This window comes from Thermobia domestica, chromosome 5 (genome assembly GCF_964235325.1).
Source record: "Thermobia domestica chromosome 5, izTheDome1.hap1.1, whole genome shotgun sequence".
Classification (NCBI taxonomy): domain Eukaryota; kingdom Metazoa; phylum Arthropoda; class Insecta; order Zygentoma; family Lepismatidae; genus Thermobia; species Thermobia domestica.
Window position 1 is genome coordinate 89,164,420 of NC_137458.1, and position 144,179 is coordinate 89,308,598.

The 144,179-nt window shown below is 36.2% G+C and overlaps 1 protein-coding gene across 3 annotated transcripts; it reads left to right on the plus strand.

Moving 5' to 3' along the window:
* Nucleotides 1-9,169: 9,169 nt before the first annotated feature.
* Nucleotides 9,170-85,186, plus strand: LOC145685996 (inactive pancreatic lipase-related protein 1-like). 3 transcript variants are annotated; one of them, XM_081758809.1, is made up of 7 exons: nucleotides 9,182-9,799; nucleotides 56,140-56,248; nucleotides 62,328-62,476; nucleotides 64,551-64,799; nucleotides 65,855-66,049; nucleotides 72,803-72,971; nucleotides 84,583-85,186. In XM_081758809.1, exons 1-7 carry the CDS (start codon nucleotides 9,649-9,651, stop codon nucleotides 84,695-84,697), a joined length of 1,137 nt encoding a protein of 378 aa, XP_081614935.1. In that variant the 5' UTR covers nucleotides 9,182-9,648; the 3' UTR covers nucleotides 84,698-85,186. The 3 variants fall into 3 exon arrangements, 2 of the variants coding, with proteins under 2 accessions (XP_081614935.1, XP_081614936.1); XM_081758810.1 differs by lacking the exon at nucleotides 9,182-9,799 and adding an exon at nucleotides 41,409-41,555; XR_014131505.1 differs by lacking the exons at nucleotides 64,551-64,799; nucleotides 65,855-66,049; nucleotides 72,803-72,971; nucleotides 84,583-85,186 and having other exon boundaries at nucleotides 9,170-12,044; nucleotides 62,328-62,349.
* The last annotated feature ends 58,993 nt before the right edge of the window (nucleotides 85,187-144,179 follow it).

Consider the following 144,179-nt stretch of genomic DNA (forward strand, 5'->3'; position numbering starts at 1 on the left):
ACAAAAGTTTAACTTATTATGTGCTAAGCTAGAGTAGGATTACTAATCTCGAGGAAATGAAACACGGATGACTACAAAGAAATGATGTAAAAAAGAAAAAAAATGTCGATAACTTAGAAGTTAAGATAAAGTTAAATATCTTCTACAGTTGCCCTCAAATACTACGTACTTTATTTTTACTTTAATTCATAAAACATGTGTTCCATCCATCATGATGGCGAATTCCAGAGCGAAATATAGCATTTAGGTCATGAAATCTTATTTAACTTTAGATATACTATAAGAAAGCTATTTAAATAGAAAAATCGTGAAAATGAAAAAGCCAGAATTTCCAAAATTCTCGTCCCCCCGCTTTTTATTTGCAAAAAACCTTCGATTCAAAAAAGCCGGGTTTTTTGCATCTCTAGAATTAAGTAATTTTCAGTTTCTTGACGTTTTATGATATTCGTATGTAGTTTCATTGGTTTCCGTTACGCGATAAAACGCGAAATTGGCAGTTTTACGCGAAATTTCAAAAATATGTTTTCGTTAATTTGAAAATGCCAGTTTTCTGCTGACGGAACGGTAGAACGTAGCATGAACTTTGCATTTTCGGTGATTCGGACACTGCTGTAGAGAACATGTTGCGCATTAACTATCACCATCGCAGCTGAATGCAGAGGGGTCGTTTAAATTAGCTAATGGCATGGATTGGTTATAAGCAGTGGATGGTTATAAGTTTCTAGGGGGGCAAAGGAGGGGCAGATACATTTTCGGGGGGGCGGCTATTTTCCACACCAAAAAATGACATTTATTATGTTTGACTTACTTTACATTGTGTATTTCGTTGTTATTTTTATATTAGGCCTATATAATAAACTTATTTCAAGCAAAATTTGTAACTAACAAATAAGTAACGTCTGCACATAGAATATTTTTCAATGCAACTTTTGAAACCTAAATTATATATATATATATATAAATTTACGAGGGGCTGCTGAAAATCTCGTAATCCAACCCAGAAGGAGTGTAGGTACTAGGTAGAAAGATGAAACTAGTTTTGAAAAACATGTTTTCAACAAATTTTCATATTAATAATGAAAACAAATGTTCATATTAATAATGAAGTTCTTATTGCTTTCTCAGGCCTCTGAAATGATTATGTGTGCCCAAACAGCGAATTTCACGAACATCCAGATCACAACTATTATAACATTTTTGTTCCACCAAGAATAGTCACCAAAGTAAATTAATGAGAAAATCAGTGAAACACTACGGGACTCTCCTCCATTATATACAGTGATGAAGAAGTGATGCCTTAGTTCAAACGTTGCGGTTTCTCAACAAATTATGTTTTACATCCAGGATGACTTTACATCCAGTGACTGTTCCCGAAATAATGGATGCAATTTGTGACATTATTCTTGAAAATTGCAGCATATCAGCCAGTGGTGGATATAACCTGGGGCCGGGGTTCCTAGGCCACTCCAGTTTCTGAGTGACAAAAATAATTTAAGCTATATTATTTATACACTTTTTAAAGTGTATAGTAAACTCACGATATACTTATTATAGTCTGAGGTCTGGCTGCAACCCCCTTGCCCAGTTTTTACCGCCTCAGTAAAACTTGTGTCAGAGATTGTGGGCATTTCTTTGGAACGCGTCGGTAGTATAATTCAGAATGGCTTGGGTATGCGCAAGTTCTCGACACAATGTGTTCCCAAAAAATCTGTCAGAGGAATAAAAGAGTGACGGCATTAAGAGAAGTCTTCTTCCAGTTTGAATGTAATGCTGATCATTTCGCTCACGAATATTAAACATGTACGAAATATGGTTGTAGCACTATGATCCTGACACGAAACAACATTCAATGGAGTAGTAGCACTCATTTCTCCCTCGCCCCAAGAAGTTCAAGACACAGAAGTAGGTTGAAAAACTGTTTGCAACATTCTTCTGGGAGAAGTATGGAGTCGTACTCATAGACTACCTCCGCAACGGTCAGATATTTAATTGAGAATCTCTACATTACTCACAAAACTGAAAGAAAAATTCAAAGTTCAACACCGCGGAAAATGAAAAGAAAGGAATTATGTTCCTTTAAGAGAATACACCTGTCCATCGAACCCCTACGAACACAATTAGCATTGCATAATCTAGGATTTCAATGTCTAGATCATCATCTTTATTCCCCAGATTTAGCTCCGTCTAACTATTGCTTGTATTTATTTCCCAAACTTAGATCTGATTGAACTTTAGATCTGATAAGGGTAGTGTTACGAACAGTGGTGCGAGGAAGTCTCCAGATTTTTTTAACTTCTGCAAAACTGGAGTACTGTACAAGGTAGTATATTGACTCTCGGGGGAAGTGTAGAAAAAGTAAAACTTCACAATTCCACATGCACTCCTGGGTTGGGCTACGAATTTTTCAGCAGCTCCACGTACATTTTTAGTCAATATGGCAGGGCCTAAAATTGAGTGGAGTACTCCACACTTTGTGGAACTGTAGAAAAGAAGTGTGGAACTATAATTCTTAAAGTGTGGAGTGGTATTAATGTGGAGTACCTTACTTTTCTCGGATTATGCATTTAAACGCGTTTAGTGTGTCAAACTAAGTCTTACTGATTCAATACATTCATTATGCAATGGGTTACTCAATTCCATATAACTGCCACATTTGTCTTGATACAGATCTTCTGCAGTTCGCAATGCAATATAGAGAGGCATCATCGTGCAGTATGTTGAAAGTTCTGGACGCTTAAAGCCTTCTCATGAAAATCTGTGGAAATAAGTCATTTCATGCTCTGTCAACAAGTCTAGCCCGAGTTATTGCTTCGAAACCATCTTCTTCCGATGTTGAAAGACTTAAGGGGATCTGATACCTCTTCGCTTAGGTTTCTAACTCTCCATTTGATAACATGTAAAATTTAATATGGTAATTTCTAACAAAGTATTGCAGGTAATGACTTGAAATTTTTAATACTAATACACAAGACCCATATAAATCCAACCACGGTCTCCAATTTACGTTACATGCGTTAGATTAATTGTAATATATTCTTCAGTAAGTTTGGCAACAGAGAATAAAAAGTATGCTGCAGAGGGGAGAGGGCTGACCATTTGTTTGCTTGTTAGCTGCTTTTAAAAGGACGCTCTTACCAGAAAAATCACGTTGTGATTCTCACTTCTCAGTGGTTAGAATGGTCTGGACTGTAAGAGCCCAAAACCACTTCTTTCTTCCTTTCACAGTTTATTTATTTCTTCCACCCCCTGCAGTCACAAGAAGACAACTTGTTTCGGAAAGCATTTTGAATTAGTAGCAAAAAGTAAAACTGAATGACACCACGGACGGATTAAAGGGAGGGGCGGTCACTCCCTCCAAGAACATTTGAATACTTTGAATAATCGGAGTAAGAAACTAGAAATTGGGTAATCTAATAAGAAAAGTTTGTTGAAGTATACAGATCAAGACGCATTTCAAGTGTTACAGTATTGTACTCTCCTCCCCTCCCCTCCCAATTCCCTTCTGAAGAAGTTCTCTTTTGTTTCTCTGTTCCATATTAGCCTTTACACTTACACTTTCACTATCCAGTATTGATTTTGACCATACCATCTGCACAGCAAGGCGAGTAAGGTTTACGAGTCCTTCCTGCCCCCCTTTTTAAAAATTGCTAATTATAATAAAATTTATCGAAAACAATTAATCTCAACGATAAAGATTTATATACATTCATTATTGCAATCTTAAAATAAACTCGCCGCCTGTCGCGTATGCTAGCGATCTAATATATACGAATAGATGAAAAGTTAGTTTGAAGCCTTATGTATTGTTTTTCTGTAAATAAGTCCGAATTCATATTTGTTTCTATTGTTGCATCGACAAAAGTGAGTGCCAAATCGTTTTAGGCTCGTTGGTCTTAGCGAGGTCCCTAAAGATGCAAGGCCATGGGCAGTCGCCCACCACTTGAAACGCCTCTGCACTAGAGGTCTGCACGTGCTCGGGCCTACAAAGCATGCATCAGTTCGGGCAGTAGCGTCATTTCAGATTTGGCTTGGGGGGGAGGCAAGACCCCTTGATATATGTAAAATTTCGCGTTTTTCACTGACTTACTACTATTCTATTGTTAAAATATATAAATCTCAAACTCAGAGGGGCAAATGCCCCTCCCTGCCCCCTAAATGACGCCCCTGGGTTCGGGCTGTGAACTTTTAATTATACAACCATATTTCTCGGACTTTTTCTGGCCTAACTTTGTAAATATTGTGTAAAACGATACAAATTACACCTTTCTTTCTGGAGGACTTTTAAAACACAACTGCAAAATCAAACCTCGAATTGCCGTAAATAAAAATACAATTTTGCATTAATAATTAAGTTTCTGTAATTCGGACTTATTTCGGGCTCATTTGATTATCACAGAGCTCAGTCCGGGCTCGGGCCTAAATACTAAGACATTTCGGACTGGGGTCAGGCCTCACATTGTAAATTCACGGGCCGGTCCCGGGCTGAAAATTTCGGCCCATGCAGACCTCTGCTCTGCACCCGCACACATTCCTTCCTAGTCCAGAAAATCTCCTCCCCTCCGCATCGTCAATAATGGTAAATTTGTTCCTCGTATATTTGCTTATTATTGTAAGAGAAGTTCAAACCAGAACTCTAAAATTTGTTCGTTGTCTGGGGTAATGTGAGTAATGCAAATTAAGAAAGATATGCGTAATATACACATGTCAGAAAAACTTGATATCAATTTGAATAGACCTTGTACGTAATGTTTATTTTAGAAATAATAAACTTATGCAAATATATCGAGACATCTGAAATTCAATGTTAAATAGTGGCGAGTGAGCTAGAAGGGGCGTGCACTATTCAGTTAGTCAAAGAACTCGTAGCTTGAAAACTACAATTTAAACCAATATTGAATTAGACAAATTTGTAAAAAGTAAGATAACCATAGTTGGAAATAGTGTGTGTATTTTTTTTAGGAGGAAACCCAGAAGCACATTCTCGATAAAATAATAATAATAATAATAATAATAATAATATAAATACTAATACTACTACTACTACTACTACTACTACTACTACTACTACTACTACTAATAATAATAATAATAATAATAATAATAATAATAATAATAATCAGTGGCGTATTTAGGGGGGCTTCCGGGCTTAAGCCCCCCTGAAATCTTACTATAGTAAAGTATATGAAATATCTTGCAGAATTTTCACATTTTCAGGCAAAGCCCCCACGAAACAAAATCGTAAATACGCCACTGATAATAATAATCTTCCTCACTTCAATCATAGGTTGATGGGCAAGAAGGAAATTTTAAAACTTTTCTCTCCCCTGGGAGAGCTGTTTTATAATTTGATAAGGTCTCTTCTTCGTTACTGCATCTATCCTTGGTCGGGCCGCGGTGGCTCAGTGGTAGAGCGTTCACCTCTAATGCATGGCGTTCTTATTTCGATCTCAGCTCGCACCAAGTGAACTTTGTAGAGGACAAACACCATGTGTGGGGGTTTCCTCGGGGTTCTCCCGTTTCCTTCCACTTTCTGCATTCCACCATTTCCTCCATTTCTCAACATCACTAGCTCCTTTAACCTACCAGGCTTAACTGTGGGATGTAAAACTTATAGATTTTTCTATCCTTGGTCTTCCACTTCCTGGTTTTTCTTCTGCCTTTTCCTCTATCAACACGGTGTCCGATCTGAGTGTCGAATAAGATAGGTAACAGGTAGGCATGCTCTTTCTTCTCTTTCCTATTATCTTCATGATCTGTCGTCCTTTACTAGCTTCCTTTAGTACGTCTTCATTACTTCCCTTATTATTATTATTATTATTATTATTATTATTATTATTATTATTATTATTAATATTATTATTATTATTATTATTATTATTAATCTTTCTACGGGTACATCTCGCTTTTGTGGCAAGATTCGCCCATTCTAAGGTTTTAAACTTTCGCTCTTGATTATAAAAATCCATTATACATTATAAAAGTCTATACAAAGAAATGTATAGGTCTACATCTTATAAATAGTGTACACACATTCTACCATTATAAAAATAGTATTCATCTTACAAAAATAAATTATCAACGAAATACCTCACTACTGTCAAACAACATTTGTACTGTGTATATATTTATATTAATTATATAGACTGTCATGTCTTTTAATCACATGGCTACCCAGTTTGCCTCACGACGATGGGCAGACGCCAATAATTTGAGTATTGCTGCAGGGAATCGAACCTAGAACCAGGTGATCAGGAGTCGAACGCTCTAACCATTAGACTATGAAACCCCATTGAATGACTATAAGGTTAAAATTCAAATGATTCTACAATTATCAACGAAATATTTCACTACATTTCTAACACTAACGACATTTATACTGTTGATACATTTATATTAATTACTTTATGAAAACGAAACTATATATCTGAAATGAAAACGATCCTACAAAAAGCATTTTTTCCCAACAAAATACCTTACTATTGTCAAACAACATTTATACTGTGTACACATTTATATTAATTACATTATAGAAAAGAATAGAATGATTATATGCTTGTAGTTAACTCATCCAAAAAGCAATTATCAATAAGATATCTTAAGATTGTACACTGATTACATGTACTGTACACTTTGTATATTACCAATACACTAATGTCTGAAAATTGAATAAAAATATTGTATGTATGAAATTATTACATTGACCCCACAAAACCAATTTTTGTCAAGTCTAATACCATCTTTCAAAGACATCTTTTAGTTTTATTACAAAGTAGAGCATATATAGCATCTTATACGAGAACAATATAGAACTTCTTATTATGATAAAGTACATTTAACACAAATACGTTATTTAGGTACAATATTTTTGTTCGTTCCAAATTTTTAATACAAACTACTGCTGCTGTTGTCTTTTTACATTTACTGTCTTCGAGTTTATTTTTGTTTGTCGAATCTAACACTGAGGTTCACGACGGAGAGGAAGTGACTGTTCCAACAATTTCAGGGAGTATGACTGCTATTTCTATAGGCAGGCGACAAAAGGGCAAAGCTGCTTAAAACAAGTTTTTGAAAAAAAAGAAAAAAAGAAAGAAAATTAGAAAGAAAGGATCAGAGGCGACATTGGTTTTTAGCCTGAAGCGCTCATAAATCACTACCACGTGTCGCGAAGACTATTAGGGCTAGAGGTTCCGAGGGCTCTCAATTCCTTTAAAAAGATCTATCCATATACTATATACAGCATAGTTGCCAAACTTACGGAAGAATATATTACAATTAATCTAACGCATGTAACGTAAATTGGGGACCGTGGTTGGATTTATATGGGTCTTGTGTATTTGTATTAAAAATTTCAAGTCATTACCTGCAATACTTTGTTAGAAATTACCATATTAAATTTTACATGTTATCAAATGGAGAGTTAGAAACCTAAGCGAAGAGGTATCAGATCCCCTTAAAAGTGACTACAACGTATTGAAAACAGATAACAGACTGTCTTTAGCTCCCACTACTGTGAAAAATTACCTTCACGTTAATATAAATGTGGGTCCGTTGGAAGATTTTAGCCCAATCCCTGCTGCTATGAAATGGCTGGCCAGAAAGAAAAGGCGTTTTGAATTTGGTAGGAAGTAAAAGGAACAGCCCTGGTATGACGGTGTATTTGCCTTGGCAGAAAACAGACTGAGATAGCGTGATGATCACGGAAAAATGACAGTGAAATTCTTATGTAAGAAAAAGTGACTTTTTTCTTCCAGTGTGACTATTTTTCTTTTCAGTATTTTATGGTTTAATACAATACAATTAAATATGTATCCTAATGTGCCTTTAATTTTGTTTGCTCTGGATGCCAAAATTTTCCTAATAATAATAATAATAATAATAATAATAATAATAATAATAATAATAATAATAATAATAATAATAATAATAATAATAATAATAATAATAATAATAATAATTTTTTTGGTCGCAGTTAAACATGATGTACTGGACAGAACACTGATTATATGTCTAAAGAAATGCTGACTAAACTAGTTTCTCTATACTATATAAAATTTTTACCAGTGTGGAGCTGTGATTTCGTTGAATTTTAGGCCCTGCAATATGGTAGACGTCATGTCAGTACTTTGAAACAAAATAAGTAAGGGAACACTTGTACATACCAATTACTAACTAAAGATCAGCACTCTGACAATACGTTTTATTGGGAGCTAAAAAAATAACCGATTTAATTCCATATATTTATTATTATTATCATCTGCAGGATGGGAAAACACAACTTTTTTTCCTTCAAAAAATTAAGCTCTGGTAGTCGCAAATTAAGCTGTTCTAAGCCCATCCTCCGCATATTGAAAGCCGAGAATAATGTTTCAGGAAATAAAAATATAGAACCTTTAAATAAAACAAAATATGAAACTGAAAACTTCAAAACTGGATAAATACAAACAAGTTACGTAATTGGTTTTACCTTTCTTTTTTTCTAATCGAAGTTGATCCAATGAGAAGAAAACAAGTCGACCAAATCTACTATTGTTCGCTAGGCCCAGTAATTAAAATTCATAAGAAAGAACTGTAACTAAAATTTATCGGAAAAGGCGCTAAATTAGAAAACAGAAATAGGACTAATCTGCCAAATAGTAAATGTATAGATAGTACGATCTGACAATGAGATTGGTTATGATACCGATCAGTAGCGGATTTAGGGGGGGGGGGGCTAACGGGCTGAAGCCCCCCCCAAAATCATGTTTCAAAAATTCAAAATAAGCAATGAAAGTACAAACGGCTGACAATGTAAACTTACGTACATATATTCCATTCAAGAATAATTATTTTTCCAAATATATTTCATTATTTTAACACGCAGTAAGATCCATTATATTTTCAAGGGCTACTTTAGACAAGGCTACGGGGTCCTATGTAGAGTTGTTCTGACGCATGATTAGTGCCATACTAAAGAGTTCGATTAACATATGTTTCCTGCAGTAGTCAGACTTTTAGTATCACGCTAATCAACTTTAAAACGATTCTGCATAAGGCCCTACGGTGTCTACTTGCTACGTAACTGAGTACAGCCAGCCTCCGTAAAGAAGGAAGAAAACAATTACGCTTATCGTCCGTAGCACGCAGAGTTACATCGGAGTTCGGCAGTGGGTGTTATAGTGGGTGTCTCGTGTCTGGTAGTGCTCCGTGAGGAAGAAGGTTAAGTGGGCCTTGCTATACACTTACACTACACTTACACTTTCTGTTACATTTACACGTACACACATTCCCTTCCTTTTTACACGCTTTCTTTTTCATTTTATACCTCCCACTTACCCTTAATTTTTTGTCCTGTTCATCTTGGCTTTTCGCCCTCTTTCCCTGTCTGAACTTCTTTCCCGATTTTGACCTTTCCCTAACTTTGACTATTTTCCTGACTTGTGTCATTTCTTCCCGATTGTGTCCTGTATTTTATTCTATTTTGCTTTTGAATCATAAATCCTCTGTTTGAGGTACAAATTTGACCATTTAGCATTTGTAGCACATATGACTAGTGAGCTGGTACACCTACCTATTTGACTGATAATAGTCATAAGACAAGACAAGACAAGAGTTACATTCCCGCCATTCGAAAGAATTATATGTTTTTGTTTGAGCTTTCTGTTCTTTAAGATGTCGAAGCGTAAACAAATTGACTTAAAATCATTTTTAATCAAGACCGAAAAAAAGAAAAAAGCAAGTGGTGAAGAAGAACGTTTAGGTAATGATTCTTCCAGTGCTTCTTGTGAAACTATTCCAACTGGACTCACAGCTGCAGTGCAAGGTAAGATAAGCAGCTCTGACTTAAAACACGGTTCTGCAATGGACGACATTGGGAGTTTTGTAGGACAATGTGTAATTACAAATGAAGAAAAATACCACATTTTCACAAAAACATGGACACCAAATTCAAACTATCAATTTCCACTTGTCGTTGAGTCCGGTCAGAATCGTAAATTCAATATAAAGTGGTTAACCGATTTCCCTTGGTTGTCATATAGTAGAAAGAATGAAGGTGCTTACTGTAAGGTGTGTGTATTGTTTGGACCGGACGAAGCAGGAGAAAAACGAAAAACTCCTCTCGGGAATTTAGTGAAAACGCCGTTGAAAAAATATAAGCATGCGCTGGAAGTGTTTCGGGAACATGCAGGCAATGCTTATCACAAAAGTGCTATTGAAAAAAGTGTCAATTTTGTAAGAACTTTTGAAAACCCTGAACTTTCAATTGATGTATTGCTCAATGCTGAAGCCAAAAAAAGAATAACTGAAAACAGAAAGCGACTGATTCCCATTGTCAAAACCATAATGTTCTGTGGTCAGGAAAATATTCCTCTTCGTGGTCATCGTGATGACGGAATAATTGTACTTGACAAAGATACCAAAACAAATGAAGGTAAATTCAGGTCACTGCTAAGATTTCGTGTTGATGCAGGGGACATAGAACTTGAAAATCACTTGAAAACAGCGCCCAAAAATGCCACATTTATTAGTAAGACTATCCAAAATGAATTAATCCAGTGTTGTGGTAATATCATTGCAAAAAAAATCGCAAATGAAATACAAAAGTCGAAACTGTATTCTGTAATTGCCGATGAGACAACAGATGCCAGTTCTGCTGAACAATTGTCTGTGTGCATTCGTTATCTTGACACTGACTTATGTAAAGTGAAAGAAATGTTCTTAGGTTTTGTTCAAGTTAATGATATCACAGGTGAAGGTCTTGCAAAAAGTATTTTGAATAAATTTTCAGAACTAGGTTTAGATCTGTGTCACTTACGAGGGCAGTCATATGATGGTGGAGCCAACATGGCAGGAAAGGTAAAAGGGGTACAGAATAGGATCCGGGAACTTAATCCGTTGGCAATATATATGCATTGTGCTTCTCACCAGTTAAATTTATCTTTAACACACGCTTGTTCTGAACCAAGTATTAGAAATATGATAGGTACAGTGACAGAAGTAGTAAACTTTGTGCGGGACTCAGCCCAACGAATAGAAACGATGGCAAATTCAATCATCAGTCAACATCCTGAAGAAAAGAGGCACAAACTTAAAACTTTATGTGAAACTCGTTTTGTTGAACGCCATGATAGCATTATATTTTTTCTTCATGTGTTTGATTCTGTTGTTGCATTTTTAAATTGTGTAGATGAAAAAGTGCCATCGATAAAATCCGCTGGACTCCTGTCGTCTACTACGAGATTTGATTTTATTGTTGCACTTAACATTGTAGGCACAGTGCTTGGTCTTACTCTCTCACTTTCTCGCCAACTTCAGAATCCCTCTGTGGAGCTTCACCAGTGTTACACAATGATAGATAATATTTTGCATCTGCTTAAGGAGTACCGTAATGACAATGAACATTATGATACTATTTTTAAAAAAGCAGAGGAAATAGCAAAGCAAAATGGTGTTGTAATAGCATGTCCTCGTACAGTTAAAAGACAGGTACACAAATCTAGTGTAGAAGCATCAAATCCTCAAGAGTTCTACAGAAGGAATGTTTACCTTCCATTTTTGGACCACCTTATAAATGAATTGTCTTCCAGATTCTCATCAGTTCAATCTGATATTCTCCCCCTTTTTAAACTGTTACCAGCCTTTGTGAAAGAAGTTAAAGAAAATGATGTGGTTGAATCTGCTCGCAAATACTTGGAAGATTTTGATGATTGTGAAGTTGCACTAAAAAGTGAAGTGGCTCTTTGGCGTGAGCATTGGAAAAATAAAAGCAATCCATCTAATAGTGCAATAGAAGCATACAGTGACCCACTTACAGTGTTCTATCCCAATATAAAGAAAATTCTTCACTTACTATGTGTTCTACCTGTTACATGTCCTGCTGAAAGGAGCTTCTCCACTTTGAAATTGGTTAAGTCATATCTGCGGACAACAATGAGTGAAGATAGACTAAATGGACTTGCTCTAATGAACATTCATAGAGAAAATGTTTCCATTAGTGTTGAAGAAGTTATAGATCATTTTTCTCAATTGCATCCTCGACGAATGCAATTGTTATTTCAGTAAACCAGGTAAGATCAAATTAAGCAGTATTGCATTAGGCATAAATGTTGTTACTTCTTCATTCTATTTTGTATATTTGTTACAATGAGGTTGTACACCATGTTTGTAGTTCCTTATAATTATGGTTCCTTAATATAGCGTGTTTAGCACCATGTATAAATAATTTAGGAAGGTTTTTCTTCAATCGAACTAACTCATGGTGAAATATGCTTATCCAAGCCCCCCCCAAAAATATTTCCTGGATCCGCCACTGATACCGATATAAAATACTATATGTAGAATGTTTTATGATTGTAGGAGTCTGGGGGGGGGGAGTCTGGATGGCATTCAGGGAAGCAGGAGTAGCCACCAGGGGGGCGCTCGCCCCCCTTGCCCCCCCCTCTGGCGTCGTCACTGGTTATAAGTGACAAACGTACAATGAGGAAAATGTGGAAACATTTAACATACTTACGTTTAACGCTTAAATGTAACGTGTGCCTATGTGTTTTCAGAAGACAGCGATACTTTCCTACTCATAGTAAGTTTGTAGTGATCTATGAATAAAAGGAACAATTTTAAAAATGTGAGGGAATATCTTTTCCACAAGAGTTACAAAATGCGAAACTTTATTTGGAAAATGCGACAAAACGCGAAAAATGAAAAACGAAACGCGAAATTTTCAAATTCTTAGTGCGAAAAACTCGTGCCCCTACTCATGAAAAATTTGATTGCTTGAGTTAAAAATTTTCAGTATTTTCGTATGATGAAAACAGATAAATTACATCCCTGGTATAATCATGAAATGAAACTAACTAGTTTCAGTGTGCATAAACGCAACCATAAAATTAAACCATCTAGTTTAAGTAAGTATAAATATAACTGTGAAACGAAATAATTCATTTTCAATATGCATAAACATTAAGTATGTAGAAACAAATTCAGTTAGCAGAAAATATAGATTACAAGAGGACGAGAATTATTTTTACGGCGGGACTAAACTCGTCCAAATTTTATTCCATCGAATGTTAGTTGTCTTCACTAAGATGGTTGACGGTTGACTTCATACGTCATTCATCTTTCGTAATGGAAACTAATAAATATGGAATCAACTTCTGTTGCAAAACACTTAAATTGTTTATGTTCTTTCTTGATAAGTATATTGAAATACTTACTAGGGAAGTACATGAAGTGGTACGCGGGGATCTGCATGTGTTACATATCGTTGGAAATGTCACACCGACTATACTTCACAAGTGAAATATCTCGCTTGAATGGGGCCTGTAGGGGGCGTGGCGGCGATTTGAAGATCAGAGCAAGACTCGCTCCAAAACACCAGAAAACGTGGATAAAATAAGAAGCTATGACGTAATTGTTTTGAGACGTGGTATATATAGGTTTGAAAGATGGCTGAATACGAATCTGACATCAAATGTTTACAAATCAAAATGGCGGATCCAACATGGCGGACACAAATTACAAAGAAACATGCTATGAATCTGAAATCAGGTATATGCAGATATTCGACGTCGCTGTGTAATGAATCGGATGCTAAAAGTGTAAAATTCAATATGGCGGACAAAATGTAAAAAACTGCTGGAACTGAAAGCAGTAGAGGTTTTCGTGGTCGCGGTATACGAATTCAATGTTAAAAGTGCAAAATGCAATGTGACGCATCTAATATGGTGGAGAAAAGGTGCAAAAGTACAGAATGGACGTATGAGTATCGAGACGAGCCTGGGCTCCGTCTCGATCTTCTCTCGATTTGGAAAAGCACACAAGATCAAAATTACTTTCGGTATCAATACCATCCCTACTACGGAGAGTGGACATTTATCATACATATTGCTCACAAGTGTACACGACTTAATGTGAAACCGGAAAGAGAGTTATGGAGGCACAACGATATTTTAAACGCTTACTTTCACTGTCATTCGAATCTTCAGATGGTATATGAAAATAATTGCAACATACCCTACAGAGGCCATTCAAGCGAGATATTACAGATGTGAAGAGTAGTCGATGCAGCTTTTCAACGATATATAACACATGCCGATCCCTGCGTATCTCTCCGGCGGCGGGGGAGGGAGTTGGTAGTAAAATAATTATTGCCTATAATTGCAATCTGTTCATATCATAAAACTTTCATGTGCACTACAAAACCTGCCCTGCATTCTGTGCCTCAATGTTGGCATGATTGTATAGCAAAACACGTTCCCTGTTTATTGTAAAACATCATTTACTTTTCCCCTTATGCACTATAGGTATTTTTCTACTACATGTGTGAGAATAACATATGACCGTTCTGTACATATCTTTTTTGCATTTTGCGTCCGCCACATTCGATCCGTCATATTGCATTTTGTACGTTTAACATTGAATTCGTATTCAGCGACCACGTAAACCTCTATCTACCTGCTTTCAGTTCCATAGCAGTATTTTACATTTTGTCCGCCATTTTGAATTTTACACTTTTAGCATCCGATTCATTCCACAGCGACGTCGAATATCTGCATATACCTGATTTCAGATTCATAGCATGTTTCTTTGTAATTTGTGTCCGCCATGTTGGATCCGCCATTTTGATTTGTAACCATTTGGTGTCAGATTCGTATTCAGCTACCTTTCAAACATATATATACCACGTCTTAAAACAATTACGTCATAGCTTCTTATTTTATCCACGTTTTCTGGTGTTTTGGAGCGAGCCTTGTTCTGATCTTTAAACGGCCGCCACGCCCCCTACAGGCCCCATTCAAGCGAGATATTTCACATGTGAAGCATACTCGGTGTGACCTTTCCAACGATATATAACACATGTAGATCTCCGCGTACCACTTCATGTACTTCCCTAGTAAGTGATCTGCACAATGGACTGTAGGTTTCAGAACACAAGACTGTACATTAACAGTACATTGTGTAGTGAATTACGCAGATAATGGTGGTTTATTCCTTTAAATATGTAGATATACTTTACAATTCTTTAGGAAGAAATAATCCAGCAGAAATTCGAAATTGGAAAGCTTGTGTTTTGTCACTAGAATAGCTTCAAGATAGGAGTTCACTTTCCTAATGCTCCCTCTTCAATTTCACAGGGGAAAGATTATATTCATATTCGATTAAAGAATATCCATTGTTTGGAAACAAACGAATAATCGTGACATCGAGTACTTAAAAGAACCATGTACAAAATTTTTAACGTGATTGAGCTCCTGTCGTGCTCTCCCTAGCATCTGGGAGTAAGATTATAGTTTTGACTGTAAGTTCAGTTATTTTCTCATACAAGAAAGAAAGGAAAAATAATTGGGACTTTGGGTACCCTGAAGCTAGAGTAACATAACAAATTATCCATAAGACATGGATATTGAAGGCGAAGAGCCAAAACAGTGCTTCAGGTGGTAGTTCATATTTAGTCTAGGTACAATTTTTGTTTATAGTCAAATTCGTACTATTAGTCCCCATTTTTGATGCCACTATTTAGCAGAGTACCGACTCTACAAATGACACGTAACCGGGCGAATTGTACAACAGCAATAGGCAGTGCGTGTGAACAGTGACCCTATATGGGGATAGGGTAGCATGTGGGTGAAATAGAAATGATGATGAATGCATCAAACATAAACGCGGTAGTAGATCCCCAGACTGACGAAATATTCGGGAAGTACATGAGACAAGTGAAGTTGGTGATAGCAATTTTTGCCGGTTTCGAAAATTCAGAGATGATGATAGAAGCTGTCAAGATTAACCGCAGTTTGTGGTGAAGAACATCATGTCCGTGGGTTTTCTCGGGGTACTCCCATTTTTTTCCACAAATTCTTCCATCGTCATTCACTATTCGCCTCCCATAGTCTAAAGGGCTTAATCGTGGTACGTTAAACTGAAAGATTTCATTTTCATTTGAAGGTCAACAATGATCTTGACGTCCTGCAATGTTTTTCTGTGAGTTCTTGACAGCCACAAGAAACAGCCTGAAACCAACCTTAGTGGACACCTTCCAGGTACAAAGGACAGTAGTCAAAATGCTGCTCAAAGCGCTGGGTTTCACTACAAAATTCGATTTTTGGATTCCGCTGCTGAGAGCAATTCAACGAGAGTGACGACTTCCGACCTATGTTTCCTTGCTTTCCGTTACCGAAGTGATTAGATCTTGCCATGCGTTATCATAAGCGATGAGCAGAGGGTTATGCACCGAAAGATAAAGCATCGCAGGGCTCTGTGTCGCGTTCGTGAACCACCGCCATGGATGTCTAAACCAGAACTTCATACCAAGAAAATGTTGGTTAGTGTATGATGGTATGTGAAAGGAATAATTCACTAGGTCGTCTTGGAACCTAACCAAACTAAAAATGCGAGTTTCTACTATCAGCTGCTGGACAGACTGCACAGAGCATTGCAGTCGAAACAGCCAGACCTTGTTGATAGAACCAGCATTGAAGATGACCCTCAACGAGGAATGATAGTTGAAAAATGTCGCCGATTAACCGTAAGATAAATTGCTGAGGCAGTAAGCTTGTCAACAAGAATGGTTTACGATTTATCGTTATCTTGTATTGAAAGTATCGTGACTTATTTCGATAGTGCTTGGCAGTAGTGTATTTGATCTGTGCGCAAAATTTACTGTACCTCGATCATTTTCGGGAGAGGACACTTCTGACCTCCTCCTCCCCCGTTAAGTGATTTGTTTGTTGTACTGTTCTGTACGGAGGAATGATACGTAACGTTATGAATATTTAGTTATCTCCGCGAATATTAGTGGACATCAAAGACGGCATCTGTTCGTCGAATGTGCAAGAACAATCCAGATATTTTTGTGGTTCCTTTACAACCCTCAAACAGACGACAAATACATTAACGAATTTGTAGATAAGGAAAGTGTACAGTGTATATTTCGAAATCAAATTGGGTGACTAAGACAAATCCTGGACACCACATGAAGTATGCAGGATCTGTGTAGAAAATCTTAGACAGTGGACTAAGGGCCAAAGAAAACGTCTTAGTTTTGGAATCCCAACAGTGGCGTAACTACAATGGAGCAAGTAGAGCAGTTGCTTCAGGGCGCACAGTAAAAGGGCACAAGAATGAAGAAAAAGAATACGGAAAAGTGTTCCTTATGCGAAGAACATTTGAAAACATTTCAAAACGTACGCTATGACTATTAGCAGTTAATTGGCAACAGCCGATACTAGGGGTGGATCCAGGAATTTTTGAGGGAAGGCGCAGATCTGAAAAATAAACTTGAGACATTTTTCGATTAAAAATGTGGACTGCAGTGCTTCATAATAGTATTTATTTCTGCTCTTCTGTAGGCGGCATTGAAGAAAACCATGTTGTTCAACACGATAGAATCCAGGATTACCATGAACTGGAAACGCATACATTATCTGCAATGAGTGGAGAACGCACTCTGAATCTTCCTTTTGAGAGAAAGGTTAAATTTTTCCCACAGCCTTTGAACAAGCGCTTCAATAGGGACTAATTTATATATTTTACTCCTTATGCAGGGGCGAGAGATTTCCACGCCCCCTTTCTGGATCCCCACTGGGCGATACCCGGACAATAGGGTAGAGACCTGCACGGGCCGAATGTTTCGGCCCGAGCCCAATCCAGCCCGAACGTACCTAGGCCCGGCCCAGCCCGGGCCCGAAAAGATTTGGAGATTTTCGGTGCGAGCCCGGCCCGGCCCGATACGTTTTCTTAAATTTTTGGCCCAAGCCTGGCCCAGTCCCGATAAATTTTAAAAGTTTTTGGCCCCACCCCGGCCCGATAATTTTTTTTTAATTAGCTCGAGCCACAATCTTTCTCAAAATTTAGTACTAAATTTGACCTAACCTCAGAAACATTTTCTAAACTCTGGTTTACAACCTGACGCTTGCCTCCCGAATGGTACAATTGCCTCCTAGAACTTTGCCTGTCATCGAGAGAATAAAACCTCCATTCCCTGTAACAAAAATCTAACTTAATTGATTTTTAGCATAAAGTGAAGACGGCAATATTGTTTAGTGACAGGCAAAACATTCCCATCCCTTCTTGTTATATTTTGAGTTCAGTGAAGGCCAAGGTCAGAGCTCAATTTACCGCATAATGCCTGCAATCCTCTATACTGAAAGTGGAGCCGCTAAGCAACACAACACTGTAAATGCTATTGCATTCTTTGTAACATTTTTCACGGACACACTTCTTCAACGTTTGGCTTTATTCCAATTATCGTTTAACGAAAGCCAATAATTATTGAAGAATTGCAATTGATCGGCCCCAGCCCAGCCCGACCTGAAGAGAAATCAGTGTCGGCCAGCCCAAGCCCGGCCCAGCCCAAAGAAATAACAGTGTCGGCCCGCCCAAGCCCGGCCCGGCCCAAAGAAATAACAGAGTCAGCCCGCCCGGCCGTGCAGGTCTCTACAATAGGGATAAGTTAGAAAAAATATAAGTAAAAACTACATAGTTTTTATTTATAGGACATTTAGGTTTCTTAATAAAAATAACTTTGTATACTGTTAGTATATACACCGTAAGATGGGGTTACTTTGAACAAGATTTAAGGAATTTTAAAGAAGATAACGTAAAACTTACAAGCGTAATGATTTAGAACACTGTATTTTAAACATGTAATAGCTGGATATATAAGGAAAACATTAGTGCAATTTCATTAGTAAACATTCAGTATGACCATAGTTATTGAAATATAAACTTTGGAGCAAAGTAACCCCATAGGTTACTTTGCACAACATAAAAAAAGTATGTTTAACATACGAACATAAAGTTTCTGTGCAATATTTTCCCCTCAGTATTTATACATTTCACTTCGTACACAAAACTGCATGTAGTCTACAAATATTGATATTAGAATGAGGGTACCGATATCGATACTAAGTATGAATTACCAATATTTATAAAGAAAATTATGTATTTTCTAGTACCGGCACAGGAACTACGTTCTAATAGTTTAGCATATGTCCCACAAAAATGCCAACTCAGAACAGAAAAAAAAAATCCCCGTGAACTGATTTGCCCTGGTTATTCCTTACGACCAAGAATATCATCCCAACCGTAATCAGTGGAAGATTTACGGGATTGGGACTTTCAGACTGAAGTTCACCCAAATTGCATGATTTCTTTCTTTCTTTTTTCTTTTTTCTAAAAAGAATCTAATGTTAGTCATTCCTATACATATAAACTTCAAGCTCCCCCCCCAATTCTACTGATTTCTAAAAAAAAAGATAAAGCCTTTGTGAGTGAAGCCCCTCTCAAACTATTTTTCTGGATCCGCCACTGTTCATAATTTATTTTCCAACGAGAAATTCATTCCAGCATCTACCTAAATAGGAAGTTTACCTAAATTTAGAATTCAGGAGGTTCCAGTAGTAATAATTTCCTATCTAAGGGGTATTTTGGACCGGTGCAAAGTAACCCCGAGTAGAGCTGAAACCGCCTTCTCTCAGTTCTACCATTTCTATGGCTTTAAAACGTTTCACATTTCAATTTCAACTATTGCATCAAAGTCCCATTATACACAGTAGTATTCTACGAACCTGACTTAACTTTGACAGAAATTCTTGAACGTGATATCTTTCAAATTCTGGCGGCCTTTACAGTGACTCCTTTCCATACCTCTACAATAACATATCCTCCGGGTAATTAGAACTGATGTTAACCGCCAACATTATAGCCAAAATACAGTTAGATATTCTACCTTAGATTAAAACTTCCTCTTTGCAGTTGATGGTTTTACCGACAGGGGACTGTAAAACTTTTCATATTTTGTGCAATGCAATCCCTGATGTGCAAAGTAACCCCGTCTTATATATATATATAACGCAACAGCTGAAATGCGTGGGGCAGGGGGTAGGTATGAGTAAATCGATGATCAATCGATCCAGGGCGCAGTAAAACTAGTTAGGCCACTGAATCCCAATGGTGTGGCGAGATAGTCTAGGCTCTGTCCATAAGAGCTGTAGAAAAATTGGGGATGACAGCAGATCTCTTCAGAACCTGTTAAATGGTGATTAAACAATAAAAAAAAAATCGAAGGTAACACTTCTGCAACCGGGGCCTTCATTGCGAAATTCGATATTCAAGATGGCGCCCGCGCGCCAAGTACCAAATTATATTTAACCTGGGATATCTTCTCACAGAAACAAGCTAGAAACTTCGTTCTTGTATCAAATTAAAGAAAATAAATAGTAAAAGTAAGAAACCTGGGTATATTGTTTACATGTTGCCGCAATATTTAAAAATAGCGGTCATTTGGGCCAAAAATCAGTTTTCCCGCTTCTTTCTCTTTATTTCATTACAAATAGCTATGAAGCTATTACAAACATGAAAACGCAACCCAAAATAATTAAAAGAGCATAATGCTAGCTTTTTATTGTTACTAATTTCTTTAGTACATGTTAAAATATGACGGAGCTAATAAAGTTTAAGTGGCGCAGGGTGTAGCGTTTTTGGACTGCTTAACAAATTACGGGAAAAACACTCACTACGGCCAAAACTTTCGAAGCTATTACTTTTCAACAAATTAAAATAGTCAATTTATTTTATAAGTAAATTAAAGGTAATAGGTTGCTGTGTCGTGGGAAATGAAATAATAATGTTATTGCATTTATCAAGTATTATTATTTACATGTTTGTTCATATAGTATGTAGATCATGTAATTGTTATTCTATTTTGCTGACTCTGATCTCATGAGAATTTACTTTGATTTGATGATGGCATGATATGTTGTTGTGAGAGCTACTAATAGTTAACGTAAAGTCTTTTTAGTTTCAAAATTTTTACAAACGTATGGATTTAGGTGTGCTTTAGAGAATATTTACATATTTCTTTTCAGAATATAATGTAAAATTACTGACACAACATAAATACTAAAAATAATATTTAAATTTTTCAAATATTTTAGCTAGTGCTTGAGAGCAATATTTGTATATTTCTTGTAAATTGAGAAATTACAGGATAAAATAAAACTACTCACACTCAACACCGTAAAGTTATTAAAATAAGAAGAGATAATTTTCTAGAAATGAATCTTAATGTAATTCTTTTAGATAATTTTCTAGAAATAATGGCTTCACTAAGAGGACCTGCTTCTTTAGAAAGTATATGGATAGGAATAATTTCTGATGCAGATTTTCTCATCCATAGTTCTGCCAATCCTTGGATTTCAAAGGTTGAGAAATAACGTAGCAGATGTACAAGAACATCTGTCATTGGAAATCACTAAAATACGTTGAATATTTTTCCTGACACAATGCTCGATGTGAAGAATTATTCTTAAATCTGCTTCTTCTATTGGCCTTTTTAACTGTTCGTGCAATTTTGGAACATTTGAAGAGGAAGTGACAGATATAGCAGGAGTTTCACCATTTTCAAGTAGTAAACCACTCATATACATTTCAAAGGGAATAGACATTGCTTTTGTGCAGAGGTAGTCTTTTAAAACATCTTGAATTTCAATTTTGTTTTCCGAGGAAACCCAAAATCTGTCCATTTGTACTGGTAGGGATGTGGTAGGTGACAGATTTGTTACTAGCATAGGTGAGACGGTTACCCTTCTCTGTCTTTCCACATTTTTCACTGAGGTGGTTAGATAGCTATCAAACACAAAATCCTCGCGGGTGCATGTGCAAACACTGCTACAGCTCCTGAAGAATACATCAAACAGACCAGCAAATGTTTGTAAGCCTTTCACTCGAGTTTTACGAAGTTGATTCATGACATCAACAATAATTGTAGTATTCATTGGTGAATGGTCTTCAAAGATGTACTCAGACGGTTCCAACAACTTCTGCAGAGTAGACATTAGTTCCGATTTGTTTGTCTCGGTGGTTGCACCCAAATTGTCCAGCAATGTGGTGGAGTGGCACAGGTCATGTCGCAATATATCATCTAACAGTAGCCCTCTCTCCTTAGCGATGTTTACCAGTCTCTGCACAGAAGCCAGCGATTTGACAGGTGACATCTTGGAAGAAGTGAAAGATGACACTACTTTATTTTCTTGACGGAATTGTGGAAGTTTTCGTCTGTGAATGGTCTTCGACAACGGAGTTGTTTTGTACAAAAACCGCTTATTTCGGAATGCCACATAAGCTTCATGGCCACGTGTCAGGCAATTCAGGATTTCTTCTGCATCAGAGTCTAGTACGACTTCATTCGACATGAAATGGTGCAACTTCACAGGACTGTGTACCTTGTACGGATTTTCTCTGCGCTCCATAAATTCTACTATCCTGTTAATACAGTTACGAACTTCATCACCTACATTGCCAAGGAACTCATGATGAATTTGCAAGTCATAGTCTGTTTGCGATATAGGCCTACCAAGAATCTGACTGAAGGTTTGACGTATTGAAAGTACTTCGTGGTATGACAGTTCCCACTCCGTAATATAGTTCTTTCTGCGCGTCTGACCCACAATTCCTCCCGATGATTTCTTAGATCTATTTATAGTTTGCTCAAGTGCCATTTCAGCTCCAACTGCGCTAAATACATTGTTCGTTCTTCTGACTACGAAGTGACCATTCATGAACTAAGCATTTATTTCTGGGTGTTGAGTCTCCAAATTCTTCATTTGCTCAAGATAGAGGGACGCCCACCGCAGGTAATTAATTCGATTGAATGCCATGAATATCGGAAGCAACTGCTGTACAGTATATAGATGCAGCGGCCAGTCTTCTTCTCGGTCAGCTCTTATAAGGCTTCTAAGCAGAAATACTAGATGTAGAAACTGTTCAAGGTAGCGGCATTGCTCTGAAATTGAGCAGAGTTTCTCTGAAAAGTTCTGCAAAGCCTTCGATATTTCTTCTGAATTACTGACCAACTCCATGAACTGATAGGAAGCACGTTCAGCTTGCCTTTCTTTCATAATAGTCACAGTATCAACGAACTGCTGGATGACAGACGTATAACATTCAGCTTCTTCTTCCAGGAAGGCCTTCCACTTTAGCATAAATACAACATCTGCAATCATAAACATGCCTCTCACTGCCCTAACATAGTTAGTTCCCTTTAGAATACTCTCCGTCACTTTGGGCCTCTCTCCGTCACAAAAACAGAATTTTCTATGAAAAGAGACTCCAAACCACTACCAGAAATAAATGATTAGATATAAATATTCTCATTAACCTAATTTCGAAGGCCGAAATTATCTTCCAATTGGTTTTTAGAATTTTTATCGTCTTATTGTATAAAAGCTGCAACTCTTCCCTTCAGAAACTATTGATAACACTGTACAACAACGAAAATGTAAATTGAACAAAATCAGCTAATTCTTATTGATTTTGTGGTGCTGATCACGAATTTGAAAGTTATTTTCCAATATTAGCTCTACTTTTCGTTTTAAAGGCATGTCTAATAATAACGCTTTAAAAATAAATATATTCGCTTCGTTTGGGGTAAAATGTTACACTGATCCGGCAACACTGGAGAAACTATATGAACGCTTGGTTTCATTGTGTTCCTTATCTCAGTAGTGTTCTGCTATTGTTAGAAAAGACAGGTTTAGTGCAGTTATCAGCGTTTTGGGTGTGACGTTTGTGTAGTGCAGGACATAAAAATACAACTACAAGTACGCAAAAATACTGGTATTTCGAATGTATATTTTTAAATAGTTGTCAGAACTATTTCAAGTGACATTTTGAGGATTTCAATAAACAAAAATGCCGCGAAATTGTGTAAACAGCGCGGATAGCTTCTGCTACGTGTGTGGGGAAGTGACATTTTCCTCACAAAAGCCGACTATAACACCACTAATAAGAAAAGCCTATCAATATTACTTTGGTTGTAAAATCGGAGACCAAGATAAATCTTGGGCACCCCACATTGTGTGTAACACTTATGCCAGCAATCTAAGAAATTGGATTAATGGGAAGGGGAGGTCAATGCCTTTTGTAGTGCCCATGATTTGGAGGGAGCCAAGCGACCACATCAGAGACTGTTATTTTTGTATGGTTCCTTCCGTCAAGAAGGGAATTTCCACGAAGAAGAAGCGGGCCTTGATCTATCCTAACATTCCTTCTGCAATGCGCCCTGTTCCACATGGAGAACTACTACCTGTTCCTGACCCACCTAAAGAATACGATCGTTTTTCTGATGATGGTCAAGAATCAAGTACTTCGAAGGACCCTACGTTTGTTGTAGAAGAACCTCCATGTGAACCACATAGACTTACTCAAGAGGAACTAAGTGATCTAATCAGAGACTTGGACCTCTCGAAAAGCAAAGCCGAAATTTTAGCATCACGCTTAAAGCAATGGAATTTATTGCAGGAAAAAGTAAATATTTCAGTGTATCGGAATAGGGAGAAGATGTTCACTTCATTTTTTACTATGGAAGACACACTTGTGGAATGTACAGATGTAAATGGTCTCATGAGGGCACTTAAAATTAAGTACAAACCTACGGAGTGGAGGCTCTTTATAGATTCGTCCAAGGTGAATTTAAAGGCAGTGCTTTTACATATTGGAAATGAACTTCCTTCAATTCCTGTAGGTTACGCAGTTCATATGAAGGAATCTTATGAAAACTTGAAACGTTTACTTCAAGCCATTAAATATTACGATTTTCAGTGGCTCATTTGTGGTGACCTTAAAATAATAGCACTGTTGCTAGGTATGCAGTTAGGGTATACAAAATATTGTTGGTTTATATGTGAATGGGACAGTAGAGATCGTGGATCTCATTACCGCAAAAGTGATTGGAGTACCAGAGAAACTCTTCAGCCGGGAGTGAAAAATGTGCAGCATGAACCATTGGTAGTTGAGTTGAGTTGATTTTAGTTTAGCGTCCCTTTCAGCAGCGAGGCTATATGAGACGTGGACCCAGGCCCGTATCCAGGGGGTCTAGGGGGGCCGGTCCCCCTAAATTTCCGCGGGCCCTCCTTAAATTTTCACGGTAGGCTTGCAAATGAACTATAATATGGTGATGAACTATAATATAGTTAGATCGGGCCCCTCCTAACTTCGGCCGGCCCCCCTACATTTTTGAGCTGGCTACCGGCCTGCGTGGACCTACTGATTAACGTGGAATACGAACCACATGAGCTCCTGCCGGGAAACGAACCCGCACTGGTAGATCGTAACCGAATTTTGCTTCCCCCTCTACATATTAAATTAGGTCTTATGGAAAAAAGTTTTGTTAAGAGCATGAACCAAGAGGATGAGGCCTATAAGTACCTAAGAGGACAATTCCCTCGATTAAGTGATGCCAAAGTTAAAGATGGTGTTTTCATAGGGCCACAGATTAGGCAACTATTCAAAGATCACAAGTTCGACGAAATTCTCCAAGGTGAGGAGAAAGCTGCGTAGGAAAGCTTGAAGAGTGTTTGTTCACAGTTCTTGGGAAGACACCGAGCAACAAATTACAAACAACTGGTAGCAAAGTTGTTATTGTGCTACGAAAATCTTGGTTGCAATATGTCTCTGAAACTTCACTTTCTTCATTCACATCTAGACTTCTTTCCCGAAGATTGTGGAGTAGTAAGTGACGAACATGGTGAGCGTTTCCATCAAGATATTGCAGCCATGGAGAAGAGATATGAGGGAAAGTGGAGTTCTAACATATTGGCCGACTACTGTTGGACTATTGCAAGGGATGCTCAAGATGTAACCTACAAAAGGCAAGCCAAGCGAAGACGCTAAAAATAAAATAAACATAGCAGCTACTGTTGTACAAGGGATCACTTGAAACTTTTGTCTACATTGCAGTGTAGTTCTTGCACAAAAAGGTATTTGTACATATTTTTCATGTTTTGATGTTAATACTGATTTTTATTACGGAATTGTTAATGTTTAACTTGACCACGGTTACTTTATTTTCTGTATCGCTGTGAAACTGGTATTTGCGCAATTTTGAAAAAGAAAGTACAAGGGTATAGAAAGCTATAGGTTAGGGTACTTCTTAACTCCCCAGCTTATCACATCACAGTGAAATAGATTAAAAAAAAGTGAAATGTAGGTTTTTACAAGGATTTTGCTTAAATGTTCTATAAATATTAATACATTTGTATATTTACAGCTACTGTTGTACAAGGGCGTTTTTTTCACAACCTGAGCTAGGAAAATTCTTCTAATATCATTTCCTTTCATATTATGCTTAAATAAATGTAAAAATCGCAATTTCAAAGAATTTACACACTTTCGATCAAAATTTGTTGAACAGTGTTGTTGATGTCTAAATCATACAATTCATGAGAAGTTGTCAGTGTGTTTTGAATTGATGTAGATTGTAACTTTCTTTGGTATTTCTTCAATTCCTGAGATGGAAGCAAGGATCGAAGATGACTGGAGGTCTTGCTAATACCGACTTCCGACAATTTCGGTTTCGATGGCACTTTTGTTGGCACCTCCTGGAAAAGCACCATGACTGTATTGTGGCTCCCATGGATTCCTGACAGAGTAGCTTCTTCATGGTCAAAATTGTCCATAGCTCCTATCGTGAAACTATCACCCTGAAAGTGGCTTGGAAAAGACAAGGTGGAGAAAAATGCCTTAAATGTATATTGTGCAAGGTTGCTTCGTGCTTGCATGATTTCTTTATAGCCAACTGACACACCTAATTTGTTCATAGTTGAGATCAGTTGCCTGCTTTCTCATGAATTGAATGTGACACCATCAAATGCATGGGGGTTGCTTTCCTACCACGATGTACATTATAGAATAAAATCTGGAAGATTGACTTCAATACATTCTGCAAATTTAGATTTTGTTTGAAAATTCTTCAAGATCATTTTCACTGTCTTCATCAGTGATATGTAGATCTTGGCTTGAGTCCGCAGATATGATGTTCAGCTTGTTCACTTGTAGCACTTCTGCTAGGAAATCCAAAACAAGTTGAGGAATTCTAGTTGTTGACCAGGACTTATGAAGTTGCTGACTGTCCCCAAATTCTCCTTCAATACCGAAATTGTGTGAAGGAGAGCCATTCGTACTTCTTTCGCTGCACTCAAGTATATTGATCGATCTCAGTTTGTCGGCTACTTCTTCGGCACTAAGTAATGAGCTGAAAACTAGAATCGGTTTATTTCTTTCCGAAGGCTTCGAAAACCTGACTTTTTCTCCGAAAACTCTTAAGATATAAAGTTTAACTTCGTTGTTATTAAAAGTCAGCTCACTGTTTCCATTAATAAAATCTCGAATTTCCGACAACGTCAATCCACAACCTTCATCTAATAGTTTCTTGATTATTGGTGCTACTTCAGTGGTGCCCACCCCCCTTATGTCCATGACGCACCCCCCAATTGTCTACCCGTAGGTGTTCTTCCATGAAGAAAATCTTCTTTTCGATTAATTTTTACACTCCGTCAAACATATTTATACAGATTTTTACCCCCCCAAACATTTCAATGACGCACTTTGCGCCATAGCCCCCCCTTGTGGGCACCCCTGGCTATTTTATTAAACACTTCACTTTTATTAGTTTTCTTAGACTCGGTAGTTACGCCATCTGATTTCTGAGAACATTTATTAAACTTTAGAAGATAGTACTCAAGACAAGTCTTATGACAATATAGATCTGCACCGAAAACAGAAAATTCATCCTCCAAGTCACAAGTTCTAGTAAACACGTCATCTTTAAAGAACATTTTTGCTGATAAAAATGTAATTGCACGATTTGATTCACACATTCTATACTTTTGTTTATTTCCGTTGTGTTTCTCTTTCCCACATACTACACATAAAATATTTCTTGCTTTCTTGTTTGAAGATGGTGATTGTCGGGCTGGAATATCTATTCTCATTTTCCTTGGTATTGGCTCAGATTGAGATTTTATTGAACTTTGATCCAGTTCTGTAGTTTCACTACTTTCTTGTTTCCTTTTCTTTCGTAACAACAGATTCTTGTTTGTAACATGCGTTATTACAATGATACACAAATTCTGCACCTGGCTGAAGATCCTTAAGTCTTTTCAGAACATCATCCTTGCGAATTTGAATCGCAGCTATAATAGCTTCTCTCCCTCGGAAAGACGCTGTTGTCTTACCGGAAGATTTGTCACAATTCTGGCAAATGATGCAGGCATTTACGTCTAACATGGATACAGAGGAAGGGGACTCCCGGGATAGGAAGATGCCAAACAGGTTTTCTGTAGTCATTTTTTAGGAGATTAGTGCCAACTATGAATTTTTATTATTCCACTGGCCACATCAGAGTCTGTAAAATAAAACAGAATAATAATTACGTGAGCTACTCACTATATGAACAAACATGTAAATAATAATACTTGATAAATGCAATAACATATATTATTTCATATCCTCCGACAGAGTAACCTATTATCTTTAATTTACCGATAAAATGAATGGACTATTTTAATTTGTTGAAAAGTAATAGCTTCGACAGTTTTGCGCGGAATGAGTGTTTTTCCCGTAATTTGTTAAGCAGTCCAAAAACGCTACACCCTGCGCCACTTAAACTTAATTAACTCCGTCATTTTTTAAGATGTACTAAAGATATTAGTAACGATAGAAAGCTAAGATTATGCTTCTTTAATTATTTTGGGTTGCGTTTTCATGTTTGTAATAGCTTCATAGCTATTGGTAATGAAATGAAGAGAAAGAAGCGGGAAAACTGATTTTTGGCCCAAATGACCGCTATTTTTAAATATTGCGGCAACATGTAAACAATATACCCAGGTTTCTTACTTTTACTATTTATTTTCTTTAATTTGATACAAGAACGAAGTTTCTAGCTTGTTTCTGTGAGAAGATATCCCAGTTTAAAAATAATTTGGTACTTGGCGCGCGGGCGCCATCTTGAATATCGAATTTCGCAATGAAGGCCCCGGTTGCAAAGTGTTACCTTCGATTTTTTTATTGTTTAATCACCATCTAACAGGTTCTGAAGAGATCTGCTGTCATCCCCAATTTTTCTACAGCTCTTATGGACAGAGCCTGGATTAAGAGCAGCATAAGCATGTAAATGTCTGCTCCTTTTGTATGGTAAATGCATCTCGTATGGGCAAATATTCTAAACACCCCTCGGTAAACTAATCTGTCCTAGGCTAAAGACCTGTTCCACATAGCATAAAATTCTTCTTCCTATATTCAGCACGTTTGCAAGTTCTAGTGACGACGACGTTTGCTGTGTCAACACAAATGCAGAAATTAATGATGAGGAAATTGTGATGTAAGACAATGAGTCCAATTTGTGCAAGCCTTTCGTTCAAGCAGAGTTAAATGATCTCATTCGTGATCTTGATCTACCAAAAACATTAGCAGAATTACTTGGTTCAAGACTAAAAGAAAGAAATACAGCATGCTTATCAATGAATGGTGCGGTTTTAAAAATTAATAATACATCTACTTATTACCTTATGTGGGCAAACCTTACAGCATAAGCAGCGGCAACTGTCTAAGTTTCTGATGTATTAATCACAATCCTTCAATATGTGCATCCTTGGCCACACCACACACATCTACACTACCGTACGGTAATCAAATTCTTCCTATACTCCGCGTACATAGTCCGCCGTGATAGTCTGTAGTGCATGCGGTATCCGATCACAAACTTCCTGAAGTGACACGGGCATTTGCGGTACATAAACTCTATCTTTAACAAACCTCCAAAGAAAGAAGTCGTATAGTGTTAAATCCGGCGAAGGAGGTGGCCAGGGGAGAAGATCTTTTGTCTTCTGTTGCAGCACGTCCAATCCAGTGATGGTGAAGAACACGATTAAGAAGCTCTCGTACATTTCTGTGAAAATGAGGCAGAGCAGAGTTGAATTTTGGAAAATGAATATATCCTTACTTTCTTTAATGATGAAGTAAAAATTGAAACTGTCCGAAGGTTTTTCTTGTGGGTGGACACTAATTCCATTAAATATATCTTGTGAAAACGTAGACGGCATAAAGTCGGCATACAGCGGATGGAACGACCTCGACAAATGATGGTTGTAAAGACGGTTTTCCGACCATGAAAAAGGTAAATGTATGAAAAGAAATGTAGTAAAGGGACTGCTCGTAAAGGGTATATGAGAAGTATTTTTTTAAAATTAAATTATAAGTACGAGAGGATCCTTGACAAACATTTTGTAAGAGAACGGCAAACAGCGGAACAACGGAAACAGCGGAAACACACGGAAACACACGGAAACGCTGGCGGCGTGCCCACAAGTAAAGGAGCCGAAGGAAGGTCGGCCAACAGCGGACGGACTGACCACGACAGAGATGCTCGGACAGGCACCGAAACGCTGGCGGTTCGCCGACTAGTAAGATAACTCTTGTACTATAGGACCTGCGAGCGGAACAGTACATGGAAAGTAAGTTTTACAGCTAATACAGTAAGCTGATGATCCTTTTAAAACGAGTCGGAAAAGGATCGGCAGACAGTGGACGAAACGACTGCGGCAGTTAATGCTCAAATCTGCCTCCCCCATTGACAATTTGCCGCCATCGATGGTGGACCGCCTCCTACTTCAGCGGCCAGGCCGCCAGCACAGGCGGTATCAAGGCTGGATGTGGGCATTTCCCGCTTATGACGTTTTGCAGGTCTTTTCCGATGTTGGCCCGCCAGCGACGATAACACCTTTGCCGCTGAAGAGCCTGATTGGAGAAATCGTCGTCTGGTCGCGCTGCCTGTATGTGCAGTTCCTGTTATTCATTTGTCACATGGTGATGCAGTGAGATTGGAATGCTTCAAACAAAGAGTGTTTATTCTTATAGTCAGTGTCTTCAAACGTTTACAAAAGAATGTGAGTGAAACAGACTATGTCCGCACACTGCTAATTACAACACCTATCAATAGGTGAAGATGAAGGTGAGTTTACAAGTGGGAAAAGAGTTTTTGTGTGATAAAAATGTTCGTTCATTATACTGTAGTTCTCTGGCAATTGTACCAAGTTGCTGATTAAGCAAATATGACGAAACATGATGTGGAAGTGGCCCCTGGTGGGGAAGACGACGAATAATCTAAATATTAACCGGCTAATAGTATTCCATGTGAAACCTGAGGAATCGTGGCCTGAGTACGAAGTGGAAGAGCTATCTATACATGTGGTGAGTTAATTTAATATTATGCATATACATTTCAAATTGTTAAATTTTATATGTTGTGTTACATATGTTAATTGTTCCTGCGCATGAAAAAGATTCGGTTATAGCAGTGCTATTCAACCGGGGGTACGCGTACACCTGGGGGTACGTGAAGATGTTTCTGGGGTACGTAATCCAAAATAAACATATTTCCAATAATTATTGAATGATTATAGTTGGGGAAAATCCCCCTCAGTAGAACTGGATGTCTCCCGTATGTTTTGAAATTTCCCATGTCTTTTTTCGGATGTGCACTTTATCCCCCTGTAAATAGTCTTGTGATTGGCACACTGATTGCCCCTTTGTTGAGTCTCTATTTGTCTTCCTTTTTACTCAACAGAACATGTGTAGTAAGTTTAATAACTTCATTTCTTAACAGTTCGATTTGATTTCTTTTAAGCAGCTTCAGGGGTTTACAATTAGATGGCAAACTGTGTCAAGTGGTACGCGAGAAAAGAAAGGTTGAATAGCACTGTGTTATAGTATGTTCCCGCGCAATAGAACGTTGGATTGCATTGCATAAACCTTTCCGGATCCTGGCTTTTTGGGCTATTTTTTAGACTTTCAGTCAAGCAGCTACTGTATCGTCACTATTTATCCTAGGATCATGGTTCATACCTCATTCTCTTCAGAATAGAGCTGGCTTTCGAATGGTACCATTTGCATGCTCATACCATATACCAGAAGCGGGAAAAAATGTCAAAGTGAAAATTTCGGAGGGAAAATTTTTTTCTTGAACTTTGGCCCCCCTGGACCCCCCTGTGTGATCGTAACCATCAAAAAAATCTGAGAAATAGTACTTGGTATACTGAATGTGTGTGCCAAATTTCAAGTTTCTATCTTGAATAGTAAGGGTGGGAGAATTTTTATCAAAAATTCCCACAATACCCCAAAGTACCATAAAACACTGATCTCAGGGAAAAAATTCCTGAGACATCCCTAATTACCCTAGGACTATAATCCGCCAATCATTCTCTTCAGAATAGAACTGTCTTTCAGGCGGTACCATTCACATGTCTCCATCATGTATCTAAGGCGGGAAATTCCTGATAAAAGGGATTTTTTGGGGCACATTTTCCCTTTTTTCAACTTTTGCCCCTCTGGACCCCCCTGTTTTTACGCAGAAATCGGAAAAAAACTTCTGGTAAATACTACTCGGTGGACTGAATGTTTGTGCAAAATTTCAATCTTCTACGTGAAAAAATAGGCCCACCAGAAAAAATTTCCCTATCATGTCCCACTTTTACCCTATACAGAAGTATATTTGGATAAAAATTCACAGACGGCCCTAATTACCCTAGAATAATAATTCGACCGTCGTTCTCTTCAGAATGGAACTGCCTTTCAGACGGTATGACTCACGTGGTCCTATCATGTATGTGAGGCGGGAAAATGACGAAAAACGGGATTTTTGGGGTAAAAAATCCCTATTTTTACCCCTTTGCCCCTCTGGTTCCCCCCTGTTTTAGCACTGACATCGGAACAAAAAATCTGGTACATAGTACTCCGTGGACTGAATGTTTGTGCTAATCTTCTATCGTAGAAAAATAAGCCCGTCAAAAAATATTGAACATACGCTTAGAAAATGAGAAAAGAAATTTTTGACTTATGACGTCATCACCTCCTATGTCTGGACGCAGGACGGTCTGAAACCATACGTAATGTCTTCTGCAAGGCCTCTGGACTTGGAAAACAAAAAAAAAACCGGACGAAAAAGCTCAAATAGAAGAGAAATAACGCAATGTACCATGAAAAGTGTATATGGTACAAATTGTACCATAGGATCCCGAAGGGGATAATCGCTCTCAGCTACGCCCGAACAAGACAGGCAATAAGAATAACTGGGTAGGACTACGACTCAAGGTACTAAATATGGGCTAATTGCTGTATAGCTGTAAAATTTTAGGAAATTTAACGGCTCAATTGGAGAATTTGTTTAAGTTTGTGAGGAAGAATAAGTGAAGGTCAGGTAATGGGAATAGTAAAAATTAAGAATGTGGTTGTTTTTGATGTAAGCTTCACTGTATGTGGAGGCGGATAGACTATTTCGCGTAGAAATACACTTGTTACGGTATAGTCGCGCGAAAGGCAGTGTGGAAATGGTGCGTGTATGTCAATGGAATGGCACATCATGTGTGAGTTATATAAAACTATTAAAAAATAACGAGCGACAGTTAAGAAACTGTAGTACACGATTTTCTTCTTGAAATTGCAAAAGTTTACAAGCCTTAGTTTTGAAGGTAAGTGGCTTCTAACTCAATTGCAATGTATTTCTGCTCAGTGTACGAAAGCTGTATTTTATGTTTACAACTGAAGCGTTACTAGTATGAAACCATAACAAGTGATATTGAAATATGTATGATTATCAAAGCCCACATGTTTTCACTACCCTCGCTTTCGCGTATACCCACCGTTGCTGACGCAATGCTCTCTTCGGACACCCCCCCCCCTGTTTGGCCGCTCTTGGCCGTTGTAGGCTCGCTTTCGGCTCGCCAGTGGATTGTCAATGGGGAACGCTGGTGACGTGCCGACTACAAAGATTTCTTTTGACAGGCAATTAGTGGAACAGTAAATCATAAATTAAACCATCTGATAAATTCTTCTGTTTATAGTCGTCGATTTTTGGCCACTCAGTTTGTGTTGGCCACTCAGAACATATGAAGGAAAGCTACAAAAATGAAACTACTACTTGAAAAGTTGAAATACGCAAATCGCAATTAGCTTTTGTGCGGAGATTTAAAGATCATTTCAATTTTACTTGGCCAACAAGCAGGTTATGTGAAATATCCATGCTTTTAGGATCTATGGGACAGCCGTATCAAAAATGAACATTGGAAACGAAGATTATGGCCTACAAGGAAAATCTTCGCAGTCGGCGAACAAAGCATCCAAAACGAGCTGCTTGTTGATCGTAAGAAAGTTTAACTTCCTCCTCTGCACATTAAGTGGGGATTAATCAATCAGTGTGTAGAAGTTCTAGATCAGAATGGGGCTTGCTTCAAATACATATGATTGAAATTCCCTATATTGTCAGATTAAAATATAAAAACTGGTATTTTTGCCGGTCCTGAGGTTGCTAATGAAAGATGGAGAATTCTTATAATTCAGGAATCTGTCAGAGAAAGATGCATGGTATGCCTTTTCTGACGTTAAAAAAATTTCTTGGAAACTTTAGGGCACATAACCACGAGGTTCTAGTCGACACTTTCTGGTGACTTTCCAGAAGATAGGAGTAAATATGAGTGTCAAGCTTTATTTCTTATACATTGAGCTAGATGTTCTTCCGTCAAATCTTGGAGCTCTAAGTAAAGAACAGGGCAAACGCTTCCACCAGGCTATAACTATGAAGCATCGATATCAGGGAAGATGGATTGAAAACATGATAGCCGATTATTGTTTGCGCTTGTAGCGTGACGTTCCCGAGACCAGCTACTCCAAAAAAAAAAAAAATTAAATAAATAAAACAAAAGTTTTTGCCTATGTAGTTATGCATTCTGTTGTGCGTGTAGAAGTTTAGCATCAGTACATGCACCAGTTGACGGTGTGAGCTTATGAAGAAAACTGAACAATTTACCGGAATTATCTTAGCTTTGTGATAGTGAAGAACTCTCTGTTGAGAAATAAATAATGTAACACCAAAGAACAGACAAAATTATCTAGAATAGAAAACTTCCAGCTGTGTATTATGTAATTAAAAGTAGTTTTCTGTTTTCTTTGTTATGTAATTAGACAGTAGTGCTCGATTTCATTTGCGTATGTAAAGCATATATATGGACTACTAGCTGAAATACCCATTCTTCGCATAGATCAGATAAAATATCTATGTAAACAAACTGAACAACGAAAGAAAAAAATATTGGTCATTTCCTACTACTTTTACATATACCGGTAAACGCCCTCTGACACGTAAACCTTACGTTTGGGTGAATCGAGTTACTGACTGAGACACATATGAGAAAGTAGTATTAAATGTGGTCAGTATTTCAGTGAAGTTGTAGGTGCAAAGCTCCAGGGGTTTAGGAGATACAGCTACCAGAACATCACATGGAAGTACAGAATAATCTTCATACAGTTGGAGGTAAAAGCCCTGTAAGACCTCTTGTTACGACAAAAGGTGAATAACAAATATATGGGTACATATTAGGACTAGGGGGAAGTCATATAGTAAGGGTATACCTGACGGCGGCCATCTTGAAATTCGCCATTTTGAATTAAGGTTGTTTTAAAAATAGGAATAGTGTCATGTGATACATGATTTAAGGCGCAAATTTAATCACAAGAACAATTGTGACGTTTAATTTGGTTTATGCGCAATTGGTAAAAAGTTACAGGGAAATTAAATATTGTTGCAGCATATGTATTAGTCCTTTACCCCACCTTGTAAATTTTGTGTTAATGATAATAATTAAATAAAAAGCAGGTGAATAAATATTAGGTCTATGGTAAGAGTTGCCTTGATAGCGGCCATGTTCAAATCCGCCGTTTTGAATCAGACAAAAGTTTTAAACAAAACGCATAACATTGACACCTTATTAATAGCAAATTTTACCATAAATCCAACGGTATAACCATTTTTACTTTATCATTAACCAGCATTTGTTATCGCATAAACAAGTTGGTAATTTAAGGAAAAATGACCAAAGTGGAATTGAATCATAATTGAAATTGGGTCTTTCTTCCAAAAAGTCCTCAATTAGTAATCAATATGTAGTTCAGAAAAGAGTGCATGACTTGCACAAATGCTCTGCTCACAGTGAGCACACCTGACAAAGGCAATAGCGTTACACTTGACACACTTGTCGTTTACAATTCCGTCAAAGCAGTAGTTGTAAGGAGCGATCCAACGTCAGGTTCTTCATTGATCGAGCCTGATTGAAAGCAAATCGAATCATATTTCGGAAATAAGGAGCACTGAACTGGTAAATTGTAAATCACTGAAGTTGTATGAACCTATAACGTTGCCATATATTCACTCACTTTCTGTTACTGCTGTATCAGTAATGAAACCAACAAACGCTTTGTACGGGCGAAAGAAGTGAACATCTAGAGGCTGAATCATGCCAGTATAACCACTAGGTATCAGTCGCTTGATCAGTGTAACTCCTTCGGGCACACACTGTGACGAAAGAATGTCGTCTTTGTTTGCACTCCATGAATCAAGTAATAGCAAGCTTGTCTTTCTATCACGTGGAATGCTTTTCCACATGACTTCCGTATAGAAATTCTTAAGATCCTGTTTTGTCATGTTCGCTGTTTTACCAGCAAATGAGATTATATTAGCCGGATCGGCCGGCTTTGATGCAGGGAAACTGCCTTGTGGTTCAGCCACCAGCACATACATGGGACGTAGAATTTCTCCTGCCACTGACACAATAGGCATTATAATATAGGAATGAGATATTGCACTAACAGATCCAACTGCTGCTCTGATCTGCACTGATCCTTTTATTCTCAACGTCCTGTACGAATGTAATTCTTTCTCAAAGCGGCTTTGATCAGCATTGAAGACATTTGTAGCTGGAATGTCATCAGTAATCATAAGCTCGTGTACTGATTCCACGAAGTCATCCGCTTCTGCCATGAAGTTCGCCTCTTTTGCCTTCCACGTCTTTGTGACGGATGAATAATTGCACGACTGACAATGTGATTATGCCTTTTAAACTTGTCCAGCCACGATGGCGATGCTTTGAATGCAATCGTGTTTCCCGGATCCAGTTCTGCTTTAATTTGGATGGCCCAAAGTCGTATTGTCCGGTCATGAATAATCGCGCACTTCTCCACCATCTCACGGAACTTTTCGAGAACAAGTTCGTTTATCTTCTGCATCGACGGTTTTGCCAAACGACGTTCGAAATCATAAAGAACCTTCACATTCTTTATCAGTCAAAATTTGTTCATCATACATGATGGTATCCGCCCCTTAACTAGCAACTCGCCACTTTCACCAGTGGTCCAGAACATGTATCCTCTCATCTTATAGTCGTCATCTAACGTCTTTGCCTTCTTTGGGGGTGAAGGGACATATTCCGATGCGCTGGAACTCGATACATGCGGTGATTGGCACTGTTGTGACGATGAAGCGACTTCCTCGTCTTCCTGCTGACCAGCATCGTCACCGAAATCCATTTCATCATGATCGTTTTTGTCACACGCAAATCCTAATGTCATGATCTCTTCAATTACGTCCATATCCTGTTGCAGTAGATCCACAATTTGTCTGAACATGATATCCTCCCTCCGAGTAAGTTCTCTTTCATTCGTCCCAAACTTTGCGGCCAGTGCTGATACAACAACTGCAGGATCCATCTGAAATGAGAATGGAAGAAACTAAATAATATTGATTTCAATGTACTTGACTCGTAACTACTCGCGTGCAAAATTCACAGTCAATATGCAATTTTAAATGTAATGAAGCACTTCATAAAGAATGTCCAAACGTTGACAGTCACATTCCTATTAAACTAGTCGCACTTTGAAAATGTGAAAAGTAACGTAAGTGGTCGCATGGGGGTAAAAGTGACCCAAGAGTCAAATTAAACCGTCCTCACACTTTAAGCTCTCGAGCAATATTGAATTTGTTTTGTTTGTTTCAAGGAGTAAGGTTAACAGGAAGTACTGAAAGAAAGAGATCTGAAACTCGTATACAAATATAATTTTAACTGCGTAAAAGCTTTGGGTCAAATAGACCCCTACGCGAGCACTTACGGGTTAAACAGGTGCAGAATATCAACAAGACAAAACCAAAAGACATCAATATAACACCATTCCCTCACACACACAGCCATTAATCTTACCCTTTTACCAAAAAGAAAAAAAATCATAGCAACAAACAAGAGAGACGTTGCCGTGTGTGCGTGGCACAGACAAGATGAGCAATAGTACAGTGAGAACAAGAGCGAGCGAGAAATAGATGTGAACAGGATACAAGACAAACAACGAAATGGCGTGCAAGTACAGTATCAACCAACTAACATTGTAACGCCACCATTGTATTTCTGGTTAACTTCTAGCCCGAAGTCATCTATTGCATTACTCTATTCCCATTTAATTTTGTGCTGGTTAATGATAAAGCAAAAATTGTTATACCGTTGGATTTATGGTAAAATTTGCTATTAATAAGGTGTCATTGTTATGCGTTTTGTTTAAAACTTTTGTCTGATTCAAAATGGCGGACTTGAACATGGCCGCCATCAGGGCAACTCTTACCATAGACCTAATATTTATCCACCTGCTTTTTATTTAATTATTATCATTAACACAAAATTTACAAGGTGGGGTAAAGGACTAATACATATGCTGCAACAGTATATAACTTCCCTGTAACTTTTTAACAATTGCGCATAAATCAAATTAAACGTCACCATTGTTCTTCTGATTAAATTTGCGCCTTAAATCATGTATCACATGACACTATTCCTATTTAAAAAACTTAACTTTAATTCAAAATGGCGGATTTCAAGATGGCCGCCGTCAGGTATACCTTTACTAGATGGCTTCCCCCTAGTCCTAATATGTACCCATATATTCGTTATTCACCTTTTGTCGTAACAAGAGGTCTTAAAAAGCATTTACATCCAGGGGTGCCCATCCCCCCCAAAGCTGATGGCGCACTCCCCCCCAAAACTAATAATCTCTTCCCTCATCAAAACTCAAGTCCTCTAAAAACAATTGCCCAGTGTAGCAGTAGTTTTTATAGTACTAGTAATTGTTATTTTTGTTGTTGTTTTTATTTCCTGTAGTAGTATTATAAAATGCTTGTAGTAGTAGTAGGGGCAGTAGTAATTATAAAAATGGCATTACTTTTATTAGTAGTCTTGGTAGTGTATAATACTACTAAATATGTTCTATAAGGATATTGAAGGGTATAAAAACTTCTACACACTGTGTATGGCACAGGTATTTTTTTTTTTTACAATTAGTAGTATTATTTTTTCTTTACAAAATATTGATATAATTCCCTTGTACATGAAAAGTAAGACGCAAGTTACAAGTTATTGAGTTTGATACAAAAAAAAAATGTTATCCTCGAAATTAGCCTACAAAAAGGAGTGATATCCAACAAAAAACATTCCTGTAAAAGAGCCAAGTACGAGTGACCTTAAAAAGAATTGAAATCACAAAAATAGGCGCCAAGTTCTGGTGGACAACAGTTACAAACACTCACTGGCTCACTTCAAATTTAGATTTGAAACTTGGCTGTTGTCTGTATGGTTACCACTAGCTCACAACTATGTAAAATCAACAGACAACATAGGCAAGTTTCAAATCTAAATTTGAAAGTGATTCTTTGAGGTTTGTAACTGTTGTTCACCAGAACTTGGCGCTCATTTTTGTGATTTCACTTCTTTTTAAGGCCGCTCATACTTTTTTTTTTTTTTTTTTTTTTTACAGGAATGATTTTGTTGGATTAAATTATTACTGGTCGTGGTGGTGACATTAACCTACCCTTGACGTCCTTTATAGAGTAATAATTTTTTTCTTTGCTCACTCGACAAAGCAAATTTGTCTATAATATCGCTGTTGGGAATGCATTCTAAAATGTCTTTTTCGGAAAAAAGGACAAGCATGTCGGAGAGCCATACATCTCCCATGCTGCTTCTTAGTCTATTTTTTACAATCTTTACTTTACTCATAATCCTCTCTGCTGAGCAACTCATTGCTGGTAATGACAGAAGTATCTGGTATAATATTGTTAGATATGGAAAACCAGACATATTCAACAAACCTGTGGGCGGCCCTTCTATCTTAAAACGAACCAACCTTTCCTTTCATACGGCTACTTGCGCGGTACTTCATTCATCGAGTATCGAAGCAGGGGGTACGGGGGTTCACCCCGGAAAATATTTGAAAATTAGCTTCTCAAAATCGTGTTTTAATGCTATTCCGACAGTAAAATTGCTAGTTCGAAAGTAGAGTAAAATCCCCCCCAAAATTTTTCTCAATGGCGCAGCTTGCGCCATACATCCCCCCTGTGGGCGGCCCTGTTTACCTCGAACTGTATGAAGGCTATTCTGTACTTCCATGTGATGTTCTAGTAGCTGTATCTCCTAAACCCCTGGAGCTTCGCACCTACAACTTCACTGAAATACTGACCACATTTAATACTACTTTCTCATATGTGTCTCAGTCAGTAACTCGATTCACCCAAACGTAAGGTTTACTTGTGAGACCGTCTGGTTCGAATTTTGAAAGAAAATAACGGTTCGTCTTGGTCTGGAGCTTGGACCAAGGTACGCGTGACCAAAATTTGGTAACTCTCGATCTACTCGTCTGGCCCCAAGGCCTCACACAGACACACACACGAAAACAACTCTTTATTTTATTTTTAATAGATATATGAAATTTCGTAAGTATGATTATATTGCGAGAAATTCTGACGTGATACGCAAAAAACAACTACATAGCTAAAATCAGCGACCTCAATATTTTAAATATTTAAGTCAGTAGAAAAAAAAAGTTTCATACGTAGACCAGTGCAATCGTTGAAACCACAAATGGCTAATTTGAAACTCTTTCGGTTGGAGTAGAGGATTAATGAGAAGATGGAAGATCCTATTCTTGGATCTCTTTCCGTTTTTGCTCTGTGAAAATCAATATTGAAACCGGAAGTAATATTAAATTTGAATCACTTCTACTTTTGGTAGAGTGTTCGGGATAGTCGTGGTACGTTACCTTGAAACGGTGAATCGTTTTCAAAAAAACACTTCTCGCTATCTATTACCGTTTTCGTACTACGGTGATAAACGTTGAAACAGGAAATTACTAACTTGAACCACTTTCGGTTTGAATAAAGAGTTAACGGAAGACATGGAATCTATCCTTGGTACACTGAATCAATTACAAAAAACCGTATCTCGATATCTTTTACCATTTTTCCTCTGACGCCTGTCGATAGACGGACGGATGGACTTTCTATATATAAGACTTCTGAGACTTATTCATAGCATAGTTTGGAAATCTTAAAGACAAGTTAGAGGAAACTTGTCGCCCCGGGTAATAATCAATGTTTTCCAATGCGTACTAACTACAAAAGTGCATTTAAGTAGTTCTTATCTTCATGAAGACAACTAATGCAATTCTTATTCTTGAAAATTCTATGTTCTGTTATGAAATAATGAATTCAGAACAAGTCTAGATTAAAGAAGAAAAATAAACCGTCAAGATAACTTGCGAAATAATATTTAGTAACAACAACAAAAAATAATAATTTATTTCACAAAAAAATAGGAAATGAAAGTGAGACGATAAGGGTTGGTGCTTGTATAGCGAACTTCCTTCTATATGGCATGTTAATGAATGAAACAGGTTTGTTTGTTTGTTTGTTTAGTTGTAGAGGTATGAATGTGTAAGTGGATTTTACTGATAAAGCTGCAAAAGTCAGGTCGTATTGATAGCCGAGCTTAAGGAAAAGGTAAACAGTGTTGAAGGAAGTGTTAAGTATATGAATACGCTCATGACGGTGTGGTGGACAAAAGTAATTCAAGTTCTCTGGTTTTACTTGTTTTGTGCAGTTATTTCGGCAGGTAAGTTTTTTTTTAAATCTTAGCACGTGTTCAATAAGATATCGTTTGAAGTGCTGAAACAATGAAATCTTTCTTTTTTTTTTTAAAAAAAAATAATTATTATTATTTACGTTTACTTTTTAAAAATATTAATTATTTACAATTTTTGTTTCTTATTCAGATTGAATTCTGTTATACTGTATAACGATCTGTATATTCCAAAAGTTACAGTAGAAACAGTTACGGTACCAACAGGCCCGTATCCACGGGGGCAAGGGGGGCCGGCCCCCCTAAACTTTTGCTGGCTCCCATAAAATTTCACGGTAGGCTTGCAAATGAACTATAATATGGTGATGAAGTATAATAAGATTGGGTCGGGACCCCCTAACTTCTACCGGGCCCCCCTAAATTTTTGGGCTGGCTACGGGCCTGGGTACCAACAAGATTTAAATTGCTGTTAAACAGTTAAAAGTAGTTTAATTTCATTTAGTATAATGATTACTCCCTGGAGTCATGAACAACAATGGGTTTCTAGTAAGAATTGAATCCTGTAACGGGTACTGGAAGCAGGAGCTGAGACCCTTCATTGGGAGAAGGTGAAGCTCCCCCAATGTGAAGTAAACATCTCCGAAACATAATATTAGTGAGCTCTTTCTTTGGGAGGCGTGATACGCTGTATAATTTGATTTTTAAATTGTCATCTGTTGTCAAACAGAAAAGTGTATCGTCTTCTGAATTTTGAAATGATGCTAATCAGTGGCATACATAACAGTGGCGCCCGAAGAAAATTTTCTAGGGGTTGTGATATTACTTCTGGTATTTCTGGTATTCAATATACGTGGTTTGCTATATTACGTACCTGTATACATTTTCGTGAGTCAGGGGCCAAGGGACCCACCCTGCCCCCCTTCGGGCGCCAATGATACATAGAATTTAATCAAGGCCCCGTCCTACCATCTTTCAGGACATTTTTGTACAAAAACATGTTTATTTATCTGTAATATCTTGTTAAAGGGGAGATAATTCAATCCGAAAATCCCTCTTTGCATGAACTACTGATGCTAATGATAAATTTTAATTCAAGAAAGTATGTAATTCAGGGGTAAAAGTTAGGAAAAACGCGGGGGTACGTCGTTATCCCTGTTCCAAAAAAAATATCTATGGTGTCCCCCAATTCATAAAAAATTACAATGTGCAAAGATAGACAAGAGGGACGGTGTGACGTCATGCGTCCCACTACCTTTTCAGATCCACTTTTACCCCTGATGTAATTGAAGGTTTATACTTAAAATCGGACATTTCAAGAAACTTTTTTTTTCGGGAAATGCAAAAAAACTAACCCTGGTATTTACCGGTATATCATTTTTACAAGAACATAAGCATTTCAATAGAACTATAATTTCAATAGAACAGAAACTATTTAGATGTGGCTAATACATACATATTTGTGTATATATAGACGCAAAAAGAATATCCTTGTAACAGAATGTGAATGATTTGCCAGTTTTTCATATCAACGCTTCAGTTGTATCTAGTTTGACCACATTCAACATTTTGACCACGCAATTTTTAGAACTATTTATTTCTGAGTTTTACGTTCTATGGTTTTGCCTTTTAGCTTAAAGGAGACGATGCGAAATAAATGATGATGAAATGACTGATGAAAGGGAAATACTTAACACTCAATGGAAGAGCGCTCATCTCTAGTGAGTGTGGTTCCTTGTGCGAATCCACCTTCTGCGAAACGAACATTGTGGTGGGAAAACACTGTGTGCATGTGTTTTCTCGGAGTTCTTCCATTTCCTCCCACTTCCTTCATTCTATCATTATCACGTTTCCCTTTGTCTCGGTGCATAACTTGGAACGTTGAACTAAAGACCAATGAATAACACTCATACTCTGAGTGAAATTCTAACTTACGACTTGCAATTTCTAGTCTAATGCTTTAGGCAGGAGTGTACCTAAGTGGGGGGTAGGGGAAGGACGGGCAAAGTGGAATTCATAATTTCCAGAAACATAACACGGTACATCAAGACACAGGTACAGACACACTGAAGAGAAGCGAGTGGCATGATACTATGACGTAATTGGAAACTCCACGTTTCGGAAAGAAATCGAAAAGAAAATTCGTAAGATTTCGATTTAAGCGACATCATGTGAGAGAAAGTGAAGGCAAATTTGTTTTCTCCCGGGCAGCCGTAGGTGAGTGAAAGAGCAAAAATACTCGAGAAAATGAAGAGTGGTGCAGAGACTGATGAGGTATGTTTTGCTAATTTATCTTCTGATTTTTGTGCTTTTTTTTAAAGAGGTGTGCAATTTAACAATATAGCTCCTGCTATCAATATGAGTAGGATGTGGTAGAGTCAATATGAGTCTAGTTACGTGTATGCCACAAAAGGGTAGGATTTCCTACGAGGTACGTCGTAACATTTTTCTTCAGATAAATCTTAATAGCAAGCCTTACTGTAGTTACCCAATGTGCGTAAATAACCGTTATTCTACATGAAATATTGTGTGTATCGAAGTGGGCGCATGTATTCGCGACTTAGCTTGATTTCGGTCTTTTTCTTCCTTCTCTTAAAAAAAAAAAATCCTGCGGTTTCTGTGGTTTAACTTCGGATGAAGTTTTATAGAAACATTTACTCTCAACAGTGAAATACCAACAGCGACCGATTGTAGATCTTTAAGAAAAAGAAAAAAAAATGTTGCTGATGAACAAGAACAAAGAAAAAGACTTGTTCTATTATATTCGATCATCATTTTTTCTAAACTTTGCTGCAGGCTCACAAATGGAAAAAGAGAATTTGAAGAGGTGATGTAAACAAAGACATCTGAATCCATGCGGATTGAATCACGAAATGGTCTTGCAGTAAAGAATATACCTAGGTAAGAATGGGAAGATAGTTTATGGTACTACTCTATTGATACCCTTACCAACAATAGTCATAAAGGCAATTAAAAATATTACAGCTTGCTGTATTTTTAGAGAAATTCTTTTCTTTCTTCGTTTTGGCTTGCTGACTTCCTGCAATACGCAATAGTAAAATACGATCTGGAAAAGTTCCTAAGAAATAACAATTACGTTGGTATCCAACATACAGAGGCGAATTTAACATTAACAGCATAGGAGAAATGTTTCAATGCAGCCAAGTCCTAAGATAAATAGGTGGGCTCGTGTCTTATGGAAACAAGGTCAACTTAGGAAAATGGTCAACTTACAATACTTCCTTGTGCAGAAAATATTAATTTTAATATGGATAGCTCTCTTTTCTTTTGTAGTCGAGGCACATACTGTAAATGATAAAAATTTCTAGAGTTGCACACAATAAATAATAATAATAAAAAAAAACTACATGTAATTGGAAGGCACGTGATTCGAAATCATGTTAGCTTAGATTAGGATACGGAGCAATGTCACAGCTCACCTTGATCGTTCATTGAACAAGTATTTTAAAATGCTAATCTCAATTATGTAATGATATTAACTAATGCTAGTAGCTTACCAATAGTTCACTGTACTTTTTTTTCCAAGTTATTAATTGTAACATTTCGTAAGTAACCCATCTATGTGTTTACTACATACCTCTTATCTCACTGAACGACTTTTAGCTTACTACTGGTGTAATTCATTACTATAGTTGTGTAAAAAGCTGAATGATAATTTTTCTTCATATACTCTGTAAACAAGAATGTGTCGAACTGAAGCAATGGTTACTTCTCTCTCCAACCAGTGACGACGCCTACCCCTCCGACTACACTCAGTCATGTTTATAGTAATGTAGCACAAAAAATAGTGTAAACTATGTCTACTACTCCGATTGTTCCCCCAAGATATTAAAGCTAGCGTCTTCACACTAATAATATTACCTACGAGACTGAATTTGAAGCTTTCTTTTCTCGAAAGCTGTCGTGAAAGATCTGCTTCGTCTCCAAAAGCCTGTCTTTCTATTGGAAAAGCTCTATTGAATTCTTGCTTAAATCACCACTTCCAAAGACTCCCATCAACCATTCCATGCGCTTTACTCCTCCGTTCCATGGCTCTGAATCCATACGTCTTAAAACCACAAATTCGTTTATCATAAATAGATCATAGCAAAGTTGGTATCCAAAAAGAGCAGTCCATATCAGAGGCTTATCTTTCTACTATGCTCGATTCCAGGTTTTAAATGCCTGGTGATCAGCCCGACACAACCCCTAACCTGGAGGACCAGGCTGACTTCAGTTCCGAAGAACTGGGCGATGGAGGCACCACGCCGAGTTATCATTGGAGTCATAGCCCATTTGAATAAATAAATATAAACGAAACAAAAGTAGAAAGTTATAAACGCTTTGAAGCACAAGACACACTCTAATGGCTAAGATTAAGCAGAGCGTATACGGCGTGTACCGCCGTGCACCCTCGACTACAGCCCTGTCTACAAGTGAGTTCTTACTCATAATTCGTATACATATTAAGAACGAATAGCGAATGAGATTGTTCTCACTGTGACATACAGTTCTGTCTTATGTGAAAGTGGCTTTGATGACGTTTCATACAGAAATGACGTAATGAATGCGATGTTTATTTCCTTCCTTTTTCTAAATCAGGAATTCTCAAGTGTGCAGCACATGAAAGAATGTCAGTAAAATTAAAATCAGTAGCATTATTTAGTCGGCACAAAGGCACAACTTTTTCTTCTGTTGGATTAGATCAGTGGTTCTCGAACTTTCTGATAGCGCAGAACCTCTGTTCATTTGGGAAGTGATCTGGGACCACCATTGTAATGCTATCTGACATTTCACATCGTATTAAAAATATACTACTTAGAATTACCACTAACAAGAAAAAGATCAATAAATGTAATGCAGTAAGTAATTTATTATAAAGATACATGGTTGTTCCCTAGGAAACGAAATTTCAATTGAAAATACAGTAACTTTCCAGACTGAAAAATCAGTTGTTTTTTAAAAAAGAATTTTTTTTTGGAGAAAGAATGTTCTCAAATGTGGGGTCACTAATGGAAAGAATGAAAATCTTTGTGTTTTTCCATAACTGCATTGAAATCTGGAATAATAATAATCTGGAAAATCTGGAATAATTTTGACCAATCTTAGGCCCGATTCCACATTAAGACGATTTCGTTTTAAAGTTTTAATACTCAGGCCTCCCACCTATCCTATTTTCCTATATTTTAGAAATTTGTGTATATTTGTCCTATATTTCAATCTTGTCCTTCATTTCCTATATTTTTCAGTCATTATTAAATATACAAGCCAAAGGCAGTATCTACCACTGATGATTTAAATTGCTACATATTTACAATATGCTAAATGTGTCTTAGCAATTTTTTCTGAGGACAAGTCACTAATTCTCACTATTATTTTTTAAAATTTGCTTTTCCTATCCTCCCATGTCTACTCTTTTTTTTGTTTGTTTCCTATGTGCTTGTTCTTCCCCAGCGAAGCTTAACTGAGGAACCTTGCCATGCTCCAGTCTCTTATAACGCAAGCTGTATCAGCGTTTTCTTTCAGCAGTGTTTGCAGCAGTATTGGCTGGCCATTGAGGTGTGTTGGTATTCATCAACTTTCCCAGCGCCTTCCAATATTGCTGTACATAATATGCAGGGTTCCTACGCGTCCTGGAAAACCTGGAAATAAAAGTGTGTTGTAAAACCGCCCGGGAAAAGTCATGGAAAGCAGAAAAATGGTGAAAATCCTGGAAATTATTTATGAACCGAAATTTATGTTGTATAACTGTTGTTAGAAGTGTATATATAATTTGCAGAGCTATGATGAATGACATTCTTTTACATTATTTATTTGAGAGGGAAATACGTTGATCATTTTTCTTTAATCAGTAAATCAAGTCGTTTATTTCAATCAGATTCTTTTTTCCAAAATAATACAACAGGTCTATTATTTTTTAAAATCAAAAGGTTATATATACTCTTATTCTGTATTAATCTGATTTTTTTTTTCCAGTTGTCTAGTGGGGTGAAGGGTGGCTTTTTCTTACAATACAGTTTTTATTTTATTTTTATTTATTTATTTGTGCTTCAGAGCGTAATATTCTATTGTATAAGCCAAACTGTCCTATATTTTTTCAATGTCCTGCTGGAAGGCCTGAATACTGCAAAGAGCAGAAAAGGTCTGCTCACATAAGTAAGTGGTAAGAAAAGGCATCAAATGTTACAATGCCTTTTTAGACAATTCTTCATACTCACAGCACACACGCAAACCAATTTGAGTCATGAGTTACTTGAAGTGGCGGATCTAGGAACATATTTTGGGACGGATTTCTCATTTTTTTAGAAATCCCAGAATTGGGAGGGGGGAGGCTTGATGTTTATAAGCATAGGAATGGCTAACATTTACTTCTCTTTTATTAAACAAATCTGAATTTGGTGGTAGTGGTGGGAGCTTTCCGCCAATTAAAGATGAAGTCCATGAAATTGCAAGGCGTTGTGCAGTTAATATACAACTGCTTTTGGAAAAGTACCCTTAAAAAGAAGGAATTTTTCTTACTTGAAGCAGTCCCATTTAACGGCTGACCAGCTTGAACATTTAAATTTACAAACGTAAATTCACAAAATTTTTCTAATTGCTTTATTTTTAGTAACTGAAAAAAATACTTCTTGCATAACAGCTCTGAGTTCTATTTTATTACAACACATTTCAATTTTCAGGCGTCGCGGACCTCCTGGCTAGGTACCACGGACTTCACTTTGATAACTATTGATTTAGGCTAAGAGAGACGATGATGAAAACAAATAAATGATTATGAAAGAATTAGTGGAATGAGAAAGCGGAAGGAAACGGGAATACCCCGAGAAAATCCACGGACACAATGTTGTCCACCACAGCCTCACTAGGCCGGGGATCGAACCAGGGACCTCACGCACCAGAGGTAAACACTCTATCACTTTTTTAAAGTTAACTGATTCACCGAGCAAGTCTCAGTAACTTAATTTCCTTATTTTACTATATTTTTACTTCATTGTACAGTCTATAGTTTTCCCAGTAACTTCCTTAACGACAGGGACACAAACACAGAAACATCAAGGACAGTTAAAATTTCAAAGACTTTCTCACCGCTGATCGAACCCGGGACCCCGTACACCAAAGGCGCACGTGCTAGCCACTAGATCAGCGGGAAGGGCACCACTGAGGCACCGTGCCCCTGTCTCATGCAATTGTATTAGGGGTTTCCGCGGATTTTGAAAAAAATGGCAATCTCGGTTTCCTGGAAACAACTAGAAGAGGTTAAAGAACAGGAATCAAAGTTTTAAAACAAGCAGAAAAAATTCGATTAACTCCCAAATTATAAGAAATGGAAAAAATGATCAAGCGCAATCTTGTTCCTCATAAAAGGTTACGTGTAATCACACATAGCGAGTATTAGAGCCGCACATGTTGAAATCGGAAGTAGACGGGGCACTGGTGACTCTAAAATGGAGTCCACTATGAATTACTAAAGAACAAGAAGTGATTTCTCCCTACATCACCATATTTATTTATTATATTTATTTTTTTAACATTTAGGATTTTGGATTTCTAGGCTGTCGGCGTGTAAGGCCATTTAGCCGTCACGTACATGAGGGATGACGTACCTCAACGAGCACACTATCCGGGGAAAGGAAAGAAGAAAGAGTAGGGGAAGGAAGGAAGCGACCTGTTGCCTACAAGATAGGTACCACCCCGGCATTTGCCTAGCGTGAATGAGGAAAACTCTGGAAAACCTCAATCAGGATGGCTGGCCTGAAAAAGCTTTTACACTTTTTCGACCGAGTGTTCCCGGAGGGAATCGAACCCGGGACCGCTCGCACCGAAAGCGAGAGCGTTAGCAACTACGCTACGCGGGGCCAATATTTTTAACATGTTTTTGTTTATTTATTGTTTTATTTATCATTGAGAGTGCAACGTGAGAGAAAAAAAAAAAACCTCTTCTTCTTATTATTATTCAGAGCCTCACCTCTGGTTTCCAGTAAATCCCCAAGCAAATGCTGTGCCATCCATTGTACATACATTTTGGTTTTGAAATCTATATAGACGTTTATAGTCATGCATATCAAAGTCGTTCCGAACTTTGTACACTTTTTTTCTTGGCTCCACATCCATAAATTCAGCCATTTCGATCCACTCTCACACACACTGTGTGACAAGTGAAACAGGTACTGAGGTGGTTCACAAAATTTGTAGATTAATCTCAGCTAGCTGAGATTATACTCGACTTTATGCATACGAAAAATGAGAAATCACTGTTTGATTTATAAGCTCCGAACATTTACTCAGGTGCCTGAGATTAAACTCAAATGACGTCACGTTGTCTCGCTTTTTATGCATACAACCTTGAGATTAATCTCAAAATCTTCAGCAAAGAGTAAGATCTCACTTTTATACATATCACCCTTTGTGTCATCTCTGCTCATTACTTTGGTGATTGGACATGATTACCTTGTGCTCTGAACACGCGATTTTATTGCGTATAAATACTCAAATATCTCCTCCCGCACGCACAGAATACATTAACATCTTTGTCATTCATAGATAAAGACAACTGATTCCCTTCACGTGTATTTTGCAAATGATGCTAATTAAATGAAGTAATCATTTTAGGAAGTGGACCGGAGGAGAGGGTGAGTTTCCCCAGCAGCTACGAATTGGCCTCCCGAGGCAATATCTCCGTTAGTGCTCAATGTCGATTAGCAGTAAATATTATCGGCAATTTTCCCTATTATAAATTGAAATTCCCGCCCGGGGAAGATCTTCTGAAATCACCAGTGATTAGATGTCCTTTCATGGGCTTCCTTTAACACTCTTTCAGTATAGTTTTTAACAAAATGAAAATTACTGCACTTTAGTTTAACTTTAGATTCGAACAATGTTTCCTGTAGGCCATCCAGTGGGGGTCAAATACCAACAACATTTCTTAATCAAAAAACTATTAATAGGAACCATTTGGGATAGTGGTGGTGGTATGTTCTTCAATTTTATATAAATTAAATTACCATCCATTGTCAAACAGAACAGTAAATCTCTTTCTGATTTCTGAAGTAATAGTAATGGTACACATTATTAAAGACAGTAATTAAAGGATTGATACCAGAAACCCAGCAAGTCCAATATCACAATCTATCACGACTCACCCAAGAAGTACTTGAATTTCAACCTATAGTGTTGACAGCACCAAATCTATTTATCGTCATAGACGCATAGAGAAACAATACACTAATATCTAAGTTTGAGCTTTTGCATTTATGCGGCTTATTCTATCAAATCTTCAATTGTATCTATTTTTATCAAGTTAAGTTTACATAAAGGACTATACTTGCAATATTTTTTTTTTCTTTCAGCTCTAATTTGGGAGTTGTATTTTTCAACATTATGTGGGAAGTATATTTACCACACTTACCACCTTTATAGGAGAGAGGGAATAGTTTTCTAGAACTCCTCAACTACTACTACTACTACTATTATTATTATTATTATTATTATTATTATTATTATTATTATTATTATTATTATTGTTATTATTATTATTATTATTATTATTATTATTAATAATAATAATAATAATAATAATAATAATAATAATAATAATAATAATAATAATAATAATAATAAAGCGTGCTAGCTACTTAAACTGATTTAGTTGCGAGCCCTTGGAGGCTATTGGGAAATGTGTAGAGAATGTAGTTTTGAGATATCCAACATATAAAATGTGTACTTATCAACGAAATGTGACAGCTGTACTGTTTAAAATATTACAAATTGTTATTCTTATCAAAAATAATTATGGCTGCTTTTACTTTAAGCGTTACGTCCTGAAAACCAGTTTAAATGTTGTAAAAGTAAACATTGGCCTTTGAATTTAGTGATTACTTTCACTTTCCTTTTAATACATGCTGTGCAACTTGTTAAGTGCACTGCAAATATTTCCACTCGTAGATCAAGTTTTTGTTTAACTTAGAAGGAATACCATGAACATATCTACATATCGACGATTAAAGCTTTTAGTTGTAGGAACACTCACACACATGTAGATATATAGAAATCGCGCATAAAAATATAAATGTTCCTTCATAGTGAAAACAAAATCAACTGTTAAAATTTGCTACAAATACAAAATTAATTTGGTTACGTATAGAAGTGTTTGGCGTGTGCATCGCTTAAGATTTAAATTCACGGGTTGTATTTAGAAAATTGTCCCTTTTCCGAAGTCTCTGGATTGTAATTTTCTTGTCAGAAAAAAAGAATCCTTTTCCGTAAGAGATTTACCCAGTATAATATTACATGATTAGGCCTTCAAAAATTCTAAACCAAATCTTTGTTTCTAGCACGTCAGTAGTTTCTAGTGCATCAGTAACTTTGGGGTTAAATGCTTAAGGCATTTGTTTACGATTGGATTTTAGCTTAGCAACCATGTCAGTAGCAACACTATTTGAGACGTAGATCTACACTTTAAAGTGGGATCCGAATCACATGAGCTTTTACCAGGAATCGAACCTGGGTATCCCACGCTAAAGACACATAGCTAACCATATAGCTACAAGAGAGCTCTGCGTTTGGCTATGACTTCGTTTTATCGTGAGGTGCTTGTCTTCAGTATAAATCTGAGTAGCGATACGAATTGCATTGTAGCAAGTGATCCTGTCTCATATAGCTTCAGAGTTGAAAAAATTGAAGATCAATCAACTAATTAATTGGAAATACATGTATCAAAGATGCTTTTTGATGGATATTTTTGTGCCTATTATTTTATGCAGCATGATTAATGCAGATACATATTCTACTTATATATTATACTTTAATAAAACCTTGTGCAGCTTCTTGGTTTTATCTAGATCAACTGGAGTCAAATAGAAAATGACAACAAATTGCCTATCGATGTGTCATATGGTTTCAATCATTATGTGATGTTGTACGAATATTAAAATGCATTAAGTGCTTCAATTAATAATAAACAATGATCGTTATATTAAACATAATATTCCTTCCTGCAACCATACATTCAACTTGTTGCCTTTCTTACATTTCCTGTCAGCTTAATGCGGCTACTTCACCAACGAAATACACAGGAATTTATTTCGGGGAGTTCAAAACTTTTCAGGTGGGCAACATTCAATATGGGGATACATTATGTGTAAAATTACTCCGGAAATTAGGCTACACTCATAGGAAAATCGGGATTTTGGGTGATTCAAACCCCAGCATTCACCCCCTGTGTTCGTTCCTGACTGTCACTAATCTTTAGTAAATAAGTTATCAATTGATCCGAAGTCTTTTAGAGAATAATAAACCCCTCCTCATATATATTTAATATAATACGAACTTTTGCTTTTAAGACAATTGAGCAAAGTCGCTGCAGTTTGAGAAACCAGTAAGTAGGTCATGACAAATCTTACAAATTAAAATACTTTTACAGATAAATAATATTCCGACATCTAAAGACATCTATTCCGACTTAAACGTGAAATGGTGTTTCATTTTCTCTTTTAAATTTCTTTATACAACGATAAGCCGCGCAAGAAATTGAAATTTTTCTTCTCCAAATAAACGTCATTCATAACGCACAATGCCGTACAAGCACAGTTTTGCCATATATCAATGCGGCTGAAAGAACAACGCGTTTGCAGCGTCAATTATGTCTCTACTGGTAATTTTATAACGCAATGGGGACGGCAGTGTGCAGAGAATTGAGTAGACAGTAATAGTGTAAAACGTAACCTCTCTGATCTCCAAAAAGGACAAATGGTTGGCACTCGTTATATAGCGTGAGTGTGACGAAAGTGGCAAGTGTGTAGGGCGTGTCGCGATGGTCAGAGTTCAAGGTAATGAGGACCCATATAACTCACGGTAAAACCACGGTTAAAAGTGGATCTGAAATGGTAGGGGAAAACATGACGTCAAGCCGTCCCCCGTGCCTATACTTTGCCCATTGCATATTTTTAGAAAGCGAGGGAACGCCACAGATATTTTCTGGAAGTGGAGGGACGACATAACCCCGCATTCCCCTTCACTTTTACCCCTTTGTAAAACCACGCCGACAAAGAGAAACAGCGGTGAGAAGAAAATTCTTAGTGAATGATCCCGCGTTGAGATTTACAGTGGATAGTCACTCAGAACCGTCACACAACTATGGTGCAAGTTACGGAAAAACTTAAGCAGATCGTTCTACATCCTGTATCGACAATCACAGCCCGCCATGAGCTACATAAATGAACAGAGTCGGGTCGCACGGACCAAACTATAATGCCTTAGCACAACATCAATGGTGCCGCGAAAATGCAACATAGACAACTGATGAGTGGAAATGTTTGATATGGTAGGATGAGTTATCGATGATCTTATTTCAAATCACAGCACATGTGTTGTGTTTGGTGGACGCCAAAAGAAGCATACGACGTACGATCCGCAGTGTCTCCATCCAGTTGTGATACATGGGGAAGCTACGCCGCAATATCCTCGTTTCTGGTAGATCTTGTTTTGACCCTTACCGGTCACGCACGCATTCACACAGCTGGGGCTTTTGGAGAGTGTTTTGAGGAACATTGGAATGAAATGGAACACCTCCCCTGGCCCGCCAAATTCCCAGACCTGAACATATATGGTCTGATTCAGGAACACTAATCCGGAGCAGATTTTAGCCTCCATTCTGTCTCACGGAACCGATTGATATACTGCACGTGGAATTGTATAATATTTCATTTGCTACCATTCACAATCCCTATGATTCCATTTCACGTCACATAAGAACTGTTCTGAGAACGAAAGATGATTAAATGCCATATGAATCTGGTTAGTTGTCTTTCTTTTTTCAGAGGTTTACATGGAATTTATTAGAATCTATAGATGTGAATGACTAGTATTTCTAAGAATGAACTAGTGCCATCTGTTGCAAAAATACGTCAAGACTTTATCAACAACATTGAAACTGCGCATGTCTGTACATATTAAGTTAAAGAGAGGCATGTATCTAGACCTGTATATCCTCTAAATTGTGTTGAATATGGTTGCTAGGCATCCGAATACTTATTCCATTCTATTAGAAGCGCCACTGTTCATATATTTCTCCGACACGCATGTACTACGATTTATTACAAATGCTGATCTTTATAAATCTTTCACCTTTATCCATGGGTACTGATCGTAGGAAACCCGGCTCCCTGAAGATTGCATTGACCTAGATATTGTTATTAAAATCCTTATTGATATTTTATTAGACGATAGAAGGTAGGTGGAGGTAAATACGCCATGTTAAGGGTGTTGCATTTTTTATGGCTTTAATTTCCATGCAACACAAAGAATAAGACATGTGTGTTGCAGAGTAGCCTTTTCCGCATGTAGAAAAAAATATGGCAATGGTGCCACTCACTTCTATTTTGTATCCAAGGTAAAAGAAAAAAAAGTGTTACAAAATGGCGTATTTACCAACACGTGCAGGTAATTACGCTAAGACTAGGATACTACTATAAACTTGTAATAAATTTTGCAACTGCTTACAGCGACTGTATTATATGAACTCAAATATTACTACACGACATGGCTGAAACAAAAAATAGAATAACCAAAGTGCAAGATGAGGATAAAAAGATAAAACTATAATCTCCAAAGTTGAAATGAAGTTCTAAACTGAAAAGTTTTAGTCCATCAGAAGATAAATAAACAGTGTCGCTGTACCGTAACCTAAAAAAAAGAAAGAAGAAAAAAAAACTACACCGATATTACATGGAACATGTGGGACAAATGAAAATATCTTTGTCTTCTGCAATTAGTTCTGCACAAACCCTACAGAATGCTTTTTATTTCGCTATACAATGCTTTTTATTGATTTAGTAGCCATGGAATCACAAATACTGAAATTACACTTAGAAAACAAAGTGTTCCTAGACGGCCACGAAATAAGGCGTACATTCTTATAAACAATCGGCAATGTTCTGTGTTAGCACAATACTAATAACGGATTTTTACCTATATTGAAATAATAAGTCCTTTCAAGTAACCTTCCCGAAGCAAACAACAGCGCGACGGGGGAGGGGGGTTCTCAGCGCTGTCTCCCGGAGTATTCGTAAAAATCGGACTTGTCCAAGACTGTGGCACATATTGGAGGCGTATTCTAGCGGATTTCGTCGGAAACGTCCCAGCACTGAACACTTGGCGTATTTAGCTGCAATGACGTATATACCTGCAGTTACTTTATGACAAAAGAACATCCTTGAGTGGGCCAAAGCTATACTGAAATCGGCACTGGTGCCTATGCCCATGAAAGTAAGATGAAAAATTATCACTGAGATTGTTTAAGTCAGGAGAAATTACACTTACTGTAAAACACAAAGAAGAGTTTGTGGTAATTCTTACGCATATATCAAGCTATACACTCTAAGTCATACGATATTATATTTTCGTAATTTTTCAATGGTTGCAGAAAGTATTTGAAGTATAATCTTTCTACATTAAAGCTTGGCGTAGAGTCCATATATTTTATAAACAGTTCACAAATACCATACTTTTCTTTTGTAGCGTCGGTAATGAGTTTTTAGATTGTAATCTAATTGAGTTTTCTTTAGAATAACTAGTATTAAATATTTTCCATCTTCTGATTATTTTTTTAAAAATCTTGTTTCAGTATTCTCTGTAGATCCAAGAGAAAGGCTTCTGGGAATCAACATTTTCGGATGTCTTGAACCACCTAATGAATGCCCTAATGATAATATAACTTTTTACTTGTACAGAAGGTAAGATGATGAATTTTTGTTTCTAAAAAAGTAGTATTATAGTAATTTATCAATTTGTTTCATAAACTACGAAATAGATCAAAATTATAAACAATTGTCCAATATTAGGAAGCAGTTAGGATTTTATTTGATTATTGAAGTCTTGTGTTGATAAAGATCGTGTGGACCAATTGTCTTGAGAAGCCATTGTAACTTCTTAACTATAATAATAATAATAATAATAATAATAATAATAATAATAATAATAATAATAATAATAATAATAATAATAATAATAATAATAATAATAATATACGTCGAAATCTTGCACGATGCAAATATCACATGGGGGAACTGTTTGGCACGGTTTGCAACAGCGCATTAGCTTGGAATTTATCTTGAGGAGAAAGCATCAATATTTGAAGCCCTTAGAAAAGTATGAAGTTCTCCCTATAAAAATATGAAAGGTAATAGACGTTAACATTTACTTAATTAACATTTGTTAAGAATTAATGAAACCAAAACTGACCAAAGCATTAAATATATGTTAATAATATTTGTGTAACAGTTTCAGCCTTCATCAGACACGTTATCTGATGTCTTATATATTTCTTAAATTCTGTCCTATATCAGGGAGTAATCTACACCCCCCCAACACCCCTCCAAATTTCTTTACACACACCCCTGGATGGAAAAGGAATACTCCCCCAAATCCAATTGTATCAATCGGTATCATATAGGTTATTTATTACATCAAGTTAAAAAAAGGTTTAGCGTTTAGGAAAAAAAGGCAATATTTTTATTTATTTATTTCACTTCAAAATACGAAGCGACCTCGTTCTCATGTACGGCTTCGAGAACCACATGACCTCATTGTTTCGGGCGGTGTTTCGATCGAAACAATTGACAAAACAGACCACTGATACCTACCCTCCTGGGCTCCGCGGTCGTTTCCGAGAAAAGAGATTGATGGACAGATGCAGATTACTGAAATTGGCAACGCCTTGAGCGGTCATTCGCCTACCTTCTCCTCAATAAGAAAAAATGTGATTAGTAATAAGCCTACACCAGATTCAGTTGGTAAGTGCTTCTCTGGAACAGGCTTGCAACCAGAAGGGGGCTAAGGAGGGCCTGGCCCTCCCTAAATTATTCATGTCCAGTTCAGAGCTCAAAACAAAATGCACAATTCAGATATTTATAAGAGGATTTTTAATGACTTGACCCCTCCTAACATATTCATGGACCCCAAAGTTCTGTGGCTGGTTTCGAGACTGCTCTGCAAGTGGTGTATCAACGGACGGACGTTACAAGGATTTTTTAGACTGAGTCTAGTGTTATGCAGGAACGCATTTGGCGCTAGCTTAATTTTTGTAAAGTATATTTTTATTCACGTAAATTCATTGAGCGGAACAGGGCTTATAGCGAGTCACTTTTTTTTAAACTAAAATTTACTTTTTTTTTAAAGTTGGTCACTAAAAGTTACTTTTTTAAAATTTGTCACTAAAAGTTACTTTTTTTGAGAGGTAAAGTGACTTTTTCGTGTGATTTATGTTTTGCATTGGCAGTTTTCTAAGAAAAATATAAAAACAAATAGAAAAAGGCAGAAATTTGTTACTCATTACTCTTCTGAAAACTTCAGAACTTGCTGCCACATGTGAAACAGTCAGCTTTATTCTCACTTCAGCTTTTATTCTTTCTAAAGCACAGTGGACGGTTGGTGGATGCTTAAGTTCTCAAGGTGGGGTTGAGAACCCTTCTGTGTCTATTCTTTCTCCTATCATAATAATCTTTTAATTTTCTCTCGTAATAATTAGGGTCTAACGCTCCGTTCAACATTGTGTGAGTGTGTTTGTGTGGTTCATCATGTTCGTCTTGTGTTATGCTTCTTGTATGTTCTTCTTAAGAGTAGTTGATGAATTTAAATATTTCACGTTTTTGAGCACTCTTAATGCAAAGTTAAATATAATGTCTGGGATGAAGAAATTCGGAAATAGGCCAGAACTGGTTCCACTTACTCAGAAGCTTTTTACATCTGCTAAGTCTGCTTACCGTAACTACAAAGCATACTTTGAAAACCTAAGAAAGGAGGAAGTTCAAAAAGAAATAAAGAAGAAACAAAAGAACAAACAAAGAGAGAGGCGATGGAGAAATTGACAAAGGGAAAAGGGGCATGATGAGATTTTGGTCACTTTTTTTGTGCTTTTGGCCATTTTTGGTCACTTTTCTACTATTTACAAGAGAGCAGACCACTATGTGCCCTGGGATTATTAAAATTAGGGTATATTAAAGAAGACAAAACAGAAAGATACAACATATTTGTAAATTGAAAAACTGGATTTCTGGAAAACAACTAAATCAATGAATAATTTTCTTATGAAAGATATTCAGAGCCAATAACGTAGCCAGGAAGGAGCAGCAATGGAGATTAAGAGATCAAATAATATTACAACAATTAACGTTAACAACAGGGTTAGAATATTAAATGAAATGAAATTGGAACTATGTACAGTATTAATTACTAAACGAATGTGATTTCAGCGTGGGACGAGGGAATTTTTTTCCCAATTAAAATTTTAACACCCACTAAAACTTGCTGAGGTGAATTAATTGAAATAATAGCAGAATTTTGCGAAATAATTAGACTACAATAATTCGTATGTAATCAACTCACATGTAATTACTAGGTAAAATAGTGGAGGTTAATTCCTAATACAGTGAAACCTCTCTTAACGGGCATCTCTCAATAGTGGACATCTTCGTAAGAAAACAAACTTTCTTATTTCTCCATTCCATAAATAGACTGTGTGATGTGGTGTTATGAGAGAGAACCCTTCCTTTTAGGGACACCTTTCATTTACGGACAAATAATCGGTTCGACCGATGTCCGTTTTGCGAGGTTTCACTGTATTAATTAGTTTAATAATAATAATACTAAATGCTCAAATGTGTGAACTTACTTTATTGAACCTACCACTGCAAAGAGTTGATATTATTATTATTATTATTATTATTATTATTATTATTATTATTATTATTATTATTATTATTATTATTAGTAGTAGTAGTAGTAGTACTACTACTACTACTACTACTACTACTACTACTAATAATAATAATAATATAATAATAATAATAATAATAATAATAATAATAATAATAATAATAATAATAATAATAATAATAATAATAATAATAATTGTTGCGTAACAAAATATACTGTTTTCTTGTTTGAGTTTGTTTAAAAATTATATCACTATTCTGAGAGCACACACCCCCCCTTTTATTTTGAACACCCCCCTAAGTAAAAATTTCTGGCGTACTTACTGGTCCTATATGACATAAATTCTTGTTATCTTGAAAGATTATCTTGTTCATTATAGTCCCACAAATTATCTTTACAACCTGTGTCCAGCTCGACATGTGCCTTTTTTCGTAACAATATTCTGCTCCAACATTTTCTTATGTCGCTATTTTTGCCACTTTTCTCTTTGTTCAATTCTATCTTTCGTGCAGAGATTCTTTCTTTGTTCTGCAATAAGGGCAACTTCGCATTTATATACAATCTTCATATGTTTGAGCGTCTAAAGTAGTCTGGTTCTGAAGCTATTGCAATCGAAGTCACCGTAACGGCTCCTATTAATGGAAATAGTATTGATATGAATAATAACAAATAGGGTGAAATGTGACCGTTATTCTGACATAACACGTTATTGAGTAGAATTTATTTACAGTAGTTCAAGTATGTTATGATGAACCAGGTTTTGAATTTAAACCTGGAAATGACGGGTACTTACTCTTTTCTTGTCCAGATTCTGAATTAAGAGCCGACAACATGTGCTTACAATCAGTAAACAATATAGATATAATGAGAGGAAGTTTTCATACAACAGGTTTGAATGTTGTATTTGTAGTTCAATCGGATAATAAATATAATTGAAGAGGCACTGATGTGTTTCAGTAACATATTATTGGTTCACCAGAGAGGTAATTAGAAGCATTCTTTACTAGTACCCATATGTCTATCTAGCTTCAACCTAGTTGATACGTGGGTGTTTAAATTGTAAAACCATTTGAAGGTGTTTCCATAATTTTTATTGATTGAATTATAAAACCCGTTTTAAAACTGTCTACAGTCCTAGAGTATCTTCAGTTGTTTTTTCCCCAATATCTTTGTTTACATCGGATTTAATCTAATTATGACTTCTATTCTTTGCCGCAGGATCGGAAAATTTAGAATCTAATCTGAAATTCCTGTTTGACTGTTGGACATTTGACCTTTCCAACATTTAATTTCTCTTCGTTTACATTTTCATACTTCTATTTATCAAATCCTTTTACTACGATTGTGGTGTGAATTCCAGTCTGCTTCTCTGTGTGAATGACGTCTACGATACTCCTATACTGTGTTCATCAATTTAACATGCTATGCAGCCATCTGGAGCAATCCAAGCAAACGTATGTATATCTTGCGTTAAAAGTATATCGTTTTTGATGATTAGAATATTAGACGCTGGGACAAATATCTTTCCCCATTGCCAGTACTGTTTTCATGGAGGCTTTCCACGACAATTGTTTCTTCCTCTTCTCCCTTTGTATTGAAATCATTTTCATTTTTCTCGTATTTCTGAAAGTGATCAAATATTTGTTCTCTCTCTCTCTCTCTCTTTCTCTCTTTTAAACTGTCTTTAACCCTTAACGGTTCACTATCTTTTCTGTCTGTTTCCGGCACTGCTTACAAAACAACATATCCACAGACTATCTTCCGCGTAAAATTTGCCAGAGTTGTCATCAGAAGGCAACAGCTTCTCTGGATCGCGGAAAGCATGTTCACAAATAACCACAAGGAACAATACCTAAAAATAATAGTCTTCAAACGCAATAGGCAAGATCAAAAAATGTGTAGCCAAATGGTAACGAAAACTCGTTAAGGGTTAACAGCATTTTCTAATTCGTCCGTTGGTGCACGCACATTTGTGATCATCAATCATATTACATCTACCCGTTTGGTACAAATTACGGCATCCTATTACTCACGGATTCGACTTACTTCAGTGCTGGCACTACACAATTTCTAATCTAGAACTCAATCTCTAAACTGTGAAATTCGAATTCCCGTAGAAAAACTAAACTATAATGATTAGAAATGTCAAGTTTTTGTTAATATATTTATGTTTTTTTTATTGTAAGTATTTCGCTTATTGGGATCCATTTTTGTTATTTGCATAAATACATAAATAAACCAGTTGAAAGTGCTCCAAGACCATTGCCAGAACGAATATAAAAAGAATGGAGATATGAAATTGGAAGGATAACTGTCATTGTTCCTTGATGTAAATCTTTTCATCCGAATATTCCCTTTCTCGCAAAAAGTAGCAAAATATCAACTCTCTATGCCTTACAGTTCTCGAGATATGGCTTATTAAATATCTAGAAATTCGAAATTTTTTGCCCAATATCTGGGGAACGACGGCCAGTTGGCCAGTAGACAGGTAATTAGTGGCCACCGGTTACTATTTGGCATCAAAATGTTACCATCCTCTTAGGTATTGATCAACACAAATATAATCTCTCTACAACTTACGCTTCCCGAGCTATTTCTTGTTAAATATCTAGAAATTGGCCATTTTTGGCCAATATCACGGGAACGGTAAGAGTGACGCGAAAAATGTAATCACTTTCTCTGATAGTTTTCGATGCTCTATCGAATGCAGGGTTCAAAATTAAAAAATGCAAATAACAGACAGATGGCAGATACAGACACACAGACATAGAGAATTCAGTAATGAACTTCTGAAGTTCGTTGAAAATAAAATGGTTGTCACATAGAATATCGACGTTAATTTGTTATTGGTTAGAATGTGAAATGTTTTGTTCAGCTTCTACTTCAAAGTTTGTGTAGGTCATCTTATTATGCCAATATTAAAAATATCCTTTAAATTTGAATAAAATTTAGTTATTTTCGTTCAGTAAGCCTATCTGACAAAATTTATCGAGACAGGGAAAACCATGTATTTTTGAATTCTGATTATTTTAAAATTAAAACTACTCTATAATTTTTGTATGAATGTTATTGATATTGTTGATTATTTTCTCTGAATAGGCATACAAGATATTCTCCTGAAGTAATTGATGTCAAAGATAATGCATCCTTTTCAAAATGCAGCTATGATCCGAATTTACCAATAAAATTGATTATCCATGGATATACAGGACACAAAGATTTTTCGCCAAACCCAGAGCTTCGTGAAGGTAAGATATTACAACTGCTTCAACATGTTCTATGATGCAACTTTACCCCGAGTTAGATTAAGCCTAAGCCAGTCTTAGTTCTTGGCCACAAATAACTCGAACTATTATTGACAACTGAGTACCTCCGCATTCATAAGAGTAGGTTACTAAGTTCTGAGTTAGGCTTAAGCATCTGTACAAAACTAATCATCAACACAGTATTTACTCAAAAGATATTATTATCTACTTCTATATTCCATATATAATTATCAGATTGTTATCGTGCTTCCACAAATTTTTATATAACCATATTAACATACGAGAGATAGAGATTCCACTACATGTGAGAACATACTTCATTCCATGATTCCTAATCCATCTTGATGTGATAGCGATTCTTCGTGATTTGTTTGTGCGTATCTACCCTAGCAACAAATATTCTGAAAAGAAGCATGTGACAGAATTCAGTAACGTTATGTGTCCGTAGCCTTGTAGCCTCATTCCCAGCATTCTATCAGTATCCATACGATGGAAATAATTATCAAGATTTTCAAAACAGGTAACAGTACTTTGAATTTCATTTTCTTTTTAAGGTTAAATGCCCTTATCAGCACCGAATCCATATATATTCTATGAATACAGTAGCTATATAGAGCGCTATGATGCCTATGACAGAAAGTTGCTTCAGGTTTATGCAACGAATTAAGTACCCTTACTAGTTAGTTTACGTAATATTGCGACCATCAGCGAGTGTGCTTGATTTGCAAGCCCTGTCTGTTAGCCATCGCCTTGCATCTCAATTTACACCGAAGTAGACTGCTTTGAAGCACGTATTGATCAAGTCGGTTCCATTTCTCTTCATAAACTTTCCAAAAGCCGTCGAGTGTGCAGTTTAACCTTTGTTTCTGCAACAGGAACCCACAGAAATCCACAAAGAAAACAAAATAGTGCTTCGTTGTTAGTTGTCAATAATGATTGTGCAGAACATTGTTATACATTCGTCGTTCGTGACACATACGTAGAACTCTAGTATGCTTTCATATTTCAGTCAATATGCAGATAAATAAAATTAGATCGAAACTCAAAATTGGTATACTTGATATTGAATTTCATGCAGAGTTTTATTTTGAGTCCAGCCCTATTATGTGCTGGATGTGATCGTAGGGGATGTTATCTGTTAGAAAAAAAAAAAAAAACAAGTGTGAAACCGAATATTCGGTGAAAAACCGAATATGGTTTGAAAGGCATATTTGTATGCGAGTAGGGTAATATGGTTGCGAGCAGTATTTAGGCTAATGACTGGTTTTCCCTGTCATTCCAGAAATGTCATACGAAACAACACGAAGGAGGCTTCTATATGTCCTGCAGGATATAAAGAAGGAAACAAAGACGCAAAAGGCAACACCTGATTAGTTTCCTTGAGGAAGAAATGTCCACCGAATTGATGGCACTATGTATTGTATTGTACTAGTCAATTATGTATTGTATTGCACACCTTACGTCTTTAGTTATTAAATCTGCAAGGTCTTTCATATTTCTGATAATTTCGAATTTTGAGGTTTTGGCCAGATTTGGAGGGTGTCCGGATAACGGATTTTTCTCAGTGTACCTTCTCACTGACCATTCAGGCATTGCTCAACTGTGGGTTCTAAACCAAACTCTAAACTTTAGTTTCTGAACCAAACATATTGAACGCTCGGTGGAAAATCTAGTGCAACGGGGGAATAGACATATTTCTTGAGAAGCCAATTGTCTCAGTTTTTCATAGATATTGATAAAATTGTGGAAGAAAGAAATTTTCCAAAATATCTCACCTGTTAATTATTTTCGTAACTTAAAACGGGTTTTACGCCAGCATATAATATTTAATTTTATACATAAAAATATCTTGGTATATTGTGAGAGTATAAAATAGTTTTAAAATCAATCTAAATTGTCTCTCTCGTATGCAGTAGGTAAAAGAATAAAATCTTATTAACACATATAAGTAAATTATTTTATACTTTTGAATATTAAGGAATATTCTCCCGATTTTTGTGACACTTTCAAAGATTGATTTAAACGTTAACTTTTTGAACTTTAACTTTTCTTTCAGCCTATTTCACCAAAGGAGACTATAATTTATTTACAGTAGACTATGGACCTTTGGTGAGATCACCTTGTTACATGGAAGCTTCTAACAATGTTATGCTTGTGGGAAGATGCATCGCTCAATTCATTAATTACCTTGTTGATGGAGGAGTTCCGTTTGACGATATTCATGTCATTGGCTTTAGTCTTGGAAGTCAAGTTGCTGGAAATGTCGCTCATTTTCTTAAACCTAAAATCTTGTCACGAATAACAGGTAAGGCTTGCTATGCTTTTAGATTGTGATTTTGTATATTATATATTAATTAATTTATTAAATGTAATTCTACAGCATTGTCAGCGTATAATAAGAAATGAAAAATAAAAATGAAAGAAATGAAATTTTTGAGTTTTACGTCCCACGTTTATGCCGGCTAGGCTAAAGGAGACGATGATGATGACAAATGAATGAAATGGTGGAACGAAGAAATGAAAGAACCCAGAGAAACTCCACGCACACAGTGTTTGTTCATCACAAAATGCACTTGGCGCGAGCTGGGATCGAACCAGGGACTTCACGCACCAGAGGTTAACTGTCTACAACTGAGCCACCGTGTCCCTCAGCGTATAAGAGGATGAGCCACATGCCAATTGCTAGACTAAATTAAGATGAACAAAATGATAATGATGAGTATAAATTCTCAAGTGTAATTGTCGAGGAAAATCAGTTTTTTTTGTAAATCTAAGAAAATTAATGCTGTACGCTAACCACGCCATCGTGGGCGCCTGAAGAAAATTTTCTATGGGGGGCCACCCCCCAGGTTGCTATATTACGTTTGGTATTTTTTTTATTTGTATTAAGAAAATCTTAAACAAAAAATAGTTGTTATTATAATCGTGCACGCACACCCAGTGGAAGATTGTTACAAGTCAAAAATACATATTTGTGGGAACATGACTTTTAAAGTTTGTTATTCTATCAAAATCGCTGGTACTTTTGCCATCGCTGGTATCGCTGGAAAACTGGTATTTCTGCCATCTAGAGGTTAATTTGTTTAGTGACGTTTATGCAAAAATACTACCAGATAAAGCTCTCTTCTCTTTTGAGTGATGATAATTCAAAATTTCCATTTTTGAGTTGTAACACTTTTCCACCGGGTATGCGATATCTAGGTGCCATGAAGACGTGGTACCTGGGCATTTTCGAACCCTGGTCATGCGATGTATATTCAGCTGATTGAGAACACTAACACGCAAGTGTATTAATCATAACATACCAGTAGATTGCTTATTATCATCATGAAAGAAATAAAAAAAGGTCACTTTTTGTAGGTCTTGATCCTGCGCTCCCAAATTTCGCCACTATTTTCAAAAGCAAGATCTTAGACCGGACAGATGCTAAATTTGTTGACGTAATGCATACAAATGCTGGAAATTTGGGAAAAGTTGGTCCAAATGGTCATGTAGATTTCTATCCTAATGGTGGGACGTTCCAACCTGGATGCAGCAAAGAAGTGAACTATTCAGGTTAGTACACATACTAAAATGTACTTGAGGTTAAAATTTACTAATTATTATTAAATATGATTTCATTTTGAGAAGAGATGACTCACAATATTTATTTAAGTTAGAATATTCTCTCGTACGTAACGTGAATTTTTATGCACTCTTTTAAAATTAAAATTTTACGTCTTAGTGCTACCTAGGTCAATGTATTTGATATACATTTTTAACTAAAAAACTCTGTAGTCCAATAAATGAAGGTGAATAATAAGTAGGACGCGAAAATAATTCCTGCAAAAGAAACTTTGCACAGAGTTTCCTTATGATGCCTATCCGTTATACCAAAAATCCTCGAAAATTCATAGTGTCTCTGGACGCCATCTTGGAGAATGGTGTCTTTTTATATAAAAATTCACAAAATACGTCATGATTTTCTTGCTAATTGATGTGTTGTCATAAAACTTCTACCAAATAAAAAGAGAAGGAAATGCAAAATATGATAATAATAGCTTTATTTATATATTTTGTTTTAATAAATGAAAGTATAATTAAATATTTGGTACCGACGGAAACATATTCTGCGAAATAGCTCTTATACTGAGTAAAATACGATGATCCAATACATAACATAAAAGGGAGGTGGAAGATTATACTTTCATTGGTAACAGTTTGGTTACAATATGAGAAACCATAATGAAGACATGAGAGTCGTTCGATAAGTACTTAGAAAATCAGAAAAGGACGCTTGTATTATTGAAAAAGGTTTGTATTTATTAAATGTCATTCCTCGTTCGACTGTTGTTAAAGCTTCAGCTCTATCTGCTACGTGATTTCATTGTCATAATCGATTGAAAAAACAAACTTGTGTTTATTTAGAAAAATGGAATAAAATAAGTTTCATATGGTTAGTAAACACTTGTATTTAAAAGGTTTCCACACCGAAAGAGATCAAAACCGAGTTGGATGAAGTTAATGGCACATCTGATCTTGTGTTTGCGACTGTTTACAATTGGGTAAATGAGTTTAAACGTCGCCGTACATCTACAAACCATGAACATCGTTCGGGTCGTCCAGTCTAAGTGACTTCCTCCGAAATGATTGACGAAATCCACGATATGGATTGAGTGCTCGACGAATCAAAGTTCGCGGAATGGTTGAGGCTATAGGCATATCACAAGGTAAAGTGTTTTCACTTTTGCACGAAAAATTGGATTTGAAAAAATCTCGGCAAGATGAATGGAGAATAAACGCAATCGTGTGATCGATTCGGATGCGGTTTCGCGCTTTTTCTTCGCAATTCCGACAAGTTTCTGTGTCGATATACAACAGTGGACTAGACAAGGATATGCTATTACACTCCAGAAACAAAAGAACAGTCGAAACAGTGTAGTTTTAAAGGTGATCCAGCTTCGAAGATGGTGAAGACGGTGAAATCGGCCGATAAGGCTATGGCCACAGTTTTTTTTGGGATGCACGTGAAATCATCTACATCGATTACTTGGAAAAAGAACCAACGATAAATAGAGAGCATTATGCGTCATTATTCCATCTGTTGAGAGAAGAAAACAAGAAAAAACAGCCTTTAATCCAATGTTCTCGGGATTGCTGCCAGAGTGAGTGTTGCTGTGCTGAGCTTTCGTTACCATACAGCGGCAACATCTTCAGAGCTATGTGTTGGAGTGTGCTGGTCGTACAATTTATATTGTGGACTTTAAGAATCGCTGTGTTTCTATTGGTTGTTTCTGTTGGACAATGGCGTGCTCTGATTTTGCTGGTGGAAACTGCTCTGTGATTGGCTGATGGTTCTTTTCGTACCGAGAAGCTGGATCCAGATATCAGGTAGATGATAACCTTCGTCTCTGTTGATGGATGGCTTGTATGTACGGATGAATAGAGATTCATGTATTTTCCTGTCCCAGAACTGTTTGCTTTTCTTTAGTACTTCTATTTGGTCCCACATGGCCGTATGATTGTATTGTATGCAATGTTCGGCTATTGCAGATTTTTCAGGTTGTTTAAGTCTGGTGTGTCACTGGTGTTCTTTCATTCTGTCTTCAATGTTCCTTCCCGTTTCACCTATGTAAGTGGCGTTACATTCACAGGTGATCCTATAGATGCCTGGTGTCTTTAATCCCAATGAGTCTTTTGCAGTTGGTAGTAAACTCCTGATCTTCGGTGGAGGGCAGTGTACAGTCTTGATGTTGAATTTCTTCAATAGTCTTGCTAGTTGGTTGGAGGTTTTTCCCATATATGGAATAACTGCAATATTTTCCTTGTCTGCCGTGTTGTCCTCTTTTGTGGTGCAATTTCTGCTACTGTATTTTCTCATGACTGTCTTGATCTGTTTCGACGAATATCCGTTGAATTTGAATACGGTTTCTAGGTGAGACAGTTCTGTGCTTATATTATCTGGATCTGCTATTTGGTATGCTCTGTGTATTAGAGTATTTGACACCCCCATCTTCTGTGCAGGATGATGAAAACTGGTCGCATCGAGGTAGAGATCAGTGTGCGTGGGTTTCCTGTAGATTGAATGGCCTAGACTTCCATCTGGTTTGTTGTATACGAGTACGTCCAGGAACGAGAGTCTTCCTTCTATTTCTGTTTCCATTGTGAACTGGATGTTGCGGTGTATAGAATTCAGATGCTGCAGAAATTCGTCGAGTTTCTGTCTGCCATGGGGCCATATGATGAATGTGTCGTCTACATATCTGTAGAATACTGTAGGTTTGTATGTTGCTGTTTCTAGCGCTTTGTGTTCAAAAGATTCCATATAGAAGTTCGCTATTACTGGAGAGAGAGGAGAGCCCATTGCCACACCATCGCTTTGTTCAAAGAAATTGTCTTGGTAACTGAAGTAGGTAGACGTTAGGGTGTGTCTGAAGAGATGTACTATATCCTTGCTGAAGTGCGATTCCAAGAGTTTAATAGAATCTTCTAGTGGTACCCTCGTAAAGAGAGAAACCACATCAAAGCTGACGAGTATGTCATCTGCGTTTGTCTTGATGCTGTGTAGTAGTTGTACGAAATGGCTGGAGTTTCTGATATGGTGTGTACACTCTCCTGTTAGTGGCTGTAGCAGTCCTGTTAATTTCTTGGCCAGGATGTACGTGGGGCCTCCTATGGTGTTAACTATGGGTCGTAATGGAACTTCTTTCTTGTGTATCTTCGGAAGGCCATAAATCCTTGGTGGTATTGAACCGGAAGGTTTAAGCCTCTTCTTTTCTTCCTCATTCAGACTGGAGCTTTGTATTAATCTGGAGGTTTTCTTTTCGATGGCCTTGGTTGGATCTCTGTCAATTTTTCTATATGCTGGATCTTCCAGTAGACTACCACTCCAAATTCACATGCCTACTGGAAGATCCAGCATATAGAAAAATTGACAGAGATCCAACCAAGGCCATCGAAAAGAAAACCTCCAGATTAATACAAAGTTCCAGTCTGAATGAAGAAGAAAAGAAGAGGCTTAAACCTTCCGGTTCAATACCACCAAGGATTTATGGCCTTCCGAAGATACACAAGAAAGAAGTTCCATTACGACCCATAGTTAACACCATAGGAGGCCCCACGTACATCCTGGCCAAGAAATTAACAGGACTGCTACAGCCACTAACAGGAGAGTGTACACACCATATTAGAAACTCCAGCCATTTCGTACAACTACTACACAGCATCAAGACAAACGCAGATGACATACTCGTCAGCTTTGATGTGGTTTCTCTCTTTACGAGGGTACCACTAGAAGATTCTATTAAACTCTTGGAATCGCACTTCAGCAAGGATATAGTACATCTCTTCAGACACACCCTAACGTCTACCTACTTCAGTTACCAAGACAATTTCTTTGAACACAGCGATGGTGTGGCAATGGGCTCTCCTCTCTCTCCAGTAATAGCGAACTTCTATATGGAGTCTTTTGAATACAAAGCGCTAGAAACAGCAACATACAAACCTACAGTATTCTACAGATATGTAGACGACACATTCGTCATATGGCCCCATGGCAGACAGAAACTCGAAGAATTTCTGCAGCATCTGAATTCTATACACCGCAACATCCAGTTCACAATGGAAACAGAAATAGAAGGAAGACTCTCGTTCCTGGACGTACTCGTATACAACAAACCAGATGGAAGTCTAGGCCCTTCAATCTACAGGAAACCCACGCACACTGATCTCTACCTCGATGCGACCAGTTTTCATCATCCTGCACAGAAGATGGGGGTGTCAAATACTCTAATACACAGAGCATACCAAATAGCAGATCCAGATAATATAAGCACAGAACTGTCTCACCTGGAAACCGTATTCAAATTCAACGGATATTCGTCGAAACAGATCAAGACAGTCATGAGAAAATACAGTAGCAGAAATTGCACCACAAAAGAGGACAACACGGCAGACAAGGAAAATATTGCAGTTATTCCATATATGGGAAAAACCTCCAACCAACTAGCAAGACTATTGAAGAAATTCAACATCAAGACTGTACACTGCCCTCCACCGAAGATCAGGAGTTTACTACCAACTGCAAAAGACTCATTGGGATTAAAGACACCAGGCATCTATAGGATCACCTGTGAATGTAACGCCACTTACATAGGTGAAACGGGAAGGAACATTGAAGACAGAATGAAAGAACACCAGTGACACACCAGACTTAAACAACCTGAAAAATCTGCAATAGCCGAACATTGCATACAATACAATCATACGGCCATGTGGGACCAAATAGAAGTACTAAAGAAAAGCAAACAGTTATGGGACAGGAAAATACATGAATCTCTATTCATCCGTACATACAAGCCATCCATCAACAGAGACGAAGGTTATCATCTACCTGATATCTGGATCCAGCTTCCCAGTACGAAAAGAACCATCAGCCAATCACAGAGCAGTTTCCACCAGCAAAATCAGAGCACGCCATTGTCCAACAGAAACAACCAATAGAAACACAGCGATTCTTAAAGACCACAATATAAATTGTACGACCAGCACACTCCAACACATAGCTCTGAAGATGTTGCCGCTGTATGGTAACGAAAGCTCAGCACAGCAACACTCACTCTGGCAGCAATTCCGAGAACATTGGATTAATAGTAGACGCCAGCAAAGCTTCAAGATCATAAAAACGTTCCTTATTTGGCAAAGAAGAAATCTCTACCATCAAGACAAGTTTCAGTAGCGAAATTTATGGAATTAAAATTCAAATTATTAAAACATCCACCGTATCCACGAGATTTGGCCCCAGGGACTGTTTTATTTCCAAACTTGATAAAATGACTCGGTGGAAAACGATTCGAACGAGGAGGTCATTACTCGAGCAGATGCCTATTTTGAGGACCTTCCGAAAGTCTACATTTTGGACGCCTTAAAAAGTTGAAAAAACGCTGAAAAAAATGAGTCTAGCTGAAAGAAAATTATGTTGAAAAATAAAAAAAACTCTACCCAAAATGATATGTTTTTCATTTTTTTCTCAGCACTTAATGAAAGACCCTCATATGATCCTTTTCTTGAAAACAATTGAATATTGCTTTGCGGACTGAATGAACTTGAGTTCTTAAAATTTCTTAACGTCAGTTATAATTAAAATTCTTTTATCAGAATTTTGCTAATGCCATTAGAATTAAATAAGAACACTGAAAATTTAAACTGGACATTTATTTGTAGCTACCTAGGTAGTTGAAGGAAGAGTTAGTGAAGCTTCTATCATTTGACTCGATTAGCATTTGCGTGTCCGTCCGTCTTTTCCACGATAACTCTTATAAAAATTTATTCAATTTTAACAAAATTCGGTATGTACTTTCTTTTAACATGCGGAAACCTGTTGTTTGGGGTTGCAATCCATCAAGTGTAAGAGTGTAAAAGTGCCCTAGGTTGCAAGGTTGCACATCTTTATTAAAACAATTTTGCATTATAAACTATATTAAAATTTCTCGATTATGACAATACATAATGAGTAATTTGTTCGGGGCATTGAGATCATTCCTACTGCTTCGGATTAAAGTTTGTCAAGAGTGAAATGATGAATTTACCCTGTCCAATTAAAAAAAAGGTCAATGTCAATTTTCGTAATAATAATAATAATAATAATAATAATAATAATAATAATAATAATAATAATAATAATAATAATAATAATAATAATAATTTTGATACAATATTCTATGGTAGTTTGATACAATAATAATTTTAATACAATATGGTAGTTTCTTTGTTACTTCACAATCATCCCGCTGGATTGAGTTTGAAAGTCAGTGAATAAAAAAGGGACTATTCATTCCAGCGATTTTAGAAAAGAAATTTCAGTGTAACTAAAAAATTCAATTTTGACATTATGTGGTGCTGCTGTGAGCTGCTCACAATGTTTCCCTACAGCAGATAATTTACCTTCCTCGTCATCCTTGTCTTGTGAGCCGTTTACTTGCGAATCAAATTGCTTAGAAGTGAGTCAATCGGTATGCTTTATTCGAGGGTATGAAATTCACATGAATATTATGTGTTGGTTTCAGTTTTATTATGCATATGAACATGATTTTAATTTCCGAACTTTTCTACTTCCTTGACAAGCGTGCATCCGTCTGTTTGTTTAAGCAAATACGTATTAATGTTTTACTGCTTTACTTTTTGAGAGAAAAACTTTAAAGAACTGCTTTACAAGTAACTTATCTAATGAGTTTTCAGTATTAAAAAAATAAACTCTAAAAGTTGAAGAACATATAAAAAAAAGCATATTTCATTACTTGATTTGGTTTTTATTTGTTTCGTTTTTTCTAGATTTCTCCAGCTGCGCACATAATCGTGCTCCCAAGTACTATGCTGAATCCATCATAACGGAAGTAGGGTTTTGGGCACATCCTGGTTGCAATTGGTTTTATGACAAATTGTCGTTATGCTCATATGACGAACGAGATTCTATTTTAATGGGAGAATATGTACCTTGGAAGTAAGTGTTAAACGTAACTTGATTTGGGATTTGTGACTGAGGCGATCTGATTTCTTTTGGGATTCTTAGTTTCAGAAACTTGTTAATATTGTCATCTATCCATTTCAAACCAGTTGGTTTTTTAAAGGAAAATATTTAATTTTAGTTAAGTAGCTACTGCTTTAGGACTATTCATACAAGTGTCATAGTTTATACGTCGTTCTTTTTAGACGAAATAGGCTTTAAAATAGTATCATGCGCATGTATCCATAATGTACAAGAAAAGGAAAATATGGGGTAAAGCAGGGATGCTTCCCTCTAGAAAATACCTTCTTAATTTTATTTTTGAGTTTAAAGACCTACAATTATACACCGAGGCTAAGGGAGACGGTGATGATGAGACGGAGGATGATAATGGGAGAAACTAGAGAAAAACCACATACACGGTGTTTGTTTACCACAAATTCTACTTGGCTGGAGCTGGGATCAAACCAGGAACCAGAAATAAATGCTCTATCATTGAGCCACCGCGCTCCTGGAGCGTCCTCAATTACAGATACCTGAGTATAATCTAGCTTTGAAATACTATGGTACAAATGTAATGCATGTGCCAAACTTTCATTCCAACGTTTACAATAGTTACAATGGGAAAAAATTCGCAATACTGTTTGAGAATACCAACTTTAGTATATAAATAAAGAAAATGTAGGATATAAAATAAAACTTTCTTAAGCCAATACTTTTCATTTGAGTATCATGATTCATACACCATTCTCTTTAGACTGGATCAAGCTTTTAAATAGTACCACGTGTATGTGTGAATAAGGTAAAGAAGAGAGATTTGGAATAGGGAAATTTTCTTCCAGAATCTTTTTTTTTTCTTTTTTTTTTTTTGAAAATTGGGCCCGCCCCGGGCTACAGGCACCCACAATATAGTCTACCTTGAAAAATAGTATATATACGTATAGTAAAACGTTGCCAAATGTAAATTTGAAGTACGAATAAACAATACTGAGAACCTTTTCTTCCTTCTAAGCGTAGCTTCGTTTCAATGCCAAGCTGTAAGTGACGTAACCATTCTATATCTTCGAACTCAAAACACGGAAAATGCATTTCGTTATATCTTTATACCTACTAGACATGAGCCAAAAATAATAACTGAAACAAGTATATGATTTTCAGAGAATGATGATATGTGGGCGTGGCATAACATATGTGCCAAAAGTGTTTGAAAAGGTTAATTATGTCCTAAATACACTTTATGAAGATTTTTTTTTTTTTGAAAAATGAAAATGATCAAATGGCATTTAAATATCAATGAATCACTTTCATGTAAAGAATATTAAGAGACATTTCAATTTACACTATGTCAGGACATCCTAACTATGTATAAAACTACATTACCTGAGATAAAATAAAGGGGATACTTCCGGTTGACGTGGAAAGTTGAAATTTGCCATGATTGTAAATCCTTCCGGGACTAACCCACAGAAAAATTGCCAAAAGTGAATTTTATCAGTTTTTAAGGAATCTAAACTGGGATGAAGAAATTTCCATGTTATTTAAATGGATATTTTCTTGGGATACAAAATCTTACCTTTTAGATAGTTGAAATAGGAAAAGGAACTTGAAATTCCGTAGAATTGTGGATTTAAGAGGTGTGAGGCCGTAGGCCGAGCAAACACGGGGTCTGGGAGTGGAGCCGAAGGCTAGTTTACAAGAGAGAGAGAGAGAGAGAGAGATAGGTAGAAAGAGTTAACTACCAATGTTGAAGCTGGAGACAGGAATCGAATTTTGTATCAGTTAAGTGTCTATGTAACTTGAGTTTCTATCACTACGGCATGGCGCGTCCCCTAGTGATCGAGTAGAAGGTCTCTAGATATTGAGGTTAGCTCCAAATATATTGAAGAAGCAATCGTAGACAGATGATAAGAATTGGTTCTATCTTGGGGGTTTGGTGTGAGAAAATCACTTGTTCAGAAATATTTACAAAAGAGCCGGATTAGGACTGATAACTTGACACGATCTCAGCAAAATACATAAAATCGAGATGACATTTGGAACAAATAGTATAAGGTGTCTCTATATGACAAGCACTACCTGTAGCAACGATTATGGGAAAGATATTGTGATATATTATATTTGAAAAAACAAAACAATCAGCATATGATAACGAAGATGTTTTAATAAAGGAGGGTCATTCTGTTGGGGAATAATTGATTGCAGTGTCGAGTAGATTCTCGGTTTTAGAAGGTTCGAAATACACTAGCGTTGAGAATACTTGGTCTAAAATTAGAGATTACATTAAAAATTAAAAAATTAAAACTCGGGATATGGAAATACATAGGAACTCACTATGGTTCGACCAGGAACACATTATACGTACCTCAGAGGAAGGAAAACCTGGAAAAGTGCATTGGCAACAAAAGCCGAACAATAAAATTATCCAAAATTTCATTGATACTACGCAGGAAACTTCCTAAACTTTTAGAGCAAAGAAAAGTGATTTTTTAAAAATCGTGAAACTTTAGGATAATAGTAAAAACAAAACAATTTGATACAAGTTCAAAGGCATTAACGGATTTAAGAAATTCTATCAACCTCGCGCTTCAATAAAAGAGAGTGAGCTGAACAATTCTCAGAATACGTTTGAATAGATGAAAAAAAAATAATTGACAATTTATTAATCACACAGACAAAAGGAAAAAAAAATCGTGGAGAAAATGAAATACATAATGCAGAATCGTATATTCCAGAGCCTAACTGAATAGATATAGAAATTCGAGTGTACACGGAATTTCTACTTAGTTTATTTTAGCTGAGGGGAAAACTTCTGGAACGAGATACACAATCTCATTTTCCTCTTCTGGAACAAGGAAGAATTACGAAAAGAATGAAAAAAAAATCAACCATTGTTCCAATTCACAAGAAATGCCACAAAACTGATTGTAATAATTACACTGGTCGGCAAACTGAAACTTTTTTTCGCTCCCACGAACGAAAATAGGTGATTTCTATAGATTTCGAGCTCCTGAGTTCGAATCCGTAACCAGTTTTTTCTCCAGGACGTACCAGTTTTCAGGGAGGAAGGGAGTGTTTTAATATCCACGCAAAGATGGTATTCTCCACCCATAATAATTTGCACGTTATAATTGAAATATCATTATAAATTATGCAGATAAAATTGCATAAAATGTTAAAGTTTAACTCTTACGTGTCACTTCGTTTTCCTACTCCTCTTGTAATTACTACAGTGTGTCTCGCGTGTCACATTCCAATAAAAGTCTGCCAACATATTCACACTCTATTTACCACTGTAGCGCCTCTCCATGGTAGCTATTTGCTGGTGAAACCTTTCCCCGTGTTCGTCAGAGACCTCCCTCAAGCTGTACATTTCAGGGAAGAAGTCCAGGTGGCAATGCAGGAAGTGTAACTTTAGGGACATATTACATCCCATGTTACGAAATGAAGTAATTAACCTGCCCACAATGTCTTTGTAATCAGGTGACTTATGATTCCCTAGAAAGTAACTGGACACTTCTCGAAAGACCTCCCAAGCCTCACTTTCCACTTCATTAAGCTTAGAAGAAAATGTAGTATCGTTAAAAACGTCTCTGATTTGAGGTCCCGTAAAAACACCTTCTTTCACCTTGGCCTCGCTGAGTCTTGGGAATAGTTTCTGAGATGATTAAATGCTTCACCATCTCGGTTCAGGGCCTTGACGAAGACCTTCATGAGCCTTAATTTAATATGAAGGGGTGGTAAGAATATTTTCTCCGGATTCACAAGACGTTCATTAGCCACGTTCATCTCCCCTGGGACCAGTTGCTTCCTTGGCGGCCATTTTGTGATGGTGTACTGATATTTGGTTCGACTATCCCAATGACACAAGAAGCAGCAGTCCCTTGTGTAACTTCCTTGTAAACCGGTGAGAATGGCAATAACCTTAAGGTCAGCGCATACAGACCACTGGAAGTGTTCGTACTTTATTTTCTGCAATAGGTTTCGCATGTTCTTGTATGTTTCTTCCATATGTACAGCATGAGCAATAGGGATGGCTGGATTTTGATTGCCATTGTGTACTAACACTGCCTTGAGACTTATCCTAGAAGAATCTACAAATAGCTTCCAATCTTCAGTGTTGTAGTCCAACTTCAATTGTCCCATAAGCGATGGAATGTCACTGCAATTCACCAAATCACCATCCTTTGTAAAATTAGGAACTAGGCTCACCTCTCCTTTACTATACATCGATATATTCACATCTTGGTTTAGTAGATTCCATTGTTGAAGTCGTGATTAAGCAACAGGGCCTTAGACATGGGAAGGTTTAAGTCTCTGATCAGATCATTCAGCTCTTCCTGACTTATCACATGTGGTTCATTAGTGTCAGGCACTGGAACGTAATTGGGATCTGCCTGTGTACTCGAAGCTTGTGCAACATCCTCACAAGCTGCAGGTTCTTCATCGGATGAAACACTGCACAGGGTGTATGAGTCTGGTGGTATGGGTACAGGCAGATAAACATCATGTTTCATAGGTCTCCTTGCGGAATCCAAGTTAGGATACTGTATTTTATGCTTCATGTTTTTTTGAGAAAACTTTTATATTAGTCAGGCAGAAGTAACAGTATGAAACATGATCACGGGGCTCGCGCCAAACCATAGGTACGGCGAACGGCATCGATTTATGTGTACCTTTCAACCATCCTGTGAGAGTACGCGCACACGAGTTACAATTTTTTTTCGGAGCCCAAACACGATCCTGGTCGCCGATTTTACACCCGAAGTACAGATGGTAGGTTGTCTTCAGGAACGGTGACAATGGCCTACTTTGTCCCTTGAAAATCACTTTCCCATATATGTAGCAGAATGAATCTGTCGAATTGTTGCAAGTTCTCGGCATGTTCGTTTAACACAAACGTCAATATTTCACGCAGAAATATTTTTCACCTACGGTATACACAGACACAGCGTAACACCACCTTCTAACACGAAGATCAATTGGAACCTGAAATATTTGTTTCACGTGACAACGTGGTGTATGTCTTGGCGCCTTTTTCAACAGTCTGTCTGTCGTCTATACAAAAGGGAGGCGACGAATGATCGCAAGCTGATTAGGAAACATTTCTTCGTCAATAACGCCTAGATTTTATGTCCCTTTCACATTATCCGGCGATTTGCCGGACGAGGTAGAAAGACATTGCAAGCAATGAAGCTCTTCACATATGTGCGGCGGTCGCCGGACATTCATCCGGCGAGCAAAAACAGCCGGATCTCCCTGCTAGAATCCGGCGCGGCAAATCGCCGTGTATACCCAAGTGGGACATTACAAGCAATGAAGCTCTTCACATATACGCGGCAAACTACCGGATGGGTGTTGGGGGAGGAAGCAAGTGTTGCCAGGAAAGAGCAGAAAGTGGCTGCTATAATATGGGAGCGTGTGGTTTTGTGTGTCATGTGGAGTGTGCTTGTGGTTATGTTCTAGCCCAGTACATCTGGAGTAATTAACCAAACCTGTATATACAATATATGGGGAAAGATGACATGTAAAATTAATTGAAAAAGACCAATACTACCGAAGTGTCGAAAGCAATATAAATTATTATTTTTCCATGTAATAGAAGATTGGGAGATGTCCGTGTAGCACTGGACAAATGACCTTCTATAAATTTGTGGGGACCCAAAATTGAAATATACACTATCAAATATTTCAGCAATACAGTCTTTTGCTATATATTTATGTACTATTTTGCTACGCAAAGCAAGAGAGAATTCATGATGAAGATTTGATAAATATACCGTACTTTATATATTTTATAATTATCTGGCTATAATTTCTTGAATAGTCCTCTGAATTCAGAGACTAGAGCAGTGCTTTAAAGAGACTTGAGTCAATAGTCGGAACGCTTAAAACAAAAGAATAAACCCGAAATAGTATAATAATAATAATAATAATAATAATAATAATAATAATAATAATAATAATAATAATAATAATAATAATAATCTAATATAAATAAAATAAAGAGTTTATGTGTCTATCTGTCTGTCTTTGTGCGGCCTAGGGACCATACGAGTGGACCGAAAGTTACCAAAATCTGGTCACGGGTACCTTGGTCCAGGCTCCAGATCAAACCGATGCGTTTTTTTCAAAATTCGAACCAGGAGGTCTCAGGGGGGCGTTTACCAGGACATGTAAAAGTAGTAGAAAATGACCGATATTAGTGTCAAATCCATAGTTTTCGCGGTCGCTGAGATCAATGGTAACACTACCATTAGTGATGACTTCACCCTCCATTTGTATGCGGGCCGGGGATCACCAGAGGGGGGGGGAAGGAATTTCGAGAGATGTAAAAATAATCGCAAATGACCGATATTAATGTCAAATCCATAGCTTTCGGGGTCACTGAGATCAATGGTGAAACTCAAGATAGCGTTTACTTTCACATTTAGTCCCCATCAGCTAAGGAACTTGGGCCAGGAGATCACCGAGACATGTAAAAAATAATCCACAATGGCCAATATTAGTGTGAAATTCACAGTTTTCGCGGTCTGAGATAAATGGTGATATTTTTATTAGCGATTCAGCCACCATTGTATGCGGACCGGGAGTCACCGGGCTGGAGAATTGCGAGACATGTAAAAATAATCGAAAATGACCAATATTAGTGTCAAATCAATAGTTTTCGCTGTCGCTAAGATGAATGGTGATTCTCCCAAGGCGTTGACTTCCAAATACAGCCCCCGTCGACTGGGAACCAGAGGCGTTGTTTTTTCAAAATTGGAACCAGAGGATCACAGAGGCGTTTACTTTCTATGTAAAAGTAGTAGAAAATGACAGATGTTAGTGTCACATTCATAGTTTTTGAGGTATCGGCTGAAGACTAGAGGCGATTTTTTCACAATTCGAACCAAGGGTGTCTCAGGGGACGTTTACCGGGACATGTAAAAGTAGTAGAAAATGACCAATATTTGTGTCGAATTCATATTTATCGAGGTCGCTCAGATGTATATTGATACTCCCGATAGTGTTTACGTTCAAATTCAGCCTCCATCGGCCTTCCCAATGAAAACACGTACGTTGTTGGATATATATATATATATATATATATATATATATATATATATATATATATATACACAAAATGTCTCTAAGTTTAGAAATGTTTTTTAATTCTTCTCTCATTGTGCAGTTTGTTTACATTGATATTTTATCTGACCCGTGCGAAGAACGGGCATAACAGCTAGTAATAACAATAATAATGCCTACAGACCAGTCTTGGGGTCAGTGGCTGAATGTTGGCTTGAGATTCTCGGATAGACTTCAACGGTTGACTATCCCGAGAGGACTTTAGCCTGGTTTTCTCAGTCACAACAGTTGAATACCGGAACGGTATTTTAAATATCTAGGACCGGGCCGCTATTTTGCCCAAGTTTATCAATTGTGGAAACAGTATAGAAAAATGTCTTCCAAAATACCGCTTCTCTAATAAAAAGTGCACATATGACATGTTCTCTCATTCGGTAACAAACTGGCCCGTATCCACGGGGGGCTAGGGGCGCCAGGCCCCCTAAACTTTGGCTGGCCCCCTAAAAGTTTCACGGTAGGCTTGCAAATGAACTATAACATGGTGATGAAGTATACTATGATTGGGTCGCCCCCCCTAACTTCTACCGGGCTCCCTCTAAAGTTTTGGGCTGGCTACGGGCCTGGTAACAAAGCAAATAAAATGCATATTATTTTGCATTTGTCCACCGCAATCACGTTAACAAAACTAATGAATGACAATAGTTGAGGTTGAAACTCGAATCAACAGAGATTTTTTCCTCCTTTTCTACTCCGAAAATTGCATAACAACCATGCTCATATATATACTTGGGTACAACAGAATAATGTTAAAGAAAAAACTCTGAAATATGCTGTAGCCCCCCCCAGATACTACGCTGCTGTAGAAGGTGGCGTCGTGTGACATGTCCTTATGAAGTGCTCCGCAGTGTTGCCAATTTGGGGTAAAAGTCGCTAAATCTAGGGGATTCGACTTCCACGATAGCGACAAAAAATAATTTTTCCGATAAGCGACTTTTTTGGTGACTTTTGAATACCAATTTGGCGCTTACTTACAAATGTAGCTACTTCTACTTTTGTGCTGCGAATAACTTGTCGTTCTGTATTAGATCGAATCAGTTGTTGTTTTCCTTTTGTTTATTTGAATCACCGCAATTGTTGATTAGCTGGGATCCTGCTGGGATTGCTATTATATTTTGCCCTCTAACGGTGACCAACTCCAACCTTTAATGTCCTTTAGTTTCCAGAACTTCCATTTAGAGGCACAGTTAATACATTACCTGTGAGGTTGAATACAGTTCCTAAATTTTGAATTCTGCCTCTGCAGCCGGGTCCGTACGCGATCCAACAACTCATCAAAAGATGCGATAGACATACGAAAGTAATTAAAGAATTTTCCTTCGTTTTCTCTTAATTGTGGAAACAGTATAGAAAAATCTCCTTCAAGATACCGCTTCTCTAAAAAAGGGTGAACTCATATGTGTCTCTGACGTTTTTGTTTTCTGCCTGTGTCTTAACAAGGCGAGTAGAAAACACATTTTGCGTCTGTCCATTACAACCACCACAACACGACAAGAGTCACTGAGTTTTGTTTCTTCAGTTGCACAGCAACCCTGCTCGCATATTTTCATCCACGGCAAAACGCCGGATAATATGAAAGGGGCCGAAACCGGATCCGGCAAACAATGTGAAAGAGGCCTTAGTGTATGCAGTTTGGAACGACAATAAATCTTTCCAACCCAAGGGGAGGGGTACGTTTCCGGGGGTCGTGAGCTAGAGAAAAGAATGTTCCTGGGATATAGTCTAGTAACAGTTCTTGGATTAAGATAAAAATTCAGAATTATGCACTCCAAACACGGAAAACACATATTAAATACGAAAAATAGATTTTTCTGTCAATTATGGAAATAGACATCCGTCAAAAATAGAAAAACCTTACGTGCTGGAACTTTCTCGATGAGATATTCGTAATCAGCTTCCCGAAATCTATCCGGTACACCCTTTCACCCTCGTACAAATTCAGAATTATGCACTCCAAGCACGGAAAACACATATTAAATACGAAAAATACTATTTTCTGTCAATTATGGAAACTGCACCCCGCCAAAAAAAGCCTTACGTGCTGGAAGTTTCTCGATGAAATATTCGTAATTAGCGTCTCGAAATCTATCCGGTACACCCTTCACCCTAGTGGGAGGATTTTTCTGCCGACCAGTGCTATTGATGCTTCACTCTTTAGTCAACATCCTATAAAATCCTCTCATACGTTCTGCTAGTAAGATTGATTCCCATATGCAGATAAAAGATAAATATTGAAGATTATCTGGGTGAAATCCATCAACAACCGACCAGATATTTACAATTTTCCAAGTACTCAATAGCAACTATTTATTGATTTCAGAAAAGCCTATGACTCGATTAGAAGGGAAACAATGTGCAGCCTTTCCAAGTTAGGTTAATGAAGGTGAGTTTAAATGAAATTCAAAGTAAATTATGAATATTTGTCCACGAGCTTTCATGTTAAGAATGGCCTGAAAGGGGGAGATACGTTGTCACCATTATTATTCATCTTTGTTCTCAAATACACTATAAAGAAAATTGAGGACAGTAACCAGGGCTAGAGCTGAATGATATTCATGAGCTTAAGACTTACGTTGATGATATGAGATGGCATGAGAACGATAAAAAGAAATACAAAGTCTTTTATTAAACAACTACAGAGATGTAGGGAAGACTAAACACGTGGAAATTTGCCGTCACCGCAAAATATAAATTCGTTAAAATACGAAGTACTGACAGTAGGAACTTTAAAATACCTAGGATCAACATTAACAGACCAAAATCATATCCACGAAAAAAATAAATTTTGGCTCACAGCAGGTAATTCGTGTTATTATTCAGTTCAAACTTTCTTGTCTTCGGAAATTCTATCGAAGAATTTGAAATTTAAAATACATAAAACAATAATTATGATTGTTGTACTGGATGGTTGGAATCATGGTTGCTTACTTTGAGGGAAGGACGCAGACTGAAAGTATTTGAGAATAAAATCCTGAGACGAATATTCGAATCCAAGAGGAATAGGGATGGGGAATGACGAAAATTTCATAACGAGAAACTCCATAATTTATACCATTATTTAACAATGTTAGGGTCATTAAGTCTAGGAAGCTCAGGTGGGTAGGTTATGTAGCCAGAATGGAAGAAAGTAGGAACACCTTCAAAGTATTAACCGAAAAAGATCATTAGAAAGTCCTAGGCGCGGACGAGAGAATAATATTAAAATAGATCTCGCAGAGATAGGAATACAAAGGAAAACTTAATCCCGTTGGCTAAAATCAGAAATTAATGGAGAGCTTTTATGAATGCGACATTGAACCTCCTGGTTCCATGAGCCATACAGTTAATAATCAGTATAATATTACCATTGTCAGTGATATGCAAGCTAAACAATGATAATTGCTCTATTATACTGATATATACTGGTAGTTAACTGTTTAAATTAACTGCATTTTGGTTCTGACCCTCCGTCTTGTGATTAGTATTTGTGCACCACTAGTTGTAATCAATTAAAAACTTAAAAACGTGAAGAGTAGCTACCGTTATGGACAGGACATATAAAGCTCAAGGGCTAGGCAGATTATAGATATGTATTAGATATTAGATATGTAATATGCTGCGAATAAATGTGCGAGATTGCAATTTATTATAAATAAATACACTACAGAATAGAAGGCAAACTTCTTTGAACTTAGAAACAAAGATAGAATATCAATTGGGTTGGTTCACCTTATATTCTTTCCTACTCTTAAATGAATTACTTATTGAAATTAACTTTATAACGAATGAGTTCTTATTTATGGAAATTCAATATAAAAAATACGATTAAAATAAAAATCTTTACTACATAAATAGTAGTCAATACTTCTTTTAAAGACGAAAATTAATTAAGGTTATTGTTGGTAGTAGGGATTGATATTGGATAAGAACAATAGCATATGTTTTCTGTATGTCAAATGATGAGGTGAGCGCAACAGTGGTCTAACCAACATTTTTAAAAATGGAGAAAATCAAGTTGAACTTAAAATCATGTGTTTTTTTTAGAATACATATGTATGTAAAATGTATGACAGATTCAACCTCTTGTGGTTGCTTTTGGTATATTTTACAAAAAGCACATGTTTTTAGCTTTAACTTGATTTTTCTCTATTTAAAAAATTTGAGTTAGACCACTGTTGCGCTCACCCGCTCAAATGGAAGCGACTTGAATATGAAATGTAGATTTTACGTGATACTGTATCTTACAGAAAGTTTCTTATCCTGACAAGGTCGGTGTGTGTTTTTTTCTCTCTGTAGGACAAAGTACTAGAGTTTGTTATTGATTGCCTGTCAGCTTTGGTCGAATGAATAGCCTTAAGTTTATTGGTAAAAGTGTCTTAATTTTAAAGGGCGTACACTAGTATTATTTCTTTTATGTTTTACATTCAAAGTTTAGTTATGAGGCTTATCCAGACAAGTAAAAAATCAATTAATCATAAAGTGTTCTTTAAAATTGTAATTGCAGTGCAACTGGACAATACTTCTTGGACACTAACGATAAACCTCCGTATGCGAAGGGACGAGATGACTCCAAGTCTCCAGATGATGATAATTGGTGGTGGTCTTGGTGGTTTTGGTGACATTTATTGATGAAGTCATACATTTTTCAATATATAAATTTTCTGTTCACAAAACAGTTGGCGAAATACAGAGTCAGTTCGATAATACAGCGTTGACTCAAAGTAAGTCACAATGAAACTCGGGTAAATAATATTTTGCTTAACTATCAGATTTTTAATATATCACAACTGGTTTTGTGAATATATATGATAAACTTTTAATCAAGTAATCAATACAGGCAGAGAGATTTAATAATTAATCTATATTGACTTGATAATAAGATACAAAACAACGAAACATTGAAAGAAGATTATAAAAGAGTGTTGCATGCATGTATGTTTTAATGTTTTACTTAACTACATGTGTGCATAAATGTGCGAAATCCACAAGCAAGAAAACAGAACATTTATGCTAATTAATAAAAAAATATTCTATCGTGCTAAGGGCAGTACCTAAAAACTGTATATAAAATTGTTCTTCATGTCTTTTAATACAATAAATATTTTGCCGAAGCAAGTATTTTAATTTTTTATAATTCTCACTATATAAAGATTGTATGTACCTTGTTAGCAAAAATAAACTAACGGTCAAATTTTGAAAATCCAGGTAAATATAACGGTAGGCTTCTGATGTTCATTAGAACGTTATGCAAAGCCGATGAAAAAAAGACACCAACAACATTTTTTAAAACTTTTTTTTTTAATTTAGCTGTAGGCAACAGTGCTGTTGGACATCAAATTTGATATTATTTAGTGTTCTGAAGATAGCGAAACTATAGCTTAGTTTTTTTTATGTAATATGGTTCAAATATTAAACTGCTCCATTTAATTATAACATAGAGAATATCTTACTAAATTATAACATAGAGAATATCTTACTAATTAGAAGGTTACGGTACCCAAATACAGAAGGGTATTTCATATTTGAAGGGTACTGGGCAAAAGCAAATTTTTGTTTTGCTGGAAATCAAGCAGTTTATCTCCAAAGACTAGTTGCTTAGCCTATCTTAAAAGAATAGTAGTTTGCTATGCACTACACAGAGATTGTCCTCGATTAGGAGATCTTCTCAGCTTATTCTAACACATTTCTGGTCTAGTAACTTCTGTGTGTCAGTATCAATCCATCGGTGACCCAAATCGTTTTCTAGGATGATAAACTCTCTTAAATCTGTTATAGAGTTATGGTTTCATATGCAACAGACTCTATCATAGGGAGCACAATTTTCCAGTGTGTATTGTCAAGAGTTAAATATGCAGGTGTGATAAACAGCAACCTTACTAGTGGCCGTGAGGTCTGCGTGTGTCCAGGGCCGGATTTCTCAATAGGCCCGGTAGGCCCGGGCCTATGGGCGCAAGCTCTCAGGGGGCGCACGGCCAAGAGAAAAAATATCTAGAAATAAAAATAAATAGCCATAATTTAACATATTTTTTGAATTGATTTTAAAAAATCAGGCTAATTAACCATTCTGAAGTTCATTGGAACAAATAATTGTTGGTAAAGTACACCAATCTTTTGTTAATACATTAACGGTATTTTGTCAAGCTCAGAACCAAGTAAATTCCTCAAAAAACTTGCAATGATAAAATTGCATCGTGGAGTGGTGTTTAAGCAATTAATATATAGGCCTGATAAAATTTTTAAATAAAGGTTTTTAGGAAAGTAACTTTAACCAGACTAGGGGGCGGAAATAATTATTGAGCCTAGGGGCGCCAAAATGCTAAATCCGGCCCTGCGTGTGTCACATTTCAGCGAACAATACCTGATCGTGAAGGAACGATGAGCATTGCTTTTTTTCCAGTGGCCTGTAGAATTGCCCATCGAACTGGCATGTGATGTTCCTCTTCGGCACCTTACTTGTCACTGTTTCCCAACACACAGTATTGGCGTCTTACTCGTATACAAGAAATTTTTCAAGCGATTTCTCTGTAACATATCCAACTTGTGTTTAATTCAGTGCCACGACATTAAAGAAGCTCTGTTTCAGCACGTGGAGGTTTCGCTCCATACTGACTTATCAAGTTTATAGGTGGTGTACAGTCCTGAAATTTCAATAATTTCTGTATAGTCATGCAACGGCGCACCCACGGGGATCCAACGGGTCCGGACCTCCCAAAATTTCCTAACTCAAAATACATTTGTACAGTTTCTTAATATAAAAACACTTGTTTAACAGGGGAATGATGATTGATGTAGCATGAACATTTGATTTTACACCTAATCTGTATTCTTTCTCTTACAAAAAGAAACTAGTTCTATGTTTTTTTCTGTAAATACCGGTAGAAGTATTTTACAATTGTTACAACTATTATTTGGTACAAAATAATTCGCGTTCAATACTACATATGATGGTGCCTTGTAATATTGGACCTCCCCCCAACAAAAAATCTGGATGCACGCCTGTAGTCATATAATGAATATCTAGGCATGGGTAGAGTTAGGAATTGCCTCTTGGTCGGTCTCGCAAATTTTGTCAAGTCTTGGTATGTGGCCCTATTATAGGTGGCATGTTTGTTTTTGTCTAAAAGTTGGGGGCAATATTCCCCGTGCTCCCCATAGCTCCGTCCATGTATGTAGCGTAAATTTTATTTTACTCAGCATCTTTCTTGGTGTTTGCAATGTTTACGAATAACAATGCAAAAAGCTTCTAATTTATACTAGATTAGTCTGAAAATAAGCTTACTTTTAAATTGAAGAAATTTTATTGGTTTAACGCCCCACGACAACGCACCAAATTAAGAGAAACGGTAATGATGATGAATGAAATGATAGAATGAAGAAAATGGGTGGAAACGGAAGAGCACCAAGAAAACTCACTCACACGATGTTTATTCATTACAAAGTGCACTTGACATTAGCTGGGATCGAACCAGGGACGTCAAAGGCCAAAGATAAGCGCATTTACGAAATTAAAAGAGAGAAGGAAAAAAAATTGACAAATATTGCATGTCATATAGGTTTTAGGTCTAATCATTAGTAATCACAAGATAAGTTCGTGGAGCTTTAACAAGTATGCAGATAGGCATGTCATAACACAGTAACAAGATAGTCTACTATCTTATTCGCACGTGGAAGTGACCCACTTTGGTTGGAAATTGGTCATTTGTTAAACTCTTGGATCATTTTTCATTATTGTTATTCCAATTGATATTTAACAACGCTTCTTTCGAAATAAACAACAAACTTCCATCACACAGAGGGACAGAAAAAAAATATTTTCAGTTTTGCAGTAGGTGATAATGTATGAAGTAGATGGAAAGAGAAGAAAACATGAAATGTAAGAAGTAAAAATATAATCGTAGTCCATAAGGAAGTACCTTTCACAGTTATCTTTGACAATTGTCATATTTGAAAAGATAGTCGAGTCTTTTTATGTTATGCTCTTTTCACACAATAAGTCTGCTGCTGTCAGTACCATTTAGATATGGCCATTTTCATACTTATCAATTAGCTGAAGTGTTCTGCTACCTGACTCGAACTAATCGGAAAGTTAAGATTGAGTTTTATTTTAAGTAAAGGTTGTGTCAAACATCATGATAACAAGTGTATCAAAACTATTACATATCGTCACCTGAGATTCAACACGGCGTATCTCCAATTTTGGTGAATTTGAGTTTTTGATACTATTAGAATCAGTATAGGATGGCGCACAATCTGGTTAAGTAGTACACATAATCACGACAAATGTCTCTGTTATTCCCTTAAAAGTAATAATGCGTATAATGAGGCTAAAGCTAGTTTTCAAAAGTTTTTTTTTGTCTCTCCTGTAGAATTGGTGAAGTGTTATTTACGCGGCATTGAATCTCAGGCGACGATATGCATTTTGTGATCAAATATATGAAAAGTTTTGCCTCCGTGATATGTATTAACAACCTCACTGCATCAGTGCCTGAATTAATGGGGATGAAAGTTGCTTAAATGTGATGCAGTAAAGCTGCTTCTGTCCACTATCCGGAATGGACAGGAATAAACCATAATTTAGCGAGAGGTTATAATAAATGAGTGAAATCAAATATCTTTAAATAACAACTATATTCTGATTAAATAATTTAAGTGTGATATGTGATGTTTATGCGTTTGACTATGACATGACATTCTCAGTCGCAGAACCTACAAACTTCTGAGAATTTAACATAGGCCACAACACAGCCGATGACATACCTGGTAAGCCTGTTGTTAGAACCATGGGCGATGATTGAACTGGATACTTGATGTCTGGTGTCCAGCTGTCCACCGACAACTGGATGTCGTTTGGTCTCGAACCTGCGACCGAGGTTTCACGCACCTCGTTCAGCTTCTTCTTCAGATGTTCACGCTTCAATCGCTCTATCCAAACTTCCCTCCTTAATGCAACAAAGAATAGCTTTTTATTCCATCTTCCAGACGATGGAATGTGTCCCCTCAACTTTTGGGATGACGTCAAAATGTCATAGCTGTTAGAAACTTTCGTTTCTCCATTGTTGTGCCATGTCCAAAATTCTCAGACAGTTTATTTCTGCTAATCTGCATATTATGTCATATCCGAAATTATGTATTCTGTGAACAAAGCTGAATACACAAATATTTTACAACATAGAGCTTACACGCTCTTTTCTTAAATTCTGTCTTTTCATCATAATGTACACATTATGTCTAGACGACATATAAACAATAACAAACATCATGCGTAATTTCTTATTACATGACAATGTTTACTTTTTCTCATTCCTGATTAAATACAACATAACTTTATTTTATTAAGATTTCGAATCAGATTAACTTTTAAAACAATAACAATAAAATGATACTAAAAATTGATAAATTATCGGATCTATCCACAGTATTTATATTTACTACATGGCATATTATGCTTAAATTGATGCTTAACAAAAATATTAAAAGTTAGCTTATTTACTAAATAGAAGAAAATGAAATGAAATTTTTCGTTTTAACGTCCCACGATTATGCTCTTTAAGTTAAGGAAGACGATGATTAAGGCAAGCAAATGATGATAGAAAAATCAATGAAATGGTAATGTGAGAGGAAACGGGAGTACACCAAGAAAACCCACGGACACGGTGTTGTCTACCAATTATTAAACAGAGGGAAAATCATAGTAGCAACTGTTAGAAGATGAGTTGGGCACAAAGTGTTTATAAATGTATTACGTGCTGTTACCAAGAAAAATGAAAAGTAACCTCTGCAAATAAGATATAGATATAAGATAGTTTGTTCATAAATGCTTATGATTTAAAGATAATGGACAGATTATGAAGATATGAAGAGGTACTGATTAAAATTAAGATATATGATACGAATGTGAGTTCAATGAAGGTTATAGATGTGCTAGAATTATAAGATAGATACAGCGAAGATTAAGAATAAAGAGATACACAAACATTTGACTATTTATGTTATATTTAAGCACATTAATTTGGCACAGACCAAATTTAGACCATCACCCAAGTCTTCATTCATTGTCTCTCTTTTTTATAATATGAGTATTTTTTTTTATAGCAACTTACATAGTAGTACATACGTGACTGGATAGAATTTTCTTCACCAATAACAGTGAAATTGCAGCCGCTCAGTCCAAAACTATAAATGAGGCACAGCTTTCTGTTATATACATATATATTTCAAACTGCTCTCCAGCTATTTAATATGAGCGGTCTTATTGTCAGTGACCTCCCCCCATACAAGATACTCTTTATTGATTCTTTCGAATGCAACAGGACTGCTTCATTTATTCGAGTTACTCATCAAATTAGTTCACATTTTCGTGCTACTTTTGGGAACGAATTGCAACATTAGAAGACAAACAATCCTATTTTGAAAATATATAGTAATTAATTGACGCATATATGCACCAAATTATCACTAGGTAATCCTATTTGTTGCTCAGACTACAGATACAATACCGTACTCATATTGGTATCTTCAGCTAGTTTTCTTATGGTTATGTGGCGATTCTGTAAGATATCGACTTTCACATGCCCAATGATATCTTCATCAATGACGGACTGTGGTCGTTTTTACAGAAATCCGACCACACCTGAACTGACGATGCCTCACAAGAACATATGGTGATGATTCCTTTCCATAAGTGTCTTTCATCTTCTCAAATGATTCTTGTGCTGTGACGCTTCTCAAGTAAAGAAACTTGATCCCATCCTGTCGGGATTTAATTGCATCCATATTTACACTTTTGTTGAGTTTAGTGCCTGTAACACAGAAAATTTTTCTTGTTCCTGTTAAAATTGTTCCTTATTCCTTTCCTGGCTTTTATTTCACGTTCTCATTTTATATCATCACTAATAATACTGCCCAGGAATCGAAAACTAGTCATTGAGATAATACAAGTATAAAGAACCAGAGATCCCCTGATGCGAGATCTTTGATGTATCTAACTCTCATATATCGAATCGATCCGCTATATTGAAAGAGGATAAAGAGGTGTTAAGGCTCCATAGTAATTTATGTCTGTTTTATTGTTGATTGACTGTGCTTCTAGGGAAAATTAGGCAACGAAAAAATAAACGTTCTTTGGAATTTCATAATATGTTAAAGGTAAGTCATTTTCTTTCTTCTTTTACCCTGTAACAGTCAATAACATAATGTGGTTGTGTACTTGTAATAACATTGGGTGAATTGGCATATGCCCGTGTAACGTGGGTTCCTGTCATCACGGCATGGCGCGTCCTCAGGTTGCGGATCGAGGAGAAGGCTTCTAGATATAGAGGTTAGCTGCGAATATACTGAATAAGCAGTCGCGGACAGACGACTAGGAGTGGTCCTCCAGCTTGGGGGTTTGGGTAAGGCTAACACCCTCATCCTGTAAAAAAAGGTACTTGTTCAGAAACATTCACAAAAGCCTCGGACAAGGACTGATAACTTGGCACGACATCAGCAAAAGAAAATGGACATGAGATTTGGAACATGGAATATTATAAGTCTTTATAGGGCAGGCGCGTTAAAATCTGTTACGAGTGAGTTAGAGAAATACAGGATGGACTTAGTAGGAGTTCAGGAAGTTAGGTGGGAAGGAAATGGATCTGAGAATTCCGGAAATTTTACGTTGTTTTACGGGGAAGGAAATAAAAATCACCAGTTAGGAACAGGGTTTTTCGTTCACAAACGAATATTACCAGCAATTAAACGGGTTGAATTTGTTACTGACAGACTTTCTTTTATTACTCTTAAGGGACGGTGGTGTGATATTATTGTTTTAAATGTACATGCTCCAACTGAAGATAAGGGTGACGATATAAAAGATAGTTTTTACGAAGAAGTGGAACGGATATTTGACCAACTCCCGCGATACGATATGAAGATTCTATTAGGGGATTTCAATGCGAAGGTAGGACGAGAGGATATTTTCAAACCGATTATAGGGAACGAAAGTTTGCATAAGGAAAGTAATGACAACGGTGTTAGACTCGTGAACTTTGCAACATCCAAAAACCTAATCGTGAAGAATACAAAATTCCCACATCGCGACGTTCATAAATATACTTGGACATCACCAGACGGAAAAAAACACATAATCAAATTGATCACGTTTTAGTAGATAGAAGAAGACAATCTAGAATAATTGACGTCCGGTCGTTTAGAGGGGCTGATTGTGACACTGATCACTACCTGGTAGTAGCGATAATACGGGAGAGATTATCGTTGAATAAAGGTAATATTCAATGTCCGAAAACGGAGAGATTTAATTTAAAGAAATTAGAAGAGAGCCAGATAAGAGAGGAATACCAGATTGAAGTTTCGAATAGATTCGCGGTTTTAGAAGACTCGGAGTGCACTAGTGTTGAGGATACTTGGATTGAAATTAGAGATAGTATTAAAAGTTCAGCAATAGAAAAATTGGGACACGCGGAAATACGTAGGAACAAACCATGGTTCGACCAAGAATGCATTAAACTAGCAGAGAAGAGAAAACAGGCAAAATTACGGTGGCTACAAAATCCGAATGAAACAACTACACAAAATTTCGCAGATATCAGGCGGGAAACTTCCAAAACTTTTAGAACAAAGAAACGGGATTTTTTGAAAGCTAAAATTAAGGAACTTGAAGATAATAGTAAAAATAAATCATTTGGGACATGTATAAGGGGATCAGCGAATTTAAGAAAGGCTATCAACCTCGTGCTTATATATTAAAGAAATCTGACGGAACAGTTCTCACCGATATGGATAGCCTCTTAAATAGATGGAAAGATTTCTTTGACGATTTGCTGAACACGCAACCAAAAACTAATGTGCGTGGAGAAAAGGAGATACACACCGCAGAACCGTATATTCCAGAACCCAATCGAATAGAAGTGGAAGCCGCTATAAAGAAATTGAAGAAACACAAATCTCCGGGTGTAGATGAAATTCCGGCTGAGTTAATTTTAGCTGGAGGCGAAAAATTGTGGAACAAGATACACAAACTCATTCTCCTTATCTGGAACAAGGAAGAATTGCCACAAGAGTGGAAAGAATCAATCATTGTTCCAATTCACAAGAAAGGCGACAAAACTGACTGTAATAATTATCGAGGCATTTCTCTTCTGTCAACATCCTATAAAATCTTTCAAATATTCTGTTAGCAAGATTGACCCCATACGCAGATGAAATTATTGGAGATTATCAGTGCGGATTTAGACGAAATCGATCAACTATCGACCAAATATTTACCATTCGCCAAATACTCGAAAAGAAGTGGGAATACAATACCCCGGTACATCAACTATTTATTGATTTTAGAAAGGCTTACGACTCGGTTAGTAGAGAAACATTATAGAATGTTCTTACAGAACTTGAAATACCGAGAAAGCTAATTAGATTAATTAAGATATGTTCAAGTGAATCCCAAAGTAAAGTCCGGGTAGGAAAATTTTTGTCCACGAGCTTCCACGTCGAAAATGGCCTGAAACAAGGAGATGCGTTGTCGCCATTATTATTTAACTTTGTGCTGGAATACGACATAAGGAAAATCAACGATAGCAACCAGGGCCTAGAGTTGAACGGCATTCACCAGGTTATGGCATATGCTGATGATGTAAATTTAATAGGGGATGATAGGAGAACAGTAGAAATAAATGCAGAGATCTTATTAAACGCTTGCAGGGACATGGGTTTAGAAGTAAATGCAGAGAAAACTAAATACATGGAAGTGCGTCGGGACCGTAATACGGCAAATTGTGGAGGCGTTAAAATATTAAATAATGCTTTTGATAAAGTAGATACTTTCAAATATTTAGGATCAATATTAACAGACGAAAATCATATTCACGAAGAAATTAAATGTCGACTAAAAGCAGGGAATTCGTGTTACTATTCGGTTCAAAATCTCTTGTCGTCGCGAATTCTGTCGAGGAATTTGAAGCTTAAAATATATAAAACGATAATCATGCCTGTTGTTCTGTATGGTTGTGAAACATGGTCGCTTACTCTGAGGGAAGAACATAGACTGAAAGTATTTGAGAACAGGATCCTGAGAAGAATATTCGGACCCAAGAGGAACGAGAATGGGGAATGGCGGAAGCTTCATAACGAGGAACTACATAGTTTATACGGTTTACCCAACATTGTTAGGGTCGTCAAGTCTAGGAGGCTTAGGTGGGCAGGTCATGTAGCTAGAATGGAAGAAAGTAGAAGCGCTTTCAAAGTCTTGACTGGTAGACCCATAGGAAAACGACCATTAGGAAGACCTAGGCGCAGATGGGAGGACAATATTAAGATGGATCTCGCAGAGATAGGAATACAAAGTAGAAACTGGATGCAATTAGCTAAGGATAGAAGTCAGTGGAGAGCTTTTGTGACCGCGGCATTGAACCTCTGGGTTCCATAGGCCATAGAGTTAGTTAGTTAGAATTGGCATATGCATTGTATTTACACTGTCAAATGGCTCGTAAAGACTACTACCTAGAGAATTGTCAAATTATTAGTAAGTTTGCTTATTTATTGAACTATATGTTTATGAGTTCTTGAAAGTTTTGTCAAAAAATATGTAACGTACAAGTGACACCTTGGCAAAGCAACTATTTGCTCGTGGAGGGACTAGGCCTACTTTGCCTACATTAAAAATTGCTAATGATGGCAAATACTGCATAAAATAATGCAGTACTTACTCACTGTTAAAAGGAACAATAGGCCTATCTCTCATACAAGTCGCACGTTATTTATAGATATTCTGTACAAAAAGAGTACATTTGTCACTGGGTTCAAGCAGACGGTTCTACCAAATTGAACATTTATATTTCGTGTATTGTATATAATTATAGATGTTTTGGCGGGATTTGTTAGTTACAAATCACAGGCGCTACGATTTATCTTTAAAAATAATAATTTCCGATTCAGTGTCTTAAAAGATTAGAGCGGATAACGTAAAGGGTTGTAACATTTTGTATTGTTCAAAAAGTACGAAGTTTGCCTTCCACAGATTTTCTTTTCGCTTACACTTGCGCCATTGGAGTGATTAAGCTTAGTTAATTACCAAAGACAAGTAATTGGAGCGCTGAGAAACATGACAAGTAATACACCCACCATATGTGTACCATTAGTTAGTTTAGTATCTTCTAAAAGATACAAGGACCAAAATGTTACTAATTGGCAAGTTTCTCAGGGTTATTGTGAAGTTTGCGCACTTCTCACATATAAGATGCCTATTTTTTCGTTATATACGTTAATTGAAACTTGCGGTATACGTCATCTTGGAAGAGGATATCTCGAATTGAACGCTACATTCGAGAGCACACTCGAATCAACATTGCGACATAGGGAAGAGCATCTATAGTTCTTTATATTATCTCACTGAAACTAGTCAAACTGTTCTATTTTCTCCCCTGCTAGGTTTATATTTGACATGACCGCTTCGTTCCAATCACAATGGCTTTTGTTTTCATAATATTTATTTCATCCCATATTCTTCACAGCCCTTCCTCAAGTTTTCTGACATCTTATTGATTTTCTTTTTAGATTCCGCAAAAAGCGCCATACCACCTGCAAACCGTGTACACTTAATTATTCTATCTCCTACCGAAATTCCACCTTCATTATGTAGGGTCTTTTTCACTCTCTCTTCTAGGTAGATATTAAATAATATTGGCGAGAAACAGAACCCCTGTCGAAATCCCCTCCCAATTACATTTACTTGGTGATTCATACATAGGTATACAACATTCACCTCTTTTCCCTTTTCTACATACTTTCTACCGATCACCCTTAATAATCCAGTTGCATTTGTTATGCCCTTACCTCTCCTGAACCCGAAATGTTCTTCCTCAACTTTTTCATTAATTCTTCCATAAAACCTTCTGTTCAGTATTCGAAGCAAAGTTTTTGCTACATGCGGTATGAGACTAATAGTTCTCACACCTCTCTGGGTTCGATTTCTTAGCCATCGGAGTCATAATCGTCTTCAGGAAATTTTTTGGCTACTTTCCTGTTTCATATATTTCATTGCAGAGTCGAAACGATTCTTTCTTGCTCTTTTCTTCCATATTCTTAATGGATTCGATTGGTATATTATCTATCCCTGTTGCCTTTCCATTCCTAATTTCGGATATAGCTTTTTCAAACTCATCCGGAAGAATAGTAAACCCTTTATTATCATCATGTACTTCATTTTCTGCTTCAATGCCTCATCTCTACCCACATTTCTGCTACATGTTTTTCCGGCCTATCTCTACTCTCATGTAAGTCCTCAATATATTCTTTCCATTTTCCTAGGATTTTAGTTTTCTCGCTGACTACTTTCCCATTCTTACGCGTATTTTGTATTGGCATTGTAATATCGCTTTGTTTCCTCCGATGTTCCATAGTCTTCACGTCGTTGTACATTTCCTCATATTTCCCAACTCTTTCTAATTATTCTATGCTCTCACATTTTCATTTATAAAATTCTCCCTTTCCCTGCCTGTTTCCCTTTCTAACTCGTTGTTTAACTTTCTGCCCTCTCCTATATCGATATGTTCCCATGCCCTCTTTCCCTCATTTTCTTCATCTGTTCAGTGAAGGAGGGAGAAAATAACCGTTCGAAAAGATATATTCTATGTTCTTATACAAATCTGTTTAAAAATAAATATCCCTTTCCATGAAGATAGGAGTAAAAATTGTTAGATTTATAATTCTATATTTGCGTAAAATCCTATTATTTTTATATTCCTACGAGAAATAGAAGCACTACATACTGATTCCCCACTTGTCGTGTGGGTAACGCGCCGCCTTTGGTGCGCGGGACCTCTTTTCGATTTCTGATGGAACAGCCTCGAAATTTGAAAGGATTGCGGTGGTTCTCACTCCACTTTAAATTAAGATGCATGTCTCATATAGCACTTCGGTACTGATAAGAGACGCTAAACTCTTACCAACTACATTTTGATTTTAACACCGTCAATGCTGTAATGTTAGCCGCGTATAGTCAACACGATTTTCCAAGGGACCCCAGAGGCTGTGCGCGTTAAACGCTGAACGCGACCCAGTTTGCTTGGATGTAAACTCGATCAAAGCCGGTTTGTCAATTGAAAGCACGTCTGAAGGCCAAACATCAGTTTGGCTTCCGCACGCAACAGTACTCATGGCATTAACTCTTCATGTGCAAAGAATCTAAGTATTTTAAGTATTTGAGTTTCCTCTTGCTCTATATTTGTTTTCTTTTAATTTTCCCTTTAAATGGCAAGGTGTGTTATTAAGGTTATAGAATTTCGTGTTTCTAAGGATGATTATTTCATCTATTTATATATATTTGGAAGCAAATTAGTTTGTTGGATAACATTGTGTATCTGGGTTTTCTCGGGATAATCCCATTTCCTCCCCTGTTCACATTCTACCAATCATTACATCATCATTCACTTGCTTTAATCATTATCTCCCTTAGACTAAAGGGTATAACGTGTGACGTTAAACTGTAAGATTTCATTTCTTTTTTTTCAAATCAGTTTGTCATCAATCAAAAGTATTGTGTATATAAAGTAATCATAGGTACTCTTTGTATCATTTATTTGCTGTCTTATTTAAATAAAAATAATGAACCAATATGTAACATCAATTACGGAGCAAAGCCAGCAATATGTGTCCATTAAGCAAAACCGTATAGCAATATGTCACTAACACTAATCAATTAGTAGTCTTCAGAAGGAAATAAAAGCATATTTTGAACAATAACATATATGTAATAACTTTTCGGTTATTACTCTTGGAGTTAAAAGCAATCTACTCTACAAATGATATGTGTTATTGTTGCAAACATTCAAATACGTATCTTAATACATTGAAACGCAAATGCAATTAGTTTACGTCTTCCTGGACTCAATAACATACAAATTGTAAACAAGAGTTTTCTTGTGAATAATTGGTTCATATTGACGTCCTTTGGTACATGAGAGCTAAGCTCCATTACCAATGTGAGTTCGTGTAGTCAGAATTCCACTTTATAATTTAGACCAGTTTTATTTGGCCTTGGTATTTGAAAATAGATGTGTATCTCCTTCGTACTATCTACCTCCAACTTTTAAAAGCAGAAAATAAGAGACTATATAACTTCTGTAAGTAAACAACTTTAACAATATTTAAAATGAGAACCTAAATTTTCAAAATTTACTTATGAGTGCACTGAAAGTCAATGTTTCGAGAATATGTAAGTATATCTAACGCCGTATATCGTTACTACAAGGTAGGTTACGGAAATAAGTATCTGTATGCCACCTTTATATTTTATCTTATTGGTTTACACGAGGAATTATTTTTTTGATTTCTTCGAAATTAATGGGAATTTTAATTTGATTTTACTGATTTGTCCTTCAAGTCTATTTAAATGACCTTTACTTTGAGAAAATTAAACCATATTATATGTAGTAATAATGCAATTTAAAAGGGTAATTTAAATTTAGACACAACGCAAATTTATTTGGATAATGCATCAAATATTCAACTGGATTCGAAGAAGAAATCAGCGAAATTACATGATGAATGAATTCGTACGACAAAGTGACCACTCCGTTCATGTGACCTCACACCTTGCAATTTCTCCATATGGGATACTGTCAAAGATGAGAAGTTTTCCGGAAAACCGCAGGATTTGTGTCATTTCAAACAGCTAATCAAACAATCATTCGAGAGATTGGATGAATCCTCGGTTGTGTCATAATTCTTTCAAATCATTGTTGAAGATATATACCTTGTGCATTGAACATAGTGAAGACAGTTTGACCAGTATTTATAAGTACACTAAAGCTTGTAAAGTCATCTAGCTTCTATTATTTTATTTCTTCACATTTTGAGGGAAGCAACTTCGTGCCCAAAATTTTTATAAAGTACTGGCCTGTACTAAGAAATGAGAAAATAAGATAAGAGTAAGTTTTAGATTAAAAATATATTTCTAATGGTATAGGTGACGAGAGAACTGAGTAATTATAGAATTCCGACCTATCTGGCTTGTTTGTTATCTGACCTTTCTTTCAAGCAATGTTAGATTAATGCTCAGGACCGTTGTAAGCGCCCGGGGGCAAGAATTCCTAGGTGCTCCCCAAGTGTGTTATGAAAGACAACCAGAGTTTATTCTGTATCCCTAGCTTTAAATATGGAATTTAAGATCATAATGTAAAACAAGAGAAGTTGGTATTATGTCAAATTTTTAAAGTGCATAGCTTAGTTAAAACATAAAAGCTAATGAAAATATGGTTATGAATTATTGAAATCGAGTGCTATTTTTGTTTATTTTGAACTAGATACACATCAACATATTAGTAGCATAGAATATACAAATAATGATACAAATATTAGATTCCAAGATTAAAAAAAAATCTCACAGAGAGTTGAAGAGAGTTTCAGTTGAATAATCCTAGACGATGTTTCTACTTTACCGGCAATTTTAAGTTCAATATTCTATCGGCAGTCCTCCAAGTATCTAATCTAAGTCCCCTGTTGTTTCTTCTTGTTATTAATGATATTCCTCTGCATATTAAAACTTCTCAAGTTCTTCTTTATACCGACAATTCCAAGTAAGTTCAATTGATGGCTGCGTGAAACTTCAACAGGATATACAGAGAGTTCAATTATGGTATGATAAAAATAAATTAGTCCTGAATGTGTCCAAATGTAAATCTGTATCCTTCACAAGGAAAGAAAATCCAATTAACTTTACCTATACAATAAGTCGCACTTTCTTGTCTACTCCAAATACTATCAAAGATCTAGGAGTTATATTTTACAGCAAATTAACTTTTGTTCAACACGTTGACACAGCAACAAGTAGTGCATATAGAAACCTAGGTTTAATTTATAGGATAAGACAGGATTTCCACAAAGAATCAACATTTATAAGGTTATATTTTTTGTATGTTAGGTCAAAATTAGAATATTGTTGTGCTGTTTGGACACCAAATGTCACTAAATACTCTGATGCAATAGAATATACACAGTTTATTTTTCTAAAATGCTTGCAAAGAAGAAAATCGGTTTCTACCCAAAGTATGTCCCCTATGAAGACTTAATAACGAATTTTAGTTTTTAAACATTAAACAAAAGGAGATGGGTGTTTGATCTGTTGCTCTTACATAAATTATTAAACGGTAAAATTAAGTGTCCAGAATTAGCTTCAGAAGTATCATACGTGTTCCAACAGGTAAGACTATAACAGCAAACACTGGGACATTCTATTGTAGAAAAGCAAGAACTAACATATTATGTAAGTCTCCTCTGTGGAGAATGTATGCTTCAGATAACGAAATGATTACATTTCATGTAGTAGATGTATTTAGTGAGTCCAAAAGCAAGTTCAAAACAATTGTCAGGCAATAACTTCTGCATGATTAAACGACGTATACTTGTGTTTGTATAATAGTGTATGATAGATAAAAAAATGAAATCTTTAAGTTTTACATCCCACGATTATGCCGGCGTGAATTATTTCTTAAGGCAAATATCAAACACTTTTCAAGCCTTTAGTTTTCAAGGTATCAGACTAAAACTTTGCATACTGATTGTGGGTATTTTTCATATTTTTAATTTTTTTGAGATCTCTACGTAAACCGGGGTCGGCTCCGAGGGAAACAAGTGTTCTAGGGGCTTTTTTAAAAAGAAAAAATCCAGTTTTTCCAGTTCGGGTGTACGATGCGGACATGTGGGTGATACCGTTGAAAAGGACTAGCTATACTTAAGAAAATGGCGTTTGAACCATGACTCTAGGCCAAACAGTAATGACGCAGTATATATATATATATATATATATATATATATATATATATATATATATATATATGTGTGTGTGTGTGTGTGTGAGAGAGTGTGTGTGTGCATGTATATGGCCTAAATTCAGACTTTCAACATTTCCTTTCGCCTTTTGTTTTCAAGATACAAGATTGAAATTTTGCACACGTATTATGTACACCTTGTCTCAAAAAGGTTGAGCGCATTCTTTATTGGTGTTTTGAGGCAAAAATTTTCCAAGTCCAGCTTCGGGTATCTTCGGAAAAAAGTAAACCAGGTTCGAACCTCCAAGCCAGCCTTTGCAATCGGAAAAAAGTTTGCAGATGTGTTTTTCTTCTTTTAAATATAATAAGACTTGTTACCAAGTGTAGAAAAAAAGCAACATTGATTAAAATACTTAATGATAAAATATTTCGAAACCTTGTATTAATGTCAGCACATTCTTGTTTGTCATTTAGCTCTCCATACGTAATTGAACATTTAGATACGTTAAAGAATCTTTCCATATGTAAAAGAATGCTCAAAGTTAAGACATATAATATAATTATCGCCTGAGTACTAATATAAAAGTCAAAGTAGAACAAAAACAGCGATTGTACTGGATATGAATGTCATAATTATCTTGAGAAACGTTATACATGTTTCGCTAGAAGCATGTTTTAGTAAATCCTTGTGTTAGCTCACTGGTAAATTGTCGGATTTCAAATCTTAAGGTTACGAGTTCGATTCCCATCTGGGTCAGTGAATTTTTTATGGAATTTTATTTTCCGCAATGCATGAAAAAATATATAAAATAATTACATTAAAATACCTCAGTTGTATATATATCACATAATCATTGCAGAATATAGTAATTATTATGTTTAAAATATAACATCTGAGATAGGTAGGTGTTCACAGTAGGTCGGTATTATATATGAGAATGTTAAATACAAGTTAGGAAAATCGTTCAATAGCAATAAATAAATTATGTAGTGTATTTATTTGCAGCTATTTGTCATACAGATGTAACTTCTCAATATTCTCATTACAGCATGTTTTTACATTCGTGAAATACAGTATATTCCTACGGATATAGAAAGTGTATAAACAGAGTATCCAAAGTCGGATCCTGCTTGAAGACACATAATTTTTCCCGATCCCCTTAACGTCACGGGAAGAAACACAAATTCTCTTTAGAACGAAATGTCGTTACTTAGAGTCTCATTCGAATACGTTGAATATGCTTTTGTATATTCATATCTCTCTCTCTCGCTTTGTTTATGTGTGTGTGTGTGTGTGTGTGTTGCGGAATATCCCAAGTTGAATACACCATTTGCAAAGTATATGAGCATCATTGTCATCGAATATCAGAAATTGAAAATCGTATTTGGGTTGCGTGTTCATGTTAGCACACTGGTAGAGTACGGGCTTGGTAATGAAGAGGTTTTGAGTTCAAAGCCTGCAGCAATTTATCGTGGTTTTTTTTAGTAGAATTGCACTGAAATCGGATACAAGGAGTGGTTTACTTCTAGAAATATTTTCAGAAGCGTTTAGGTAGCCCTGAAAAGGGCTGTTTTCGGGAGTTAGGGCGGGAACATTAATATTGTGTCCAAGACCCTTCTGAATTTATTACACGCTCCATTCTTCTGGGCATGGAATCTATTAAATGGGTGACAAATCTATCTCCTTCCCCTACCTCCAGCCATGCTCCGGAAACAAGATGCCACAGGTCATCCTGAGTTCTTGGTGGATCTGCCTCAGGCCAACTGTCCCTTAGAGTACGCTTCACTTCTGCCCACATATTTTCTATGGGATTGAGGTCTGCTCCACGAGGCGGCCAGTCAATTAAATCAATCTCAGGGTGCCCTGCGAACCATTCCTGAACCACACGGGAAGTATGTATTGGCGACTGGTCTTGCTGGAACTGAATTACACCATCAGGCTGAAATACTCGTACAGATGGCACCATGATATTAATCATAATGTCTAAGTACTGAGCACTGTCCAGATGTCCTTCAATTCTGTGAAGCTGTCCTGCTCCGCGACTGGAAATCCATCCCCAACATGAAATAGATATATGGCCACTGCGATTTCAAGCAGCAACACATCCAGGGTCATATCGGGTGCCTCTCGGACGATACACAAAACGGCGTCCCTCATTTGATGTTATGAATATGGATTCATCTGAGAAAACTACGTTTTCCCAATTGCGACCCACATCTGCCTGTGCAAACGCGAGACGGTAAATTTTGTGGTCGTCTGAGAGTTTTTCCTTCACGGCAGCAACACAGCCACGTAACCCAGCATGATGAAGCCTTCGCAGAGCTGTATGCTTACTACCAGGAAAGAGAGAAGCTTCCCTTAGCTGTCTAGACGTCCTTAGTGGGTCTAACTGGGCTTCGTTTACTAATCTCGCATCTTCGGCTTCGGTTGACACATGCGGACGACCAGGAGATCGTAAACTACCAGTCTGACCTGTAGCACCATTTTCCGAATCCATCGCCTTCCTGCAGAGGCTGGGACACCTACTCGCCTGCTAGCTGCAGTTGCAGAATAGCCTTCCAACTCCCATAAAGCAATTACTGCTGTACGTCTATCCATAGTTACCAATGTTCTGAGCTGTGAGCAGGAAGCAATAGGTAAAAGCTAGTACCTGACGTGTGATTGGTTACTTGCACGACACGCCTATTGTGGGGAACGACTTGGTCAACGACTCGCAAAAGAAATCTGAAAATGGTGCGCCGTAATAATAATATTAAAAATAGTTTTTTATAAAGGAATTTTAATACATACGAAAAGCTGTTTAAAGAATAAATTGTTATACTGACTTTATACGTATAAAAACATATACCATATACCAAACAGATTGAGCGATACGATGATAGCTGTTTTGAGACGAACACTTTCGAAGTCCAACTTCGAGTATCTTCGGAAAACAGTAAACTAAAGCTGCTGGTTCGAACCTCCAAGCCAACCTTAGCAATCGGGAAAAAATGTAGAGATATGTTTTTCCTTCTGTTAAATATAATAAGACATGTTGAAATGGTATTAAGTGTAGAAAAAAAGAACATTGATTGAAATACTTAATGATACAATATTTCGAAACTATGTATTCACACTCTTGTTTCATCATTGTGATTTCCATACGGAAAAGAGCATTTACGTATGAGCTCAGTTATATTTCAGAAGCAGATTCCGAAAAGCGGTAATGTTAGCTCAGTGGTACACCCCGAGCGTTTAAATCGTGAGTTCGATACCCGTTCAGGTGAGATTCTTTTATGATATTCTACTTTCCTCAATGCATGAAAATGATGTAAAATAGTTACATTACAATTCATCAGTTGTATATATATATATATATATATATATATATATATATATATATATATATATATATATATATATATATATATATATATATATATATATATCAGTTGAATATACATTCATATCATTTCACGACATAATTAATACTGATCTTTAAAATGTAACGTCTGAGGTATTTGACAGAACGTCGGCATGTTATATGTGAATATTAAATACAAATTAAGAAAATCGTGTAATAGCAATAAATAAGTTATGTAATGTATTTATTTGCAGCTATTTTCATACGCAGGTAACTTCTCAATATTCGCATTACAGCATTTAGGTAGAGCATATCGAAAATCGGATCGTGGTTCAAGACAAAAAACTAGCTAGCCCCAAACTGTCACGTAAGAAATTTACGAATCGCAAAAGTAAAGTGAAGAGATTGAGAGCGGTAATACCTTAATCGCTCTCTCTCAACCCTCTCTTATCTGTATTTATACATATAAAAGTGTATGTATGTATGTTCCAACATAACTCATGTATGCCTAGAGCAGGGTTTCTCAACCTGGGAGTCGCGGCCCCTAGGGGATCGCGAAGATAGGCGGGAGAGATAAATATAGTTAGAATCTAATACCGGAAATTATTTTTAAATATTATTTTGAATTTTGTTCTGATAGGCATACTTTTATTTTTATACATAGGTCTACTGTAAAGCACAATAAAAAATAAGTCTACTGAACATTTTCAAAGGGTGCAGAGTTGTTTAAAAATGAATTTAAATGAAAGGGGGTATGATATGAAACTAATGAGAATTGTATATATAAATGCTAGAAAAATACACAAGGAACAAAACCTGCACATTGAAATACAATTAACATTGAAACCTAATTAGATACCTAAGCATGGTGTAATTTCACTAGTACAGCAATGCCCGGTTCAATCTTCGTGACGAACATTATCAAGCCATTTTCAATTGATAAGCGATTTCTTGTCTTTGTTTTAATGTTTACCATGAAATAAAACACACACACCCACTTTCGCACAGGTACGAAATAGCAAATGGAATTATTACTTTTAAAGCAGCAGATACCAGACCAGGATGTTCTTTTCTCCTCATCAGGCAGAACTTGTCCAAGTCTTCGTTACAGAAAACCAGTTGCAAAGACTTGTCGCATGATCATTCGATTATTTGGTCAAGAAGTTGTGGGCTTAGATCAGATACGTTAATGACCTCTTCAATGAAGGAGTTTAACATCCATCTTGAACCAACACCTTCGTCGTTGGGAATATAGATATTACAGTTACTGAATCCACTGTCAGTGCCGGGCGCCGAAAAAAGGGGGCACAAATTTCGGAGGAAGTGTGTTACTCATGTTAGGAAGGTGCATGTGCACATGTATACAATAGAAGGAAAAAGTAATAAAATGTGCTCAAAATCAAGGAAATGCAGGGTTTACTTTTGAAAATTGTATTGAGCTTCATGCCAACCATGGTGGCGCTTCGCAGTTAGTCTGTCGACCCCACTCATATGTACGGAGACATCGTCATATACTCTCGCCCCGGGCGCTGATTTTCCATGCCACGGCTCTGTTCACTATAAACAAGAAATGGATTCTACTATTATAGAAATAGGTATGTTAAAAATCCCATACAAGCTTATTATAAAACACAAATTATAAAAGGGTCGCTGCCAAGAAGATGTGATAAAAGGGGAGCGTGATAGGAATTAGATTGAGAACCACTGTCCTAGAGTAATTTTAACCACATTTCTTATAGTCTGAAAAAGAGTGCTGCTGGGTTACCTATGGTGAATGGGAGGGGGATACATATAAAAGAATGATAGAAAATGATCGATATTAGTGTCGAATTCATAATTTTCGGGGTCGCTTAGAGAAATAGTGTGACTTTCGATTTGCTTAACTCCGATTAGCTCTCATTAGTTGGAATGGGCACGAGCGACTTTTTTTTGAAAGTCGATTCGACTCGAAACAGACATCTTTGAGGTCTACTCTAGAACTCGGCGAAAAAAATTTCCTCCAACTCGATTCGGATTAGAGTCGAGTCGAACCAAAACGAGCCAAATCCTGTGTGTAGTCCTACCGAGACAATACATAGACAATATAATTATTCTATTATCAATTATACTACTATTACTACAAATAATAATAATAATAATAATAATAATAATAATAATAATAATAATAATAATAATAATAATAATAACTAGGTAGTCATGAAGTCTACAAGGCAAAGACATCGTTCATTACTCTAAGCTGTAAGCGTCGGTGGACTACAGATGGTCAACTATTGACCTCTCGCCAAAAATTGGTGGTCCCGCAGTGACAATCAGCTGTGGCACCAGTTCCATTTTGAAAACTTTACTACCATTGGCAGAGACGCGATGAAACGCCAACGAGCCACAAAATTACTCTCCCAAAATATGTTCAATTGAATATATCTGTGATTTGTTTATACTTAGGTGAGTCAAAAAAACACTAAACAAATACCCCGGGGTGGATGCGAACTATCAATATTACGATTACTAGGCACGTGTTCTTCTGACTTCCCCACGGAAACGATCATAAAAAGCTTGCTTGTTGAAGGATAAATCATTGAGGTCTTAATTTAGCCAATCAGACAAACCCCTACATCTCGAGCTCTAGGAGGTGGTACCGTGAACCATTTCAGATTTATTGCTTTCTGGTGGGGTACTATCTATGTGCAAAATTTGAGCATAATAGCCGACATACATCTTCGGTGCCTCTTCTCTTTAGTACAATTTTAACCAGAGATGTTGTGGGTCAATGAAAATTTGATCCACGACCCACCATGACCTACTATCACCCAACACCCAAATGACCCATTGACCCACTCTGACCCATCATCCATCGTGATCCACTCTGACCTACCACCAACTATGAACTACTCTGAACCATTGCTACCAACTCCGATCGACCAAAACTCATCGTCATCAACTCTGACCCATGACCCACGTCCTTCTCTCCATTGACTAAAGAGGTTACACTTGTAATAAAACAAGACTATGAAATTATCACTTATCGGAGTTTGAATTTCTACCGTCAATGGCTCATTGCACCTCGATATTACAATATTGGTGGATCTGACCTTTAAGATATACAATGGTAAAGTGTTTCTCATCTTCCGAATTAAAATGAATTTAAATTTATCATATATAATTATTTCTTTGTTGCCTTACATACACATTTCAGTAGAAAATAGGATGAAATTTAAAAGTCTCAAATCAAGGAAAAGTAGACGAACGTAAAAAAGAAAGAAAAACTAATTTTCTATATAATTAAGCATGCCGTACTAATTGAAAATGCCCATGTAATTAAATTCAGAATACCAATTTTATGGCCATTTTCTCTCAACTTTATGGCATGATTGCCTTATGTTCTGAACGCTCCATATACTAAACACCAGCTTCTGCAATTATAAATAGAAAGCAGTGGGTATAAAATTCGAAGAACTGTAGTTTTCATTACTCAATTTCTTTCTCAACTAATATCAAACGTTTTCGATTATTTTCACAAATCAACCCACTACCAATTTCCAATATATAGAAAATCTCCCCCCCCCCTCGCTCATAAAAAAAAAATCAGGACATATGCTGTTTATTTTTAATAAAGAATTATATGCTGAATTTCAGCTCTTAGTTCAACGACTTGTGAGATACTCAATTTTTCGCAAAAATTCGGACTTCTACTCCCCCCTAAGGATATGTATTATAATTGTTAGGTTTGTTTATTTTTGGTATCTTCAGTGAAGCAAAGTATTACTTTAATTAACTTCTCAAATTTACTAGAGTTCACAAATGAATTATACCATTTTCTTTTCACTCTCAACCTTTAATTGGCTTACACCAATACACTCAATTAAACAGGAGTCTTTCTGAATCCCAAAAACTATAACAATAACTATGATCCCACTTGGCGTTACCATAATCCACTAAAATATCAAAAGCCACTCTTGGCTCATCAACCTACCATAACAGTGTCCACTCTCGGCTCTTCGACCTTATTATCAACAGCCACCTTGGCTCATAAACCTTAAAATATCTATTGCCACACTGGCTCTAACTTTCCTTAACATAAAAAAAGACTTCAGCCACTTATATGGCTCCATTTCTACACCAACACGATTACACATTGTTTATTTCTACATAGTAACATCCTTCATTTGTTGTTTCTATTTTCCAACACTTTGTCCGATTACTCAAAATCAACACCATGTCCGGCTAACTAATATAACCCAATACTCTCCCGTGTATTGCCAAAAACAAATTGTCAAAAGCACAGTCTCATCTCAATATTCTCCCGGGGATTACCGAAATAAAACAGCAAAAGAATTCAAGGTCTACATAACTACAACAAAAGATGATCTCTAATTCACGGCTAAACATACGCACTTTTGCTCTCGTCGTCTTCAATAACTACATATTTCTCCGCCCCTTCATCCCTAACTTAAAAATAAAACTTAATTCGAATATGCTTAATTAGTGAATTTATTACAATTAAATACCACTCACTAGTTGCTACAGCTACAACTACGTAACAAAAAAATAACAAATGTGAAACATGATCTGAATTATTTTTAGATTTCTAACGCTAATATTAAACATATTACAATAGTAAAAGAGGATTGTTCATGAAATAGTATATTTGCTCTTGATTTTTAACTTTTTTCATAAGGAAAAAATTAAGATATTATTCAAGTTTTAAACCTCGCACCCTGAAAATATGTTGCCCTCTAGGCAATGGGACTAATGTGAAATGTGGACTAATGTGGACTAATGGGAAATGCGGCACTGTTAGCGGCGCTGAAAACTTCCGATTCGATTCTAATATCGGTTGACGTCGATATTTTTATGTCGCTACGTAACCATCCTGAGTGCTAATGGGAGCTTAATTGGACTTGAATTGAAAGTAGAACTATTCGTCTAAGCGACCATGAAACTATGGATTCGATACTAATTTCGACCCGTTTCTAGCATTTTTGATATGTATCCCGACAGTACTCTTTTCCAGACTGTAGTTAAAATTGCTCTAGATATATCAGAATTATGTTGAAACACACACATACATCCACTTTTATATTCTGTATAAATAGAGAGCGACTCAAGGCATCACCACTTCCACATTGCAAAAGCATATATCAGGAATTGACATAGGCGGAACTAGAAAAGGACCAGGGGTGCCGGCTCCCCCTAGAATCAAAGCTATTGTAATATTGTAATATGTCCCCAGAATTTTTATACGGTACTGGATGAAAATAATGTTATTAATTTACCTCAATTTACGCATAACAATTTTAATGATGCTTGCATTCGACATGTTTAATAGTGTCTATATTCGTCCGCCTATCGACTTTTTTTTAAATATGGGTCTATGGTCTTGTGCCTGAATGTAATAAAATACCTGGACTAATGTGATAGTGGGCAGTATAGTGACCTCTCGACTTGAGCTGTATGCGACTTTTTTTTTTATTTGATGGCTTCATTAATGTAAATTATTTTTGTATTCTTTCAAGTAATTCACTTATTGACGTAGTAATTTTTCTTGTTTATATATGTGTCATAAATCAGTCTTATTGTTATTATTTTATTTATAGCATACTGTAGTAATGTTTGAACAGTTATGATTCTCAGAGCAAATTATTAAGGTACACTAAAAAAACAGAAAGGAAAGAAAAAAAGAATCCGAACTCTTGAACTGCTAAACTGAAGCAATTACGTATATAATACCCATTCAAAAGTCACTATTCAATATCGTTTGTTGCTTTTCCTCCTTTTTCTTAGTATTAGTATTATTTGTGAACTGAAGTTTGTAGTTACATTCTTAGGGTATAAACTGTAATCAGGTGCGCACCCAGAAATTTTTGTTCAGAGTGTCGAAAGTTGGGAGGGGTACAATATTGCAAGACACAGACATGACGTTATTCTGCGTCCGAATAAATCATAAATAATTTCCAAGTAGCGTAAGTTGTGCACCACATGAACAATTTTTATATTTCGCTTTCGAAAAGGGAGTGTATTTGTGCTATGCTAAAGAAAAAAATATGTTCCTGATAACCTGATATTGTAGTTTCATGCTGTAAAAGTTACATGGGTATCGCAGCAATAACAAGCAGTGTTCGTAGTTTGAGGGAAATTTCCCTAATCTAGAGAAATTCTTGCGCTTACTGATTAGCCAATATAAATATTTGTTTTTCTTTGTTCGTCGGCAAACTAATAATAATTTCACTGTTAAGTCAAGTATAGTTTTATTAAGGAAGTGCACATATGTATGTCAAGTCACTAAGATTTCATGGGATCCAAATTGGATGGACTTTCCATGAGTGCTCCCTGGTACAGACAAAACACAATCATTAAATATATATATATATTTTTGAGGGTTCGGGTCCGGTGGACCTCTTTGTGGGTGTCCCCTGGCTGTAATGATATTTCCCAACGGTTGACGCTAACGATGTAACTACAACAATACGCTTAAAAGCTCATAATGTAATTCAGGAATATTATAAGTGTTGATATATTTTTTCTCTCTCTTAAAATATTGTGATCAACATTATTATCAATCAATTCTGCTGGTTGAATCTTTGTTTCATTAAATGTTTGTTGTTTTAATTTTTACAATCACATCTGCTTGTCCATCAGGGCCACTTATCATACGTCCTCCCGAAAATTGTAAAGTGTGTAATTTAATATTTAATTGAAAAGATAATGGGAAACATCTTTTATAGGAAAACGGGTCCCTCAAGTCCGTTTACATGTCTTATCCTCTCGTATTGTTGATCTGCTTCACTCTAATTGCATTTGTTTTTAATATTTAAGTTGTTTGGGAGTTAGCTAACTATATTTCTACCACTGTTTTGTATACCATTGTTTCTGTTTTTTTAGTTAAAAATGTTTTGTGTATAAAAATTTACTGCATTTCTTTGTTCGCAAAGATTTATGTAATTAAACTGCAACATTAGTAAGCGACAATGAATAGCCCATGACTGATTTTTGAAAAGTTATAACTTTAAATTATGTCCCTTCTTGTATATTTATTTGTGTTTCTAAAAGATGTAAGAGCAGGAGTAAAAGTAAGGGGAACACAGGAGGACACCCTTCTCCCACTTCCAAAACTATCTACGGTGCCCCTCCAATTCCTAAAAAAATGCAATGGGCAAAGATAGGCACGGAAGACGGCGTGACGTCAACCGTCCCCCTATCTTTTCAGATCCACTTTTACCCTTGTGTAAGAGTAAACTGAGAGCATGACAGTTAACGTTTACGAATAATGTATTTTCGCTCAGAATTACTCGAGTAAAACAGTAATAGAACATTATGAGTTTTCATAATTAGAGTAGATTTTAGGTAGTTATTTAGTAGCATCAGAATATAGGGAATATACAATTTTAAGTAAATTAAAAAAAATTCACTGAAATGTTACATGACAGTGTCGTGTTAGAACTAAATAACTTGGAGTTGATAATGAGTGCGGGGTAAGGGAGACTATATATATCATCATAACAAGGTCTTCTAAAAGATTCTTTCAATTTTTCAGAACTAATGGACCATGCCCCCCTTCTTAGCAAAATATCCTAGTTACGCCAATGGGAATTGAATTGAAAATCTATGTAAAGACTTTCTGCTGTGGCATGCTTCATAAGGACAATTCCAATCTGCTCACGTGACCTGCTGTGGCATGCTTCATAAGGACAATTCCAGTCTGCTCACGTGACCTTTGGGGTTCATGAATTTCTTGCGAGCGTTCCGACTTTGGATTCTCTGTTTATACCCTCTCTTTATGCATCGAATAATTTTTCAAGAACATAAATGATATGCTGTAATATGAATATTGAGAAGTACCCTCTATATGACAAATAGCTGCAAATAAATACACTACATAATTTATTTATTGCTATTGAACGATTTTCCTAACTTGTATTTAACATTCTCATATATAATACCGACCTGCTGTGAACACCTACCTATCTCAGATGTTATATTTTAAACATAATAATTACTATGTTCTGCAATGATTATATATATATATATATAACTGATGTATTTTAATGTAACTATTTTATATAATTTTTCATGCATTGCGGAAAATATAATTAAAAAAAAACCGTTGACCGAGATGAGAATCGCACTCACAACCTTACGATTTGAAATCCGACAGCTTACCAGTGAGGTAACACAAGGATTTACAGAGACCTGCTTCTAGCGAAACATGTGGAACTGTTCTCAAGAAAATTATGACATTCATATCCACTATAAACGCTATTTTTGAGGCGATAATTACGTTCTATGTCTTAACTTTGAGCATTCTTTACATATGGAAAGATTCTTTAACGTATCTAAATGTTCAATTACGTATGGAGAGCTAAATGACAAACAAGAATGTGCTGACATTAATACAAGGTTTCGAAATATTTTATCATTAAGTATTTCAATCAATATTGTTTTTTTTTACATTTGGTAACAAGTCTTATTATATTTAAAAGAAGAAAAACACATCTGCAAACTTTTTCCCGATTGCAAAGCCTGGCTTGGAGGTTCGAACCTGGTTTACTTTTTTCCGAAGATACCCGAAGCTGGACTTAGAAAATTTTTGCCTCAAAACACCAATAAAGAATGCGCTCAACCTTTTTGAGACAAGGTGTACATAACAACGCTTTAAAAAAAATCATGTCCGTGCGTGAACCCAGGTCCGGGCCAAAGGGGCGAAATAAATTCGAATTATTTCTTAAAAAATCTCCCGGTTTTCCTCGATTTTAACGTTTCTGGTGTATAACAGGGGCAAGTGAGCGATAGCGTTGGAAAGTATGCTCTATTGTGGAAAAAAACGAGGTATGAACCATGATCCTACTATAAATACTAAGGAAGCAGTAGCTGTTTGAGTGAAAAGTCTAAAATTTACCTGAAAAAGAGGAAATCCTAAAAGAGTTAACAGTATCATACAAATTCTGTATGTGTATGAGATTGTTTCGTCGTCTCCTGATCTGTTCGAGCTATATCAGATCATGGGTCTGACTGCTTTCAGGTTATGAAAGTCGTAACCAGTTTTATTATTGCTTCCCAATACCAAGTTCGAATAAAATACAATGTTTATTCCGACTCCAACCGGTAAGAACTGATCGTGGTCGGATACTTCCTTCGGAAAACGAAGTTCAGTATGAGAGTGCTAAACAAACAATGGTTCGAAATTCTACGGGATTTTTCTCGTCTTTGATACATGAGTCATTTTATTGGGTGGTGCGAGAAGCAGAACAAATCCGTTTCACTTCGTTCCGATTGAGTGCATCAGCAGAGCCATAGAGGTTAGTATCCAGTTTATTTTCTCTTCTCTCCCAGTCCTATCTTCCAATCGAAAGGGTTTATTTTTTGTCATGAAAAGGTGTGTTTATATTGTAGCAATGACAGGGATTTGTAAGGCAGGCAATCCCTAAAAAGAACTAAGCCGGAACATGTGAATCGAGAGTAGCATTAAGCATCGTGATTTACACTATGTTGCCAAATCTCTCATAGACATCAATTAGGGTTGCAAACTCTATATTAAAAAGATACAGTCAAGGCAAACAAGTGTTAATATTGCCGTTTAAAATCCATAAGATGTTTGCGACTTTTCATGCATATTACATAATCTGGACTGTGGTTTCGAGAAAACTACATAATGTTATTATGTGGACATAGTCTATTAGTTATACTTTTATGATGCATAGGTCAACTATAGCAATGTAGCTTTAATGAAAGTTTTCTTTATTTTTCTTTCTAGATTTGACAGACAAAAACATGACAGTACATATTCTGTCAATATTGATTGTACTTATGAACCTCATTTCACTAGGATATTCCATTCAACATGTAAATAAAATGTGTATGACCAAAATGATTTCTACAATTGCAAGAACAGAGTCCATGATGGCTTCTTACATTCATTATATAGTCTCCAACTCTTCTTCATCAATGGCCCAACTGACAATAATTTCAACTGAACAAACTGTCTACAATATAAATCATTTTCAGAAACTGTTCACCAGCTCTCAAGTTATCATACATAACGTTGATACACGCAACAATGAAAACTACAATTTACGACCATCCAACTTCGAAATTTCACATAATGTCAGTCAAGCGATTGTAATTTTAGTTGAGAAATATATGTCATTGATTAACGTTATTGAAAAAGCTAAAACAACATTCTACTGGAACTTTAAGGCAATATTCTTTATTATCGTATCACACATTGATAATTTGGAGGAGTTTTCTCATCAAGTGTTTAGCATTTCGTGGAGTGCCTACCTCTTAGACGTAATTTTACTGACACAAACAGGTTATAGTGACGATGCCAATATCATGAACAATAACAAACCACCACGTGTTCTAGCAAAGTTGTACAATCCTTTCAAGAAAGAACTAGTAACACTGAAACTTAATAACATGTCAATAAAACACATTCTTTGGTCTCAGTACTTACCATCGCAATCGAGAAATATGCACCAATACCCTCTTAAAGTTTCCTTAGTTACAAACTTTTTACCTTTGATGACAGTCTCTCTAACGAAAGAAGGATATTACATGTATCAGGGAATTTACGGAGAAACATTTACTTCTTTGATTAGTAGTATGAACTTTACTCCTGTTATTGTGTCTAGTACAGATAATGCTGATTTGGGTATTAAAACTGAAAATGGATCTTGGACAAATTTGTTAGGAGATCTGGAGCATAATCGAGCAGATTTCCTACTCGCTTCTGCGTTGGTAACATATGAAAGATTTCGCGATTTTCTCATTTCTTTTCCACTAACTGTTGACAGCTTTGTACTAGTTGTGCATAAATCACAACCATTACCTACCTGGATGTCAATGTATCTTCCATTTTTACCTGAGACGTGGATGTTACAAGCAATTGTGTTTTTTCTTATGGGAATCGTAATGTTTGCAGCTAATAAAGTTCAGAGTTACAGGTCGGATCCAGTACAAATTTATCTAAACCTTCTGTCTTCTTTCCTTCAAATATCTATTCGTCAATCGAACTTCACTTATGAAAGAGTTTTGTTTGGAATGTGGATATTTTTTTCGCTTATTCTGAGCTCCTTGTACCAGGGATCAATATTATCTTTCTTAACAGTCCCCAGATATTATCCTCAAGTTGAAACATTTCAAGAAGTTTTGGAAGCAAAAATGACAGTACTTGCATTAAAATCAAATCTTGTAATTTTACAAGAAAATGATAAGTATTTAGAAAAGCTTGCCATGAGTGCGAAATTTGTAAAAAGTTATCGGGAAGGAGTAGTTGAATTTCAGAGAAACAATTTGTATGCATTTCTCGGAAGCGATGGTGTAACGTTTTACGTTTATAATGCTCTGTCATTGTGTAAGACATGTGATGATAGATATCATATTCTGAAAGATCGTTTGGGAACTGTTCTTGCTTCATTCTGTTTCTCTAAACGATTTATTATATTTTCTGATCGAGTTAACAGAATAATCACAATGCTCGTGGAGGGAGGATTTCCAAGTAAGTGGTACAAGAGCTTACTTCAAGGAGTTGGACAAACGAATTCTTGTCTGATGTCATGCAATATAAGCAAACACACTGTTTTGACAATTGAACATCTATACTCATGCATTTTTATACTAGGAGTTGGGTATGTAGTAGCTAGTTTTACGTTTCTAGTTGAAATAAGTATTTCAAAATTCAAGCAAAATGTAAATTAAAGGTTGTTTCTTATTTTGAAGACTAACTTTGGAACATTTTGCTGCAGCTGTTTACAGAGAAATGAATTTAAATAAATGTTTGGACTTTAAACGATTTTACATTATTTTAGTTTATTACCTAAGTGTGTAGGTATATGACATTAAATCAATAATTTAATTTTCATTTGAGACAACAGATGAATATTAACATATTTTGCAGTTAGTATACATTACGATCTATATACACTACGATACACGGTTAAGCATAATAGTCGCCGCCACTTTTGGTCATCGCTCATTCAACGATCGTATTCTGCAGCTAAATAATTCTAAAGTCAGCGATGCAAAGAAGTCCTCAACCGCACGTTGTACCGCTAGATCGTAAGGGAAGATATTCCATCTCAGGAAACGATAGAGATACCAAAGGAGGTGGTAGTCGGTGGGAGAAATATCGAGAGAATATTGTGAATGAGAAAAGCTTTTACACTGCAACTCATGTAGAGCATGTACTGTCCTCTAAGAGACATATAGGCAAGCATTACAGTTTAACATGAGAACACCATGTTCGTTGAACATTGATGCATGCTTGTAAACAAGTTTGTGGTGCGTTTCATGGAGTTAAGCACTATAACGATATGCATTGTTTATTTCACCTCGCCTGAAAAGGATATGATAGATCACTTTCACCATAATCCATGTTACCAAACAAAAATGGTTCTTTCGGTGGAGAGCTGGTTTAGGAAGCCGTGGTACATGTTGATTTGGATGCAACCATTGTCATAGTAGATCCACTTTTCATCTGAAGTAATAATCCGATGCAGGAATCTTTTCGATTATTTCTTACACTTCCAACAGTGATGTATTATGTTGGCTACCAGAGCTACCGACGGTTGCCCTAGAATATCACGAAATAAAGGTATTGTATAAAAGCTAATTTTATATTGATAATTTTATACTTTAGTATCTTCTTTCAATGATACAAGTTTCTGAGACCTTGAATTTAGAAACATCCACTAGTTTCTTTGCACGAAGTCTGTCTTGCTTCATAAGAGATCTTCGACTTGGCAACGCAGCAGAAACCTACCTTCTCTTTCAGCAAGAATCGTGTAGTTATCAGCGCATTCTTCGCTACACCTCCAACCGTAGCTTACGAACGGGCTGCCAGGTAGCACCAGTTGCCTATAGAGTAATCGGTTTCTTGGACGTGCGCGAAGGGCAAAGAGAAGTAATACGAGAAATGACAGCACATTTTGGGGGTCACTTGGAATTGTCTCGGACATCGTGAGCCCCTTTCCGTAGCGGTTTGTGTCAACGCAAAACAAATTTTGTATTACAGTATCTTTGCGATAGTGGGCATACCTGTTATAATTACCTGTTGCTTATTTGCATTATGTTGCGAAGGCTCTTACAAAGTGAGGCTCCTGCGTTTGCTAATCACCTATTTCAGCGTTCTTTTGCACAACTTTCATTTACTCTGATGGGTAGAGTTACCACCTATCCAGAGCAAAATATACGGACACTTCACGAAGCATATGAAGGTAGAAATGTACGATCCTTTTTCCGTAATAGCTAAATAAGATAAAACAAATCTTTCTAATGAACAAATCATATTTTATCTATTTAATAAAAGGAAAGTATGTTCTGAGGTATTCTGTTATTTTGAAGACTGTATAATAACGTGGAAACTAAACTCCAATAATAATAATAATAATAATAATAATAATAATAATAATAATAATAATAATAATAATAATAATAATAATAATAATAATAGTAGTAGTAGTAGTAGTACTAATGTACAGGTGTTTTAAAGTTTAGTGGTAACTCAAGCCATCAAACCAATATACGCCACTGACTCCCAAAACTGTTCATCTCCATTCCACAGTTCTTGTAGGCCAGTATCAGTTCATGTTGCACCAATGAGTCCAAATTCTTTTAACGTTACCGACTGCACAGGACCGCTGAACGATGGCGGTATGATATGTGCCTCAATTGTACTCAATGCCACGAACACTTTCTCGAGAGTATGCTTTCACGGCATTTCTGAGTAGCCCATCTGAAGATGGTGTTGGTTGGTGTCCACAACGATGCTTTTACAATGTCGTGTCAATGAAGTGAAATTTGACAAAGCAACGGTGAATGTTGCATTCATTCACTATTCCTGACCCAAATGCGCTGCCAATGTTTGTTTTTCAGCTTGGTATGTCGAATGGTGTAGTTTGAATCGTAAAGATAAGTCACTCGCAATTGTGTTCTGAATGATGCACTTTTGTTCGATCCTGTTTTTAACAATCCATTACTTCCCGGCTACCTGGATACTCCTGTCTGTTCTACGGTCGTGTATAGAGTTTGTGACTTTAGGCACGAGCCTTGGTTCATCCCTGTGTTGTGTTGCTGAGATAAGTCTTCCGCCAGACGTCACAAATGGGCATTTCGTTTGCATCAACCTAATATCTTTCTGTGGAATTCCCTAAGGTTCTAAGCTTAGAGAATGATAGACTCCTCCTGTACATGAGTTATCTTCTGTGTTACAAAGAGTTTTATCAACATTGAATCCCGGTTGAGGATGTTTATTTGCAAAATTTAATAACCATATTTGATCACTTATGGAAGGATAGGGTTTCGGTGATCTGGAAAGGTAAATTTGGTAAATCAGGAATTAAAAAAAGGATTACAGCGGTTCTGAGCTTTCTCTAGCTGTCAAAGCTTTAAAACGAAAGTGTTTGCATCTCTAGAAACTTTGCTCAAGACCCTACGATTGAGGACAAAAGCTGTTTCATAGTTTTCTGTGAAAATGAATTAAATGCAATAGCTTTGTGAACCTAAAACGTCGATGCAGAACGAGAACAGTCTCACTTGTTAAGGTGAAACTGATACTGAGATACACTTTTATAAGTTCTTTATTATGATACTAGCGCAACGACAATAGATAATACAGTTGACGAGATATGACAAAATATATGGTTGACTCCTAAGCTTTTATTTTTGTTTACGTATAATATCGGCCAAAAAAGACATATATTCAGTGGTGTCATTGAAATAATTTAAGAACCAATTCTATGATTAATATAATAAGTAATAATTATCTTACTATATGATCATATTACATATTGGTATATTATTGTTATTTGTACAGTGTGGTAAAGTGCTCACCTCTGTTGCTGCAAGGTATTTCTTATTCGATGCTAGTCCATGTAAATTTGTGGTGGATAACTTTATGTACGTGGGTTCCCCCGTTTCCTCCCACATTTACATTTCACTCATTCTTGAATGCTGTTACCTTTATTAGTCATCCCTCTCATTTAGCGTAAAATTGTGTTAAACTATAAATTCCACTTCATTTTGTTATTATTATTTATAGTGACAATAGAAGAATATAGGGTAATTACAGTTCTTAATGGAAAATATTTCAGTACGCACGTACTGAATATTCTTTATAGTGACAGCAAAATATTGCTGCTTCTGCTGGAATAGGTTGAATTAGTAACGGGTGATTCTGAAATTAAGGGGAATTTTCAGTCCCTCTGATTTTTCAGTTTCTAGATATGCAATATTAAAGTAACAAAGTTATTATTACATAAAAAATAATTAGTACTTTGTGTTCTCCGAGTTTATTTTAACATTTATTTTATTTTTCTGCTTTTAAAAAAGCGAAAAATATGTGAAATGTAACCTCCGTGGAGTGTCCCCACCAGCATTTTTCAACATTAACAGAAGAGAAAAACATGTTTTCACTAGAAAATTCGTGAAAACTCCGCATAAGTTGCTACTGTAAGACATAAATAATGAAAATACTTAGCAAGAAATTAAATTTTAAGGCCATTTTCATGGCCCATTTAATGCGAAAATATTGTCCCTGGGTTGTGAGGTAACCTCCATGGAGCACTTTTAAAATTACCAGAAACTCTACTAGGAAGCAACACTGTCCAGTCTCTAGATCTGAAAGTGAAGCTCAGAGCAGCCATTTTGTGAGTGATATGTTGATAAGTGTGTGTGCAGTATTGTGTTCGTGAAAAATCTTCACATCTTGTGGAAAATAGGTGCGTACTCTTTCATCTTGTAACCTCCATGTATTTGCTAGTTTTATTATTAAAAATGTTGAAAATGTTTTTTCAATTGATTATTGTTAAAATAGCGGTTTTCCTACTAAAAACGAAGTCATTGCATATATAGTCTTCTAGCTTTGAGTATCAGGCTGTCTGAAGTGCACTTTTGTAACCTCCATGGAAGTAACCTCCATGGTTTCTATCTAGCATGGAGGTTACACATGATCCATGGAGGTTACCATAATGAGCATTTCATGATATTATTATAAAAAATAGTTATATATTTGAGTTACTATCAGCTTCTTCTTGAAATGCTACCTATTAGAGCTACCCGGAGGAAAAATTCAAAAAATTTCATCATATGTTTGCTAAACATGCTACTATAATATAAATTACATGTAGTCTTCAATAATATATGATTTGGTTGATGAATATTGAATTAAAATTTAATTAAATGTTATACATGAGTAAAATTTCGAAATAGAACATCTGTACCATTTGTTGTTGCTTATCTCTTTGAACAAAAGCACTAAATGTTTGAAGTTAGGTGTTAGGATGTGCACTTTGTAGAGTCCAAGCTAATAAAAACAGGTTTGTTGCTGATTAAACCTGGATTATTAAAATTATTGATTTACTTTTTTTTATTTTTTAGAGAGAATAGCACCAAGAAAAAATGAATGGTAGTGAAAAAGTAACAATGGAATCAAATAAAAGCGTTAATTGTGGAGAGAAAAAGCCAAGTAAGGTATCAGAAGTAGGAAAATGAAAAGAGAATCAGAAAGTCGAAGAAGAGAAAGAATAAAAGCAGATCCTGTATTATACGAAGAATTCAAAATAAAAGAGAGATAGATACAAAGCCAGAACTACAAGGGGAATGATTTTAAAAAAATAGCAGACATGAGTAAACGAGAGAAAAGGGCCAAGAGAAAAAATACGTGAAAAGTTAGAAGGCATAAAGAAAAGAAGAAACGAAGAAAAGAAGGAAGCAGGAAATAAAATGATGGAAGAGGCAACTCCTCCTGACAGTGATAATGGTGGTAACAATCGAAATGTCGTAAGGAATGATATTGTTGTGCCTAATTTTGACCGGGTGGAAACCAGCCGAAAGAAAAGTGGTAAGAAAATTGCAAAACGAAATAAAACTAACAAGGAGAAAGCAGACTTTAGTAAATGAGCTTCGGGGTCATTTTTCGTGAAGTGCTAGTGCATAGTTAAAGTTTTAATATTACAAACTGGGAAAGCGCAACAGCCAAAAATAACGGAGAAAAAGCGTCTTGAAGTTTCCGACTCGCCGCATATATCGTACGACGCATGAAGTTATCAAGTGACGGCGTGTCAGATTGAGGAACATCTACGACTCACGTGCAAAGGGTGCCGGGTTTGGTTTCCGCCCGAATCAACTTTACTTTTTTTCTTCAACCAATAAAGTAGCCATTTGTAGCTACAAGTAAACTATTAATTCTCCATATGTTTATTATGAATAAAACAATAGATATGTTGAAATCAGTTGTACAATCCTTCAATGTTCCATGTTAACTATCAACAAAATGCAATCTATTCTATAAAAATATTGATATCACGAGTTATATTATGGTTGCCCCAGTCATTGTGTAAAAAATGTTATTCACGCTTCGTGTTTACATCTGTTGACAGTGCACGAATTATAACTGAAATGAGGGGAGCAATCTCCTTTCGTTATATCTACCAAACGGGATGGAAGTGCCGTCAAGTGGCATGGAGAAGAAACACATTGGTATTAAATATGCGCAGACTAAGCTGCTTTCAATGTAATCCTGACACTAAATGCAGTCATTTTCATGAGGGACAATACAACTCTGTGGCTGCTGCACAGAGAAAAATCCGTTCTCCGGACAGCGGTAAAAAATATACGGTATCCTCTTGCTTACTATAGAAATCAGTACGGAGCATACGTTATTCGCATGCTGCATAGGCACTGCCCTTAGATATTACATCATGCCGTTGCAGGATGTCTGACATCTAACAGTTTTCCGTATATCACATGCATATACTTCTGTTACCTTCGTCAGCTATATGTTATGTACGTCCATTTGTATGTGAGATCCTGACCGCCGACGTAGTTTCATACGGAAAGTACGTATAGATGGAACCTTACACAGAAAGTATTATAAAACATGCGTTTTCAGTTATACGTCTGCTGTACGTTAAGTCAAATAACTACAGGAATTACGCATGTGACCTATCTTTTTAAGTACGCCACCCACATTTTTTTCTCAGTGTGTTTCAACCATAAAGTGTATTATTTTATGTAACAGCATTTATGAACTGCTACAACTTGTTTTCAGATCTTCGTACTCTTACTCTAACCTAACGATGCTCAGAAGTTTCATTATAGTTACGTGTTAAAAGTTCCGTATTTTTACTTAACTACTGCACCCAGTACCAAATAAATCTCAACAAACGTTGTGTTATCAAAATGTGTAATACGCCAGTGACAACGAAAACGATGCCAAATTTTTTGGGATATCGAGAGAACTTACACAGCAAACTCTTTTGTTATGTTGAAATTATGTACTCCAGAAACACCATCAGACATTACGTGGCCTTAAAATGTCTACTGGCATCTCCGAATAAAGTCGAGTTTTTTACAGAATAGAGGCAGGACTAATAATTGTGTTTCCCTGAAAAGCAAATAGAGCCACTGTGGATACTAAAGTGATTGTTGCGGGATTGGAACAACTTTTCTTGGAAAATAAAACATTCCGGTTTACGTTTACTGCAATTTTAGCTGTGTGCACAAATCTATATTAAGCATTCAATTCAAAATATTACATTGTCTTACATTTTACCAGTGAATAAAACTTAAATATATCTTCACTGAGTATGTTTTGTAACCTCCGTGGATACTAATGTAACCACCGTGTTTGTCAAAATAATAAATTACCATTTTTTAAAAAAATATATATTTTCTTGACCTCATCCACTGTAATGATTCTATTTGTTTAGCCCTTAGGTGTGTAAAAAATAAATTATACATTATTTCTCCGATTTTTAATTTTAAGATTTTTCCAATGCCAAAATTCCCCTTAATTTCAGAATCACCCAACACAAATAGGAATAGGTTGGATTAGTAATACTTACAAAAAACGTACTTTTACTCGGCATGTGCTTTTCGTTCTGAGAAGTGCTATAGTGCGTTGGAAAGATAAGGGAGTTTTCTTTCGAATGATGTATAGTATAGTGCTCTAATGCAATTTATAGTAAAATTATAAAGGGAAATTTCCAAAGTTGTCTATTTTTTCCTTTCTTCAGATAATTTGTGGGAATTGTATGGCTCACTGTCATCACTTGATAGTAAGAGAAATAGATACGGAAGTGAATAATCATAATAAAATCGAAGACAGAAAGCAAGCTTATAAAAAGATTGAAATAAGAAAATGTAGTTAATGTAATGTATTGTAATCCGAATGTAATTAGAATTAGAATTTGTAATCGACTACTAACACTAATAATAACGATGACGAATGCGTATGCTTATTCGGATCAACCAAAGTGTTACTTTACAAACGAAGGAACAACTTTAGTTTACAGTAGGATTAAGTTTTTATCTAATTCAAATGGCAGGAAAGTGGAATTTCAGATAATAACGCTGACGGGACGGAAGTAATCAAAGATTTTTTCTTAAATTACTTTTAAAATCTCCCTTTCCGTGATGAATGGTTGACAATACTGGCACCGGACAATGCAAAGTGTGGCGACAGGTGACATCACCAATATCTCGTTCATGCACTAGTAGGTTACAATAGGTTCGGATAGTGTTGACTTATACGCTAAGTGGCGACCGAGGGCAATACTCATTCTGTTTTAAAAATAAAATCTTTGAGTTTGACGTCCTACGGTTATGCCGGCTATTCTAAAAGAAACGATGATGATGAGAAATGAAGAAAGTGGGAGGAAACGAGAAAACCGCGAGGAAACCCATGCACACGGTGTTTGTCCGCCACAAAGTTCACTTGGTGCGAGCTGGGATCGAACCAAGGACCCCATGCACCACAGGTGATCGCCCTATCACTGAGAACTGCGGCCCCCTCATTCTGCTTTAATAGGGACTTACAATGTGGAGAAAAGTGTAGAGAAATGTATATATTTACACACGAAGAATGTGCGGACATGGTTTTCGTACATGGTTATTGTAATGGAAGATCAAACCCAGCTGCTCAGGAATACAGAAGAAGATATCCCCAGCGCAGAACACCAGACCTGAAATGAAAGTCTTTACAAACGTGTTTCGAGTCTTATGTAAAAGAGATTCATTTCCCAGTGTGACAGTGTCATCAGATCACGGTGTGATGCAATCAGTTAAAATAGAAGAGAATATTGTCATGAGTGCAGAACGAATTCCAACCACCAGCACAAGACGGATTGCGTCACATCTCCTTGTTTTACAAAGTAGCGTCTGGTGAACATTATGTCTGGATGGGCTGTAGCCATTCCACTGTTACCAATTCTAATATCTTCAACTGGGAGACGAAGCACAAAGCTTGCAATTTTGTCATTGGTTATACGTAATGGAGAGTTGCTGCTGTACATTTTGTTTACTGACGATTCCACGTCTACTTGAAACGGTATCAATAATACCCATAACACTCAATATTGGGCAGTGAATAACCGGTATAACTGTCAAAACCAATTTCCATGAACATTTTTATGTTAACGTGTGGCATGACTTGGCAAATGACATGTTGATTGGCAGAACGTATGACAGGTGTCCGTTATCTACTACATTCTTAGACCGTGCTCGTGGGTTTTCTCGGGGTTCTCCCGTTTCCTCCCATTTTCTTCATTCCACCATTTCACTCCTCTATTATCATCACCGTCTCCTTTAGCCTAACCGGTATAAGCGTGGGACGTAAAATTTAAAGATTTCATTTCATTTCATTTTACATTTCTTAGGAAATGACCTACCTGTACAAATAAAAGATTTATCCTTCTCTACAAGAAATCTCACGTACATACAACATGATGGCACTAATCCATAACAGTAGAATTGTCATAGACAATCACGTTTACTATAATAGATGGACTGGTGGAAGGAGTCTCATTCGCTGACCTGTATGTTCCCCTGACCTCTTCCCCTTGGATTTTTGTGATTAGTGTGGTTAAAACGGGAGGTGAACGAAACCAAACCCAATACAAGAGATGAACTTGATGCTCGCATCAACAATCTGTGCCCACTCAAATGGCAACCGCAATGAATTAATACGTTCCACGTAGACATCCTGAGTAGAGATAACAAATGCATTGATGTTAGTGGTGATATCTTTGAACATTTGCTATGAGATGCATTATGCTTCGAGAGGACTGTATCTAAGGGAAACAGAAATTTTCGAAATTATTTCTCGCCCTTCCGATATTGAATGGTGTGTATTTTGTGGTAACTATTTATTGCTTAGATGCATTTCTCCAAACACTTCTCATTTTATTCTTTTTCCATTAACTTCCATGAAATTCTTGTGTGCTATCTTTATTATCTGTTTTATGATTATTTTTCTTTCTTAAAGATTATTTTCTATATTCGATTTTAGTATGATTATTTATTTAATACTTTCGCATTTGTTCCTCTTACTATCTATTGGTTTCCAGGATATATAGTAGGTGATTTTTTTATTACCCGTCATCAATGTTAAATATTTTTCTCATTTACTATGAAAGCTAACGACTTGAAACTTTTCATCAATACTTGGCATTCAATGAATTCGCTGTGTTTTTTTATTACTTTTACGACAGAGTTGCATCCAATCCTCAGAATTTATTCGAAGAAAGGGAAAAATTTTCGAGACAATTTAAGAAAATTCCCTTTATAATTCCCTTATGAAGTGAATTAGAGTATTATACTCTAATTCGAAAAGTCACTCCCTTATCTTACCTTTCTAAGGCGCTGTACCATTTCTCAGAATAGCATATCGCTGTGCATATCGAGTAATAAAAAAAATACTTTCATATAGGGAGGTATCGAAAACGGTTAATCACCTGTTTCTCGCAAACCGTTGAAAATCACTGGTTCATGGGAATTTTTTGCTTAGAATCCCGCATTCTACCAACAGCCAAAGTGTTTCCACTTTCTTCGTGAATCACCCTGTATTTTTAAAAGATTGGTTATACTACTAGAGCTTCAATAAATATATTTAAACAGATTTCATAAGAATCATTTAGATCTTTACAAAATGATGGCCACAACAAGCTCAGGGTATTGGTAGCCTGAAATGATTAACATTTACAAGAAATTTGGTTCATAAGTGTGAAATAAGTATGTTTGTAGCTAATAACATTCCAAGAAATAGTCCTGTATTATGACATAAAACAAACTATCCATTGTAGAGGATTCATCTGGATTATGGTTTCATATTTGGTTTTAAGTTTTTGATTATGGTAAATATTTATTCTAACTGGATAAGAACATGGGTGGTTGATTCCACCAGGGAAAAACACAATGGAAGTTCTTTGGTTGATAGGCTTCTAAACAACTAGTATTTTGATAATGGGACAACTTTAAGAGTTTGAAATTTCAGCAATGTTGTAAAGTTAGATTTATTAAGAACATATTTGCACCATCTTGTCACGTACAAAGCGATGGATGTGCGGAAAAGTTGGTGAAAAGAAGTTTATAAAAGAGGTACATAGAATAAGGAAACATTAAACAAATCAATATCCAAAACTTGGGTGCACGATTTGAATTATACATTTTTGTATATGTCTAATCTGAGTAAGAACACTACGTGGGGAGCAAGCTATTGCCATTCAAGCTTAAAATGTGGTACACCCATCAGTTTCCAAAACATTTAAAGAAAATGCGGTCAATAGATAAAGAGCTCTGAAAAAATGTCATTAACGAGGATCAACTTTTATGGCTGAGGATTAATAAACAATTTTTTTCTAAATTTGTTAAAGGTTAGTTAATGAATGCAATAAGAAACTGGTTATTACAGGTGCGAGCAAATAAAGAGATAAGAGTTGTTCATAGGAACGAGGTGAAATGATTTATAAAGAAAGCAAAGAAGACAAAAAAAATTCGGAGGAGGAAAAACTGAATCAGGGCCGGCCTTAGGTGCGGCGGGGCCCGATTGGGAACATTTTGCGGGGCCCCCGGTTTACAACTAATTTGTACCAAGGTCTGTAGAATCAATCTATCTATCTATCTATCTATCTATCTATCTATCTATCTATCTATATATATATATATATATATATATATATATATATATATATATATGTGTGTGTGTATAGGGTGTTTCGAAACAACACAGGCAACGTTTGGTGATTCCTCACACCAAGATAAGATAAAAAGTATAGACCAACCTGGGTGTAGAAGTCCGTTATTTCGGGGTTACAGACTGCCGAAACATGAAAAAACGAACTTTTTAAATATCCATATTTCCAGTACTATGGCATCCACCATAGTATATATATATATATAGACAAAAAGTATACACCAACCTGGGTGCACAAATGCATCCTTTCGGAGTTATAGGCTGCCGAAAACGTAAAAAAAAAAAGAACTTTAAATGTCCATAGCTCCAAAACTATGGCGTCTAACGCAGTCAGGTCAAGACTTTACTGAGGAACTAATATGTGCTCTATCCAACTAACATGTGCTCTATATGTTTCAAGTTCGAAAATTTCATTTTATTTGTAAAGCGGATAAAGGGATGAAAAGAAATTAACCGACACCGGGAGGAAGTAGAAAACTATTCGAGAGTATGCTTACCATGGCGGCTATCTTGAAGTCGGCCATCTTGTATCTCGCTCGACTTTTTTCTAAATAGGAAGGTGATCATCTAATATATCAAATTGGGCTAGAAGTTTACTAGAAATACAATGGTGAATCTATGTTTCCATAAGTTTATAATTGTAAGACACAACGAAATGCACATTAATATGAATTCGTTGGCTCAAAGATTTCTTAATAGCTGTATCTTTATGAAAAGAATTCAAGTCAGAAAAACTTAATGTACGCTAGTGAAAAGTTCGTAGGTTGCAATTTATGAAAGGTATAGTCAGCTTGAAATCGTTATCCACTGCAGACACAATGAAATTGTGATGAGACGATCACTAACCTTAAGGAACTGATGGAAGATGGATGACATATTTTCCATGGGATTATTCAAGTTAGAAGATAAACCTTCATTAGTAGTCACCTATTCAGTACACACTAGTATACATTCGGTATACATAAACGAAATTTTTCGCAGGGGACTGCAAAGTTTGTCCTCTGGTTTTGTATGTTTAATATAGCTATAATAAGAGAAAGGGCATACAAAGAAGTCGCACTGAGGCTAATTTATTTGATAAAATCTCCGAATTCACGGTAGTATCACATGACATAATCAGTAAGAACGCCGGTAACATTTTTAGTGGGGTGTTCAAAATAGAAGAGTGTGCGCCCAGAATAATGGTATACATTCTTACACAAACTCAAGGAAAACAATGTTTTTACGCCCAGGGGTATGTGTAAGGAAATTTGGGGGAGTGTTAAGGGTGTTTTGGATGTGCAGAATATTCTCTGGACATCATATCTATTTTTAAAACACAAGTTGTAAACGTAGAAAAATAAAGAAACTACTGAAGCATTAAATTCAGAAAATATTTGCTTATGCCCGGAACCTTAATACAAATTATTCATTAACTTGTTAGGGAGAGGCCATACTCTCCATTGTGTAGTCCATGGATGTGCCTGTATTGCAATTTGTTGTGTGTACTTGGCAACCAACAGTTACAGAGCCATCTTAACGGTACCATAGAAACGTGACCGGGGGCCCCACATGGCATGTATTAGGATTATACATAGGGATCACAACACACTTGTTTGCTCTGAGTCCTAATGTGAGGTTAAAACGGCACTGGAGAATTGAGTAGACGGCACTAGCACGGGGCCCTCTTAAGTGTGGGGCCCGATTGGGAGCAATCGGTCCAATCAGCTTAAGGCCGACCCTGAACTCAATCAACCCTTCAACGTTTCAGGAAACAGGAATCGAAGAAGACTGGAACACAAGAAAAGGTTTTAAATTAAGCTATTGTGCTGACAACAGGGTGATACCTGATTTTGTAAAGAAAATAGCAGTTGGTCAAGAGCCAGAAAAACAATTACACGAACACAAAAATGTGAGTGAGAGTTCCAAAACGAGGTTTCCTCCCAGAAATAAGAAACCACCACACAAGTGGGAGTATTAATGCTAGAAACAAAGTAACATTGTTAGTAAAATAAGGGGGAAGGGAAAGATGTTAGGGTAGAAAATTCTAGGAGAGCGGAAAATGTTGGAAATAGCTTCTCAGATACAAAAGTATAGAAAAGAAAGTGATTCATCAATGTTACTATTTATGCAGATGCAAAATGTAGGTTCTGGTCAATGGATACGTTGGAAGGGAAGGGTATGAAGATGGTGTGCAAGATGCCAGGTACAAGGGAGCGTTGATCTCATTTTTTAAGGTGGATCACTAGGTTTTCTCGGTGCTATGGTAAACGCTGGTTGAATAATGCGGCGTTGCCAGGTAGTGTCGGGTGCTTACTGGTGCCAGATAATAAAAGAAATAATCAGAGAATTTTGCTTGAATACTTACTGGAGAAATTAGTTTTGGACTCTTACCGCAATTCACAGCTAAGTTCCGCTTCTCGAACTGCAACTCTAGAATCCAAGAATTAAACGTACAAATTTGGAAACAACGCATTATGGCGTTCTGCGCAAGTTTGTTTTCAAAATCTATTTCCTTAAAGGTAAATTAATATTTAAATAAAATGTGAAACATAACACGAAAAACGATCAAACAATATATCTATTTCGTAAGAAGATCGTTACTTTAAAATAGTTTACATATACAAATAAACATTTCATAAAATTGAGCACTTCAAGTAAGATCTAATAGCAAGTGCCATCTTGTGTTCTCATTGTAAAACGATTCAAATATTTTCTTTTATTTGTTACCTTTTTCGATATCACAATACACAACCAAATAAATGAGTGTCTTGTGTTATAGCTGAAACATAACTCTATCTTATTGTACAATGTTTATAATATGTAATGTTTCATTACGCAGCAGTTAAGGGAATGAGCTAAAATATGTACTGACTTCTGGGTGGTGATCTACCTTAATAACTTTTTAAATTTTAATCAAGTTTACTAGTTTGTTACAATTTTAAAAACATTTAGCACACTTCAATTATGGTTGGCGCTGCTTATCCTCCTCCTAACAAACTTAATATTGAAAAACTAATCTCTTTTAACCGGCCATTCATCAATATTGGACAGGTCATTTCAAAAAGCTTACTTCACTTTATAACAGTTCTAGCGATATAGTCGACTTGGCATACTTAAGCCGCGACTTCTGAACATTATTATTTCTCGCAAGAGAACAATAACATAACAGACTAGATAGACATAACATTTAAAGTTTAGAACTCCTTCGTGGCTAAGCGGTTAGTGGCGGTATGATCCTTTGGCGTGGGAGACCCGTGTTCGATTCCCGAAGGGAGCTTATGTGGTTCGGCTTCCACGTTAATCAGTAGGACCCGTCTAATATAGCCTTACTGCTGAAAGAGACTTTAAACTCAAAATCAATTCAACTCAACATTTAAAGATTGTTAAGAAATGTGTATAAGTACTTCAACGCACATTAAAATAACAGACCTTAGTTAGTTGTAATTTACGAGTAGCAAATTCGTATCACAGTACCGACGAAACAAAAAAAAAACAAAAAAAAAAAAAAAAAAAAAAATCGTTAAAATGGTGGCCAGTGTTTACGCATTTATTGCATGTGTTTCCGGGGTCAATTCCCAGTGGGAAAGCATTGAACGCTGACCTTAACTTTAGGACGTACAACGTCCTTCCGACAGGACGTAGTTCCTGAAAGTGCTACCATGTTTATCTATAAATTAGAGTACTTTGTATATCCAGCAGGACAGAAAGTTTTCCTGGTGTGTAACAAACTACTTACAGTGTTAGTAGTGCTATTTTTTTAATTCGGTTTTTCTATGTCCCGATATTTTTGTATCTGACTATATAACATTGGCGAGCGCACTTGTATTTTACTGTATAAATTTTGTGTATGGGCATCTCATTTGGACAACTAGATAGTATCTAATATTATTTCAATATAACCCATATTTCAGTAGTTAGATAGAATTCCCTACGATTTCTCACCAATCCAAAACTCGGTAGGACACTTATCACCCACCTTCAGCCCGATGAGATACCCATATTTTGCTAAAATCTGGTTTTATCCAGTTTTAACAACTTTCTATTCACTTTAAAATGCCGCCTTGCAAAAGTACTCTATTGTTATTGGAAATTAGCTTATAACCTCAGGGTTTTGGCGACTTTCTAGGCGTACTATTGTTTCAGACATCAGCACGAGCAGAACGTTACGGACTGAGCTCCTAAAGCTTACGCAGAACTAAGTGAAATCAACCAAGAACAAGATAAAATAGTTAAAATATATGAGATAAGAGACTACTAAGTAAGGAAGATGTCCCGAAATTCATAAAAATTCAGTGAAAAGACAAATTTTTCTGCAAGTGATATAGAGTCCCTTATAATCGACGCCATATTTGTGATGATTTCATGTGGACAGGATTTGGAGAGAAGATCCGAGTTGGTTTTCGGTTTTGTGAGCGATCGAACTAAAATTTGGAGATTAGTTCACCTTTCAAGATTTTCTCTTCACCTTTAGTGAACTGGTTAGGTCCGATAATCTGTCCATAAGATGTGTAATTTTTTTTTTAGTAAGACAAGAACACGGCGGTATACGTAGCTTTAGAATTAATTAAGTTAATCTCTAAAATGTCCGAGCAAATTTCGACCGGGACTCCTATCTATTTATATTCAATTAGCATAGTTTCAAAATTTCCTAACATGGGTTGAATAACGAACTGAAGGTTTCTTTCCTCTGGAAGGAAATCTTCCTCAACCTCTCTTATTGGGTAAAATTTAATTTATCAAGATATAAAATTGTCAGTTTCGAGTAGAAGAATCTATTGACAATGTTCTACGAAATTATAAACCTTCTATTCCTGTTTTTTTTGAATGAATTAGTACATGATGTATTGCATCCAATATATATAATTAAAATTTTGAAAGGTAATGGAAATTAATAAAGGAAATGTAACCCTTATAAAGAAATGTAATGTTTTGAAAGGCAATGCAAGTGAAGAAAGCAAATGTTAAGCTTATAAAGTAAAGGTATATATATATATATATATATATATATATATATATATATATATATACGTGTAGTTAATCGAAAGTTTTATTTATTTATTTGATGATGCAAAGTATATAGTACGTTGACTATAGTGCACGGTATGTTTACAAGTACAAGTTCCGATTTTCTACAGCAGCGCAGCCTGAAGCGAATTAATTATCGCAATCAGAAAGTCATTTGTTGAGGCATCGGATTTAGTGAAATAGAAGAGGTAAAATTCGAGTAATTTTTGCGGTTTACTAAATTCTCGTAAACCCCACGAATTTGACATTTAGTTAAATTTTGAAAATACATCATTACTAGGGCAACCCAACACATATGGTTGGTACCTTTAACATGGTTGTGGTTGTCTAAGGGTCCAGAAGAAACTAATTTTAAAAGCATAATAAAGCATAGTTTTAGAAAGTAAAGCATAAAGCATAATTTAAAATATATATAGCACAATTCTTGGAAAATTCTGTTTAACTGCAAATTTAACATACTGTATTAATATTTTTTTAAAACCAATACAATGCAAAATCATTGAGAACATAACAGTGCTACAATGCAAAGCTTACTTTTATTTGTGTAAACTTTTCGGTGTGATTCTTTGATGTGGATAAAAAAGGAAAAGAAAAAAAAACTGTCCACCAACAATGAACAGTACAATAGAACTCCACACTACTGTTATGTGTACCTCTTGAACTTGAGTACCTTCTGTACTTTTTGGTGGCATCTTTTACTTTCTATTTCTCTATATGCAACTCTGAGACACGCACAAGTGATAAAAAAAAACCGCCTCAAAATAAAATGAAATGTAATCTTTGAGTTTCACGCCCCACGATTATGCCCACTAGGCTAAAGAAGACGGTGAAGATGAGAAATGAAGCAAATGGTAGAATGACGAGTAAAGGATATCTCTTTACTGTACGCTAAGTAGAAAGTTCATTTAATATGAAAGAAACTGGTTGCACAAAATATTAATAAATAGAACAAGATATTTAGAATATTTAATGTAGTAAATATTATACATTATACACGATTAATGTAAAACAATGATTGAAATTAACAATAAAGCATAATAAAGTTTTTTTAATGTTTATTTGTATTGTTTTATTAACCACACTCGATTACAGTATTATTAGATAATCCATATTTTTTTTTATTTGTGTAAACTTTTTTTTTAACTTTCACTAAATTTAATTTACTAAAATCTTGAAGGTATACAGGCGACGACAAGGAACAACAAATTAAAACTGATTGATACAAATAGATTTGGGGATCATTCCAACTATTTGAAAATTAACAATTCTATAAGGAAATTTTTTTTTACATTTTTTTGCCACTATAATCACTTTATTCTGCACACATTGTTTCCAGAAATCTAAAGTCATTAAATACACAATAATATTTTTTTTTCGAGAGTTTGGTGAGAGGAGAGTGATTACAAAAGGAAAATTTCGTCCAAAGCTTTTCCCGGAGGGAGAATTCCTAGTATCGCTGCTACGTTCCCTCTTTGCACAGCCATACTTATCCTTTGTATAAGGTAGGATGAAGCTCGGGTGTCTCCTGTATTAATAGCTATACGGTGTCCAACTTCATTAATGAAGTTTAGACCTTCCTGACCCCAGAACCCACAAGTTTCAATGGCTATGGTGACGAAGTGGTATTTGTCCAACAGGTTGCTATACTTTCGTCTCTTTTCATATTCTCTGCGAGTTGCAACCGTCCCAGCTTTTGTCGAAGATGAAGGAAGATTAGAGGGGGCTAGGGTATCGGTACAAGTGAAATCCCATATTAAAGCCTTCCCTCGTTTCCAAGGCACCAAAGACATTCCATCAGGTCTCTTGCCATCAGAGCGACTACAACCCATTGGCTCTCTCACGGAAGGCGTTCCAGAGGATGTGAGGGCTCTCATAATGAGATCGTTAACAGTGGAGTGTCGAGAGTATCTGCCAGCACTGTGAACTCATGATAGGCCATGTATACCTTTCTTACCCACTAAACTTCCGCAAGCAGGGCACTGGTGAGATAAAAAGCATAATAAAGTATAATTAGGAATATAAGTAAAAGCATAATAAACTAAAACATAATTAATCAAAAAATAAAGTATAATATGGGTTTCTCTAATCATTACGTATATTCACAGCAAGTTTCGTTTAGTTCTAACAGCGAATAGTTTTATAATTAATTAAAAACAACACGTTTATTCTTATCAGTGTATTGACAAGTGTATACATTGCTCTGCACTACACTAAGATAAGTAAATATAGTGGACTACAGTGCATGCACACAGAAAAGATTAAAAGTAAGAGATTTCAGTTCGCGATGCCTATGCAGTAGTTAAATTTACTATGTTTATTCAATAATTTAAACATATAAAGAGTACAAAATTGAAAAATATCCTATATAGTAAAGTGTGTATATATGGTTTCGTCTGTGTTAATATAAGTGAGTAGTGAATAGTTCGAACTAGTACATGCGACGGTCAGTGTTTGAAATATTTTATACAAGTTTATGATCTCTAATCGAATTTCCTATGTCGGAAATCCCATTACAGATCATAAGAAGTAGCTTTAGTACTTAAGTACTCACATATAGTAGCATGTCTGGTTATAAAATAAATAGGACATAAATGCTGTAAGCAGTTCTTGGGCGTTTTAACTGTTTTTGGGTGTCTCGGGTATGTACCCTTATGAAATAAAGATGTGAATAAGTAAATGTAGATAAATACGTAATTATAAATGAATAAGTAATGAGTAGCGACAAATAATGAGACCCTACATTGTATATCTATGCTCAATTATTTTCTTTGCCACTCGTTAGGGTGGTGTTTTTCTTTCTTTTATGTAGTTGCACAAATAGTAGTGCAAAATAAGCAATTCTCAAACAGCGAACCGCGCATCTATAGTTCGTACTAATAGAATGTTGTGCCTATGATGATAATATTTATACTCTGGAACCTAACTGCTCCATATCAACCACTCAAAAACACGAAAGTATCGCGATTGAAATAAATCGTTACAGCAGTGAGAGGAATCATATTGTCGTTGGACAATTAGTCTTCGTCTTCGTGTGTAATATTTTCCCTCTTTGTTCATACAGTTATTACGAGTTAAGTGATTTTAACTGTAAATATTAGCCTAAGTTAATCCATCAATCCGTACCAAGGACGCATGCAGTGTTAATCTCTCAATATCTTAGTATATATTCAAATGTTTATTAAATGAAGCGCCTCATCAATACATAATAGATCAGTTAAAGTAAACTTCTACTGTAACAAATAATTTGCCTGCGTAGTAGTCTGATGTGATGATTTTATTTTAAATTTCTTTTACTTCCTTAAGCGTTAATGTTTGCACACAGAGTCGGGTGGATGTTATTATAACGTTGATATTCATGAACGGTAGATATCCCTTACCAGACGCCATCACTCCTCACCCGTTGTATTATGATTACTGTTTCTAATTATAAAATTATTTAGAAACAGGCGTCTAAGGTTTCGCGCCCTTGCGGGAATGGTAACACTAGCAAGATTTTGGTTAAAAACAACTTGCTAGTACAAAATTATTTCTATTTATACTTTTTAAAATTTTTGGTTATCCCCGATTTGGATATCTCTTTACTTACTAACTTCTAAACTATTTGTCTCCATAACTTAACTTAACCTCTTCTCTTTAGTTTTCTAAGGAGTCGGACTTTTTTGCTAGAAATCTCTAAATTAACAGACTACGAGCCCAATCCAGAACCTCGTAGGACGTTTCAACCGGATACGGCGATAGGAGGGCATGTTGGAAAGAGGTAGTTATTTATAATTACTTTCTTTGTAACATCCCAGGGCACAGATTTGTTGAGGGCTCGGAGTGGACAATAGGTCTGTATGGTGAAGGCCGCTCAATTTTTGGCATAGAAATATTTTTGCTTTAAATCAAACAATGATTGTACATTTTTTTAGTTCCGACTACTTTTTTGTTCTACATTTTTCTGTATGCTGTTATCTTCTTTCTTTCTGTCTGTACTCTTACCTTCTTTTCGAAGATTAATTTTTTAGTGTAACTAATTCAAATTTAAGAATATCATCTAGAGATTTAATTTTCCTTCACAAGCGTCGTGAACTGTAGTTCGTAAGGTTATAGACCTCTGTTGTATGCCGAGAGACTAATTGTTTACCATCGTCAACTTTGACTGGTCGTAACTGTGAACGATGTTTTCACGAATTACTTATTTTGTAATGGAACATTACAATTTAATGTAATGATATTTTTGATGGGAGGGTCCCAGAAATTTTTGCACCGACTGTACTTCCTATTTAGCAAAAATTTCTTTCGATCCAATTAAATTATTTGTTTGTTCGTTATTTTATTCCAAATTAACATGGAAGACGGTAAAAAAAATTGTTTAGGAATCATTTTGGGGGATTCATATCTTTATTTATATATTAACTAATTATAAATCTTATATATGCATATTTTAAATGGACGATTACAAATCTCACGGTGTCAGTGCTATTCGGAAATATAGTCCCACCATTGGATGGAAGTTTAGAATAATTAACCAATCTAAATTTTGGCACAATATTTTGGACTCTCCTCACCCCTCTTTTGGTACCAATGTTCATCTAAAGATCCGGTTCAATCCAGATTTTACCATTTTTTATTCGTTTTAAATACTCCACCGCCAAAAAAGCTTTACTTTTATTGGTGCAGTTACCCACGCTACAGATTAAGGCGCGATCATCTTCACTCTACCTCGTCGACCGAAGGAAGAAAGCTGTGCGTTCGATCGGATAGCAGATATGAAAGAAATTTAACAGTAAAACCGTGTGAGATTGGTAAATAGTATATCCAGGTAAAAAACTACACTACCAGGAAGCACAGGAGCTCAAATTTAGAAAATTTTAACAGTTAAAACAGGATAAAATCTTAGTGAAATATAGCCAGAACCACAGGACGCCATGTCGGATGTAAATATTTAGTGTGGACAGGTTCGACATTTAAGTGCGGTTAATTTGGTGTGATAAAATCTTCATTTGCTTTGACTCAGTAAATTCAATTCAGTGATTATCCTTTTCACCCCTCCCAATATCATTTACAGTCAAGACCTGTCCGTGTAGTAATTTATTAATATAGATAGTGATTTTTTTTTTACTAACTGACATGGCGGTATTTTGAGTTTTGCAATCTTGGTAACACTAGAATGATGGCTTAGGTTAACTCTCAGGGCACCTGTTTTCATCCCGAATTGGGATAGCTTCCAGCAGGGATGGGTTGAAAGCATAGTTATCATAAGGTTCTTTTCCCTTCAGGAAAGGGGCCTATATACTTTCCAATAAATAGTTTGGGTATTAACTGAATAGTTTGCATTAAGAATGTGATTTAGTGAATACAAGGGCCAATTGGCCCTGTTCCTTTCTTTCCCTTTCCTTTCGTGAACCGATAGAGCCGAATTAAAATGGTAAAATCTGAAGGTTGTTTGTGTATATTTATTAGTATAACATGTATTAATGTAGTGTGTAGTATAGATGTGGCATGTAGATATTCGTAATGTAGTAAACATTTTCTTGTAGTAGTAATTGTGGTAGTGAGTGATTGGGAGTGTGAGATAATTAAATATGGACAGTGTAGTATTTACCATGCGATTTTCATATTCCGTCATTAAATGAACTTATAAACAATATTTGAAAGTGAACGTAATATAGTACAATAATCCTGAGTACAAGGTCACATTTCGTGGTTTACAGTTCGAACAAATAGTTACTAGCGCCCTTGTGTCGAAATTTCGTACTATCAGTCGTGCATATTTTACCATTGAACCCAGTTAGTGATTTAGATTTCACAAAATTGACCTTTATTTTCGAATTATAACCGAGTAACCATAATTTTCGGCCCATATGAACAGATAGTTGGATAATGTGATTTGACACTTTAATATTCTGAAAACTACAACATTCTGTGTAATCCAGTAATGAAAATATTTAATTAAATAAACTATGCATAGATTCTTAACCGAAGTCAGCCAATGTGATGCTATTTCCGTTCTGAAATTAAGATATTGAATTCAAATTCTTTTCTTGTAGTTGCAGAATAATTTTCATTGTTGCTGTTAGAATGCTATCACATTCAGCAATATTATCGCACATATTTTATTTTTTTTGTGTGAATATTTATATATAGAGAATTGTTTTAAAACAGCTGCGAAGTAAGATATAGGATGGTTTGTGTGGCAAAGAAGTCTTGGGTTCGAGTAATGTTTCTTGCGTGTTGGTCGGGACGCGATTTATAGATTTTTTTAAGTATTATGATGAAATGTGTATATAGGCTGGGCGTAGATAGAGGAGACAGGGTGTTTCTTTTTAAAATATAACGTCGTAGTAAATGGAAAAAATGATGATATGAATATATGAATATTTATTTGAATATGAATATGAATATTGTAGTAAAAGTGAATAGATGATAGGACACCCGTATAGTGTATACATGGGCCCGGTGTATTTTAGCCATATGATGATATATATATATGAAACGTAAATGTGTGGTGAGAATCGTTTCGAGTTTTGACCTCCACACCGAGACATCACTCGACAAGGTAGGCGAGTTATATATCAGAATGTATTATTACTTCGCAGTTGAGCCATAACAGTAGTATTTATTTATAACAATCTCGTCTGACAGCAGGGTAGGGATAGCATCATGTAATGGCTAACTAAATGTAATTGTTCATCGATTACGATACCAAATAGTTGGCGTTTTGGGCTGTTGTAAATTATGTTTACAGTCGGTTATGAAAGAGAATATCCTATGACTCTGAGATTTTTTTTCCACGTTACCTACTCGGGCTAGTTTACAATATTCATGGAGGCGACAGCTCTGACAGGGTTACAGAATTAAAACAATTAGTTATTGGAATTTATTATTCCGTACCCGGGCATCGTCCCCTCCCCCTTGAATATTTTCGTTTTCTTTTCTCAGTTTGCAAACTAGATAGTGATGGAAATTAATCGATGCCTCAGAATTTAGCGCATTCTGCGAAGGGGAGCTATCGGTGATGTTTGTTCATTGAAATCAGCGATCCAAAATTCAGTTTATTTAATTTTTTTTATTTTGGCAAATCACTAATTAGGGATATCTTAGCTATTACTTTTACTCTAGTTGCTTTACTGTCCTTGAACCTTCTTAGTTCTTCTGAGGGGTCGAATGTTTTTTTTCTTACTTAGAGATTTCAAAATTGGGGACGCAGTTACCTGGTCCCTTCCCCCTCTCCTTTTATCCTGCTGGTCTGGGCCGGATACGGGGCTCGGATTTCAATCTTACAAGCAAACTCTTGTGGGATTGGGATCTGATGGACACAGAACTTGCATCCTTGGCAGCAGGGCCTCCCTCCTAGTTTACGTATTTAAGTAAACTACCCTTTTTCGGCATATGTGAATATTTTTGGCTATGAGTTGTTATATATTTAAATTCGATCACTCTTCTGTGTAGTGAGTAGTACTTTAATCTTTCTTCTTTCGTTGGCGCCGCTTTCTCTCTCTTGTCTCTTCCTTCTTACTTCGAGATTTTTTTTTTAAATTTTCAAGCTTCCCCCCCCCGATTTTGAAAGTATAATATATCAATGAATTAATGTATAATATTTTTTTTAACCGAAATGACCAGCTGAGACATCTCAAGACACGATTCGTTTGATGAAATAGTTAGGGACTGGGTTTACATTGTATTTGACCCATCGACGGGGTGAGTAACGATTCGGTACACCGTAATTTTCCACTTTCATTCCTTCACCATTGTCCGTCTGGGATTTTTTTTTATCCAGTGGTCACTTTCCATTTAGTTTATTTCCGTGAATGTTGTTGTAATATTGGGCCCGAAATTAAGATAAATATTGTTTGGTTTATATATATTCATGTATTTAAGAATGTTCTGTGTTACGTGCCTGCCTCACAAGTTTTTTTTCTTTCCTTGATCTACTCTCCAATTGGATACGTGAAAATTTAAAATTACTAGACGCGCGGTATAAATGAAAATAATATTTTATGATGATGCGTCGGAAGTTTTGTTTCTTGGTGTAATGTTGCAACCTTCTTGGACAAATTAGTGTTGGGGTTATGTAATTAAATGTGTGCGCGTGTATTAAATATATATATATATATATATATATATATATATATATATATATATATATATATATATATATATATATATATATATATATATAGAGAGAGAGAGAGAGAGAGACGTCGAAATGTAAATATGTATGAAATATAGAATATTAAAGTGAAATGTAAAATGTTAAATTTATAATATGGATATATGTAAGAGCACCGCATCTGCCCCATACGTTTATTGGTTGCCATGGGTTTTAAGTAATGTTTTCCGACGAATGGAATGATGTAGTCTAATTTTTTTTTAAGGAATACCGCCGCAAACTTAAATAATTTCTTTTTGTTCTGCATAAATGTAATTAGTAATCAATAATGTAAACAGTTTCAATGGCATGCATTTCGAAATAACGGCAGGTCTAAAACATAATCCAATCCCTCGACAAATATTATCCTTTAGTGATCAACCAGAAATTCTTTTTTTTGGAAAGTGTACCTAGAATCCCCCCTGTTTTCCAATGTGTATCCTATGACTTAACCAGTGTTTTACCACGATATAAATCACCACAATCCTCCCAACTAGTGAAGATCTCCTCAAATATAACTACTATGAATAAAAGTTATAAGTAATTCACAAATAAAGTGTTATGATGTGTCCCAGTGATGAATGACTAACTAGTAACCTGGAATGGACTGAACCGAGAGGAGAATTCTCCTCTGACCAAATGTTGTTGGTGAAATCCCTAGATGGGTATAAACGTTGTAGTATGCGAGTGCCGTCACAAACTGAAAATAGTTGATGAATGGTTTTATAAACCAATAGTCAGATATATATATATATATATATATATATATATATATATATATATATATATATATATATATATATATATAGATAGATATATATAAACACAAACTAAGTTAAATGGAGCAAAATGTTTTGGACACTACGAGTAGTGCGTGATTTGTAATTTGAACGCTCAGAATCATTAATATTTTATTGCTCGACGTGAGGTAGAGACTCATAAGTTCTAATACACCTAAAAGTTTTTTATTTTCTTTCCTCTTTGTCCAATTTTTTTAAGTGAAAGAAGTGTCTTCTTTGCGTATGTCGCAAATCATAATTTGCTTTAGCATGCCTAAGATACAATATATGTAATTATTTTTTTTTTATTTGTCAAGATGATCGAATATATAAAAATTTACTAAAATATAACTCTATGTATTCTATTAATATATAACCAAGAACTTGTGCTTTTAAGATTTTCTTTGTAATTATTTTTTCTTTTCACTATGAATGTAATAAACTATTTGTACCCTTGTAGCTAGTTGGTTTTCCTTTAAACATATATACACTGTCCTGAGTGAGTGAGCGAGTGAATGCACGATAGATTTAATTTAAGTAATTTTAGTAATATCATTTGTCATATTAACATCTATAATATATGGGACATGTTTTAATATATGTGTTAAGGTAAATAACCTAGGTCATTAAAGACCGCCACTAACAAATTTAAAGTCGGCTCTAGGAGTGAGACAAAATAATGGGATGAGCCTAAATACGACATCTTTCTTCCAGGAAGTTGAAACTCTTGTTGAGACTATACATAAATTTTATATTGAGTTTATATTTATTTTTTTCTTTCTCTTAACTAATTCATATGTGTGGTCGATCTCAGATCATGGAGTTCAGATATTGGATAGTTATCAATTATGGTTTGAGATTAAATTACAAAGAATTAAATTTCACTTTTCTCATTTCCAGGTCTAGGTCTGGGCAACCCCACGAACGTGGTGCCTGGAGCTAGGTCTGGGTGGTATGAGGGAACATGTGTCTATTCCACATCACTTCAAAATTGATTCTCCACTAATAGTATTTGTGACGATTTACAGGATAATAACCATTCGAATTCATTACTATATCTCCTAAATCATCCAGTAATCCATTCTCCTTTAAAATCCTCAATCTTTCCTTTTCCCTCTCCTTTTCCTTTTCTTTTCTTATTTCTTTCTACTTCTCTCCCCTCCTTTCCCTTCTCACTCTTTCTTTTCTTATTTCTAACAAAACTGAAAAACTAATTAGGTCGTGACTGGGAGTAGTCGCTATCAGCACGGTCAATAAATTCGATTCGATAAGTTTCTTCGGAAGTCCGATTTGGGATAATTACCTCTAAAATGAATATGTACAGAGACTAAGAATAATAATATAATTTATTCAAAATTTACTTTACTAAAAAAATTTTTTACAGTTTCAATTAGTAGTAGATATTTCATTATCACTCTTTGCTAAGTTCAGGCGACTCCTCCTTCAACCACGATGTTAGTTATCACGCCCAAATTCGTTTTTCAGAATTGGCGACACGTGACAAGGACTTTTGTCATGGGAACGGTTGTTTCTATGACAACGGATCTCAGAAATGGCAAATAGTTTATTTTCGGTATTATAACACGACTGATGATTCAAGACAGTCACTATGGAGACAATTGTCTTTCCCTGGTAACAGATTTAAAATTATTTATTGAGTATTTATTGAGATCGAGCACATATGGAATTGGCCACAAGAATGCAATTAATAGGAAAGTCATTGTGAAGTTAGACAATTATAGTCGTTCGGCTTTTCCGTTATTTTTGCTTCTCTCTGTAGAAAGGGGAAGAAATGGAAGGAACTACAAAATTTTCTAAATTAAATAAAAAAAAAGCTGGAAGCTGGTTCAAGGAGGGAAACAATGGGAGCCCTTTGATTTATGAATAGTATCTGTAGAACAAGTCTATTTTGTTAGTTTGTAAGTGTTATATTGCATGTGTATCTGTCTCGTATATGTTGTATGTAAAAAACTATGGCAACCAATAAGAAAGTAATCGTCACGCAAGACGAGGTTGAAGTTTCGTGTACACAATGTACACTAAATGATAAGGAGAAAAAGGCTCGCGTCTCTCGTAGATTAGTGAGGTGTCACGGGTGCGGGAAAAAATGGATTCATTTTACCTGTATCAATCTAGATGATTCAGTTGAGAATGAAGAAAAGATCCGTACTGGGGAGATAATTAAATATTGTGACGAATGTGAAGGGAAACTCTGCCAGTCTCGGGAAATAATGAATCCAGCCCATTCTAAAGAAATTGAGCACCCAGACTCAGATGGAGAACGTGGGTATAGTACTCCGAAAGACCGAGGCCAAATATCTCCTTTAGAGATACCTGACCTCGATGATGATGAAAAGTATAGGGATCACATTGGTGATTCTCAAAGTAATTTGAATCGCGATCAGACAACCAACCCAAAGGAAGTTGCATCATCGGGCGGGTCTGATATGTTTGTCTTATTTCAGCAGTTCGCTGAACAAATAAATACAAATATGACACAAATGAATCAGAATCTAATACGAGAAATGAATGAAAATAGCCGGGAAATGAGACGCGAAATAAATGAAAAAATAGATAAGAATAGCCGGGAAATGAGACGCGAAATAAATGAGAAATTTGACACCTCGAACCGAGAAACCGAATCTCGATTCGAGGTACTAACTCAGAAAATAGACAACATATGTTCGGACTTTGCTTCCTCAATAACCACATTGAGAGAGCAAATGTCTACTGAAATTGACCTGGTCAGATGCGAGGCTCAACAAACAGTAGAGCAACTCCAACAGGAAACTGAGGGTAGATTTAATAAAGTAGATTCAGAGTTAGAGAAGGTAAACACCAAATTTCAAGAAGTAGATCAGAAACTAGAAGTACAGCAGGCTGAAATCAATGATTTGAAGTCTACTTTGTCTAACTTATCATTGGAAACTAAAATGGAAGTGACAAATAAAAAAATTACTGCAATTCAGGATGAAATAGATAATATGCAAGAGAAAATAGGGAGGCCGAGTCGGGAGAAGTTAGATGTATCCTACCCTTTCCCCGGTAACGATTCTCCGAGTACATTACCCGGGAGAAAAATCACATTTAGTACTGAGAATGAAAATCAAGTGTC

Excerpts from the sequence above, each read along its gene's own strand:
- LOC145685996 (XM_081758809.1), top strand. The coding sequence starts at position 9,649 with ATGTCGAAGCGTAAACAAATTGACTTAAAATCATTTTTAATCAAGACC. Across the intron at positions 56,249-62,327 it reads ACTTTTTACTTGTACAGAAG|GCATACAAGATATTCTCCTG; the intron begins GTAAGATGATGA and ends TTCTCTGAATAG. Across the intron at positions 64,800-65,854 it reads AATCTTGTCACGAATAACAG|GTCTTGATCCTGCGCTCCCA; the intron begins GTAAGGCTTGCT and ends CACTTTTTGTAG.